At 33.8% G+C, this 106,246-nt stretch overlaps 12 protein-coding genes and 1 pseudogene across 19 annotated transcripts; 9 read left to right on the top strand and 4 right to left on the bottom strand.

Moving 5' to 3' along the window:
• Nucleotides 1-1,074: 1,074 nt before the first annotated feature.
• LOC133690819 (small ribosomal subunit protein uS9c-like) lies at nucleotides 1,075-2,854 on the top strand. Its single transcript, XM_062111086.1, has 2 exons — nucleotides 1,075-1,572; nucleotides 2,426-2,854. The coding sequence occupies exons 1-2, from the start codon at nucleotides 1,225-1,227 to the stop codon at nucleotides 2,711-2,713; spliced, it is 636 nt and encodes a 211-aa protein (XP_061967070.1). The 5' UTR covers nucleotides 1,075-1,224; the 3' UTR covers nucleotides 2,714-2,854.
• Nucleotides 2,855-21,358: 18,504 nt separating this feature from the next.
• On the top strand, nucleotides 21,359-22,438 carry LOC133692165 (pterocarpan synthase 1). The gene has a single exon (XM_062112903.1). The coding sequence runs from the start codon at nucleotides 21,662-21,664 to the stop codon at nucleotides 22,310-22,312; it is 651 nt and encodes a 216-aa protein (XP_061968887.1). The 5' UTR covers nucleotides 21,359-21,661; the 3' UTR covers nucleotides 22,313-22,438.
• Nucleotides 22,439-22,555: 117 nt separating this feature from the next.
• On the top strand, nucleotides 22,556-31,502 carry LOC133692166 (exocyst complex component SEC3A-like; annotated as a pseudogene).
• A 525-nt stretch (nucleotides 31,503-32,027) lies between these two features.
• Nucleotides 32,028-34,373, top strand: LOC133692164 (probable E3 ubiquitin-protein ligase ARI8). Its single transcript, XM_062112902.1, has one exon. The coding sequence runs from the start codon at nucleotides 32,264-32,266 to the stop codon at nucleotides 34,088-34,090; it is 1,827 nt and encodes a 608-aa protein (XP_061968886.1). The 5' UTR covers nucleotides 32,028-32,263; the 3' UTR covers nucleotides 34,091-34,373.
• A 3,591-nt stretch (nucleotides 34,374-37,964) lies between these two features.
• LOC133692477 (probable E3 ubiquitin-protein ligase ARI8) lies at nucleotides 37,965-39,885 on the top strand. Its single transcript, XM_062113456.1, has one exon. The coding sequence runs from the start codon at nucleotides 38,107-38,109 to the stop codon at nucleotides 39,805-39,807; it is 1,701 nt and encodes a 566-aa protein (XP_061969440.1). The 5' UTR covers nucleotides 37,965-38,106; the 3' UTR covers nucleotides 39,808-39,885.
• Nucleotides 39,886-40,705: 820 nt separating this feature from the next.
• On the top strand, nucleotides 40,706-45,043 carry LOC133691330 (octanoyltransferase LIP2p, chloroplastic-like). 3 transcript variants are annotated; one of them, XR_009841644.1, is made up of 5 exons: nucleotides 40,707-41,023; nucleotides 41,119-41,383; nucleotides 41,599-41,749; nucleotides 42,493-42,859; nucleotides 43,396-45,043. XR_009841644.1 is itself a non-coding variant. In XM_062111783.1 (4 exons), exons 1-4 carry the CDS (start codon nucleotides 40,866-40,868, stop codon nucleotides 42,804-42,806), a joined length of 888 nt encoding a protein of 295 aa, XP_061967767.1. In that variant the 5' UTR covers nucleotides 40,706-40,865; the 3' UTR covers nucleotides 42,807-43,091. The 3 variants fall into 3 exon arrangements, 1 of the variants encoding a protein (XP_061967767.1); XR_009841645.1 differs by having other exon boundaries at nucleotides 40,915-41,023; nucleotides 41,102-41,383; XM_062111783.1 differs by lacking the exon at nucleotides 43,396-45,043 and having other exon boundaries at nucleotides 40,706-41,023; nucleotides 42,493-43,091.
• LOC133690711 (pentatricopeptide repeat-containing protein At1g25360-like) lies at nucleotides 43,879-44,803 on the top strand. The gene is made up of 2 exons (XM_062110977.1): nucleotides 43,879-44,143; nucleotides 44,259-44,803. Exons 1-2 carry the CDS (start codon nucleotides 43,879-43,881, stop codon nucleotides 44,801-44,803), a joined length of 810 nt encoding a protein of 269 aa, XP_061966961.1.
• A 2,177-nt stretch (nucleotides 45,044-47,220) lies between the features above and the next one.
• Nucleotides 47,221-50,653, bottom strand: LOC133690481 (uncharacterized). The gene is made up of 6 exons (XM_062110705.1): nucleotides 49,586-50,653; nucleotides 48,889-49,070; nucleotides 48,275-48,424; nucleotides 48,077-48,167; nucleotides 47,680-47,935; nucleotides 47,221-47,557 (listed from the first exon to the last, which is right to left on the bottom strand). The coding sequence occupies exons 1-6, from the start codon at nucleotides 49,705-49,707 to the stop codon at nucleotides 47,408-47,410; spliced, it is 951 nt and encodes a 316-aa protein (XP_061966689.1). The 5' UTR covers nucleotides 49,708-50,653; the 3' UTR covers nucleotides 47,221-47,407.
• An 8,601-nt stretch (nucleotides 50,654-59,254) lies between these two features.
• On the top strand, nucleotides 59,255-61,189 carry LOC133692644 (allene oxide synthase 1, chloroplastic). Its single transcript, XM_062113733.1, has one exon. It carries the CDS (start codon nucleotides 59,381-59,383, stop codon nucleotides 60,959-60,961), a length of 1,581 nt encoding a protein of 526 aa, XP_061969717.1. The 5' UTR covers nucleotides 59,255-59,380; the 3' UTR covers nucleotides 60,962-61,189.
• A 4,295-nt stretch (nucleotides 61,190-65,484) lies between these two features.
• Nucleotides 65,485-68,822, bottom strand: LOC133691525 (wall-associated receptor kinase-like 14). Of its 2 annotated transcripts, none has more exons than XM_062112065.1 (3): nucleotides 67,890-68,822; nucleotides 67,061-67,138; nucleotides 65,485-66,870 (listed from the first exon to the last, which is right to left on the bottom strand). In XM_062112065.1, exons 1-3 carry the CDS (start codon nucleotides 68,599-68,601, stop codon nucleotides 65,597-65,599), a joined length of 2,064 nt encoding a protein of 687 aa, XP_061968049.1. In that variant the 5' UTR covers nucleotides 68,602-68,822; the 3' UTR covers nucleotides 65,485-65,596. The 2 variants fall into 2 exon arrangements, with proteins under 2 accessions (XP_061968049.1, XP_061968050.1); XM_062112066.1 differs by having other exon boundaries at nucleotides 67,061-67,129.
• Nucleotides 68,823-82,995: 14,173 nt separating this feature from the next.
• Nucleotides 82,996-84,532, top strand: LOC133690917 (protein JINGUBANG-like). The gene has a single exon (XM_062111198.1). The coding sequence runs from the start codon at nucleotides 83,063-83,065 to the stop codon at nucleotides 84,509-84,511; it is 1,449 nt and encodes a 482-aa protein (XP_061967182.1). The 5' UTR covers nucleotides 82,996-83,062; the 3' UTR covers nucleotides 84,512-84,532.
• A 2,129-nt stretch (nucleotides 84,533-86,661) lies between these two features.
• Nucleotides 86,662-91,256, bottom strand: LOC133691139 (inactive protein kinase SELMODRAFT_444075-like). Of its 5 annotated transcripts, XM_062111489.1 has the most exons (9): nucleotides 90,892-91,256; nucleotides 90,665-90,798; nucleotides 89,787-89,881; nucleotides 89,105-89,325; nucleotides 88,280-89,005; nucleotides 87,972-88,132; nucleotides 87,525-87,601; nucleotides 87,102-87,426; nucleotides 86,662-86,974 (listed from the first exon to the last, which is right to left on the bottom strand). In XM_062111489.1, the coding sequence occupies exons 1-9, from the start codon at nucleotides 91,079-91,081 to the stop codon at nucleotides 86,825-86,827; spliced, it is 2,079 nt and encodes a 692-aa protein (XP_061967473.1). In that variant the 5' UTR covers nucleotides 91,082-91,256; the 3' UTR covers nucleotides 86,662-86,824. The 5 variants fall into 5 exon arrangements, with proteins under 5 accessions (XP_061967473.1, XP_061967471.1, XP_061967476.1 ...); XM_062111487.1 differs by having other exon boundaries at nucleotides 88,280-89,325; nucleotides 90,892-91,255; XM_062111492.1 differs by lacking the exon at nucleotides 90,892-91,256 and adding an exon at nucleotides 90,302-90,475 and having other exon boundaries at nucleotides 88,280-89,325; nucleotides 89,768-89,881; nucleotides 90,665-90,797.
• Nucleotides 91,257-101,681: 10,425 nt separating this feature from the next.
• Nucleotides 101,682-105,555, bottom strand: LOC133691698 (probable transcription factor KAN4). The gene is made up of 6 exons (XM_062112304.1): nucleotides 104,280-105,555; nucleotides 104,021-104,097; nucleotides 103,757-103,793; nucleotides 103,344-103,503; nucleotides 102,031-102,127; nucleotides 101,682-101,914 (listed from the first exon to the last, which is right to left on the bottom strand). The coding sequence occupies exons 1-6, from the start codon at nucleotides 104,755-104,757 to the stop codon at nucleotides 101,738-101,740; spliced, it is 1,026 nt and encodes a 341-aa protein (XP_061968288.1). The 5' UTR covers nucleotides 104,758-105,555; the 3' UTR covers nucleotides 101,682-101,737.
• Nucleotides 105,556-106,246: the final 691 nt, after the last annotated feature.

Below are 106,246 nucleotides of genomic sequence, written 5' to 3'. Positions count from 1 at the left end.
AGCTAGACCAAAGGCTCTTGAGTATATTTTTGCAAAAAGACATAACACTGATAGATCTTAGCTTTTTTTGATATTTTTTATGCAAGAAAAAAAATTCGTGGCGTATGCCTTTGTTTTGTTTTTTTTTTTCTTTTTTTTTTAAGCCTTTTATTGTGGACTGCACACTGCAGTTCACAGTGAAAAAGATGATGCATTTAGTTTCTTTTTTTTTTATCTTTTGTAATTGTTCTTCTAATTTAGTTTCTTAATATTGATTTTTTTCTGTTTAATTATCAGATTTTCATGACATGGATCTCAGATTTGACGGGTTAACCCAGTTGATTTAGATTGTTTTTCTTTTTCCTCATTAGTTTTGTTCTTCAGATTTCATCTTTTAATATTGTATGCGGTCCATGGTGAAAAGGTTAATGCCTTTATTTTTTTTCTTTTTAATTAATTTTTTTTAGTTTGTTAATATTAAATTTTTTTTTATTTAGTTATCAGACTTTCATGACATAAATCTCAGGTTTGACGGGTTAACCCAGTTAATTTATATATTTTTTTCTTTTCTTCATTAGTTTTTTTCTTCCTGTTAATTTTTGTTTTTTGATTTTTTTAAATTAATCTATTTAATTGTCACACTTTTATGACACAACCTTATAGCCAGATCCACATTCAGTATTCTTGGGTCCGGTATTACAGCCAAGCTCACTTAACCTTGGGTCATACAAGTTTAATTATATTTTAATATTATAAATATTACTCTTAGGTCAGGCGTTGTAGCCAAACCTAAAATTTTTAGGTATAACTTTACAGAAAAATCCAAGATTTTTAAATTTTTATTTTTTTTAATATTTTTTATGTAAAAAAAATGACCCGCGGCATCATGCGGGTATCAAAGCTAGTAAATTTTAAACCTAAATAATTTTTATTTAAAAAAATATATTAAAAAATTTTATATTAAAATTTTATCTAATAATATATTATAAAATTATATACAGACAACTTAAGTTTTTTGATGTAATGGTTGTTTTAACGCCACGACATCATCTGGTTTTTTTTATTACAAAATCCTTCATCGTGGAACTATGGGCATTATCGTCAATTGAGGAAACATTATCCCCTTCCTTCCCCAGCTCCACTCCGCTCAACGTACTTTCCATCTTTCCTTTCTTTCCCCTCTCAATCTCAAAGTCTACTAAAATAAAAGCACTAATCTTTTCCGTTTGCCTTGAAACCGAAAAGATGTCAATCTCAATCTCCTCTCTTGCATCATCCCTCTCTTCACTCTCATTTTCCTCTCAAATTTCCCAAAAACCAAACACCCTTTCATTTTCTCGGTCCAAATCTCTCTCTCTCTCACTCTCCCCCTACTCCAACAACAACAAACAGCCCTTTACTCTCCGTGTCACCGCCACCGTTGCCTCTCCCGAAACAACTACCACGGACCTCAAGAAATTAGTGAAATCGAGACTCCCTGGTGGTTTCGCAGCTCAACCTATTCATGGCACTGGTCGCCGAAAATGCGCCATTGCTCGTGTCGTTCTTCAAGAAGGCACTGGCAAAGTTATAATCAATTATCGCGACGCAAAGGTAAATGCCAATTCTCCATCTTTTCTTACATTTTCTTTCAATTTTCTTTCACCTTTATGGGAACTGTGGTTTTTTGGGTGGTTGATTATTCTTGATATTCTCATTTTATTATATGCTTCCTAAGTGATTGCAGCCACACTGAAATGGGTTTTGCGGATTTTATCTTAAAATTTCCATATTTGTTATCTGAAAAGTACTTGTTATGTGGAAAAATTACATGGCACAAGCTGTTTTATGAGCAATGACTGGATTTTGTGCTTGCCTTCTTAATTTTTTCGATGGAAGAATGAGTGTTCCATGCTCATTGTTACCATACTGCGTGCCTATTTCTCAAAAGATCAACTCCTAGTCCTCTTTTTGGCTATAGGTTTTTGAATGGAAAAGGAAAGGCTATACCTTTCCGTGATTTAGTTTTCGTTTTGCTTGAGAGTAGCCTTCGCCAATGATGTAGTTTTGGTCCCTTGAAGCGGGCTGACGGAAGTTGCAATACTTTTTTTTTGGATGTACAAGTGCTCTCAATAGTAAAAACATGCACCTTGGTGCCTGCAAATCTAGGACTTGTGTGTTCAATCAAAGTAGTAGACCTTTCGAACGAATACATGCTTTTCAATGAGGGGCGGCTCAATTATCATGTTTTCTTCCCAATTCTAAGTGATACAGTAGATACCAAAGTTCCAAAGTCACAAATGAGGATGGCAGTTTACACACATTGCAGCCCTACCGCATGTACTTATAATGCAATAATCTGGTCTTTTGAGTTCTCTGAGTATTGATGTGATTATGCCACTTTTTTGCCACGTTTCCCCCCCTGCGTTTTATACATTTTTTTTATGGGCTTTCTATTTCTGTAAAGGAATATCTCCAAGGTAATCCATTGTGGCTTCAGTATGTGAAAGTTCCACTGGTAACTCTGGGGTACGAGAGCAGCTACGATGTGTTTGTCAAGGCTCATGGAGGTGGCCTCTCTGGTCAGGCTCAGGCAATCTCCCTTGGCGTTGCTCGTGCATTGCTAAAGGTGAGTCAGAACCACAGAATCCCTTTGAAAAGGGAAGGGCTTCTAACCAGAGATTCGAGAATAGTTGAGAGGAAGAAGGTTGGTCTCAAGAAAGCTCGCAAGGCCCCACAATTTTCCAAACGTTGAGATTGGAAATGATTGCTTGCGTCTCCTCTTATCTGCCTTGTTTGTACATGTTCTTGTAGCTGGGTCATTTATGTCAATGTATTTCAGCGTCAGATACTGTATTATTTTTGGGTGAGAGTACAAGGAATTTATTTTTGGTGATTTTTGTTTTTCATTTGGAGGTTCTTTTGATCATGAATCATTCATCTTAGGTTGGAAATGCCAGTAGAATAGATAGTGGTGGATTTTGCCTACCAACCCTGTCCGCGGGAGGGGGGAAGCAGATTTTTCTTCGTCATTGGCTAGAGGTGCTTGTGCATTTTCATTGAAGGACGAGTTTGGTACAGAAGAAGGATTTGCCAGAGTAACCGTGAATTATACCACAGTTGCTTCGTTAAGGAAGTCATCTAGCATCGCCATTAATGAGTACCAGGATGTCGTCACAGGAGAGATTGGGAAATGAAAATAAACCTGACATTTAAATGCATCAAAAGTTCATAGAGAGAGTACTTTGATCTATTGTGCGAAGGCAGATGCGATCACCTTTTTTGACTCGAGTATCAGATTTTAATGTGTCAAAAAATCATAAGATTATTCCCTTTCACATGATTTGCTGAATTGTTGGTGACCATTAACTGTTCTTGTGTTTTCTGAAGAGATGAAGGGTTCTTTTGAGAATGCGTCTGAAATGTTATGTTTTAATCTACTCAATCTGGAAAGCAATCTCAAATAAATATTTAAGGTGTGCATCAAGCTTAACTGCTTTGCTTGCTTAATCACTAAATAAAAGACGATATTTCAAACTCACCTCAACAGAAAGCCTCTGGAATATACTGTATCTTCCTTGAAAGCAACCTTTATATATATATATATATATATATAGAAGAAGAAGAAGAAGAAGAATTGAGCACTGAAATGTAATTTGAGAGGATAAAAATCACTTTTGACCGAGTCTTAACTTAAAAATTGTTTTCATAAGTAATTTATGATAAAAATAAATCAAAATGATTTTAAGTTAAGAAATATGTTTAGTAAAAATATCTCAAAATAATTTTTTAAATAAAAACTAATATGAATTAGAATTCATAAGTTCAGATTTTTTTTGGAAATTTTTTATTCAATTCAAGTAATCAAATATATTTATGACTTGTTATGAGTTAAGAATTTATAAAATAAGTTAAATAAATGTATAAAATTCATACTAAACAAAATCTAAGCTCATCATGTTGATAATCCTACTTCCATTCTTTTGGATTAAAAGGCTAAAACTTAACTTCCAATCAAACCTCTTACAAAATTAAATTTCATACAAAAAGCATATTAACCAAACATATTAATTATTATTTTTTCAATCATAATTTCAACCACAATTTTAACTAAACACGTCAAAATTAAAAACAAATCTCACAAAAAGTATTTTTTTATCAAATTGTTTATTTTAAACTATAACCACAATAATAATCACAATACTAAACAAACTCTGAATCGTTTGACCCTTTATTTATGGAGTTCATTAAAGACCCTCAAATTTTCTAAGCTGGACTTTATTGAGCCTCGTTATTCTAGACTTACCATTTTGTGCGTTGGGCTATAAAATCTTGTTCTCTCGTAGGGACTTTCTTAAATTCATCATATGGCTCGTATACATATGTGTCTACTTTTCTTAATTATTTCCATAAAAATTACATTGCCACGTAAAATAATACGCATTAACAAAAACCTTTAAGGTGCAGGCAATAAACTATTCCTCACCGCACCGAAAAAATATTGATTTTAGTGTTAATAAATCTCATTTCATGGAAGTCATTAATTTAGAGTGTTATTTGGCTTTCACCTTGCTTGAAAAGGTAGGTTTAGGTTCGAAAAGTTTTTTCATTCGGGTTGATTTTTTGTTTTTTAACCAATTTTTAGCTAATTTAAAGCCATAAATGGTTTCGGTTGACTTTACATGGGTTTCTCGCAATGCTGAAAAAAGTTTCGACATTAAATTGATGCTCACTTTGACAATTTTAAACTCATTTTTCTTGATTGAACATAATTAAAACTATGAAAACCAAAATTGACTTTGAAACAAATTCTCATTCTTTTTTTAATATTATAGTTAAGGCGTGTTCTTAGAGTTTTTGATTCCTCAATTTGTTTTTTTTAATTTTTCTCAATTTTAATCCTTGTTTAGTGAGGTTTTTACATTTTAGTCTAACACTTCATTTTCTTTTATATTTAAAACCTTAAGTCGTAGAGAGGAGAGTGAGGGTTGTCAAGATATGACAAAGAAGAGAAAAAGTATTAGTTGACTCGATTACAATCATAAAAAAAATCAATCTTTATGTCAAAAGGTTTCATTCGATAAAAAGAGTTCATTTAGGGTATTATTTGGCTTTTATCTTACCTAAGAAAGTAGATCTAGGCTCAGAAAATTTTTTTATTCAGGTTGATTTTTTTTTTTAACTAGTCTTTAGCTAATTTGAGGCCATAAAAGGTTTCGGTTGACTTTACAAGGGTTTCTTACAATGTTGAAAAAAGGTTCTAGCATTAAATTTGTGTTCAATTTGGCAAAATTAAATTCATTTTTATTGATTTAACATAACTACGAAGACTAAAATGACTTTGAAACAAATTCTCATCCTTTTTCCTAATATTATAATTGAGGCGTGTTTTTAGCTTTTTTTGTTCCTAAAGTTTTTTCTCAATTTTTCTTAGTGTTAATCCTCGTAGGTTTTTACATTTTGGTCTAAGACTTTATTTTCTTTGCATTTAAAACTTTGAGTTGGAGAGAAGAGAGTGAGAGTTGTCAAAAAATGAGTGAAGAAATAGAAAATAACAAATTAAACGACAAATGACTAAAGTACAAAACTCGAAGAAAAAAAAGCTCAATCTTAAATTCTCAACAATTTTTTTTTGGTCTAAAATTTTATTTGATTTATTTTTCAGTCCATAATTGTGAGAAATGAGAGAGAAAGTTGCTTGAAAATGATGAAGAGAGAGGAAATCATTGTTTAGACTATTTTTCAATGACTAAACTCGTTATTCTTGATGTCAACGGGTTTCATTCGATAAGAATAATTTGATGGTGATAGTTTTTTCCTTTAAATATCCCTAAAAAAATAAATTGAGTTTGGTTTAGATTTTATATTTAGTTGTTTTTAGGTGTTTTAAGGTTATTATATGACTTAAGAAGGGTAAAGTGTTTTTAGGTGAAGATATCTTGAAAAATAGGATTCAAGGCCTATAAAATCTCTTCCTTAATTTTCCAGCCACAATTATGGTGGCCGGAATTTGTTTTAGCGCCTAGTCACTTGTTTATTGTTTTTTAGAAAAAGAGTGGATGACAAAAAAAAAGAAAGAAAATGAACTGGCCTTGGCATGTTAGGGCTACCTGGCCAATGCACAATGTGTTTTTTTTTTTCTTAAAAGGCCTACTCACGTTAGGCCATTCAAAACCGTGCGTCTATGCGTTTTTTTCAATATTTAAATTTTTAAAATTTCATCATTCAATGTTGAGTTTTTATTAATTTTTTTTAAATTTTAGCATTTAATATTTGATTGCTTTTGAAAAGGTTTTCATATATTTCTATCATATAACAAAAGAAAACAATTAATTGAACCTAGTGAAATTCATGACTCGGGTCAAGAGTGTGGCTTGGGGCAACGAGACTTATTTTGTTTTTTTTCCTTTGATCTTTTTTACTTGAATTCGTTAAGTTAACAAGGTTACATTAAGACAACTCCATATAATTTAATTTGAAATGTTAAGTCAACAAAATCACGTTAAGATAACTGCACGTGATTTAATTTGAAACCCAAATTAAAAAGTAACCTAGTCTAGCCTATTTTTGGTTGTAATCTCACATTTTTTTTAATTCTCAATTCTTATTATAGTCCACTAGTCCTTTAGAAATTGATATAAACTAGTTCATATGTCCATGTTATACTGCAAAAAGACCAAAATTTTTGTAAATGTAAAAAACATTCTCGAGTCTTAGGAAATTTTTTTGTATTATCATTAATCCTGAAAAGATAGCTTTTTATATTAATGTACCTCTTGTTTATCTTAGCCAACACAATATTTTTAATTAAAAATATTGTTTCTATCAATTTTTTTATAAATGTTAAAACGAGTTAAAAATAATATTAAAATAGTATGTTCATATTTTATGTGACTGAAAGTTAAAAAAATCATAAATGTGACAAAACAATGTTCCAAATCTATGTAATATTTTAATAATAAACACCCAATTTCAATCAAATTTTCATAAATATTTTTTTATTAGTATTATTATTTTTAGATCAAATATATAATAATTAAAAAAATATTAAAATTCAAATAAAAAAATTATAATATTATCTAAGAATCATGTTAAAATAAAAAAGCAAGTGAAACAAAGTTTTTTTTCAAGAGTGTAAAGAAAGCAAACAAAAAGGCAAAAAAAAAAAAAAAAATCAAACAAAGAGCAAGGCTAGCGCTTATCCCATGCGTGCATAACAAGCCAAGCTAATGGATAATATGCTATATGTCACAATTTATAAAATAGGTTCACACCCAACCTTTGAACCCATAGATTTCCACCGCGTTAACTGACTAGGTTAAGATTTGAATTTACTATAAAATAATTAAAAATATATATTACAGTACTTAACTAATTATATAAACAGTAAAATAATATAAGAAATTTAGATACTCTTGGAAGTAATGGGCTGAGAGTCCAAGTTAAAAGACTATTTATTTTTGTGTTTGAGTGTATTTAATATAAATAAATATTAAATAAATATTTTTTAATATTTTATGATGAATTTAATACATTGATATAAATAAATTTTTAAACAATTATTTTAATATATTTTAAAACAAAAAAAATAATTTTAAAATGCCTACACGGCACCACAACCCTGAACGCGTAAAAAATATGTATGTTGACAGATAGATGGTGACGTGGCGATATAATCCATAGATTATTTTCAATAACGTGTGCATCTAGAACATTTTTGTTCTCAAATAGCATTTCTTTATAGGTTCGGAGCGCGTTTGAATTCTCAAACCTTGAAAGTTTGTCGGTGGACTACCCAAAAAAACCAAAGCAAGTGGGCGGTCAACTTAATCGTCTTTAACATAAGAATAAATATTGATCGTAGATCTGGAAAATAAAAAATTAATCCAGTCCATTAATCTCCAAGTTTTTACTTATAAATAGAGGCCCTTACCCTCACGTTCCTTGTCTGCTAAGCCTAGGTATCGAGCGAGTCTCTCCATCCCAGTTCTTTCTGTTTCAGGGTTTGGGGGTAACCTTCTCCTCTTCTTCGTTTCTTTCTCCTTTCTACGATCGATAAATTATGATTCGTTCTCGTGATCTACGTAATTAGGGTTTCTCGATCTTCAAATTGCTATCGAATATTTTTAGATCGTGAGTTTGGATTCTCTTCTGTGGTTGTAATTGCCTTTAATTCTTGTTATGGCTTATGGATTCTGTTACTTTACGGATTGAAATTGATTTGATATGTATATATGATTTGGAGAGTATATCATGCAATGAGTTTTGCAGATAGAGATCTGGATAACAGTTTCGACAAGGAGTTGCGGGATAAAAATTCTGTCCTTACCCTGGATTTCATGCTTCCCGCAATTGTTCTAGTTCTGCCTTGCGGTATTGTTTCGGGTCTCCATTTCATGTTTAAGAGAGAATGCTTGATTAACAGTGAATTAATTCTGTTATGAGGCTAATCAAGGTGTCTATTTATGAATATTTTCCTATTCTCATTCACGGCAGTTTTTTTGGACCTTACTTATGACAGTGCTCGGGTGCTGGTTATGTGAGAAATTCTAGTCTGGCTGGTTTGGTTTCTTCACTCTGTCCTCAGTTTGCGCTATTCTGACTTACTTTAACCTGTCTTTGCGAAAGTACTCTGCTCACCTGTGCTGATCATAGCCCTTGCAGCTGGTCACAATAACCCCTAATGCAGTCAACAATTCTTATTCCTCAGCACTTGACTTTAGATGCTGTTTGTTTGTGGCTAGTTTCTCTATTAAAAATATCGTCTCTGCTTTTCCAGCGCTCTAAAGAATGTTTGGGCGGGCATGTTTGGATTTAACTTGGCATTGCTTTGGCTGCTTCGGTTTTTTTTCACTCTGTGCTGATGTTCTTTAGCTAATCAGTTCACAACAGTAATGGACCGAACATCTTTAACTTTAATTCCTAATTTTTTGATTTTGAGAGGGAGGTTTGACTGGAATTACATTGGGAGGGAGGTTTGATGCGTTGCCTGCTCTTCAATTTCGATGTTTGTAATATTTTTCCACGTGGAAATAGGACAGACCAGGGTGCTTATTCTAAGCTTTGGATTTCAGGGTCAAGGACTTGGAGCAATAAGATCTGTGTATAGGATGCTTTCGATACTTGCTCGGGGGATCAAGTTTCTCTTAATTACTTTTTGTCCATCATATATAATCTATAATTGTTAAATAGCTAGGGTCTGAGTTCAATTGTGTGTGCTTTCAGGAGTCTTATCAACTTCTCCGAGGAAGCTTGTTGAGTTTTGCTGGGCTCTTAGCAGAGTGGTTTATTGTCACCTTCTACCAACACCATTACTAACTTCACCAATGCAGCTGTTTTGTTTGCTCTTTTATTGCCATATTATTTTCATCTTCTGAAAATTCTCTCTCTCACCAATAGCTTATTTTGTGCAGATACTTCAATAGATGGTTATGTTTTCATCAAGATTACACCAAGTGTTTCCTAACCTTGCCTTCTTTTGGCTTCCGATTTGTATTTATCAAAACAGGGTTTCTTAACTTCTCCTTTTCATTCTAGTCAACAAGTTTAAGTTCCTAATTTATAACTTGTGTGTGACCTTTGATTGTGCTTTTTTTATAGGAACCCTCCCAATTCATCGTGGAACATATGTGGTCTGCAATTTTTTGGGAGTGTTAATTCATTACCTACTCTTTTATTTTCTTACCTGCTTTAACATTTTGAGTGCTTAGTCTAAGATGCTGACTTTGTGTCTTTCCAGAAGTATGAATTCGAACAACATTCTGTCCTACGTGATACTTTGGAACCGGCGGTCTCTTTGTTTGTATTTTACCTAGTATCTACTACTTTATTGGAGGTAGGGTTTTAGTTAGATGCTGTTTTTTTGTGCTCCCAGGACCCTTCTTGTTTTTTAATGGAAAATAGTATATGCTGTATGTTTGGTTCTGTGGTGTTAGGAGTGTTGATGGGAATTAACTTGGCATTCCTTGGGCAGCTTCATTTTGACTCTGTGCAGGTGCTCTGTAGCTGATCAGTTCTCAACAGTAATGCACCAAGCATCTTTAACTTTGATTTCTCATTTTGAATAATGCTCTGTAGCTGATCAGTTCTCAACTTCCTGACAACACTCTCTCTCTATCCAATAGCTTTTTTTATGGTTATGTTTTCATCAATTTCATTGCTTGTTATATTTATGTGTGTCAATAGGACGCCCTAGGATGCTTATTCTAAGCTTTGGTTTTCAGGGTCCACTGACTTGGAGCAATAAGATCTGTGTAAAGGATTCTTTTAATACTTGTATTGGAGTTTAAGTTTCTCTTAATTTATTTTTGTCCGTCTTATATAATCTATAACTGTTAAACAACTAGAGTCTGAGCTCAATTGTATGTGCTTTCAGGAGTCTTATCAACTTCTCCGAGGAAGGTTCTTGAGCTTTTAGCAGTGGTTTATACAACCTTCTACCAACTCCATTACTAAATTCACCAATACAGCTTTTTTGTTTGCTCTTTTATAGCTATATCCTTTTCAACTTCTAACAACTCTCTCTCTCTCTCACCAATAGCTTATTTTGTGCAGATTCTTCTCTAGATGGTTATGTTATCAAAGATTACATCAAGTGTTTCCTAACTTTTCCTTCTGATTTGGCTTCTGATTTTAGATCAAAACAAGGGTTTCTTAAGTTTTCTTTTTCATTCTAGTCAACATGTTTAATTTCCTAATTTAAAACTTGTGTGTGACCTTTGCTTGCGCTTGTTTTCTAGGAATCCTCCAATTCATCAAGGAACATGTGGACAGCAATTTTTCGGGAGTGTTAAATTCATTTCCTACTCTTTTCCTTTTTCTGCATGTATCTGCCTTGCTCCGAACATTTCGAGTGCTTAGTCTAAGATACTGACTTTGTATGTTTACAGAAGTATGAATTCGAACAACGGCCTGTCTTAATTGATGCTTTGGAACCGGCAGTCTCTTTGTTTGTATTTTACCCAGTTTCTACTTCTTTATTGGAGGTAGGGTCTTAGTTGATTGCTGTTTTTTTGTGGCTCCCAGGACCATTTTTGTTTGTGAATGGAAAATAGCATGTGCTGTATGTTTGGTTATGTGTTGTTAGGAGAGTTTGGGTTAGCATGATGGGAATTAACTTGGCTTTTCTTGGGCAGCTTCATTTTATTTTGACTTTGTGCGTATGCTCTGTAGCTGATCAGTTCTCAACAGTAATTCACCAAGCATCTTTAACTTTAACTTTGATTTCTCATTTTGATCAATAATTTTTCATTGGCCTTTTGTTTTGTATGTTTTTCCCATGATCTGATGGTTTTCAACTAACATGTAAGATTAGGATTACCTTGGGAGGTTTGATCCATCGCCTACTCTTCAATTTCCATGCTTGTTTATATTTATGTGTCAATAGGACGCCCTATTATGCTTATTCCAAGCTTTGGTTTTCAGGGTCACGGACTTGGAGCAATAAGATCTGTGTAAAGGATGCTTATGATACTTGCATTGGAGATAAAGTTCTCTTAATTCTTTTTTATGTGTTATACAATCTATAATTGTTAAACAGCTAGAGTATGAGTTAAATTGTGTGTGCTTTCAGGAGTATATCAACTTCTCTGGGGAAGCTTGTTGAGTTTTGTTGGGCTTTTGTCTGGTGTTTTATTGTTACCTTCTACCATCAAACTTCACCAATACAGCTGTTGTTTGCTCTTTTATCTCCATATCGTTTTAAACTTCTGACAGCTCTGTCTCTCTCTCACCAATAGCTTATTTTGTGCAGATTCTTCTCTAGATGGTTACATTTTCATCAAGATTACACCTAGTGTTTCTTAACTTTGGCTTCTGATTTTAGATAAAAAAATGTTTCTTAAACTCTCCATTTCATTCTAGTCAACAAGTATAATTTCCTAATTATAACTTGTGTGTGACCTTTGCTTTCATTTTTTTTCTAGGAACCCTCCAATTCATCAAGGAACATACATGGACGGCAATTTTTGGCAGTGTTAAATTCCTTTTTCTGCTTGTATCTCTGCCTTGCTTTAACATTTTGAGTGCTTAGTCTAAGATACTGACTTTGTGTCTTTTTAGAAGCCTGAATTTGAACAACGATTTGTCCTACATGGTGCTTTGGAACTGACAGTCTCTTTGTATTTTACCCAGTTTTTACTTTATCATAAGTAGGCTTTTAGTTAGATGCTGTTTTTTTGTGGCTCCCTTGACTCTTTTTGTTTTTGAATGGGAAATAGTATGTGCTATATGTTTTGTTCTGTGCTGTTAGGAGTGTTTGTGCAGGTATGCTGGGAATTAACTTGGCATTTACTGGGAAACTTCAATTTATTTTGATTCTGTGCATATGCTCTGTATTGATCAGTTCTCAACAGTGATGCACCAAGCATCTTTAACTTTGATTTCTCATTTTGATCAATGATTTTTCGTTGGCCTTTCTAACTTTGCCTTCTGATTTGGCTTCCGGTTTTTAATCAAAGCATACATTTCTTAAATCTTAAAATTTATAACTTGTGTGACCTTTGCTTGTGCTTTTTTTTTTCTTCTAGGATCCCTCCAAATTCATCAAATGAACATATGTGGACTGCAATTTTTTTGGAGTGTTCAACTCATTTCCTACTCTTTTCCTTTTTCTACGTATATCTCTTCCTTTAACATTTTGAGTGTTTAGTCTAAGATACTGACCATGTGTTTTTCCAGGAGTATGAATTTGAACAATGGTCTTTATTACGTGATGCTTTGGAACCTGCAGTCTCTTTATTTGTACTATACACAGTTTCTACTTCTTTAATGGAGGTAGGGTTTGAAATAGATGCTGTTTGTTTTTGTCTTCCAAGACCCTTTTTGTTTTTGAATGGAAAATAGTCTGTGCTGTATGTTTTGGTCTTTTCTGTGAGGAATGTTTGGGTGGACATGTTCAAAATTAACTTGGCTTTGCTTGGGCAGCTTCATTTTGTTTTCACTCTTTGTTGATACTCTACAGCTGATCAGTTCTCAAGAGTAATGCACCAAGCACCACTAACTTTGATTCTCATTTTGATCAATGATTTTTCGCTGCCCTTTTGTTTTGGATGTTTTTCCAGGATCAGGCCATTTTCAACTAACATGTAAGACTGGGATTACCTTGGGAGGTTTAATGCATTGCCTAGTCTACAGTTTTGATTCTAGTTATAATTTTCTTATTCTGGCATTAGGAAGATTTAGGGTGCATGTTCTAAGCTTTGGTTTTCAGGGTCACAGACTTGGAGCAATAAGATCTGTATAAATGATGCTTTTGATAAAATGCATTGGTGATTAAGTTTCTGTTAATTCCTTTTTGTCTGTCTTATATAATCTATAATTGCTATATAGCTAGAGTCTGAGTTCAATTATGTGTGCTTTCAGGAGTCTATCAACTACTCTAATGAAGCTTGTTGGGATTTTGTTTGAGGTTTATTTTTACCTTCTACCAGCTCCATTACCGATACAGCTGTTTTGTTTGCTCTTTTATCTCCATATCCTTTTCAGCTTCTGCCAGTCTCACTCAGCAATTGCTTATTTTGTGCAGATACTTCTCTAGATGGTTATGTTTGCATCAAGATTACATCAAGTGTTTCCAAACTTTTCTTTCAGCTTTACCTTCCGATTTTAGATCAAAACAAGTGTTTCTTTTTTATTTATTAATTTATTTTTGATAAGTTTAATTTCCTAAAATATAACTTGTATGTGACATGTGCTCACACGTTTTTCTAGGAACCCTCCAATTTATCATGGAACATGTGGGCTGCAACTTTTTGGGAGTGTTTAATTCATTACCTCCTCTTTTCCTTTATCATCTTTTTATCTCTCATCTTGCTTTAACATTTTTAGTGCTTAGTCTAAGACAGTGATTGGGTGTCTTTCCAGGAGCTTGAAGTTGAAGAATGGGTGTCTTTATTACTTGATGCTTTGGAACCTGCCGTCCTCGTTTAACTCTGTATTTTCATCTCACTTAGTTTCCACTTCTTTGATAGAGATAGGTTTTGTTTTTTTAGTTGTGTTCCTTGAGGATCTTATGCCCTTAAAAATTGAACCAGGAATTTTGACATCAGTTGTTTTTTTACTGGCTGTACCAGCTTCAAGTCTACACTTTACTAGTAGGGGCAATTATTTCATACTCTTTCTTCTCTTGAGACATTCCTCCTGTCACTTTTCATTGAACTCTCTCTCTCTCAACATTTATAAGTGCATTAATTTTAATTTTGTTTTGTGCAGATGTTTCTAGATGTTGTTTTCAAGAACAGTGCACTTAGTTTCTCATAATTTTGTTTTACGTTTTAATCCATATTTTGCTCTTGATTCTGCATAACCATGACTGATGTCAGCTCCTTTATTTGTTTTTCCATGATTATTCTTGTTTGTTAAGGAACGAATGAACCAGATTTAAGCCAGGTATTGTTCCATATAGTTACTTGCTTGTTATATTTTAGTCTTAAGTTTGTGTGTTATTTCAGGAGCAGGGATTTTTAACTTTTCGAGTCTTTTGTTTGATGCTCGCAAATTTGTAGTGAACTAAGTTTTTGGTTTGCTGTCTTAAGTACTTCCATTTTGATCTGAGATCATATATGTAACTGGTGTTTGACCTTGAATTGGAAGTTTTTCTAGTATCTTTCTAAATTTATCAATGAACATGCTTGGACTCCAATTAACTAGGGAGTACCTATTTTTTGTTTTTTTTTTGTCAAGGCATCAAAATTGTGAGTGTCTGGTCTATCTTTCCTTGTTCCATGTGATTTCTGCTTGTTCCATAGAGCTAGCAGTAATAGGAGGGTGTTCCATGCTGGAATAATTTGTTGATGCTTTTTTGACTCTTATCCGCACTCTAGTCATGCTTTTTCTTGCTCTTTTTTCTTTCTTTTATCATTACTTTTTGCAATTTTAGCTGACATATTACTGTCTCATTTTAAAATGAATTTATGCTAAGAGTGAACAGTGGGCGACATTAAAACTATTTATATTATTCACGTTTTCTCTGATTGTGGTGCCAGCATGTGTTTTTTCCTTTGAATTGTAGTTTTCAGCTTAAGATTTGGTTGTACTTTTTTTTTTCAGGGTATCATTTAGTAATTTACATGGACTGCAGCTGATGGATTATTTTATGATATGGGTAATTTAATGATGTTTTGATGACTTATACGAGACACCAAATAGTCAATTAATCATTTTATTGGTTTCTCTAGAATTCTAGCTTCTTTGAAGAGTTAAGGAGCTGTACTTTGTTTCTGTAGCGTCTCTTTAAATGTCGAATGGGAGATCATTCTCACTTGACTTGCTACAGCAGTTCTCCTTTGGGCATTTTTTTGAGGTTTCTTCTTTTCTGTCTCCCACAATTTTTCCAGCTAGATAATTCTAACTTTGTTCCTTTCTTATTTTGCTTTCAGAAGCTGCAAATTCCTAAAATATTTGTTCACAATTGTTTTTGCATTTTAATTACCATTTTGAATCTGACTCTTTAAAAAAATAGAGTCCAAGTCTGTTTGCATTTTTTGTAGGATCTATTGGGTTCTCTTAATTAAATGAATACCAGGCAAGATCCACCAAGGAGTGCTCTTCTGGCTTTTGATTGTTGTTGTTGCTAATTGTATTATCTACAACAGCTTTTTCGTTCATGCTTTGATTGTTTATCCTGGTGTTTACAAGATTTACATTATTTGTTTCGCAATCAAATGATGATAGGGTTCACAACTAGCAAAGCACCGACTGCTTCTTTAATTGTCATTTTGATTTTTTATACTCTCAGATGGAGGTCTGTTTGTGCATTTTTTTCAAAGAGATCCTGTCAAGTGTTATCAGCCAAGTATGAACCAATAGAAGCCGGGTAATTATTAGTCAAGTGGAGTTTTCTAAGGCTTATTATGGAAAAAAAATTGAACCTATTTCGTGACATGTTATTCCTTTACATATAAACTTTATCCTTGCATCATTTCTTTTTTGTATATTTTCTTTTTTTGTTCATCACAAATGTTTTTGAAGTTGAGGAATTTCGCAAGAACTTGCAATGTACTGTCTCCTCAGTTTTCATGTCTTAATTAATTTTAATGAAAATCTTCTGTTTCAACTTCTCACAACATATCTAAGCTTTTTCCTGTTCTTTAGGTTATGCCTGGTTTTTTGTTCAACTTCTGAACTGATATTCATCCATGTCCTTTTTTTCCCCTTTTTTTTTTACAGTTCCATAAATAATTGCATCGAGTAAGACTACAATTTATGAGGATTTTTCCCCGCATTCATCTCACAGATTAAATTTTTTTGAACATAGCGTTTGAGTTTGTTTACTCATTTTTGCAGGAGTCCTTTAAGTGTTACGAATTTGATAGGCTAAGATTGGTTTTATGTTTGCTTTTTCGGGGTTTTACATATACAAGGAAGTATATTGCTTTTGATCTTACTGACAAGTGAGTTCTGGTTGCTCTCTTTTTTCCTTCTATTTTTCTCTCAAATTTACTTGCCCTTCTGTTTTGCAGTCTGGACAAAGCTCAAGTGAATTTAGGTGAATTAAGAGTCCTTTATTCCTGGCATTGCTTTGTCTTCCTATATGAATTTTCTTCAGGCTATATTCTTTCCTCCAAAATTGCTTGTGCTTCGTTGTTGATTGTGGTTGACTGATCAGCTTCTTATTGGGATACCTGCAAGTACTTGTATGAAAGTGTTGGAAGAATTTCTTGTTCTTATGCTTATGTTTCTTGGTGCACGAGCTTTGTGAGAGAACAGATTAAACACAGAATGAAGCTTGTGGTATGCAACACCGGCCTTTTTCCTCTCATAAATTGTTTGGATATGGTGCTTTGTTTGGTGATTTTTGGGATGAGTAGATGGTGGGTCTAGTTTCGGATATTCTTGTGAAGTGTTTTTTGGTCTGTTCTGTACTAGAAGTAGTTGGTTCTTTCTGCACTTACTGGCCAAAGATATTTGATGCACGTAGCAGCCTCTACTTTCTGAATACAATTTTGTTGTGCTGTCTTGGTTCCTGGAATTCACTATTTTACTAAAAAGTGAATTAAATGATCTTTTGTTGCTCAGTTGAAAAGAGATGTCTTGAGCAATTAGAGAAGCACTGTGATAAACAGATTGAATCTTGACTGACGTGATTAAGGTATTAGTGTTTGTTCTATTAGACAACAAAGATCACATTTTTTTCATCTGATTGTCAGTTCTGAATACGAAAGGTAAAAAGCAAGGAAAAAGACTTTCTCCCTGCTTCCAGAACAAGAAGGAGATTCAGCTTAAAAGCAGAACACACCAATGGAGCGTTTGAAATTTTTATCAGTTGCCTATTGTTTTTTCTAGGACTGGCTTCTAGAGGGTTAATTCGTATTTCCTATTGTCTCTGCATAAATTGGTGGTGTTTACTCGACTGTTGGAGTTTTTGATGGATACCTTTTCCAAATATTATGTGGAGTAGCTTTGACATGTCCTTTTTCAGGGATTGGTACGTGATTTTGTCTTCAAAATTCTTATCAATTTGGTGCACTTCACTTTGGTTAGTGGGATCTCTGTAGTTTGGCTGATGTCCTGCTAAAGTGGTTGCTTATGTGGTAATAGCTGTGGTTACTGAATTTTATCTCTTGGCCTTGGTTTGTATCAAGATTGCTTTTGATTGCAAGGGATGATTACCAGTTTGTTAGTCAAGCAAAAGTGTCAAGTCATTTATGCAAAACATGTTTCCTCACCAGATGGTTATATGACTCTTGGAATCTGTTGGCATCTCCCGCGTTGTGAGTGTTGGAAATGAAGCTGTTGGGGTCAAAATTGCTGATTGTCCATGGCTGCTGCATGATGTGTTTTGTGTGATAATCTTGATGCATATGCTTGGTTTGCAGTGTGCTTGACTTTTGGTTCTGTTCGGATTGTGGTGATGCCATCATTTATTTGTCCAAGTGTGATTATGGGGCGAGCTAGAGTTTGAAGAATTATGCAGCTCAGTATTATTTCAAGGGCACTTTGCAGGGTTTTATTTTATTGCTTCATTGTTACTTGGGCTGGATTGATTTCGTTTCTTTTATTATGGGTCTTTGGTTGTTTGCTAGAGTTTGCTTTTCTATGCATGCTGCTCTGTGTGTGGTTGTATGCATGTAACTCCGCCTGTGGGCCCTATGCATGGCTCACAGCCGGTCTCAAGCCCGGGGTAAGGAGGAGAGATGCATATGATGATATAATTGCATTTGATCACGCTGCATGCATCATATAGCTATTCCATCTCTTTTGCTTTGTTAATAACTTGATTCTCTTAACTATATTTTATCGGAATTTAGAATAAACTTTCCTTGCTTTTTAGAAAAAAAATATTCCCTATTACGTTGGGTTCATTAAGTCTAGTAGAGACATAAAAGCTGAATTTGTCTTCCTCCACTTGCTTCACACGTAAAAGCTGGTTCTATGTAAATCAGCGAGGCTTCAGATGATGTTATCAACTGATAATTTATCTTTGTTGCATTAACATCGTATGAGTGCTTGGTGCATCGTTGCAAACATTCAATTCTCGATTCCAAAGTTCAACTCCCTGCTGGGTGAGTTTTCGAGAGAGACGGTTAAATCCGGAAATTTTTGTTTGAATTTGCTTAGCTTCCGAGTTTAAAATATAAGCTTGAAGAACCTCGACAGGCTATGGAAGTTGGGTTTTCATGTATAAGATGCTTGTTGCTTCCTTTTCCTGTTAAGACAGGAAAAAAGCAAGCTTTTGCCATTATCAAGCCTTGCACTCTCTTTAACTGCAGTATCCTGCAGGCCAGAGAGCATTTCAATGAAGGTTTTGTTCCTTGGTTGGTGGGATTGATTAAAGGGTATAAAGCAGTCTAACTCTAATCAGATGAGTTTAGATAATAGAGATGCATGGTGGAACAATTTTCAATGCCTTCTAAGATCTGTTTGGTTTTGGAATTAGATGAAAGTGTCGTTCTCATTTGCAGTTATGGGCATGCAAATTTGTGCAGAATGCTACATTGTGCTCTGCATTCATCGTATTGTTCTCTGGTTTTTTGGCAAAAGGCACCTTTCAAGCCCCTAGTTAGTCAGGGTCGAGTAGGTTTTGGTTGGGTTTCTTGACTGCAGTTCATTTTCCTCTTGGTGATGCTAACCTTCCCAAACTAAGGTAAAAAAGCTTGGGTCTGCTTTTTTATTCTAATAAATCTTCTTTCAAGGTTGTGAACTTTTTCGCCGGAAGTCAGTTTCGCATTGAATAAATTTGTCCTTGATATTTTGTTTATTCTATTCTTTTTTTCATTTATTTTTTGGCTCTGGTGTTTGTGAATAGATGAACATTGATGAAGCATCTAGCTAGAACAGATGGACATGGATGAAGCATCTAGCTATAGTGATATTTAACAGCTGGATTATGTTGCTTCACTTTTTGATTTTGAAGAACCACTAGATGGTGGTTGAGTCTCGTACTCTCTTACAGAGTGCTTGTTAACAATATAAGCTTTTCGCCCAATTGTTTTCAAGCAATATGGTGATTTTCCAAATACAAGTGAGTGATAGTTGAGCCTTTTAAATTCTTATCTCTGGTTCTTAGCCAGTTTAATTTAGCTACTATTCAATCTTGAGAAAGGAAGTCGATTAGTTGGTTCGTAAGTGCCCTCTCTCTCTGCTCTTCTTTTTCTTGCACAGTTGCTGCGTTTACTTGGCAGGTAGAGATATTGTGTTTACTTAGCTATTTTCGCTCCCAAACATTATGTGACAGAAGGCTTGCTCTATGACACAGGTCAATTTTTATTTCCTTGTATCTTATTGGATGCTGCAGGTGTGCATGTTTGCAGTACTTTAATTGTTTGAACTCTCAAGAAACTGGAATTGTGTTTTGTCAAGGAGATGATTGGAAAGGAGTGCGGGCGCACACACAAATGACGAACAGATGGTCACCCCGGGAACCCATTTTGCCTTGTATAGTTATTTGGCTTCTTGCTTTCAAGCCTTTTGCTTTTTGTTTGTAACTTGTGTGCATCCAGGGGGATGGAGACTTGATGCTCAAGGAAATGACTCAAAGGTCCCTGTAAAACTGAAAAACTTGTGGAATTGACCGTGGTCAGCTTCCCCTAGACGCTATTTCTTCGAGGCAAGAATCCTGTACGGGAATGGTGACTTTCCAGTATTATCGCTTGGCACACCATTCAATGGAAGTTCTTCTGGGGTGCAGTGTCGTCTGCAATCATTGTTTTCCCACGTTAGAAACAATTATTGAAAAAAAATTAACTCTGCTCCTTAAAGTACCATTTTCTTCATGCTAAAAATAAAAAAACATCTTAACAGTACTATCATTTTTTTTGTATTTTTTTAATAAAAATGAGTATTTTTAATTTTGAATATGTATTTAAAGTGTAAGCAGATAAAATAATTTTGATTGTTTTCATACGTTGATTTAAAAAATAAATTTTAAAGTATTTATTTTAATATATTTTCAATTTATCATTAAAAAAGCAAAAATTCTCATTTTAGGAAAGCATCAATCAATAAAAATAACAACAAACCTGATCATTCTTTTTTAAACGGCTCAAGATTCTTCATCATTTTTCTACTTTGTTTCTTTCTATTTTATTTTTTTTTTAGCTATTGCCCACATTCTACCTTAATTTCAATTCAAGTTAATTTCAATTTAATCTGAATTAATATGTTAAACCCGTGATCTTAATTATAAACCTGTTATTTGAATCATGACAATAAAATAATTATACATATAAAAAATTATTGGGGAATAAAATTAAAAAAAAAACCGAGTCATGAAATTAAAAAACTTCATAGAAAACAAATTAAAAACAATTATGCAATTCAAGTTAAAAAATATTAAATTAAGAAATGATTCACGAGATTAGGATAATGCCATTTAAATAAATTTGAAAAACAATTACGAATCCTAATTTCTAATCAACCCAATATTAAAAGATGAATGTTGAAGGTTCGATTATGAGATCGAGATAAATTCTTAAAAAAAGTGTACAAAAAAAGACAAGTCTATCCCGAGTTAACTTATTAAACTCTTGATTTAGATTATGAGATCGAGATAAGATAAATTTATAGAAAATAATCGAGAAGAAATATGAACCTCACTTCCAATAAATCTAATATAAAGGTTGGAAATGCAAAAAAAAAAAAAACTAAATTCATGAGATCAATATTTAACCTAACAAAATAAAATAAAAAAATCATAAAATATAATTTTTAAAATAACTTAAATATTAAGGATAAAATTAAAAATAAATTTTTTTTTTAAAAAAAGATTGAATCGATGAAGAATAATAATAAAAAAAAACTATGCAAAATCAATGAATATGTTTCATTGTTGTGACTACATTGATTTAACCATAGTTTAGTGTGATTAATTAATTTTATTTATAAGAATTTCTTTTCATACACAAGATTCGAACCTTTAGATAAGATAATAACATGCGTTGTGTACAATTTGGGTACTCGTTCTTTATCCATATGGCAATACCATTCCTTCTTTCATTGCGCATTTCTTCAACTCCAGAGTGAATATACTCGATTGTGTACACAGAGCTGGTAAAAGCTAGGAGATTAAAATTTACAATCTTCATCAAAACGTAGCCAGCAGAAATATGTTAGCTCTTTAATTATATTTAAAGGTATCGGTTAGCTCGCAAATGGAGTTGGTACTCTCGACATTCATGGCATGTTGGATTAGGAACGGGTCTGAAGATGTGGATTAGGTGGCTACAAAATCTGTGATAAGGAGCTGCATCTTCCAAATCAAGGCATGCTTCAGACAGGTCCTCTTAAGAGCACATTCAAGGCTAACATATTTCAAAGAGCCAAGAAGGTTGCGTGCATGATGCGGTGTCGGATCATACTCTGCACTGCAGTTTCTTTAGCATTACTGACAGTCCTTCTCCTGGCTTTGATCTCACCAGTCCCTCATGATAAAAATCAATCTGATAACTCGACAAGGCCTAGGCCTAGGCCTTGGCTGGCCCTGTCATTGTACATCCAGCAACCTCAAATCTCGAGTTCTGATGTTCAGCCAGCGGTAAGATCCGAAGCTGGAGCATTCATCTTTCATCGTAAGCTCACAGAAGGGCTCGAAAACACTTCACGGGTCATAGGAAAAGCTCAAGGCTTCATAATTCCAATAGAACATTTTGCGTATTCAGGTTTCAATATTATCTACCTCACATTTGATACACCTGATTACTCAGGCAGCCTCAGTGTGCAGGCCAAGCATGTAGAGCATAAAGACAGAGAAGAACTCACGGTGGTTGGTGGAACTGGGTCATTCGCATTTGCTCGAGGTCTCGCTGTTTTTGCACAGACGGATCCACAGCCCACTGACGTCGGTGGAACATACCATGTGAAGCTTCAGCTTCAGCTTAGGTTTCCAGATCGATCTCATTCAAATATTCCAGGATGAGGCAGAATCGTTAGAATGGTATTCTAACAAGTCAAATGTAAACGCTTTTTTTTTTTTTTGCTTGGTAGACAAGATGCAATTCCATAGGCATTGGAGAAATAATAACCAATTGACCATTTTCAGTCACATTTGCAAACAGAATAGATGAATGGAATGCTCATCTAACATCGACTGTTGATCGGAACTAGTAAATATTAGTAAGAGTTGTCTGTTGACGAACGTCCACTATCCATCACAGCGCCGCCCCCCCCCCCCCAAACATCGGACCTAAGCCCAACCCAAAGGGACTTGGTGATGGGAGGCGAGAACAGAACTGGAGTACCATGCCTAGAGTGTGAAGAACAAACAAACAATTAATTCTTATTATTATTATTAAAAACAAAACAATAATTAATCACTGGGAAAATCTCTGGGTAGCGAGCTAAGCAAGTGAAAGAAAGTAAAATCAACGAGAAGAGGGGAGGGGAGAAATGGCGAAATCGAGCGCCGATGACGAGGAGCTAAGGAGAGCCTGCGAGGCAGCAATTGAAGGCACAAAACAGAAGATCGTATTGTCGATCCGTGTTGCCAAGAGCCATGGGATCTGGGGCAAATCTGGGAAATTAGGACGTCACATGGCCAAACCTAGGGTTCTTGCTCTCTCCAGTAAGCCAAAGCCAATCCCCTCTTTCTCTCATTTTAATTTCATTTAGCTGTTATGGAATTGAAAGCGACTGTTTTTTTTTGCAGCAAAATCTAAGGGTCAGAGGACGAAAGCCTTTCTTCGAGTGCTAAAATATTCAACTGGAGGAGTACTTGAGATAATATTCACTTTTTTTTTAATGTCTGTTTTACTTTCTTATGCTGTTGGGTTGAGGTGATATAAATTTGTGAACCCTATTTGGTTTTGGATCAGAAATTAATTTAACTTCTCACATAGAAATGTTGTATGTGATGACATCTTTACTGATTTAATTCACAAGCTTAAATGCATGTCTTAAGCTCGTGTATTCACTTGATTATGCAGCCAGCAAAGTTATACAAACTCAAGCATCTTTCCAAAGTGGAGGTTATAGCTAATGATCCCAGTGGATGCTCGTTTACCCTGGTATGCTTCAGCATTTATTGCATCAGTGCCTCTTGTTTACCCACTATCTGGATTAAAGAAGCACTTCTGGAGATAATGAGAAACTTTTTTAGTTTCCTTTTCTGACTGAACTTCTTACAGGGATTTGATAACCTTAGAAGCCAGAGTGTTACTCCACCGCAATGGACTATGCGCAATATTGATGATAGGTAAGCAATGTTGTTTCACCACCCACTTCATCTTCTGCTCTTTTTTTTTTTACACTTAATGAGGAATGATTAAACAATTCAAGATTAATACTGATTTTTTTCGAACTTATTTTTCTAACTAGCTAGCACATTTCCTTTTCTTTTTTGGTCCGAAGGAACCGCCTTTTATTTTGCATCTTAAACATCTGCAAAGATGTCCTTGGCCGTCTTCCAAAAGTTGTTGGCATAGATGTTGTGGAGATGGCACTTTGGGCTAAGGTGTGATAGATGGTTTTCTACTTCTCTATTTATCTGTTTTAAGAGTTATGATTGGCTACTTCTCCATCTTGAGTATTATTGAATTTTATCATTGTATATGATTATCCTACTTGAAGTGCACTTTTCAGTTTTCTTGTCCATTGAATCAGTAATGCTGCTAGTCATTTTTCTGTGAATCAACTTTCTGGAAACTGTGTTTTGAATGCCATAATCTATAATCAAATTGGGACAACAATATTTCACATTTTGGGTGTTATTTGGTGAGATTGAATTGAAGTCCACGCTGGTCTCAACAGTATGCAGTCTGAACTCAGTTAATGAAGTGCTTGGTTATCTTAGATCATGGTGCATGACTTAGTTCTCTAACTAATTATGATTTATTACTTTAAAAAAGGAAAATACACCCGCAGTTCCCAAGCAAACTAATCAGCAAGACGGAGTGCCTGTTGCAGCTACTGTCACAGAAAGTGACTGTTGAAAGGGAACTTGTCTCCCAAGCGGAGGAGGAGGACATGGAGGCTCTTCTTGGCAAGTAAGTCTTTCCTTTCATTACTGCAAAGCTTTTCAGTCAGGTTGAGAGTTGACACATATTTTTGGCTAAATAGCACTATTCTCGGAAAGGTTTTAGCAAAAGGAGGAAAAGGAATATGAACAGCATGTTTTCAGTCTGTTTATCTGAATATTTTTCATTGAGGTGCCTCAGTGTCTGACTGATATGCAAACATCCTTTAATTTACCCATGATTTACAGTCTACACTTTCACCCTCGAAAGTTTCATGACACGGGGAGGGGATCCATCCCTAGATTTTTCATTTGTTTGAAAGACTTCCAAAGTTTTCATTTAAAAAATCCAAACTTAATTTACATCAGAAAATTGCTCGTTACTGTGCAATAAATGGCCCATGCTGGCTATGACCCCCATCCATTTGACTTCTGTTTGTGTTGAAGCTACCTATAATTTTTTCATAACTATCCTCCTTGATCTCACAACACAACCAAAATAGCATTCTCATTTAAGGTTACCGTGAGTAGGTTCTGTGAAAGTCTGCCTGTTCCTTTTTTTTTGTTAATGCTAAATATGATTTTTTTTCTTGGAATTGAAGACATCTCCTGTATGAAAATAATGACAAACAATTGTAACTCTTTTGTGCCACCCTTTGTTTTTAATTTTTTAACCCACTTGATTCTTTCAATTATACAATACCATGCAGTTATTTAATGGGAATTGGTGAAGCAGAGGTGTTTTCAGAAAGGTTGAAGCGTGAGCTTCTTGCTCTGGAAGCTGCAAATGTGCATGCCATTTTAGAAAGTGAACCTTTAATAGAAGAGGTACTTCCGCAAAGGCTGTGATTTTGTGTATGGGTTTATTGCAGTTTCTCTCTAGCAGAGGTTTTTTTCACTTTACCTCTTGATGTGTATTATACTTTTTGAAGATTAAGCTTGTTCATTAGTCCATTGTGTGCTTCGCCACATCCTGTGGAGTTGTGTAATAGTGGCAGCTCTTGCTAGTCTGAATTGATATTTGGCCCTTTCAGGTGTTGCAAGGGCTTGAAGCTGCAACATATTGTGTTGATGACATGGATGAGTGGTTAGGCATTTTCAACGTGAAACTTAGACATATGAGAGAAGACATTGAATCAGTAAGTGCTTGCTGACATTGAACTGTTCCTAATTAGGGTTGCTATGGCATTTCTCCTGGTTCCCCACATTTTTGTTGTACATGCCTTGTTGGTATTTTAGGAAAAAATGTGTAGGCTATAAGAAGAAAGTGTTCAACTTGCATCTTAATGTTTTCATTACTTTTGCAAGTCTGCTTCAAATGAATATCTCAAATTTCCTATTATGACATACATTATGGATCTATGCATATATTCAACACATGCCTTGCATCTTTATCTGAAGCTGTATGATTATTCATTTTATGATATCCAGATAGAAACCCGCAATAACAAATTGGAGATGCAGTCTGTAAATAATGTATCACTCATTGAAGAACTTGATAAGCTACTTGAACGACTGCAGGTCCCTTCTGAAGTATGTTTTTCGTCACTTTCATGTCAACTTATCACTTTTATGGCAATGTGTTCAAATTTCCCATCCTCTAATCACGCTATTGTTGGTTGTAGTATGCAGCATGTCTAACAGGAGGTTCATTTGATGAGGCTCACATGCTTCAAAACATTGAAGCATGTGAGTGGTTAACTGGTGCTTTACGTGGACTTCAGGTGCCTAATTTGGATCCAAGCTATGCAAATATGCGCTGCTGTATGCTCTGTGCCTTCTCCCTGATTTTTTCTACCTACAAAATGATAAACTAGGTTGTTAAAAAGATTGTGAGAGAATATTCAGTTATGCATCTAGATGTATGACTTTTTTTCCATTAATATTTTTTTTGCTGATTAGTCATCAATGTCTAAATGGTATCCTGAATACACGGTACCCATACTTGACAATTCTCTTTTCAACTGTCAATGACATGATCTTTATGTTTTCCTATAAAAGCCCAAGAACATGAATTGAATGACTCTAATCAGTTGGATATATATATATATATATTTTCTGAATTCAGATTTTAGGATGGAGCTAGATGATGGAGTTATCTGTTAATGTGAGTATATTTAGTGTATTGTCTCTTTCTAAAACAGTGGATTATGTTCTTACAGGTTAAAGAAAAGCGCACAGAACTTGAAAAATTAAAAACTATGTTTGTCAGGAGAGCTTCTGAGTTCTTGAGGAACTACTTTGCAAGTTTGGTGGATTTCATGATAAGCGACAAGAGTTACTTTTCACAAGTATTTTCAGCTTTCTGTTGTTTTCATACAGATTACAAGGACAAGTATCGGGTCTTGGAATTCTAATATTTGCTTGTGTACTTTGCATGAAACAGCGTGGACAGTTAAAGAGGCCTGACCATGCTGACTTAAGGTACAAATGCAGGACATACGCTCGCCTTCTACAGCATCTAAAGGTTTATTACAAACCTTTGTCATAAATCTCAAAAGTTTACATGTGTTCAGTCTCTCAAATTTTTTCTTTAACTAATAATTCCCTGTTTCTGTTGTCAGAGCCTTGATAAGAACTGCTTGGGTCCTTTGAGGAAAGCATATTGTAGCTCCCTTAATCTGCTTCTTCGTCGGGAGGTCAGGCCACAATCTTTTCATTGACCAAACATGTAGTTTTTACTTCACTGTTTATGATTTTATTTGGTTTTAGTGGTGCCATTTTCACTTAGTTTGTTCTGTTATTATAATTTTTTTTAGTTATTATTTTTGTTTGCATTGTATTTCAAATATATAGTTTTAAGAGTTATCTTATTCATTTGCAGACTCGTGAATTTGCTAATGAGCTCCGTGCCAGTACAAAAGCATCAAGAAATCCAACTGTCTGGTTGGAAGCTTCTGCAGGCTCAAGTCATAGTTCACATAATGCAGATACATCTGCAGTTTCTGAGGCTTATGCCAAAAGCTGACAATATTTATCCCACTCCTTGTAGATGAGGTCAAATTTTCTGCATGCATATGTTGGAAATTGTTAATTTTATTGCTTCTTCTATGATTGATATGTTGCTTTGTGATTCAAACTGCAGAGTTCTTTTTTTGCACACTTCATGTGCTTCGAGGTTCCTGCACTTGTTCCCCCAGGAGGTGTAGCTAATGGTAATAAAGGTGGTTACAATGATGCCAATGACAATGATGATTTGGGTATCATGGACATTGATGAGAATGATGGCAAAGCTGGTAATGCTTCTTAGATCACTCATTCCATTTCAATTTGCATAGATGTTTGATATGGAACCACTTTCATTTCTAGAAGTTAAAATGTGATTTTGTAGGTAAAAATTCTGCAGATCTGGCAGCACTAAATGAATCTCTTCAGGATTTGCTTAATGGAATCCAAGTAATGTATACATTGCATTGTTCCTTGTATGCGTGTATGCATTCTTGCATGCATACTTACACACGTTTTAGATCTATACCCTTGAATATGCATGTGTATTTTTTGAATGAATGCATGTATGTGCTGCTCAAACTTTTCTTATTGTTCTTAGGTGTTTCTCAGCATCCTCTCCTCACCCTCTTTTTATTGTTATTTTATTGTTTATTAGCTAGGTGTATTTGAGTGCATCACTTAATTTTCAATACTACTATAATCTCTCAGTGCTAACTTGTGGAGGGTCATGAATTTTTAGGAAGATTTTTATGCTGTGGTTGATTGGGCATACAAGATAGATCCTCTGCGCAGCATATCGATGCATGGGATTACAGAGCGCTATCTCTCTGGTCAGAAAGCTGATGCTGCAGGATTTGTGCGTCTCTTGCTTGGTGACATAGAGTCCAGAATTTCTGTGCAATTCAATCGTGTATGTACTTAACATTTAACATAAACTATGTGATATCCATACACATTCCAAGCTTCTTGAACTAGCTTGTTTACCTGGATATCTATATTGCAGTTTGTTGATGAAGCTTGCCACCAAATTGAAAGAAATGACCGTAATGTGCGGCAGATGGGGGTTTTATCCTACATCCCAAGGTAATTCAGATCTGGGTGAACTTGACTCACGTTGTTCTGGGTGAACTTGCATCTTTTCAGTCAAATTAAGATGCGAGTGTATAATATGTCCTAAGAAGATTCTAAATGTGCACACTAACAGACACTGACCATCTAGCTAACATTTGCTGTGAAATGATCAGAATACACTACTTTAATGATAGTTGTTCCACTTGACAATTTGATTAGAACTGTTTTTATTATGCTCATTGCTTCTGTGTTCACTACTCAAGTATGACACTTACCTCTTGCCAGTGGCTATAATTGACTTGCATATTTTACTGAGTTTGAGATAGGATATGCTTGCCTGCTTAGGTTTATGATTGACAACTGGAGCTGTGTTTTAAAGTAATATTAAACTAATAACGCCTAAACCTGGCAATAATTTTGCAAGTTTATGCATTACGTGCAATGTATGTAACATTGGTCAAACTTTGATTTTGCATCTTACAAAATGACTCAACCTTGTCTTGCATAGATTTGCAACTCTTGCAACTCGTATGGAGCAGTATATCCAGGGACAATCTAGGGATTTGGCTGATCAAGCGCACACAATTTGTGAGTAGTCTTTTCTTAAACGTTTTTATTTTTTTTGCTTTTTGTCAGACGGTTTGGTATTATTTTTTATTGCCCCCCTATTTAGTACAAGTGAGTTTTACATCTGGGAGGTTATTTGACAGGTTAGCATAATGTTTGTGACTTTGGAGAAAATTGCACAAACAGATCCAAAATATGCAGATGTTTTCCTTTTAGAAAACTATGCTGCATTTCAAAATAGGTATTCTTTTTTGTCTTTCCTCTCATATCTTTGAATCTTCCCCAAGTTCTTTGAATAATCCTGATTCTGGAAAAAAAAATAATTTTCTTCTTCATCAACAAGTCTGCTGATTAGAAACAGTTGCTTGCAGCTTGTATGACCTTGCCAATGTCGTGCCAACTTTAGCCAAATTTTATCACCAGGCAAGCGAAGCTTATGAACAAGCTTGTACACGTCATATCAGCATGATTATTCTCTATGTAAGCAATCCTATTCTGGGTTCTTTTTTGTGGGTCTATTATTGCAATGTGGTCTTTCTGGTTGCAAATATTTGCTGAACCATCAATGAGTTTAACCTTAATATTTTGAAGGTTCTTTTCCTCATTAAGTTTGCTTTCTGCAGCAATTTGAAAAACTTTTCCAGTTTACTCGCAAGATTGAGGATTTGATGTTCACCATAACACCAGAAGAGGTTAGTTTGGGATGATCAAATGACATCCATGGTTGTTGATTAGAAGAACACCCCACCATATTAGCTTCCCAGAGTTTGTTATGAACTTCTATTGAAGATAGGATATAGTGTGATACCTTCTTTTCTGCTCTTTGTTTCTTTGTTTGTATTTTTTACATGATTCGCATTAAGATAGAAGATACTAATTCATTCATCAAAACAATGATAAACAGAATGAAACCATGACTTTTTAAATCTTTTCTCCTTTTCTTTTTGCCTTTGTTGGGCAACCTGTGTGCCCTGCAGCCATAATCAAATATTGGTGTGCAACTCTACAAGTCTATGCTGGTTAGCTTAAGAATTGCTGTTCTTTTTGCCAGTTACATGGATGCAATTGATATTAACATGATGCCAGCAAATAACTGCTAGAAGTCATACTATCACATCACTGTCAATATTTCTCCAAGGTTTATGAAGTGTCAGTTCAAATTGTTTAAGCACTGAAATGTCATTGCCTTTTATTTTGTTCCTTTTAGATCCCTTTTCAGCTTGGATTGTCAAAATGGATCTCCGGAAGATGTTAAAATCTAGTTTATCTGGGGTAAGTCGTTAATGCATTCACAATAGTCTGTTTGTCTCTGGAGTCTGGTTTCAAAGCTAGTGTTGTAATAACATGGTTGTTCTGCAACAGGTTGACAAGTCTATTAGTGCAATGTATAAGAGGTTACAGAAGAACTTCACTTCAGAAGAACTGTTGCCTTCTTTGTGGGATAAGTGCAAGGTAATTCACTTCCTTAATATAAGGATTCTGTCTTGAATGTTTCTTGAAAGTTAGTTGGTAAGTAATGGGTGTTTGACATTGCAAATTTCTTGATCAACAAAGAATTTGAGTTATGAGCAAAGCATGAAGTAACCTGCCAAGGAATTTGAGTCACGGGCAAAGCATTTATTAACCTAAAAATGGAAACTCAACTTAAGTTCTTTAGGCGTTTTGGGGGTAATGGAAGGGAAAGGTGGGTTTAGAACCCCCAAACCTTTTTTGATTCTCATTTTTGATAGAGGAAGGTGGGCACTTTGAGGGTAGAAAACCCTCAAATAGTAGAAATCATCAATCTCCCACTGCGGTTGGTGAGGGTTGTTAAGATTCTTCAATGAAACAAATACCCTTAGCATGAAATTAAAGAGGAATTGTCCCCCTCGTTAAGAATAGTTTTATAATATAGTAATTGATCTTACATTTATTAACTCCCGCATTCCCTTCTCATCTGCTGTGTTTCCCTTGCACATCCAAACAGGGGAACGCTATTGGTCCTTCTATTTTCTTTCCTTTCCTTACCTTACCTTTAAAGGTCATTCCTCATTCTGCAACTGGTTGATGCTGGGCTACATGAGTCTTTTTTTTTCTTCCCCTTATTGCAAACAGTTTGTGCTCTGCTTCATGGTGAAGCAATTAAAACTTTGTTTCGCCTCAAAATATTAGCTGAAATGTTAAAGTACCTTTGATCTTAATTTGACAGAAGGATTTCTTGGACAAGTATGAGAGTTTTGCACAACTAGTTGCAAAGATCTATCCCAGTGAAAGCATCCCTTCCGTGTCAGAAATGAGAGAGCTTCTGGCGTCCATGTGAACTTTGTAAAGAGTGTTCTGTTGTATAATTTTTAACTTCTTAAATAGGTCTATGCTAACATACTGTAATCATTCTTTTTGGTTTTTTCCCCCACCCGAAGTTTTCCCTATATTCGATTCATTCGCCAATTTCAGAGTCTTGAGTTGAACTGGGAGTCTGTAATTGAACCGGGTTGAGTGGAACTTTGTTCCTAGTGCACTGTAAAAGGATCCAATTTGGAGACATGCCTCCTTTTAGTTTAGCAGCAAAGTCTGACTCCTTGTAATGTTACTTCTCTATCTTGAATTTCATTTCTTTGGTCATGGTCGAAACGCCAACCATAACGGGTGGGAAATTAGACACAGCCATTTAGCCTCCCTTTCCCAGTATATGATGCAAGAGACAGCCTCATTCCATTGGAAAACTTCCTAGTTTGGTGAGTGGTTAGTTGTTTTTTAAATTGTTTTTTATTTTTATTTTGAAATATATTAAAATAATTTTTTATTTTTTAAAAATTATTTTTGATTTCAAAACAATCTAAAAATATTAAAAAAAATAATTAAAAAAAATCATGAAATGCGGGGGGGTACTGCAATCTTTAAACAACTCCTAAAAAAAGAAGAAAAAACACGAGTGATTTGAGTTTAATTGAATATAGGCCCAAACATGGGAGATGATATATAAATAATTAAATTACCCTATTAAAGTTATTTATCAAAATATAATTTGATTGATATTTAAATATAAATTGGGTATTATTATTAATAAAAAAAACTATCACGATTCCTTTCTTTTTAATTACTCAAAGAGGAGACTTGGTCTTTCAGTTTTGCAATTTGCACACGCTAGTCCAACGACTTTAATAATAATAGGAGACTAAACAAAACCCTCTCTCCGTCCTGGTTTCGGGTTCTCCTAGGTTATTTGTATAAAGATAAACAGCTGACTTACGCCCTACAGAATACAGACGGCTTTTACTCTTGGTATAGGATATACCCTGTGTACAAATCCCTTGTTGATCAAAGCTTTGCGGTCTCAGAGTCTCTGTCAACATGGCTGACATGAACGATTTCGATGATTTCGATGACTACTCACCCACGGATTACTCCAGTGATGACAATACTGACTCCAGTGAAACAAACTTTACCGTCTTGAAAGAGGCCGATATTTGCCGATGTATCGAGCATGAGATCACAGAGTTATCTGATGTACTCTCAATATCGAAACTCGAGGCAAGTCTTCTACTTCGTCACTACAATTGGAATGTTTGTAAAGTACATGATGCTTGGTTTGTTGACGAATTCGGAGTCCGTAAAAAGGTAGGCTTGTTGCTGGAGAAGCCGGAAGAAAAACAAGTCAGTTATGATGATCTGACTTGTGGGATTTGTTTTGAATCTTATAGTCAAGATTTCATTAAATCGGTCACTTGTGGTCATCCTTTTTGTTCTGAATGCTGGGGACTTTACATTCACACAAACATCAATGATGGTCCTGGATGTTTGGTTCTAAGGTGTCCTGAACCAACATGTGCTGCTGCTGTTGGTGATGATGTTATTAACGAATTGGGGTTCGAGGAAGATAGGAAAAAGTACTATCGTTACCTTGCTAGGTCTTATGTAGAAAGCAACAAGAGGAGAAAGTGGTGTCCTGCTCCAGGTTGTGATTATGCTATTGATTTTGTCGGCTGCGATGGAGACTTTGATGTTACTTGCGTGTGCTCTCATTCCTTTTGCTTTCATTGTTGTGAGGAAAGACATCGACCAGTAGGATGTGATACTGTGGAAAAATGGAATTTGAAGAACAGTTCAGACTCTCAAACTGAGACGTGGAAGAAAGCTTATACCAAGCCTTGTCCCAACTGCCAGAGACCGATTGAGAAGAATGCGGGATGCATGCGCATGTCATGCACAACTCCTTGTTATCATATGTTTTGCTGGATATGCCTAAAAGACTGGTCTGTTCATGGTTATGGTGGTTCTTGCAATAGGTATGTTGGAAACCCTCAGCCTGAGGAAAGTAGTCCATTGCGGCAAGAGTTGCTTAAATACCAACATTATTATGATCGCTGGGCAGCCAATGAAAAGTCGAGGCAAATTGCTTTGACAGACTTGGGAAAGGTGCGGAACAATCATCTAAAGGAGATCTCGGAACTCTATGGCCAACCTGAGACTCAGCTTGAATTCTTGACCGAGGCCTGGCAGCAGATAGTTGAATGTCGACGGGTGCTGAAATGGACCTATGCATATGGGTATTACCTAGCGGAGGATGACGATGCTAAGGCAAAATTATTCGTGTACTTGCAAGGGCAGGCGGAATCCAGTTTAGAAAGGTTTCATGATTGTGCAGAGAGGGAACTCAAGATATTTATTGATCCTGATGAACTTTCTGACAGTTTCAATGACTTTCGGTTGAAGTTAATCCATCTGACAGGAGTGACCAAAAACTACTTTAAGAATTTGGTTACAGCATTAGAGAATGGACTATCAGACGTGGCTAGCTCCTCGAAGCAACAAAAAACCTCGATCTGCAGAAGACTAAAAGTTCCAGCAGGCGAGACCTGCAACAGAATGACAACTCCTGAAGACAGGTCCTCGAATCTCTACACAGCTATAACAAGGACTTCTGCAAATCCAAACAAGACAAAAGCACCCAAAAAAACAATAGGTGCTGCACTTGAGATTACAACTCAAACAAAGAGGAGAACTGCTGACAATTTGACACCTCAGGGTGAATGGTCTTGTGTGTTTTGTTCTTACATGAATCCGGGTTCAGCAGAGACATGCGAGGCATGTAATCGAGGAGCTTGGACTTGTCAGCACTGCACATATGCCAATCCCAGGACCGCAACCACATGCCAGATGTGCGCTGAAACCCAGTGAAATAATACAACTTGCTCTTTTTCTTACATCTCCTATGTGTAGCAGCAGGGGCTGGCGTATTTAGATTTTTATTCCCGTCTTATTATTTTTGTTCTACTACTTTGACCTGTTTCTTTGCAACAATTTCCTTCAATTTTAGTTTTCTACTTGGAAACTTCTCTCCCATTTTATAAAATTCTGTTTAATTATTGGTATGAAGTTGTTCAAGTTACAGACTCAATGTACTCTTTCTCGCTTCCTATGAAGGTTGGGGTATAACTAATTTGATTCTCTTATGTTGCCATTGCTATTGATTTTACGCAATCCATTTCTTAAATGGTTGGTTGTGTTGTTCTTGATAGTGCTCATGCGTACTGCTATATGCTTTGCTTCGGTTGATGGTTATCCATTAAGAGTTCGTTTTGGATAGGTTTCTGTCCATACTGAGTTGGACATTTATACAATGCTTGCATTCGAGTTTTCGGCAATAATTCCATCTGATATCCTCCATGGAATTTCCCACCTGATACAAGGAACAAGTTTTGAATACAGAAAAGCAGAGCTAAAGAACAACATCTGCAGAAAAACCAAGCTCAAAAGGCAACAGCATATTCGACTTTACATCAATATCAGTAACATAAATTTTCAAGTTAGGGGGTCTTGAAGAGCTTCTTCCAGCAATTTATCCCAAATGTTCCTGATTACACAGCTTGAATGACATCTTTTAGCAGGCGATTTTCTGCACCATTAACAGCATTATAGATGCCTTCCAGACCCAATACCAAATGGACTCTAAGCTATTCTTATTAAGATAGCCTAAAAGTTCCTTTTTCTGCAGGCAGACTTTAACAGGCAGAATTCTGTTCTCCAATCCTAACCAGCCTGTTGATTTGGCAAGATAAATACTGATTCTTTTCCTTGTGTTACTCTAATCCAAATGAAAAACAAATAAATTCTTTCATTTTACGAAGATAACCAAACGAATTAAAGTTGTAGGAACTGATTTATTTTTGTTTTTGTTGAATATTAAGTGATAGAACTTCCAATTTTGAAAGATATTTTAATGAAATTTACTGTACTAAGATAATAGTTAGTAAATTATGCACTTATGCATTCAATTGATGTAATTAAATATTTATATTTAATTTAAGTATAATTTATAGCATTGTTTTAAGTCGAATATTTCATGCAAAATGTTACTACTTTCCATTGAAGATTCTACTAAATTTTCTCTTAATTCTCTTTTATTGTAGATACCATAACACTTTCCTCTTCACAACATCTCTTTCTTTATTTACATATATAATTTCTGAAGTCATGTTGTATCTAATGTCTGTAAAAGCAAGACTAATGAAAATGTGTGTGAATTTTTTTTTCTCTGCACCAATAGCTTCTCATGATATCAGAGCCTAATAATGGTACAAAACAGTGACACCACCTCACCCCAAACTCAATTGGGAGGGAAAGAAAATTAGTCATAAACCTCTATTGATTTCCAAACACAAACTTTCATTGATACTAATTCTCATTATCACTTGCATCCTTTAGACAATTCAAACACTGTGTTTGTTACATATGTTCTTGATGAAGATATCTATCTTACATGGAGGAGAGCAATGGAAAACACCCTCCATGCTAAGAAAAGAAAATCTCTTTTGTGGATAGAACACTTGCAAAACCAAACCCTCACTCTCCATATTTTTCTATTTGGAAAAAGTGCAATTCAATGAAAGTTGTGGTATATCCTAGGTCTTCAATGTCATATCCCGTGACTTTCGTAATACCATCGCGTGCACAGAGACAACAAAAAAGTTGTGGTAAGACCTTAGGGAGAGCCATTTCCACAGGGTAATACCACACGAGCCTGTGAACTAAAAACTTCAAAACTATATGATCCCAAATCCTTAGTTCTAAGACTTTTCATTGACTTAGTAAGGTTTAAGCTATGGTAATTCATAAGGAAAACAAGTTTCTTCCATGAGACGTGCCTTCCTGCCCTTGTTGCCTAAATCAATTCAGGACATGTTAAAGCTTAATGGAAGTTGTGATGCGAGCATTGTAATTATACATGTCATACAAAAAAGGAGTGTTGCAAAATGGTAGGATACCCACCAAATTGAAAATCAAGCCGCAAGATAGAGCAAAATAAAAGGAACGAACATATAAAATAAATGATGGCATCATCAAGTAAGAACAGTTTAGCCTATATTATCATGTCAAATAATATTTCTACATCAAGTGTGACAAGCTTTTCACTTACATCTGGACTCACTATGGATCCAAACAATCAATTGATGTAATTTCTCAATAGCAATTCCTTGAGTTTAGCTAATCAGCTGGTAAGAAAAACTCTTCAACTTGTACTTGGATTATTGATAATGGAGCCTTTAACCACATGATTGGATTAGAAACTCTACTAGATGATATATAACCAGTTCATAATCACACACCAGTTAAGATTCATAATGAAAATGGATTGCCCGTTACTCATGTTGTTAGCATAACCTTGCTACCTAAACTCAAAACTTTTTAATGTTTTCTGTGCTCAAAACCTCACATGCAATCTGTTATCTGTTGGAAAAATTAACAAAGACTTGAGTTGTGTTATTATTTTCGTTCTTGATTTTTGTGTTTTTGATGACATGAGGCCTGGGTAAACTTCAAGATGAAGTTTACTTTTTTTTCATGTGTAATTAAATATGCTTAATGAAGAACAGCTTGTAAAAAGAAATCAAAGCATCAGAAAGCAACCAAACTTGGACTCTTGAACATTTACCTCTAAATAAACAGGAAATTGACTCAAAACGGGTATACAAAATTAAATATAAAGCAGATGGTACCATAAAGTAACTCAAATCTCATTTACTCATTAAAGGATTCACTCAAGTTGAAAGAATAGGTTACACAGACTTTTGCTCCCATTACCAAATTAAACTCGCCGTATTTAGAACAAACATGCACAACTATATATATATATATATATATATATATATATATATATATATATATATATATATATATATATATATATATACTGTGTGATTTTTTTTCTACACAGTAACTTCTTTCTATCTTGAATATACTTTTCAATTGTTTAAAAAGAAAAGAAAAGGGGAAACCAATCAATTAGCAATAAAAGAAATTCGGCCCATTTCATTTATTATTTGGTAGAGTATTTTATTTCCTATTTTGTTGCAACCAATCAAATAACACTAAATTTGGTAGTTATTTTCTTCAACACATCAATCAATCAAGAGGATTTTACTTATGGGGAACTCATTTATGGACTATCTCTTACAGAGTGAGTGAGTCCTGTCCGAAGATTTCGCCATAAATATTATAAGAAACTGGTTCACAACATTTCAAAGCCAAAGCTTTGATTGTAGATATCATAAAAATGAAGAACTTATTTGCTTTTTTCCTTGGTGTATTTTCACTTGGAATTGAAAAGACAGCAATTTTATTTATCTTTTTGTTTGTCTATCGATGCTGTTATAACTTTATAAGGTTTTGATACTTGAAGATGTGGAAGGCATTACCAAAGGCCATTTGTGTTTATGCTTTTTTGATAAAGGGGAAGACGAAGCACAAATCACCATAGTCCACTTACATCAGTCGGGCTGGATGGATCAAAAGGTAATTGATTGGGAAGGCGGACAGATAATACGACGAAGTTGTGTTTAAAGTCCAATAATATAATTTCTCTTGCCGAGAACTTTTGTTACGTGGGATGTGACGTTGGGCTCTTTTTTTAGCTTTTCATAGAAGAGTTTCTCGCAAGGAAGGCAATAAAGAATGACTATGGAGGGACGGGACGACTTCTTGTTGGAAAAGAAATTCCAAGGATGGGATGGGACCCTCTGGGGAAAAAAAAAAATTCTGTAGGACGTAGCCTGTGGAGAAAAATTAACAGGAAAAGGACGAATATGACCATGGAACCACCGTAATTAACTGTAATTAGTTTAGGGTTTTGTTTTTATACATGGTAGAGTAGTTTTGAGGCTCTTAATATTCTTTCTCTCACCACTTCTCTAGCCATGGACGACATCCACCCTTCAAGCGACAGCGTCAAGGTGGAGTCAAAAATCAATTACTACAGTGATGGGTTCGATGATAACGAGGATCCGTTTTTCTTAACTGATGATGATCTTGTTGATGGTGATGATGGTGCTGCTGATGCCCTTTTGGAGGATATAAGAGAGGATGAAATTGACCTCCTCAAGCAGAAGCAACAGGACTGCAAAATCCTGAACGCAACAGAGCTTCGTCAACGCATGGAGCATGATGTCGCCCAAGTCTCTGCCGTCCTCTCTGTATCCAAAACTGAGGCAAGTATCTTACTCCGTAATTATAACTGGTCTGTTGGTAAAGTCAATGATGCATGGTTTACTGATGAGTCTGCAGTCCGTGAAAAAGTCGGGTTGTTCGTGAAACCTGTGATAAGTTCTGATATTGTCTCCAATAAGAGGAAAATTATCATTTGTGGGATTTGTTTTGAATCCCACACCAGTGATAGAATCATATATGCTGACTGTGGGCATCTTTATTGTGAAATTTGTTGGTCTATCTATATTAGCACATCAATTAACAATGATGGCGCTGGGTGTTTGATGTTGAGGTGTCCTGAGCCCTCTTGTCATGCTGCTATCGGTCAAGACATGATCGATTCATTAACATCTGAAGAAGATAGGAAGAAGTATTCTGATTTCCTTCTTAGATCTTATGTTGAAGATAATAGGACGACAAAGTGGTGTCCTGGCCCAGCCTGTGAGTATGCTATTGAATTTTCTGGTGCTGATGGAATATTTGATGTCACTTGCCATTGTTTTACTAGTTTTTGCTGGAATTGCAAGGAGGAATGCCACCGTCCAATGGACTGTGACACTGTGAAAAGGTGGATTTTGAAGAACAGCTCAGAATCGGAAAATGTAAATTATATACTAGCTTATTGCAAGCCCTGTCCCAATTGCAAGAGACCAATTGAAAAAAATCATGGGTGTATGCACATGACATGCAGGGTTTGCCGCTACGAATTTTGTTGGTTATGTTTGGGTCCATGGAAAGGCCATATGAATTGCAACCGATACATGGAAAGAACTGATACAGATGACAAGAGAAAAAAATTGGCAAAGGAATCTTTAGAGAAATATACTCATTATTTTGAACGTTGGGATGCCAATCGAAAATCGAAGGTGAAGGCACTTGCAGATCATCAAAGAGTGAAAGATGAAGAGTTCAAGAAGCTGAGTGTGTCACAAGACATACCAGAGGCCCATTTCGAGTTCATATCAAAGGCGTGGCTACAGGTAGTTGAATGTAGGCGAGCACTGGAATGGAGTTATTCATATGGATACTACCTGCCTGACAACGAGCCTGCTAAAAAACAGTTTTTTGAGTACTTGCAAGGGGAGGCAGAGTCGACCCTGGAAAAGCTTCATAATTGCGTGGAGAGCGAACTGAAGGAGTTTCTTGATGTTGATGGCCTATCAAAGAAATTCAGCGAATTCCGAACAAAGCTGGTTGGACTGACCACTGTGACAGGGAATTACTTCGAGAAGCTTGTTAGAGCATTGGAGAATGGCCTATCTGATGTGAACTCCCACGGGACCAAGGGCTTAGAGGATGAAGCTGAAGATTCTTGGCATTGTGATCGCTGTACCTACGCTAATCCCTCCTCCATCAGAAGTTGCAAGATGTGTGTTCCATCTGATATAGATAATGTTAGTGGTAATGAATGAGATTCTGTAAGATTATAATATTCTAGATTGTCGTCTACAATTTGCTATATAACCCTCTATATTCCCGTTTCATATCAACCTTTGAAGCCAAAATGAACACTATTTTTATTATTATTTCTAGGAGAATGCATCTTATTGTTTTGGGAATTGAGTTAGGGATCGCTTATGTTTTTTCTATGAGCAAGTAGCAGCACATATAAAAGAATGGGTTAAGATAATAATAATAAAAAAAAAAGTAGCATCTGTCCTTTTAGCCACCTGTCTTCCATAGCACCAAGACAGTCTTGGGAGTGGGAATATCCAAGCTGAGGATATCAGGACCGCTCCAGCAAAACAGGCAACATCCAAGCTAGTAGCCGAAGGTACATTAGCAAATTTCTCCAACAATCCTGCTTGAAGTATCATCACAATGGCATGCCCAATTTTAGACTTTGCCACTGAAACTGATGCATTTCAACCCTTATTGGGAGGGACTGCGAGGAGGGCCAAAACAACAGTGTTATCAGCATTTGAAATTTATGAATGAGTTTTTTTTTTTTTTCATTGCTAACTGGGAAAGGAAAAAAAACACTCACCTTTAAACTATAGTTTTAAACTCCGATCCGGGGTCAGCTCGGTACAAGACTGAATCACGAGTTGGAAGGTTCGATCCAAATCTTTTATTTTTCAAAAAAAAAAAAAACTAATCTTTTTATTTTCAAGAAAAGAATAAAAAAAACATTACCCTGACCATAAAAAAATATTTCAAAAAATCATTTTGTGCAGGCCTCTAGCCGGTCTAGTTCTAAAGGCTAAAAATAAATACCACGGGTGGGTTAAACATTTCGGGCTCTAGTCGGCCCATTAAAAAAATAAGATACGATTGTGGAGAGTTCGGGAATAAAAACGAAGCCATCGTTTGTTTAAAACTTTCAAGCACAAGGAAATGCCATCAACCTTTCCACACGATCATTTTCATCTTTGGTTTCTTCGCTACCCCGGGATTTTGTGTGCTGAAAACATTCATTAATCCAAACTCTGTCTTCAAGATAATTTCTCCTCTGTTCTAAAAATAAGTGATGATCATCCAGGCAACAACAACTTCAAATTTTGGTTCATTCCCAATATGCCCAACAACCAGGCACCAATCTCAATCCCGCAAAATCATCCCTTTGAATCTTGTTTCGTCTCAAAAAGGCCAAGAGTTTACCTCAGTAACTCACAAAGGTGACAAAATGTAAGCTGCTCTGTCTTTTATCGCGCATTTTAACAATCATCTTTCCTTCATTTCAGAGAAACCCATTCACAGGCTAAGTTTGGAGATCTTTTCAGGTGCGAGTGTTTTGATTTGCATAAAGAGCTAGTCCCATATGGAGATGCTTGGAATTGGCAGAAAGTGATTGTTAGAGAGAAAAGCGGGTTGATTGAAAGGAATGAAGAATGCCCAGATACACTGATTGTTTTGCAGCATCAACCTGTGTATACAATGGGTACTGGTAGCTCTATAGAATACCTGAAATTTGACATAAAGAATGCTCCTTTTGAGGTTTATCGTACTGAACGAGGTGGAGAAGTTACCTATCACGGGCCTGGCCAGGTACTTGGCTGATATTATGAAACCAACGCTCTATAATTGTGGCTAGCAATGCTTTGTGTAACATGTATGATTGTGCGATGTTGTTTGCCATATTGACTATGTGGGTTAATTTTTTGAGCTTTGATTAAGCATGTCAATCAATTTAATTTGATTAGACGGTCACCGAATTCATAATATTGAAGCCTGACTGGTAATGCATGGGTGTTGCATTGTAGCTAACTATGTACCCAATTATCAATCTTCGAAATCACAAGATGGATCTTCATTGGTACCTCAGGGAACTTGAGGAGGTGGTCATTCGTGTTCTTTCCTCAACATTTTCTATCAAGGCTTCCAGGATTGAGGGTTTAACTGGAGTTTGGGTTGGTATGCTTCTTTATCCTTCATTTGCATTTTGTATTAGTTGTTACGCTGGTCAAATTACAGTTATCCAGGTCTGCTTGAGCTTGAAACAATGTACGCATCTCATATTGTCTGTATATTGCTTTTTGAAGGTTTGTAGGCATATCCTTTCTTAGTAGAGCTCAATGAGAACAGATTTTAGCTAGCTCATTCTTTCAATAACATGAAGAAATGTCAGCTCTAGTAAAATAGCAGACTAGCAGTCGTAGCAGAAGGGTAAATGATCATGCGTTTGTAAATAGCTGTAGTAATTCAGCATGTGCTGTTAATAATTCCCATGTAATGGAAATTAGTTAAGCAAGAAGAGTTAGTTGTGGAAGTTGTTAGTTGAACTGTTAGTTAGTTGGGAACAATTAGTTAGTTAGCATGGAGAAAAATAATTAGACATTGTAAAACTTAGTGAGCAAGTAAAGAATGAATCGTCTTTTCTATAAGGAATTGCAGAACACTCTCTCAATCTCTATTTTCTTCGATCTCTCAATCCCTTCTTGTAACTTGTTAAGGAGATTCCTTAACACTCATTTGTTTCTCCTATAATATTATTACGTGTAATACAGATACTGTAACAGCTAATAAATGCTTTTAGACACTCTATGCAATATGTGAAATTACAGAATGAAAGAGAATCCTTGAACTTGGTGCGTGGGGGGAGGGCGAGGCTGGTGTTTATTTCTCTCCTGATTCTTCTTTTTGAAATTCTAATGCAGGAGATCAGAAACTGGCTGCAATTGGTATAAAAGTATCTCAATGGATAGCATATCATGGTTTAGCACTGAATGTCACTACAGATTTGGCACCTTTTAATTTGATAGTTCCATGTGGGATCAGGAACCGGAAGGTTGGAAGCATAAAGGGGTTACTGGAAGAATCCTGCTCAAATGCAAAGGCACATCATTTTGATTATTCACAACTGATTGATATTACTAGCCAATCCTTGATCAGGGAGTTTTCAGAAGTTTTTCAGCTTAAGATCCAACAAAGAAGTTTGGAGTTTTTGGTGAAGAAACCAGAAAGCTTATAACAGGAAAAGGAATTAACTTGAATCCGGTCTGTGATATTTAAGCAAAGAAAAAGGTGCATTGATGAGCAATTTCTCCTGTGTTTTTCAATGTCTTTGTGATTCAAGGAATGAGAAGCTGTTGATATAGCATGTTTGCATTTATCCTTGTTTGATCAATGATGAAGATAGGGAACCTCTGACTGTGAAGTCCGAGTTAGCAAAGAGATTTTATTTCACTGGACCCATTCTGAGTTAAAAAACTGTAGGACTTTCTGATGGTGTGAGAGGTTTGTCCTTGAAGTTTAACCGTGTTACCTTTATGATGCCTAACCACAATCCTAGGCTCATGCCTTGAGACAGTGCCAATAATTACCTATGGTAGTATGAGAAAAACAAAAAAAAAGTGGCGCTGCATTTGCATGGAGCTGGATATCAAGATCAATCAACACTAAATGATGATGCATGTATCAATCTGTATACACGGTTATTTCTAGATGTAAACCATATATAGCATCTTCCACTCACCATTTACTCCATCTTTCACGTCATGAGATTGTAAGAAAGACATAAATGATACAAATTTCCGTTTTTTTTTCCATGTCTTATCCAGGCCTCCGGGTCCTTTTCGAGAGCAATATTCATGTGGAGCTTCAGCAAGACATTTCTGGAATGGGGCTGCTCCATTGTGGATAAGGCATGTGTATCTTTGCAGTTTGTGCATTTCTCCAAATTATAACGCATTCTTTAATGGTGGAATTAGCCAATAGAAGCTCAAAAGGAATTTGAAAACCAAAAACCCAAAGAAATATATTTTCAGTTTTTCCCATTTCTCATGTAATGGCTAGTTCTATGAGTTTCTTGTTACAGCCAAGTATTAGAGCTGTGACCAAACGTTCTCCTCTTCCCCTCAAGCTCGTTTCTTGTGCAATTGAGTGTTAGCAGTAGAAGTTTCCAAGTGACAAAGAATAAAGATTTAGCAGTGGTTTCAAGAATTTATTAGCGAGAAGTTGCTAGTGTGCAAGGAGATAATCAGGTGAAACCAGAATTTAAGCAATTATGCAAATAAGGGAAAGTGGAGGCAGCTTTTGAAATCATGTATGAAAAGGAGAGGAATGGAGGTTATGCAGACTTGCTTTTTATTGTGAAGTTGATACAAGTTTGTGCTGATTTAAAATTGCTGGAACCAGGGAAAAGGGTAGATGAGTATGTTATGAGGTCTTCGTCAAAGCTTAAGACCAGTGTTGTCCTGAATAATCTGGCGGACATGTACTGTAAACTGGGCGATGCAAATGGGGCAAGAGAGATATTTGAGCAAATGGGAGCACGAAATTTGGATTCTTGGAACAAGATGCTGTTGGGTTTGACAGAGAATTACGAAGGAGAAAGGCTCTTGAAATCTTTTCCCAGATGAAAGAAGATGGGATTAGGCCATATGGGTCTAGCTTTGTTGTTTTAATGGCTTGCATGTGGCAGAGAAGGAAGGACATAAACATTTTGAGTCAATGAGCAGGGGTTATGGGATCATTCTCGCAGAAGAGCATTATGAAGCTATGGTTGATCTTCTTGGAAGATCAGGAAAGATAGCGGAGTGCAAAGGAGTTAGTTGCAAATATACCAATCGACTCAAACACCAGAGTTTGGGAGACTCTACAGAAGCACTCGAAAGCCAGAACACAAGGGCAACTGGGTTATTCTGTATCACCATAAGGGCAAAGGACAGCTTTAACATAAATTATAAAAGAGCGACTTCAGACGGGATCAAGGCATATGAAAAGTTGAGGTCTTTGAGTAAAGAGGTAAGGGATGCTGGATATTTGCCGGACACAAGGTTTGTGTTTCATGATCTTGACCAAGAGGCGAAGGAGAAGACCTTGTTCTACCACATTGAAAGGATAGCCATTGCTTATGGGCTTATCAATACTCCTCCTGGGACCTCTCTAAGGATAATGAAAAACCCAAGGATTTGTGGGGACTGTCATAATTTCATCAAGATCCTTTCCAAAATGAAGAACCGATAGATTATTGTGAGAGACAATAAGAGGTTTCATCATTTCAAGGCTGGAAACTGCTCCTAAATCTTCGAACTTTTCCCAGAGCCTAAATATTTATTCTCTATGATTTAGGGATAAAGAAGCATAATTTTGTTTTAAATTTGTTCATTGCATGCTATTGACTCAAATAGAGACAACAACTTGGGTGACAACAACTTGGTTTTCTTTTTCTTGGCCATAGAGAGAGAGACCACAAGTTCAGTTCTATTCCAGACAGTGTTCAAGTTATAATTTATAACGCAAAAAAAAAAAAAAAAAAAAAAAATTATTATGATTAGAATAGAATATTTGCATCGCTATCAACTTGCTCTCACCCCGCTCCCCGTCAACCACAAACTGCTGTTTCACCTGCAATCTCATGGCATTAACTTGTCTCATGATCCCATCCACTTTAAACATCCTGCTGGCTTATTTTGTCTTCAGTTCTCGTCCTACTTTACAACATCAATCATTAGACCGCATAGATAATTTCTTTACTGATTGTTTTGAGAAAAATTCAGAGCATTTGCTAGTTGAATTTGAAGGAGGTGATACTTTTAGATGCAACGCTTCTTAATAATTGTACCTGATTTTGTTTCTTTCTTTTTCCAATAAGAGAAAAATCATACACCAAACAGATTCTAAATTCTGCAAAAGTTGAATTAATCAAACAGACTTAATTATCAAAGTTCTGAGTGACGGGAGAAATCAATTTTTTTGCCCTCTCTTTGCACTGTTTGCTCTTGTGCTCTCTTTCCTCTAGCTTTAGGTTTCGTTGTTGCCAAGAAAACTTCATTGTAGCTGAGAAAATGTCTGAGTAAGTTTTCTACTTTTTAGGCCTTGATTGGGAGTATATCTTTTCGAGGTATTGTTATTGACATCATGGAAGGCAAGTTGCACTAATATTGTTTACACATATTGACAGACAATTTAGCTTTAAATACAGAGAATACAATCCTTGAAAACAATTTTCTTTCCCGTTTTGGTTTTAATTCATATCTACAATTCTACAAATAAATACTCTATCCTTGTCTTTTTTTTAATATTTTGTGTTCATGTTCTTATTATCTTGCAAATATGTTTAATTGGTTTTACTAAATAATTTTCCCAACAACCTTAAGGTCAAATCAACTTATATGTTTAATTGTTTAGTTTAGTATATTTCGTTGTTGTTTAATTTATAAATTTAATACTACAATTTTGTTGTTATTTTATCATTTTTATTTGCATGTTCTAAGCCAATTTTTAAGAAAAATATATATTTGACTGTTGTTTTTTTAACAAAAATAATTATGACTTCTATTAAAAGATAAGTGCTCTTGCAATTGTTGCTATGTCAAGTATTACTCTGGTCAAAAAAGATTTCATCATCATTTTATGTGGTGCATAACGATAAACCTTAAAAGTTTAATAGTTTAAAATTTTAGATGTAACTATAAAAAATATTGTTCTATCTACTTATCTTGAATTTAATAAAATTCTTAATTGAAGATACGTTCTAAGCTATTTGATGATGAATTTGATTCCACTATGGACTATTGAAATCATAGTAATTCATATGCAAGAAGGTTTGAATTACAAAATGTATGATATATAGAGTTTCATAAGAAGGGTAAAGATACTATTAAAAGCTTTGGATCTAAAGTATAGGGCTAAAGATGTAATCTTTAGGTAAAGATACTATTAAAAGCTTTGGATCAAAAATATAGGGCTAAAGATGTAATTTTAAAGTGAATTTTTTATTATTAAGCTATCTGATATAATTTTAAAGTGATTTTTTTATTATTAAGCTATCTTATAAAGAGAATGTTATATTTTAATTATAATTAAAGGTAACAAATAAGTAAATATTAGGTATAACATGAATTAAATAACCTCCTTTTCTTTTCAAGTTTTGACTTTGACCTTTTTCTTTAAAATAAAGCCTTTGATCTTTTTTTATGTATTTAAGTAATTAAAAAATGATTTATCATCCTATATGAATTAGAAAAAATATTTCATATAATCTCAAATAATATTAATTATAAATCCCTAAGTATTGAAAACAAACATAACTTAATATAGTAAATATCATTAATGCTATAATATTTAAATCAGAATATTAATGATAAAAAAATAATAATTACATTGAGAAACTAATCACTAAAAATTTAATTCAAACCCCTTATAACTTTTTTAATATTTGAGGATCATAATAGATTGTTAGACATTGTGCTTGATCTTCAAATATAAATTAATTAATTGTTGAATTGATACTTTATTAATTTATTTTATTTTATTTACTATTATAATTTATATTTAAACTGATTTATTAGAGAATACATATATAATTCCAATCATATTTTATATTATAGTTTTTGTTTCTTTCCTTTTCCAACGAGGGGAAAATTATACACCTAACTAGATAACCAAAAAAATGCATTAACGAACAGACGTATCGAAAAAGTTCCGAGTGATAGGTGAAATCCTATAGCCAAAAAAACAGTGTTCTTGGCGTTAAGAAGAGGTAAGACGACAATTTTCACAGGGGGAATCTATGAAACCATCACCCATATCTGATTCTTTGCAGAGAATCGGTTGGCTGATCAGTTCTCAGTTATCAAACTGCTTATCAATTCTCAGGACTTGTATTAATTGGGACAATTTTTCTTTTCCATCTCTATGACCAGCTGGAGCCACTGGAGCCACTGAAGTTCCTTCCAGGTTTCGTGAGGTAGATGAACCTGCCTTCAGATCATCAAGCTGCAAAAAAAAAAGAGGAAAAAAAAGGAGTAAGCTGCTGGAATACATTCTGGAGGATTTTTTTTTTCCTTTTCTTTTTGTAATGAGAATGAATAGAAAAGTTATCAAACATAAGAAATCACCTGGAATTGCAGCTTACTTAAAATTTTAATCAGCATGCTCCTTTCATTTTTCTTTTTCTGAATAGAAGGATCAATTTGTGTGGCTGAAGACGATTCCGAATCAGAGGAAGTTTGTGTTTCTACAGATTTGGATGAGCTCTGTGTTTCAGATATTAGCCGCTTCAGTTGAGTCTGATAGGATGACAGAGCCTTCTCGCCATATTCAATGGCTTTAATCTTGTCGCTACCCTCTAGGCAGATGCATATTTTGACATTTCTGAATCCTGATGTACGGATGTGTGTAATAATTTGTAATGCAGGTTTGGAATTGGAAATAGAAGTAAACAGCAGTGATAAGACAGGTATGGGTTTTTTTTTTTCTAACTATGAGATCCAACACCAGACCAGTAATGGATACATATGGACTATTCGCTGTTTATGAATTTCTCCTTCCAAACTCTCAAAAAAGGATGATGCTTGGATATAATAACGCTCAGGATTTGGTTCCCCTACAAAATGCAGCACAAACAATGAGATACAACCAACATGTTCTTTTGCATGGAAGATAAAAGATTTATGTGCAACTTCTTGTTAAAAGCAGGAGAAACGAGCCAACCCCTTCTCAATGCAACCTCCCCAAGGGCGCAGAGTGTATTAGCTTTCTCTATTAAGCAGTTTGATTCGTTTTCCAGAATTGACCATGCAATCTTTAGTTCTTTCTGTGCAGCTTCCATCTGATTTGCATAGTCCTCTTGGCTAACAGTACCTTCCACCATGAAAAGAGATAAAATTTAAGGAATAAGTGGTTCCAGAGGCACAGTAGACATAATCAGAGAAGTTGCCTTGTTGTTTCAATGAAAAGAATCTGACATGAGCTTTCATAGCAGCAATAGGATTATAAGCATTATGTGATTCTAACAAAGCTTCAATGTGGGAATTTTGCAACATGCGTGGACTCTTATCCTTTGTGGTTATTTATCAATTTTATACATGGAGAGGTCGTCCTCCATTTACATGTACACCTCTGTCATGAAAACCTGATAGGGTCTTAACTGGCAAAACGATTGAGAAGGAATTGTTATCGGTGACCATATACTTCAGCAACCAAAAAAAGGAGAATACTTTAAACGTCATGTTAGACAATAAGAGTTCATGAAGACAGAGATCACCAAAACAAATAGAGTTGAGTGAAAAAACAATATAGTATTTTTTACGAGGGGAATTACTAACCGCTGTATAACTTGCTATAAGAACTATAAGGTCTATCTTTAGCAAGATAGTAATCAGCTTCCCTCGGTAAAAATTCCAACGGATCATCATCTCCCTGAAATGGAATTTCGTACAGCAAGGAAACACCATATAAATGGTGCAAAAGGGAGCGTTCCAGAGTACGTTCACCTTGGAGATGAACGCTGAATAAAGAAAGAATAAACACAAATTAATTTGTGAAGACAATTTTCGATTCACTAGCAGGAAACACAAACACAAAAAAGAATTATGGATACCCAAATTTTAGAAACACTATACAGTATAAGAATGAGGCTATTCTCTTAAAATTCTTTGGCAGGATTGTGATCTTGCATAAAACTCAATGAAATTGTGAGGAAACAGTGCGCTTCAAAGACCAAAAGTACTTTAATCCTAGATATCGGTTTGACATAAGTAAAATCAAAGGTTTGTATTCAGAAGAATCAAGACTACAGTAATTCCAGCCCAATCATTTTAACCAAAACAAGAAGTTTGGATTAGTAGAAAACTTACGGACAAGAAGCACGAAAACCCAGAATCTAAAACACACTTTCTCAGCAAACAAACAACAAGGAAACAAATACAACAAGGAAACCAGGCATTGAACAACAAAAGGCATATCAGAAAGGCGTAAAGAAACCTAAAGAGTAACAAGAAACACAAACAAAAGAAATCTCACCTGGCATCACGAGCCTTCTTGAAGTATCTAGCAGCTTTATCAAAGTGGGCATTTTTTAAGGCGGATGATCCACGATTGATGATAGAGATAAGCCTAGCCGTAGCGTCAGGGATATCATCCATTCTTGAAGTAAAGAAGATGAAATAAAGAAACCAGTAATAGAGAGAGAGAGAGAGAGAGAGCAGAGAATTTGGAATGCAAAGAGAAAGTATTGGAGAATTCGGAGCGGAGAGAGAGACAGAGAGAGAATTAGGAATTGGTGTAATTAGGTTATGGTGGTGGTCTTATACTTTGGGCGGGAAGAACCAGGGCAGCAGCCAAGAACATTGGCATAGTCGTTATTCAATTGTAAGAATCCAGTTAAACACGCATCCTTAAATTCGCCCCACGGCCCAAACAAAAAATATGACGCCAATAACGGGCTAACTATATATGCAAGTTGATGTTAGTGCTTCATAAATTTGCCAATTCTGGGTGTGCCTTTGGATGTCAAGAGGAGCAAGGAGTCGTAAATTTAAGCATATTTTAGAGAAGATTCATTGTCGACTAGCTGGTTGGAAGTCTAAACTGCTGAGTATGGCGAGTAGAAGCACTCCATGCAGGGACAAAAATTGTTAGAACACTGTTAATGAGGCATTTTTCATGCCAAATTAAAACTAGAGTTCATTTACTTTTAGTATTAAAACATTGTTGAAATTACTTAAGCTTTTTAATTTTAAATATTAACTTGAAATTACTTACAAGTTGATATCACCTCCATCTGCGACCATTCATCTAGTTTTTCATGTCTCGCAGTTGAAGAAGCGAGTGGGAAACAAAATGGTGCACGCCAGTTTACCTGATTTCCCCGGGGAACCCACTCTCCAGCCACAAGCTATCTTGGGACGAAGAATGGTGAAAAAGAATCATCAGGCAGTCTTGCAGTTGTTGATTCTCTAGAAAGGACTGCCTCCAACAGAAGCCACTAGGGAGGTACTCGAAGAATTGGCATTGAGGTTTCCTAATTTCACCCTTGAGGACAAGGACACTCTCTAAAGGAAGGGGCATTGTCACGGGCTCAGCCTTAAAAGTAAGGTTCCATTCCAGAGAAGAAAAAGAAATGACTGTTAGAACAATCTGAGACCGTTATTAACAGTCTGAGAATTTAAACTTCGTAAAAACACACCGTTTTAAGTTTAGCCAAATACGCACCGTTTTATTATTTCAGCTTATGCAGCATTTAGTTTAAATCATGACCACGTGTCATGTTTATGTATCAAGAAGAAAAGAACGTTATTCTAGAATGGAGGAGGAAAAACGAGAGAGAATATAGAACTCTGTTACAGCAAACAATTATCTCTCCCTCCCTCCGATGACTCACTTTCGTCTTCCTTGATGTTAGCACCCGTCAAGAATTGCTAACAACTCAGTCTGAAAGTTTCAAAAATGATAAATATAGAATTATTTAGGATTTATATAAAGATTATTTAAAGATTAAATATATTTTTTTGATTTTGAATAATTGTTTTAAAATTGGGTTGTCACAAACCATAAATCGTCTAAATATTCGGTTTATAACGGTAATTCATACAAACCACTAATGATTTTTTTTGTGTTTTAGATATTCATATATTGTACTCTATTTACAAGAAATAAAAGATATAGCTTTTTATTTATAGGAAAACCTAAAAACCTTATAAATGACATAATATCATTTTTATATTGCGCATGGATTTACAATCAATACTATCTGAGAATCCTCTCTGGAAAATATCTTTTTAATTCACCTAGGATGATAAATCCTCTCTGAATTACTTAAATACCTTTATATATTTCATGTTATACTTAATATGTGCTCGTTTATTACTCTTAATTAGGACAGCATGAAATATAATCAAAGAATAACACTCCTTATATAAGATAACTTAATGATCTCAAGTCTAAGAATCGCTTGCGCAATTATCATATGAGTCTTTCCATAAACACAGGTTATCTCTACATATGAAATTCTCATATGAATCAGTTTAATGTACATATCATTTGACAAACACTTATATATTAGTTTTGGGTATCCTTTATACCTCAACTTATGAGAATAGCTGATTTATTTTATAAATGAAAGAATATTGTACTAGCCTCAATAATTATAATCAATAATCAATCTTAATAGAGCATCAATCTGAAATATTTAGGAGCAATGTTTTGATACAATATGAATTTTATAATTATAATTTTATAATTTTCTTTACAAATTATTTTTATTCTCGAAACTTTATTTTTATTTTAAATTTATTAATCAAATATTATATTTATTAATTAAATATTTAATAAATATTAAAAATAAATCCAAGTTTTTATTAGAATTAAATATGTGTATATGAATAAAGCTAATATTATATATAACCAACTGAGTGAGCTAAAGAGCCTGATCAAATACAGGCGGGGATTCTATGGAATTGAAACTAATAGACGGCATTCATTACAAAATGTGAATAGTTCTCTGCTCCATGTCTGGAAGGAAAGATCCTCGAGAGAAAAGTAAATATCAACGACCAAAGACAAACCAAACCAAGGACTCGGAAGGTCACCTATCATCGAAACTAAGGCATTGCTTCTTTCCAGTTGACATGAAAGAAATCACGGGACTCGTAGACTTTGTTGTCATAAAATTAAAAAAAAAATTTAATTCGAAAAAACTCCATTATTTCAAAAACATATTTTATAACAAGAAAAACAAGTAAAACTGCGGTTATTTCAAGTTTTTATAAAAATTATATATTTTAACTTGAACTCGAGACCCATAAAGTTAAAACTCTCAAAGCTTTTTTACAGCAGCTTATTTATCATTTTATCCCGGTTTTTTTATAATAATTATTTGATAATAGGGCTAATATGATATTTTAATAAATAAAAAAATTGTTGAGAAGCATGTGCACGCATCAGCATATCAATCACTCTGCTATTTTAGGGCAACGCGTATAGCTAAATTAGATGATCACAACAGTTTTTTCAGCATACCATTCGATTCATCTCAGCACTAGGCTGTGTGTGTGTGTGGGGTAACTAAACTTCTAGTTCAGGACCGCTAGCCTTTTTCTTTTTCTTTTTCTCTCTTATCCTAAAAATTCGCTCTTGGCCCTTTTGCAAATGAGCCCCAAGTTTTTTTATATGGTTTTGGTCTCTCCTTTCTTATTCCTTTTTTTATTATTATAATTAATTTTAAAAATTAAAAAAAAAATTCAATTTCATCCTCTTTCAATTTTTTAGTCTATCAAATTTAGTCATTGTTCTTTTAGTTTCTATTTCTTTTATTTAAGATAGTTTTTTAATTTGAATTTTTTTTTTAACTTCCTCTCATTTTTTCCTTTTTGATTTGATACTCATTTATTTTATTGTTTTTTTTTCTTTGGTGAATTTTTTAGATTAATTTTTTTTTCAATTTCATCCTTCAACATTAAATTGGTTAAGAATTGAGCTTCTTAATAAAACCTGGGTCTATGATTTCACGGGTTATGAATTTGAAAGATTAAATTAAATTTAGAAGATTCATCCGGGATTGCCTAGTTATTCATATTATTAAATTAGAGTTGCCTTTTTTATATATATATATATATATATATATATATATATATATATATATATATATATATATATATATATATATATATAAAACCAAAATTATTAAACTCAATTGACTTAAGTCCTGGATTTCTTTTTTACTTCTTTAGAAATCCTAATGTCACCTGAACTTAATTCCTGTTACATTTAGAAAAATTTGTTCCAACCTGCGACGTTACACTAACCATCGAGATAGGTTTACTCGAGTCATATTTTTTTTTTATTCTTTCTTAAAATTTAAATTATTTTATACTTTCAACCTTTAATATTTGGTTCATTATAATTAAACTTCCTAATTTGTTTTAATATGAGTTTCATGGTTTTATCGCGATCTCATATCCACTATTACGAGTTTCGCAGGCTAACCATGGTTGACTTGGGTCAATCCAATGTGTCGTCATTTTAATGTTTTTTTTTTAAATATATATTATCTAATATGTTACCATTTAAAATATTTTAAAGGTGTTTCGGCCGTTGTGCATTGAATTATTGACTTCCTAGCATCTTTAAAAAAATTTAAGATGAAAAAAAAAAAGGAGTCGACCCATGGCATAACACAATGAAAAAAAATTATTATAAAACTTTTGTGCATCATTTATTTAAATACCAATTACAATCTCATTTACCCTTTGATTTTTTATTTTTCATGGTGTCATAGGAAACATAACTAGTTTATCAAAAGTGTTATGCTACGGATTTGGTTTAAGATTTTTTAGAATGTAATAAAAAAACATTCAAGCTAGAATTTATTTGACATTATTATTAAATCCAGTTCAATAAATCAAACTTGAAACCTTCTTGTCGTACTCCTTACCCAATTTGATTTTAAAATTAAATTATATGTGAGTTATCATAACATGATTTAGTTGTCTTAGTTGATTTAAAGACAACTCATCTAGCTAATAAAAAAAATTAAGAATGAAATTGATAAAAAAAAAGAGGATGAAGTTGACCAAAAAAAACTCTTTTGATCCAACTTCTTGCCTAGCTGTGATTTTAAATTAAATCATATAGAAGTTGTCCTAACATGACTTAATCAACTTGGCCGATTAAAAAACAACTTGATCAACCATTAAAAAAAGTCTACGAAATGAAATTGAAAGAAAAATGATGAGATTGACAAAAAAAAACTTTTGACCTGACTTTTTGCATGATCAATGGTGATTCAGTCAACTTGATCAGTTTAAAAACAGCTTAAAATACTATTTAAAAAAATTTAGAAAAAAATACCAAATTTTAAAAAAGAGAGAGAGAGAGGATTGAATTGAGAAAAGAAAACAAGCAGCTTAAATGAAAGCTTTATAAAGAATCTCAGTTTTTTTAACATGGAAGGTAAAGGGGGGTCATATTTTTTCATTTGAAAAGGATATTCCGAAATTACTGTCAATAAACATGTTTTCTGATGTTATGGAAAATAAAAAACTAAAAAAATTATATAAAACACTTCCCCCGTCATTGAGCCCACCTCACCCAAGGCTTTCCATTTGAATTGCCAAAATTGCCCTTATAAAGAAAAGAATGGGCCAAGGCCCACGATATATCCAAAGTGCATTTAATGCCAAAATTGCCTTGAGAAGACCCGAAAACCCCAGCCCCACATATATATAAACCTCAAAAATAATAATTTTATGATACTAATAAATAAATAATTAGCGATATTTTATTAGTTATTTTTTAAATTTATTTACAAAAACAATAAATACAAGTAAAAGAAAAAAACTCAAAGTGAAGATATTCTTATTATTTTTAGGGGTCATGAGTTTTTATTTTCTATCTCATCTTTATATTATAAAATAAAGATACTGATTTTTCATTCCTTAAATTTCTTTCTTCCTTTACATATTAAAATTCAGAAAACCTTCGAATGAATATTTCAAATCATAAAATGAGTGGGTTTGGCAAGAAAACTCTCCAACGAATTTGCTAGATGCTCGCTTGTTTTTAATGCATACATACAGCAAGAAATAGGGATTAATATTGGGTAAAACAATTCAATTTGATAACCGAATAAAAAAAAAATTCAAAATTTTAAACTCAACCGAGCTAAAATAAAAAAAATAAATTGATTGATTCCATTTCATTTTATACAAGTTAAAATTGAATAAGAATAATTTAAATTAATGAACATTTGGTTGTGCTATTTTTTATGAATTTTCATACAAGTTTTGCCTTTTATTTTTTAAGGTGAGTACAATACAAAAACACTTAAAACACAAAAGAAAAGAGTTATCACTTTAAGGTATAATAATCTCTCTTTTCTAAAGAGTTTGAGAGATTTCTCATTGATAGTTTATGTAAATTACTATTAGAGGATGAATACTTGCATGATTTATGATTTTGACAACTCAATCTTGAAGTGATTATTAAAAAAAAAACATATGATCTTCAGGTAATCAATCTGTTAGTTAAACAACTAAACTAGTGATCTTGTATCCTTACCTCTACTCTCTCCCAACTCTCTTGTTTTCTTTTACCCTAAATTCATCCATTTTATTCTCTAAATCCATTCTTAATTCCTTATTTATCCTCTCATCTCTCTAATCACCATCTCTCCTTCTCAATTTGCACGGAGTTTGTTACAAGAGTTTTCAAGCACATCTCCTTTTCTGTTATCTTGATGTAGACCTGATCACATATTATGATTCACGATAAATGCTTTATATATGTTTTTTTTCATTATTATTTGTTCGTCTTCTTTTAAAATATTTTTTATTCACCATCTCTAATTTATTGAGATAATAATAACCTTATATAATACGAATTAAAATAAATTATAAAGCTCAATTTCTAATAAATTCAATGTTGAAGCTTAAAACTAAAAAAAATCAATTAAAAAAAGAACTCAAGTTAACCCGTCAAATTCGTGACCCGAGTCATGAAACCAGAATAACCCAATAGAAAGCAAATTGAAACAAATTATGAATCTCAATTCTCAACCAACCCAGTGCTGAAAGATAAAATTAAAAAAATATATAAAAAAATAGCTTGAGTTAACCAGGGTTAAGCCACAAAACTCGTGACTCAAGTCATGAGAATAGGATAACCTCATAGAAAGCAAACTAAAACAAATCACAAAGTATAACTCTCAATCAACCTAATATTAAAGGATGAAATAAAAAAAATCAATTAGAAAAAGTAGCAAAAAAACCCCCAACCGAAGTCAACTTGAGTTAACATACTACACTCGCAACTTGAATAATGAGATTGAGATAAATTCATAGAAAATAATGAAATATAATGGCAAAACCACACTTCTAACAAATATAATATTGAAGGTTGAAATCGAGAAAAAATAAATAAATCTATAAGGCTAGTATATAAACCAACATAAAGAATATAAAAAAATTATGAAGTATAATTCCCAAAACAATCTAATTTTAAAGAATGAAATTGAAGAGTAGAAAAAAGAATAATGGGTGTTTGAAGGGTGAATTATTTTTTAAAACAATATTATTCTAATGAATTTTTATGGGTATAACTACTATAATTTAGTCATATCCTTTAGTGTTTTGTTCATAAAAAGTAAGACACTCAAGCAAAAATATAATCCAACATTAAGCATTGAGCATTGAAATTGCAGTTTTTTCTGTGATAAAAAAAAAAACTTGCATGCCAAATAAACAATATCACATAAACTAAACTATACGAGGAAGAGAGATTCATAAAAGTAAAAAGATTCTTTAAATTTGTATGGATTATAATGGTGTCATGCTTTCATAAAGAATTTGAAAGTGTTTCTAGTTGTATTACTAGATGTCATGCCCGCGCGATTTCGCAGGCTTGTGGTATGCTTGCGCGTTGTCGTGGGTTTGTAGAAAAAATCATAAAAAAATAAAATAAAATTATATGGAGAAAAACTATTGCAATCAACAATGTTTTAAAGAAAAAAACTATAAAGGTGAATTCTCAACCAGTTTAATATGAAAAAAATAAAATCAACAAAGATAATTTTGAAAAACATCACAACAAAAAAAAATGAAAGGAAAAAAAAACTATATAGGGTAACACTGTAGCAATCTATAGTGTTTCATGAGGAAATCTACAGTTGTAATTCTCAACTAACTCAATATTAAAAATAATAAATCGATAAAGATAATTTTAAAAAAAATCATAACAAAAACAAATCATGTGGAAGAACACTGTAACAATCCACAATGTTTTAAAAAAAAAAACTACAAAGCTAAATTCTCAACTAGCTCGATATGAAAAAATAAAATCAACACAGATAATTCTGAAAAAGAAAAAGAAAAAAAAAAGAAGACAATTTTGGAAAAAAAAATGAAAAAAAAGGGAAAACAACATATGGGGAAAGTTAAAGCTAAATTTCCAACCAGCTCAATATTAAAAAAAATCCGACAAAGATAATTTAAAAAAAAAACATGTGAGGGAAACACTATAGCAAAACAAAAATCATGTGAGGAAACATTATAGCAATCCACAGTGTTTTAAAGAAAAAAACTACGAAGCAAAATTCTCAACCAGCTCAATATGAAAAAAATAAAATTGACAAAGACCATTCTGAAAAAAAAAAAGAAATTCATAAAAAGAAAAAAAAAACCATGTAAGGAAATATTGTAGCAATCTATAATGTTTTAAAGAAAAAAAACTACAGAACTAAATTATCAACCAGTTCAATATTAAAAAAAATTAACAAAGATAATTAAAAAAAAACACAAAAACAACGAAGAATAAAAGAAGAAGAAGAAGACAATCATGGGAAAAAAAAGATAAAAAACATGTAAAACCCAAAAAAGGGAAAAAAACAAAAACAAATTGTGTGGAAAAAAAAGAAAAAAAAAGAAGACAATCTTGGGGAAAAAAAGGAAAAAAAACATGTAAAACAAAAAAACAAAAATATAGGGAAAGTTACAATACTTTCCCCACACGTTTTAAAATATTACTTAATAAAGAATAAGAAGGGTTTGAATTTTGGGATAAGGTGATTGTGTTTCATGGCTTAATAAAGATTGATAATGAAATAAGCATGTGACTCACTTAATGTTTGCGTGTGACATGATAATCTCATATAAAACAAATAAAAAAAAATTTATAAAGGTCAATTTTCAATCAACATAATGTTGAAAGGTGAAATTAAAAAAACCAATCAATTAAAAAAAATCTTAAAAAAACCGAGTCAGCCTGAATTAACCTGTCAAACTCATGAACCAGGTTATGAGACCGGAATAGCCCTCTAAAAATAATAGATTATCATAATTTTAAAACCCAACCTCAAGGTTGACTTATGGCAAAACCAATATTATGTATCATAAGGGTTGACCTCATTTTTTCTTAAAGTATCAAAATGATGTTGTTTGACAAGAAAAAAAAAAGTTAACAAGTTGATTGTCGGGTTTTGACAGGGTCAGACCGGGTCACTAGGTCAACAAGAGCTTTTTACCGGGTTAGGTGTGTTTTTTTTTCTATTTCTTTTTCATCTTGGATTGGGCTAATTTCCGGGTCAACTAGCCGAGTCCGATCAAGTTTTAAAACAATACAAATTATAAAATCACAACCTCCACATAACCTCAGTATTGAAGAAAATAAGTTTTTTTTTTTTAAAAAAACTAAAACAGTGTACAAGTGAACAGCAATGAATTCAGCTCATCTTTTAATTTTTGTTAATGCATAATAAATATAACAAAAAGAATGCAACAATGAAAGTGAAATGAGTGGAGAAAGAAAGTGATGCCAACATTCATCAATTGGATTTATCAAAAGAAAAAAAGATCTTACAGTAAAGAAATGATGAAATACATAGACTGGTAAGGTTAAAAAAAAAAAAAAAAAGCTAATGAAATGACAGTCCATTTCTTCCTGTCAATTTACATTTATGCATATTTCCTTGAAGAACTTTCTCCATGTACATCAACAACTCGCATCCATGAAGAAAAAAACATGCAAACGAAAAAGTAAATTAGATATAAAGTATGACAATTAATGCATGCCTTTCACGACTCTTATCAAAGCACAGATTTTCAGGCTTGGGGTTTTCATGGAAGGACCACCCGCACCCACCCAGAAAACCCACTACCATATATATATATATATATATATATATATATATAGACACACACACACACACCCTTGACTCCCCCCACTTGCACCTCATCACTCCTTTTATTTTTCTATAATATTCTGCTCCCACCTCCCACCCATACTTGCATTACAATAGCCAGGTAGATTAGTCAAATCCCAAACATGGCTTCATCTTCCTTAGCTTTCCCTTCCCTTCAAACCCAATTCCAGTCACTAAAAAAGCCATCTAGTCCCAAGCCCTCCACTCGTCGCTTCTCTGTCCGTCCGATCAGAGCATCAATATCAGAAAAACCATCAGTTCCAGGTCCGCCCGCTACTGTTTCACCATCTGAACCAACCAAACTCCCCATCCGCAAAATCCCTGGTGATCATGGGCTCCCTCTTATTGGTCCCTTTAAAGATCGCATGGATTATTTCTATAACCAAGGCAGAGACGAGTATTTCAAATCCAAAATTCAAAAATACCAATCAACGGTGTTTAGAGCTAACATGCCGCCCGGTCCTTTTATTGCTCCAAATCCACACGTCGTGGTTTTACTTGACGGAAAAAGCTTTCCGGTTCTATTTGACGTGACAAAAGTTGAAAAGAAAGATCTTTTTACAGGTACTTTCATGCCTTCAACAGAACTCACTGGTGGCTACCGAGTTCTGTCCTATCTTGACCCGTCCGAACCAAAACACGCCAAACTGAAACAACTCATGTTCTATCTCCTCAAGTCACGCCGTGATCACGTAATCCCTGAATTCAATGCCAGTTACACAGAACTCTTTATGAGTCTTGAAAAAAACTTGGCTCTCGGAGGGAAAGCTAGTTTCGGTGAAGCTAATGATCAAGCAGCTTTTAATTTCTTGGCTAGGTCTTGGTTTGGTACTGATCCGGCAGAGACCACACTTGGCCTTGACGGACCCGGTCTAGTTTCAAAATGGGTGCTCTTTAACCTTGGTCCAGTGCTCAAACTCGGTCTTCCAAAATATCTTGAAGATCTTACCGTCCATTCCTTCCGTCTACCACCATCACTAATTAAAAAAAGCTACCAGCGTCTTTACGATTTCTTCTACGCTTCGTCAGGCTTCCTGCTCGACGAAGCAGAAAATTTAGGAATTTCACGTGAGGAGGCATGTCATAATCTTCTTTTCACCACATGCTTTAATTCATTCGGTGGGATGAGGATTTTATTTCCAAACATGATGAAATGGCTAGGCCGTGCCGGGACCAAACTCCACGCTCGATTAGCCGAAGAGATCAGATCAGTGGTCAGATCCAACGATGGAAGTATTACAATGCGGGGCATGGAAGAGATGCCATTGATGAAATCAGTAGTCTATGAAGCACTCCGAATTGAACCACCAGTCTCGCTACAGTTCGGTAGAGCAAAGCGTGATCTGATAATTGAAAGCCACGACGCTGCTTTTGAAGTCAAAGAAGGGGAGATGTTATTCGGGTTCCAACCATTCGCTACCAAAGACCCGAAAATATTTACCCAAGCCGAGGAGTTTGTCGCTGACAGGTTTATTGGGGAGGGAGAGAAGATGTTGGAGCACGTGCTGTGGTCTAACGGGCCAGAGACAGAGAAGCCGACGTTGGGAAATAAACAGTGTGCAGGGAAAGATTTTGTGGTACTCGTGTCTAGGCTGTTCGTGGTGGAGTTGTTCTTAAGGTACGATTCATTCGAGATAGAGGTTGGAACGTCGCCCTTGGGAGCAGCTGTGACGGTTACTTCATTGAAAAGGGCAAGTTTTTAGATAATTGGAGATTTTTGTGTCTTGTGAGGGTAGTTTTGGGAGACGAGTTCTTATAGTGTATGATAGTTTTTTGGGGGGGTAAAGTTACCCCATGCTTTCCGAGACATCAATCTCGTGATGTCGAGGTCCTTTTCTTAGCTAATTTAATTGGAAAAAAGTGATATAACAGTGTACCATATGGTGAGCAATAATAATGAAATGAAGCAGCATCTTATTGTTGGAGAAAAATATCTTCAAGTGTATAGTGCTGGTGGTGATCTGATGGGGGAAGTGGCCCTTTCCAACTGCTTCGGGGGCTGCTACTTGCTTTTCTGTGCGCTGGACAGAGACTTTCATGTTATTTGATGGTTTGTATTTTATTTAGCTAGTGTAGTTGGCGTGGCAGTGATGGGGACAAGTATTCATATGCCAAGTAACGAGAGGCGTTCTAATTTCCAAAGCTCAGAACATCATTCATCATTTTACACCACCAGTTTGATTTTGAGAGTTTGTTTGGAAATTGAAATTCAACGACTCCTGTCTTCAAATGACTTTTCCGTGTATATTTGTTATCCTAATGGTTGCTTTTCAAAGTTTTATTGTCTTCGTCGTGGTTGCTTTTCTCCTTCTGTCAACAATCTTAAACGCAGGATGCTCAAAGTAACTCTAGAAGGCTTTGAAAATCGATTAGATTGAAGTTTAAAGTTACACGTTTTTCGGGTATGGAGGAATGAAGAATTGAATTGTATCTCCCACTCTGACAAAATATTAAAAGTCATGAAAGACATTTTTATCTGCCAACTAAATCTAAAAGACTGTGTTGGAATAAAGAAGGAAGTGAAACATGTAAAAATCTCCAGCAGCAACACTTTTCTTGGATCGGAGAACATCCATTAGAGTATAGTTTTGAATTTTTTTCTCACTTTCAATCGTGAATCATATGAATAGCCATTCTTTCTTTCTTTCTTTCTTTCTAAATCGATCCCATGTAAGCTTTCCTAAGATTTAAACCAGAAATCTCCAAGCAGCAAAGCATTAACAGCCGGATGAAATAGCCTTATCCATGGAATCTGCCAAAAAAAACATTTCTCTGTCTAAATCCCATGTCAGATTAATTCCCACCATGCAAATCTTGTATTCAAATTCAATTGTACATGACAACATCCTGGAAGTTGCGACCGAGTGGTCTTCATTTATGCATGTGCTCCATCTGCAGCCCATGGCCACACCTAGTGGAGATATTGAAAAGTAATCACGTTTTATAATTTGGGAAATAGTGATGCATATGCATGACATCGACCATTTTTATATATATTTATTTAAATATTAAATTACTCATCAGCTAACATGATAATAATAATAAAAAAATCACTGTAAAACTACAAAAAAATCCCTTGTTTCAATGCTTTCTTAAATGGAAAGAAATTTATTTATTTTTAATAAATTTAATAATAACTAATAGATTTTGTGAAAACATCTCAATCTCTTCAATAATTAATTTTAAGTTATTTTTTTATAAAAAGGATAAAATCGGAAAAATATTGTTCCAATAAACAATAATAAACAATGAACAGTGTCTCCCCTCCTGTTCTATCTTTTGTTAATTAACATCTTGACGGTGATTTGGTGGAATCGTTCTTCTTCCTGGAAAGGGCTGGTTCTCCTTTATCAAATGTTTCCAGGTCTGGGAAAATGGGTTAAAAAAAGGGTCAAATTAAAGGTCATTTTCAACTGGTGGGCTGGGCCAGATTCAAGGTCTCATTTTGCACGCTTTGACTTTTCAACATGAATCTTACCCAAAAAAAAAAACCCTTGAATGATAAAAAATACGAAAATAATTTCTCATCGTGCAGCCTAGAAGGATAAATTGAGATTTTAGAAGGAAACAAATTTAAACACGCAAAAGATTTTGAAAATCGAAACTTTTTTATTAGATCCAAAAAAGCGCCAGTCAACTGTAGATGGTTTGTTTATTTGAGATGGCCTTGTCTATCCAAAAAAAAATAACACTGTTTTTGTTTGCAATAGACCCGGAGGAGATGCTGCTGCCTCTTATTTTATTGCACCCAAGATTTAACGTGCCTTTTATTTTGGTTGGCTCTAACGGATCGCGATCTTCCTTTTCAAATAATAATAATAAAAAAAATCGAATCATGTGATCTTTCTAAGTGCATGGGCGGCACCATGTCCCCTGAGGATGGGAGCCGGATGATGGTTGCCCCGATGGGGCTGAGGAAGTGCTGATGCAATCCACTACAAAATGTTTACATCCCTGGAACACTATGACGTTGGCTGTTTTATGGACCATACCTAACCAAGCCCATTACCATAAACTAATTCGCCTGCAAAAACACTATAGAGGGTCATCTCATAAAAAAATTATGGATTGTAATAATTAAATTTTAAAAAATTTTCAATTTGATACTTGAATGTTTGTTTTTGCATAATTTTGTTTTTTTAAGCTAAATTTAGCACCCAATTGCATGCTTTTTAAAAGGAAGAGTTGGATTGAAAATTAAAAGATTAAAATGAAAGTAACATATAAAATAAATGGTGGCTTCAAATTTCATACAAAGATATATTTCCATCCCCCATGTTTTTAGATTTACAAGTGATTGGTCCTTTTAGTTATTCAAAATTTTATTTTGATATACAAGTTCATTTCCTTTATTTTCATTTTTTTTTGTCAAAGGAGAGAGAGATGTCAGATTCTAGCTAAAAAATAAAATTCATCGCTGATGATGATTTCAGCCACCAAAAAAATTGAAATTGAGGTCAACTTGGTTTCATTTCATGAGGATAGTTTTACCTAGGTGTTTTTTTTCCTTTCTCCCTACCCGAGAAGGCAGATTTGACCACAATAATGATTTTGAGTTCAAGGGTGATTTCGGTTTTTTGAGTTATTTTTTGGTTTTTTATGAGGCCATGGATAGGTTTATCAAGGTGTTTTAGGTATTTTCTAGATATTTTACGTCAAAATTGATTTAAAAATAGCTTTTTAAGCCATAAAATTGAAGCATGTTTTCTAGGGACTAGAGGTCGCTAAAATCTGTCAAAACAAACAACCTATTATCTACTCTCTCTCTCTTTTTCTCTCTGTTTTTTTTTAAATAGGACAGACAAATATATATAAAAAAAAAGATAGGCCCAGGCACACGAGCCGAAAGGCCAACATGCATGGGCTCCTTTTGTTTTTGCTATTTTATATTTGGGTTAATTTTTTTTTGATAAAAGAGTCGTTGAACCCAATTGAGTTCATGAGTTAGATCACAAGTTTAGTAGGTTAATTCATAGCATTCAAAGTATTATTTGTTTTTTTTAGTTTAATGCTTTTACTGCCCTTTAATTTTTTTTTAAATTACAATTTCATCCTTTGTTATTAATGATGTACTTTTACTATATTAGCACCATGTTGCTCTCGTGTTTTCTTATTTATAAAATAAATATTTGATACAAATAAATTATCATGTAATCTATTGTCATATAATTAAATGAAAAATAATTTATGAGATAAAAAATTATTAAATCTGATGACAAGCATGACTTGCATTGCGAGTTCGTTTTGTTGACTTAAGTTCACTTAGTTTTTTTTGGAGCAAATGCTATTTTTTAAATAATTTTGTTATTTAACATTGAGTTAATTCAAAATTGAGCTTTTCAATTTTTTTTTTTCAAGATTATCCCTGTAAATTTCATAAGTTAACCCATGTTAACCCAAGTAAATCAACTGTTTTTCCATCTTAATATTAAATAAAAAATTATTTAATTCATGATCAATATATTTTTTTTAAGACACTTCATCAATACCTAGATAATTTTTTGTTTGACCCACAATGTAGTGCAGTAAAATAACCAAGTTTATTCTATTCTTTATATAATATTAATTAAAACCAATTAATTATTCAATTGAAATATTTGAAAAACATATGAATTGCTAACTATAAAATCTTATAAGAAAATGAAAATATCATAAAATATAAAATAATAGATTTAAAATCGACAACGCTAAAAAAGAAATGAACATGGTAATTATCAATAATTTATTTGTTATATGATTAATATAATAAAATATTATCAAGTTTTGATCTATTTTAAAAATGATTATTGTTTGCTGTGTTTTTGAAAAATATATATTTTTTAAGTAATAAAGGGAAGAAAAACCGAACAGTCGTCCAATAGCTGCTGGACATTGGATGGTTGAGATGGTACCATAAGCCAGGCGTGTTGACATTCGACATCTAATCTAAGCTACCATAAGACAGCTGCCAGGCAAGTGTTTAAGCAAACCTCGGTCCTGGAGAAACAGGCCTAAAGTCTCAAGAAAGCTCTCTGCTTGGCATTATAGGAGAGCAGCATCATGTGAAGATGTCACAAAATTTCCAGTAGCCACCGTTGTCATGTACGCTGTGTGCGGCGCGCTGTTGGCTGATTCAATGAAAGAATGACCAAGACAATCCTGCTAATTTGGGAAAAGAAAAACAGAGGTACAGAATGATAAGCAGCGGTGCCTTTCCAAGCCCAACCAACGAGCTTAAACAAGGAGATTTAAGGAAGTGGAACAAATTAAGGGACAAAACTGTTGAACGAAACGAGCTTACAATAGTGTACATTGATGGTATCATAGGAAGAAATGAACCTAGACTTCCCCATCTCAAATCACTTAACTATAACGTTATTTAGCAAATTGCTTGAAGAAGGTGAGCTTTTTTCACTTAACCATGGATCTTGGACAGAAACAGGTGAATTATGATTGGCCCTTTCTGTTGACTTTTTGCTGGTCTGTGTCTGCAGCACAAACAAACCTCTTCTCTCTATTTCTGTTTTTTTTACTGTGGAGTTTAGAGGCTTGTCGCTGACATTAGATGAAGAAGAGCAAGGGGAAAAATCTAATGAGATTGCGCAATTTGTTTCCTCTGAAGAAGCCCATCTACTAAGCAGTATTTGCTCTAGTTCTGCTGCAACTTCCATCATTGAAGGCCTCGTGTCTTTATGAAATGCAAGGCACCTAAATGCCACTTCTGCCACTTTATGCACTGAAGAAAAGGTCCAAGCATCACTATGTAAATCAAGGAACGGATCGATGATCTCATCCAATCTCCCCCTGCCAATCCTATCAGTGGCAAGAGCAGCCAAATTCACTTCATTCTGAGGCCTGGAAAAGTCCACCACCTTCTTTGCTGTTATGATCTCAACTAGAACAACACCAAAGCTATAAACGTCACTTTTGTCCGAAAGATGGAAGTTTAGATGGTACTGAGGATCAAGGTAGCCTGGAGTTCCTTGCGGGACAGTAGAGATGTGTGATATTTCAGTCATGCCATGTCTGGAAAGACCAAAATCTGCAACTTTGGACCTGAAGTGGTAGTCTAAGAGTATGTTGCTCGACTTGATATCTCTATGATATATCGGGGGATCCATAGCAGAGTGGAGATGGGCTATAGCTTTAGCAGTATCCGTAGCAATAGCGAGGCGAACAGGCCAGTCAAGTCCATCACCTCTCTCTCTTTGTAAATGCTGGCACAATGTCCCATTCGGCATGAATTCATAGACAAGAATTTGCTCACCATTTTCTATGGAGCAACCTAAGAGGCGGACTAAATTCGGGTGACTCACAGAAGAAATGAGCTTGATTTCGTTCATCACTTGCTCAATGTTGTCCATATCTCCATGTTTGATCCTCTTAATGGCAACCCATGAATCACTGTTGAGTTTACCGGCATAGACAGTTCCATAAGCCCCAGTTCCAATCCTTTGTTTCTCAGAGAAACTATTTGTGGCCTTCTCTATTTCTTTGTAGGGATAGATGGGAATGTTGATGTCTGCAGCTTCAGATAGGTGGAGTTTTCTGAAGCTTTTGGCTTTTGACGCGGAATTCCTCCGTATGAGACAGCAAAATAGACCCAGACTGACCCCTACTCCAGCTACAACGCCTGAGAAAGAATTTCAAAATTTAGGACTGCAATTTAAGTTGTGATAAAACAAAGTTTCCCTAAATTCAGCATTTGCAGAAGATAATTTGCATGCACTCCCTACTATAGCCTAAACATTCTTTTCATCACATTGAATATTAGTGAATTGTTCTTTCTAGTTCAGTTACAGGTGATAAAAAGAATTAATTACCTCCAAGTAAAACAGCAGCTCCAGACCCTCCTCCACATTGGCCAGACAAATACTTTGCAGGATTGCAACCTGCAGAGGCTTTGACATCGAGAAAACTACCTTAGTAAACCAGAAAGTATCGTTGTGAAACTCCAAAGAATTTCTAGGAGCCATATCTATTTAATGCATTCAAGGTTATTGTCATTGACATTTCGCTTTAGGTTTTAACGACTTGACTTGGGTATATCAATGCTAAAGAGTCAAAATACCATTGGGGCCACTAGCTAGTACTTTTTGCCAGGGGCAGTGGTAATCATATCACTCTCACCTATGAGATAAATCCTGTTTGTGCTTATAGCTTAGCAAAAGTAACAGCTATGTACTGTTAGCACGCCCACTCTGGTCAAGAGACCAGAATTTTGTGTTTGACTCTAGCTGGATCAATTGAACAAGACTCGTCTTGCTAAACACTTCGCAAAAACTAAAAGATACCTTTGTTTGATTATGTTCTTTCTTTGAACTCCGAAGAAGGATAGCAAACAAGAAAAATTATACGTTCAAGCTGATAACTCCATTTCGATGTATGAGCATAAACTCATTTTATTTAATGACTTCTTAATTACTCCTAATTTAAACACCTCCTTAATGTTTATACACACATGGCCTTTTCAATCAAAACAAAAATGTTGAGAACATTTAGTTATAATCACTATTATTTTAACAAGAGTAGTGGACCATATGATGTGATCGGCGAACTAATCTTTGACCTTGGGCAGCTAGGAAAAAGAAAGGCATACTGTATATGGTAAATTAATTTGGTAATTAGTACGTTCTGGCAACCAAAACTGACCTTTCCGGCAGCCAACCCCGGCAAGATATCCATCACCAATTAGCCCGTCTCTGCACTGGCACCGAAACCCTGACCCTGCAGGCGATTCAACTTGAGTACAAATGGCATCCTTAGAGCAACGGCAGTCCCCTTGAAGCCACCACCATAGCTCCATCATCTGAATCTCTAAGGAAACACCAGAACCAGTGAAAGACTCTGCCGATATTGATGACAAAAGATACTGGCACTGGCTAATATTGGCCATGTTATAATCAAAGAAACCGTTTGCTGTAACCTCCTTAGAGAAACAACTTAAGCTGCTGTTATTTGAACATTTAAGTGACTCGAAATGAGTCTGCACGTTTATAGAAGGTATATTGCATGGCGAAACTGCAGAGGTACAGTTGTGTAAAAGAATTGCGTTTGTTGATTTTGGAGCATAGTTTTTGGTAAAAAGATTGTCGAGGGCTTCAAGAGGACGGTTACATTTGGGTTCAAGAATGATCTTTATTGAATTTTGGCCTACAATCTGGACTGGAAACTCATTGATAAGCATTTCACCATTTGGGCTACAATTTAAATGGATATCACAATCGGCAGAGAATCCAAAAGGGTATGGAAGATGGTTGGTGCCGCATGTTCTGTTGCATCTGAACTTGATGGAAGCATGAGCTTCGATTAATGAAATAGCAAAGATTGCTAAGAAGAGGATAGTGTGTTGTTGAAGGATCATATTTTTATTGTGCAGGCGTCAAAGAGATCAATCACCTGAAACTGGTTTAGAAAGAAAGAAATAGTGGAGAGGATTGAGCTACGCTATTCAAGGACTAAGGTTTGATATTGACTAACACGAATTTAGAAATGGATGACAGTAAGGAATCTATGCGTGAAGAGATACAAAGAAGGAAAAAAACAAAGAAAGAAAAAAGAGTTTTCTTCTTTTCACATTTCTGTTTATTTGTCCCTTTCTCGTACTTCTGATAATGAAATACACTCCCGAACGAAACATTTTCCATTGGCAAACCACCAAAACATACTTCAACGGTTTAATCTATCTTGTTTGGTATTATGCCTTGAAAGAAAGAATATTCAGCATACCTGATGCATTAATTTTTTTAAGGAAAATATACATTTTTTTAGTTAATTTTACCTTTTCATGTTTTTATTTTTTATTTTTTATTATTATACTTTTCTAATCTTTTTCATATTTGAATATGATATTTTTTTCTAGTTTATTTTTTCTATTTAATATTACAAGGTATTTTAGTTTTTTTCTACATAAAAATTTATAATAACCTTTTGACAAGTAAAGGCATAAAGGAATAAAATTAAATTTTTTAAAAGTTTTTCTATATTTATGGTGTTCTTGGTCTTTGAGAGTTTTGATTTGTAGCGAACTCGTTATTCTTTGCTCTGTTTGTGTCAATTGATATAAGAGCCCAACGATTTTTGATGGTTATATTACTTTGTTGTGTGCTGCAGAACAACCATAGTTAAAAAAGATTGCAGACCATGATATACTTGTATAGGAGTGGATGAGGAGGTTTCCTCTTCTGAGAAAAAAAAACTTTCATGAAATAATGTGTTTTTTTTTTCTACATCAATTGTTGTCATTTAAATCTTAGTGGTGAGATCCATGATAGAATGACCCATACAAAAATATTATATTGAACCCATGATGAGATAGTGGTTCACATGAAGGTGTTAAGAATCTAATATGAGATAGCTCACGCATAAAAAAATATTCTTAATGGAAGGTAATTTCTAATTGAAAACTAAACTTGATGACGAGTTCTTTCCAATCCAAAGAGTTAATGCAAGAGTGTTTTTTTTAGGAAAACAAATGTTTTTCTTAGTTAATTTTATTTCTTTATGTTTTTATTTTTCTATTTTTTATTATGATACTTCTCTAGTTTTTTTTATTATTTGAATATAATATTTTTTTTCTAGTTTATTTTTTGTATTCAATATTATTAGAGTTTCTATAAAAAAATTTATATAAAAGGTTGTAATATCCTTTTAGCATGTGAAGATGTAAATGAATAAAAACTAAATATTTTAATTGTCTCTCTATATTTATGGTGTTTTTGATCTTTAAAAATTTTGACTTGTAACAAATCCTTTATCATTTGCACATGTTTGCATCAACACCTTATATTTTTGGATAATACAAGTTATTTGACTCGCGCTTCGTCATAGATCGAATATTTTTTCTTTCTTAAAAAATCATATATATAAATTCTTATGACGTGTTTTTATATATATAAAAAATACCAAGAGAAATTCAAAAACATCATGCATACTTCTAATTAAATAAATCAAAAACTATTTATGCAACAAAAAAAAATTATCAAGCCTGATCCCTATCTAGCAAAGTTAATTAATCAAATTTATGACCCGGGTTATAAACTCAATTTGGTTCAACAATTTTTTTTATATAATTTTTCTTTATCTAAAATAGACACCTATAAAATTAAGAATCAATAAAATATCAAAGTGATTGGAAAAAATCAAACCAAAACAAATTATGTTGCTCAATTGATAATCAACCAAATATTAAGTGATGAAATAAGGGGGAGCAAGAAAGAAAATGCAATTGTAATGGATAAAAATGAAAAAAAAATAAGAAAAAAGAACAAGGAAAAAAAAGCTCAGTCTCTCAGGCTACGAAGGCCTAGAGTTCCCAAGCATCTATTAAAAGCCTAAGGTGTGTGGGTTTGGAGCAGCCCACGTGCCTAGGCTTTATTTTTTTAAGGGACAGGCGATAAGTCATCCGCTCGTTAATGCATTTAAAAAAATTAGCAGGCAACACGTTACTTGTTTTGCCCAGGTTCCAACGACCTTCGGTCGCCCAAAGATTGGGCTGGTCTGTTTCAGGCCAAAAGAAGCCCATTTTCAACTATATTTCGACAAAAAAAAAAAACCCTAAACACATTGTAAAACATATCCATAACCTTGAACAAACTAGAAATTGGCTCTAAAACCCACTGTAAACCCAAAATAAAAATTCTTTTCGGGTTCGGATCTACTATTTCATACAAGTTTAAAGAGGACCAAACCACATTGTATTTTCCAATCAAAAGGAACTCATTAACACCAAAATCAATTGTTTTCATGGTCGAAATCAGTTTCAACGCATAGATTGTTGGTCGAAATACAATGTCGAATTTTTTCCACATTGTATTTTTTTCTCTACTATCTGAATCCATCCATTTTTTCTCTCTTCTTTCAAATCAGGAACTAACAAATAAGAATTTAGAACTAAAATTGAATTTAATAAATTGTTAGGAACTGAAAGTTTATAATTTAAAAAGTTAGAGAACCAAAGTGTACGTTTAGCTTCAAGTTTAGAAAAACCTTTTTTTTTTCCTTTTTTTCATTTTAGTCTCCTATCTTGAATCTTGTCCTTTCTTAATAAATGTGATTTGATTGGTCAATAGCTTGGGCCTATAAAAGTGTAATAAAAAATGTAAAAAAAAAAGGTAGGAGAGACTAAAAAAGATAAATCATTATAACAACCTATAGTGATTTGTTTCTTGTTAAATAGTGGCATGAGGAACAATATTTTATCATGCCTTATAAAATATTTCTTATATATATATATATATATATATATATATATATATATATATATATATATATTCTTAATCTTAATATCTACTACTTGTTGCAAATCATTGTGTTAGCTTTCCTTTTGGAAGTAAAAAAAGTTGTTCAAGAAAAATTAAATAAAGAATGCATTAAGCCAAATAAATTGTTAGTAAATTGAGATTAAGAGTAAATGGAGCACAAACATTGAATTCATCATTAAATGTCAATTGTCCTATAATCCAAGGCCTTTAAAGGAAAAAAAAACTACTATTTTTATAGAAGGATAACAATTAAGATTATCAAAATTTGTAAGATTGTACGTAATTTAAATATGTGTCTTTAATGAAATGCTACCAATAAAGGATGAATATTTGAATTTTGCATTCCTTTCCTTTTTCTAAACCTAATTATTACTAAAACATATTTTTTGATGTTGATTCATTAGCCATGAAGTTTAGAAACCTTCCATTATAGAGTGGGTGTAAACGTGGGTACATGTGATCAACATAATAATTCTTCCTTGACCATTAGCCATCAGGTTCCACACAATATACCATGCAAGGTTATCCATTTTGTTCCATTTCGGTTGAAATGGTCAATATACCTTGTATTATTTTTAAAAATAAAATAAAATAGAATAAATTTTATCTCACTTAGAATCTCAGGTTATTCCAGATTTTTCTATCAAATTATAGCTAAGATGTTCCGATTTCATTCCATTCATTTTATTTAGAGTTTATAAAATTTACAAAATCACTTGTATTACCTTATTAACATACCAGCCCCAATCAAGATTTGAAAAATCCAGTTTTGGTTCCTAAATTGATCTCATATTAGGTTCAAATACACGCAAACACAAAGACTTTTATCCTAAAAAATCAACCCTTTCAAACCCTAGATTCTAAGGTCTTTCTATCCTACCTCATCACCCCAACAACCATCCAATTCCCACCTATAATACGTCTTCTCTAGTCAAGTAAAGGAGGAAAGAAAACAAAATAGAGGGAGGGAGGGAGGTGGGAGGGAAACAAAAAAGATAGGAAGCAATTACAATATAATACTGAAATCAGTTTTTGATTTTTTAGAAACCAGTGCTTCTTTTCTAAGGTAGATGGCGCAACGATAAGTGGATAAAAGAAAGGAAAGTGAGAAGAGAAGAGAAGAGAAAGGCAAAATGAAAGAAAAAATATTGGAAGGTTGGGAGTTGATTCTTGAAAAGGGTACGTAGCAACATCAAACAAGATATATTATCCAAGGCAGAATATTCATGTGTGCAATTAAGCCAAATAAAAAAAGAAAAACCAATTGTCCTGAAATCCAAGCAATGAAGGTTAGAAACCTTATATTAAAAGTCGGTGTAAGTATAGGACCATCACCTTGATTAATACAACAAATTTTCCTTGATCGTTAGCCATTAAGTTCCACATAATATACCATGTAGATCTAATTAAAGTAAGATTGTTAGTTCTATTATGATTCATCTAAAATGATCGGTATACCTTGTATTATTTTAAAAGAAAATAAAAAAAAATTCATTTTGCTTAGGGTCTCAGGTCATCTGAATTTCTCGATCAAATTCTGGGTGAGATGTTCCAATTTTGTAAACCTCGGTCAAGGTAAACTATGACTATAATTAACATGCACCCTTGCCATTCACGGCACTACATCCTATACACACACGCAGCAAATGCGAACAAATTGACCCATCCACTTTTGAATATATCTGAATTTTTTCGTAATTATACCATTGAATCATAATGCCATATAATCGATTGTTCTTCCGCTCGGGCTTGAAAGTTCAACAAGCATTATGACAACCTAACCTGACATCATTTTATTCTCCACTTGTGCCATTTTTCTTTTACGATATCGTTTTTCCTAGAGTAAATTATTCTTTAGGCACAGGGTTCTTAAGGAAATTATAATTTAGTCCTGCATGTCTTAAGACCTTAAGCTTTGTCCTTTTATTCTTGTTGATTGCTATCACATCGAACACATCTTTTGGATTTCTGTGCGTCTCAAACGTGCCAATTGGCAAGCTGAATGCCCAGAGAGACGCCAACACATTGGAGATTTATAAAACAAAAATCAACAAGAGCTAAGGGATGGAATTGTAGATTTGCAGATTTAAAGGATTAAGCGATCGAATGATATGAATTCGTAAACCAGGAAATCTTGAAAACCAGAAGCTCGCAAGTGCAGAATTCCATACGAGAAGACAACAATAAAAAGGGACAAATTTGATGTAAATCACCCTTGTTTTGCTCCATTCGAACAATAATTATTGTTGTTGAATAATAATCTGTCACTGTCAATTCCTCGAGAAAACTTTGATCCTCTCATTTGTCGTAATCGGATAGTTAATAGTTTCATCAGTGCTTGCTTTATAAACGTTACCACCACCACCACCACGACGAAGACAATAATAATAATAAAAATAAAAAAAGTCATTACTAGTGATTAGTGTGGCGAAAGCCTGAAATTGGGGTAGCAGCACTTCCATGCGCGAAAAGTGCGATATGCTATAATATAAGCCTATATAACCATGTCTTAGTAATTTCTTGTTTTTGGATGTTGTTTAAGTTAATTACAAGATTGTTTTTTTTTTTTTTTGCGGTTAAAAAATATTTTAGAATATTTTTTAATTGTTTTAATACAAAATTTTAAAAATATTATTTTAATATATTTTAAAATAAAAAAACTTTAAAAAATATGCTATAAATTAAGCTACTCGACGGAAAAGAAGACAAAGGTTACGGTGCTTGTATTTGACTTTATAGGGAGCGGTGTCAGATGATGTGGCACGCTATGCTTGGCAATGATTGAATATGTTTCCCGTAAACCGGGCCTTGCTTGGTTGGATTTCAAATGTGATGATGACCAATAACTGATCCCATCTATTAACGGCGGTAGATTAATTAAACTGACCAAGATGCTGCCCATTGAAGCAAAGATTGATATGCAATTGATTTTTTTATTTATTAATATCATAAAATAAGAAAAAAATAATAATTCAAGAACAGACAGAAACAATTGGGCAAGTAGGATCTATTATTACACATGATTCAGCAACGTCTTTATACTCTTAAATTCAAAAAATATATATGTTTTAATTACTTGGTCAATATGCCTGGTCAAATGTTCTATTTTATTGGATTAATTTGTTATCTTATTTTTTATTTTAAAAAATATTATTTATATATATATATATTTAAAAAATATTTTAAAAAAGTAATAGCTGCTATACTTCATAATACTATTATTATATTTTATTTAATGATTAAAACATTATTATATTAAATATTTCAACTTTATTATTAAATATCTTTTTTTAAAAAAAAGTAACCACCCTCGTAACCCAAACCAGGATCTTCAACAACAAAAAGAAACCTAGATAAGAGGTTGATGTCGTGTATAAGAATTCATCATTCTCAAACCTAGAAATTCATCAATCTCACACCCACCCATGTACAATCTCGCCCTCTCTCCCTCTTTATAATAAATAAAGCTAAAAGACCATGCTAAAAGTCAAAAGAGTTGCAAATATCCATTTCAACAGAAACATATACAAGCCCAAATAGCTCCAAGCCATCCAAATGTTAGTTGATGGACGTGTGTTGGTTGCTGCTGTGAGGATCGGGGTTGAGTCGTGATGGTTTTGCTAAAAGGATGAAGAGTGGGTGCTGGGTTGGTTCGGTTCGGTGAGAGGAAGAAGAAAGAACTGGTTTTGATTGATGATTTACCAGACCAGTCGGTGTGGGCATCTTGAGAAGGCTCGAGAGAATTATAGATAAGAACTCAGTCTACTTCACTAGCATGTAAACGCATCTACAAACTAGATGATAAACAAAGACAATCAATGAGGGTTAGTTGTGGATTAGACCCTGCAAATCAAGCCCTAACATCCCTCTGCAAGAGGTTTCCTAACTAGGAAAATGTAGAAATAACAGACGTCGGCTGGATGTCTAAGATGGAAAAGCAATTATATGATCAAGGGCTTGTTATTCCCAAGAACAAATGAGGCCCTTATTAACAATTGCCTTTCTCTAACTAATCTGACACTGAATTATTGCGCATCCATAATTGATGCGAACTTTGCACCTGGCTTTTTGCTCCAAGCTTTCTACCTTGAAGTTGAATTTCAGCCCAAGAATCATTTGTTGTGAGGTGATCACAAACAGCAAATTGAAGTACCTTCTGCCTCTCCTAAATTTAAACTCATACGAATTCTAGGTTTTTTTAAAAAAATTTAACATATTCACCATATAGATCTATAGAACATACAAAATATAATACCAAATCAAAATTTGAGAACTAATGGATACAATTACCACTATTTGGACTGAACTAGGATAAAAATAAAAATTGACGAGCTGCGGTCAGATGTGCAAAGAGTGGGCAACAAAGCGTTTAAACTCACTCGATGGAGTCTGAATCGGAGATGTAAGCGGGAACGCTCTCTCTGGCCTTGAAAGTTGAAACATAACAAAAACAGAGCAGAGCATGGGACCCAACCCATATTAGTGATTTATGCAGACTCAGTGGCCCAATCTAATTTTCATACAGAAATGTAAATGGGTAAGTTCAACTGCCCGTTGACTTGGAAAAAACAAGGTGCAACTACATGTCACATGACTTAGTGTTCTTCTTATAAATAAAACACAAAGAGAGATCCTTATATCATTATATTTCAATCTATATATTATATCTAAAGTTAAAATAGGTCTGTGTTTCAGTGTGCGTTCAACACAGTTAAATTACAGTTTTACCCTTAACTTTTTAAGTATTGTAGCATACATCTAGAGGTAATTTAGTATTTTTACAGGACTCGGTAGTCATTACAAGAATGAATGATTTAACAAGGTTAAATTAATTTTTTTTAGTTATTAAATTCTTAATTTTTTTGTTCTTTTTAAAACATTGATATAAAGTGTTTTTTTTTTACATTGATAAAAAAATAATTCGATACGCAACAACTGCGTATCGCATTCAATTTATCTAATATATATAAATATAAATATAAATATAAATAGTGTTGATCGATAAGCAGTATAATTGCATCCAATGCTTCATTAAAGCAGGATTCTCACAATTTTGCAAAGTGAAATATCAGCAACTTGGATTTGCATCTCTGGTTATAACTTTTATATAAAGTCCATAGATCCTCACAAGAATTAGCCCAATATTTTAAGTCTTAAAGGTTAAAACAACCTCAATCTGTTTTTAAAGGATCTCTGCTTTACCCCCCTTCCTGGACAATGGAAAGCATGAAGGCTTAATGAGCCTTGTAAATTGTCGTTTCTCAAAATGGGCCTAGATAGGCTAGACACAACGAAGCTAATCTCTAAAGTCTAAAATAGTAGTTGTAACATGCTCTGCGCAAGCCCGGCCTCTAATTATGGAATAAGAATAAGATAAATCTCAACAGGGAAAAAGAAAACCCGTCCATGTACAAATTAAAAGGACTTTAATCTTTGATTTGCCTCACTCTAATTATCAATACACAAAACAAGACTATTTGCCCGCGATTCTACCCCCAGAGGGCATCGCTTCCTGCACTGTAAAACCTGAAGTAGCTATTTAATTTAGTAGTTGAAAATTGAAATCATCATGGGGCAGCAAAAGCATCATCCACCCACTTGACAGAGACTTCATTCTCACTTTTCGACGAAAACAACCATCCAAGAAAACCTTGCAGCCTATCTCGCACCTTGTTCACGCGCTTCCGTTGTCGTATCCGCTGCAAAATCTCCTCTTTATCTCGAGTTTCAGTGGAGTGTACTGGTTTTAGATAGATAAAGCTAGTCACGGAGTTCAGTATTTCCGGGTCCTCCTGGTCTTTCGTACAAGTGTTGGTGCTGTTATTGGTATCTTCGGGTTTTGAGAGAGAAGATTGGGATTCAGACACCAAAGAAGACATTGCGATAAATTAAGAAAAATAAAAGTTTGCCAGTAAAATTGGAGAAAGAATCTTAGCAAGATTAGAGACAGGTGGGAGTCACTGGTGCGTTATGGACCAACTGGCGTGTTCTATTTATAGAAGGGCAAGGAGGGGTTTGGAATCCGTTTGAAAAATTTCCAAATATTTTTTATTTTAGATAAAATATATCAAGATAATATTAATTTAAAACTTTAATTTTTTTTTAAAAAATACTGTAGAACCACAATCCCACGGACAGGGCCTTACTTGGTCGGTTTGGCTGGTTCGAGGTTGCCTGCCTTGGGAAATGGCTTTGGTTTTTCTGATGGAAGGCGGTGACACCATGACTCGGCTCGATGCTTTTAAAATGGTCAGGAATTTCTTAAATCTGATTGGCTCTTCTCTTATCCGTTCTGTCTCACGTTCCCCTTAGCTAAGGGATAACAAATATTGAGAGATGAGCTTCGGCGGGAAGCCTATAATGTATTCGCATAGGTTTATAAATTATATTTTAAAATTTTATTTAATAATTTAAGTTATTAAATTAAATTTTTTTAATATAATATTAAAATTTTAATAATCAAATAATTATGAGTTTGAATCTCATTATTTTTATTTATTTAATAAAAATTAAACATAAAATAATATAGATTTATGTAATTTTCAAACTCAAAAACTTTTACTTGAAAAAATATATTAAAAAATAATATAAATTATATCTTAAATCTTATTTAATAATTTAAACTATTAAATTAAAATAATTCTTTTACATTCACAATACCCATTTATGCCTCAACCCGGCAGCAAAAAAATAAAACAAAATGCTTTAAAGTGGATGCTTTTATTTTTAAAGAAGGGGTGCGCGCCGAGTATAGGAATCTGATTCCCATGATTAAGTGCTTAATTACTGATTAAAAAAAAAATTATTACATAATGTATCTGATTATCTTAATCATGTTATGTTAGTGATTGATTATCATTTACCATCTCATTTACACCATTCCATTTTTGTTATTATTTTTATTCTTATTCTTATTCTTCTTCTTCTTTTTGATTAAAAAAATAGTGGTTATCTACTGCAATCTTTTAATTTTTTTAAAGAATAAATACAATTTTTTTATATAATAACTAATAGCTGGGATGACACTCTAAAAAAACATGTTTGAAAAGGGGATTGATATGGATTACAAAAGAACAAATGTTTTTAATTGCAAGAGGTCAAGGTTGCTAAAACTGGGCTAGGGCTAGGGCCATGTAGAGTTGAGATTGGGCCGAACTTGTGTGTTAATCTTTTGCTCATTTGTTTAGAGATTTTCTTGCATGAATTCATAGGTGGGGTTAAAGTTGTGAAAATAATAATAGATTTATTATAGCTCAATTTTATTTCTGTATTTTATATATACAATGAAATAGGATCGATAAAAATTTATATAATTTTCTCAAAGAAAAATTTTAATCCACCCAAATCATAAATAAGACTGAAACCAAGTAAATCTTCTTTAAAAAAATCTAATTTTATCTCGAGTGACAAAGTTCAACCCATTTGAGAAGAAATAATATATATCAAAGCAAGAGAAAAGAAGAAATAAAAAATATTATTTCTTATGCATGATCGTTTGGTTCCTGACCTTGCCTACACCACGGTCGTTTTGTCTAGGAGTGCTTCCGTTTTGATTCCCCATAACACCCACTGTTCTGCTCTGTGCTCTGCAATTTTTTTTTTGTTTTAGAGTAGTGCCTCTAGCTTGCTTAGATATCATGGACATTGTGTTTCTTCCACTTCCAACACTTTCTCCTAGGTCTTTCTTCTCACTTGGATTGTTATCGGGATTTTTTTTGTGGGTGTCAGGCTGTTGTTAAGCTGTCCCCCACCCCCCCTTCTCAGATGAGAAGTTAATATTCTTTTCTTAGCTCAAAATCGCGATGTGTTTGCGTTCCATGTATAGCCGCTTATAAGATTATAATCAATTAATAATTGAAAAAATATTCCTGGGGCATAGCATGGGGAAATTATCTAGTTAAATATTAACCAAACATAATCATAACTTTCTTTGAATTAAAAGTTAAAAAATAATATAAATTATTTTATAACAATATTCATATATCAAATATAACCTAAATATCATGAAAATTTTGCTCTAGGCACAACAAGCCCGGCCCTTTCCAAGATCTCCCTACAATAATGATTTTAATGAAAAAGGTTCCTAGTTTTTTTTGTTGATATCTTACTCGGGATCCCTAGTTCCATGGCTTTCCCTATGTTACACGAATTTTATTTTCATGGTGAAGGTTAGCACCCTGACGGTTTGGGCAACACGGTGGCTAAGTTAGTTCCCGGGAGTAGATGGCTATGGCTAATCCAATAACAAAAGTGGACTCTTTTCCTGATCTGAAAAAGTTGTTATGTCTATGTAATTTGGTAGCCAAAGAGCATACTTTGAGAGCCGTTTTAAATCAAAAACATTATGTGATCAAGTATAACTTGTTCTTTTAGCCTAATGCCAAAGACAGTGTCCAACATCTATCACATTAGGAGTCTTCTAACCCTCACAATTACACGAAGCAATTTAATGAACTACATCGTGCATGCATGTCTTGTTACTATATCAATTGTGGACCAAGAAGAATGCTGGGCAATTTGCATTTTACTTTTTCTGCCAGAACAGGCTTATATCTGATAAAGGACAAAACTAGGGATGTACTTTCTCAGTGAATATATAAATACAGATGTAGAGTGAAGTCCAGACGAAGAGAAAGAGTATCAGGAGTGAAATAATGAACAATGACTGATCTAGAGTTGTAGCCTGCCAAGTAGTTTTCAGTTTACCCAGAATTGCACACACAATTATGGATGATTATTACATTAAATTCTCAAGTAAATGGCCCTTACAAGAAACTAGCAAGCAGAGAGTGTTTTAACAATAGGGTAAGCACTCGCTAACCCCCTTTCTCATCTAGTAAACAGTACCAACAGCATCCACAGGTTTCATAGATTAAGCTGAAGCAGGTTTTTTTGACAATAAACAGGGCCTAAGCCCAATGTTGAGAAGACAAACAACTCATCCAGAGAAGTGCAGCTCATCTAGGGTAAAAATCCACTCCCATCCCTTACAATGGTCAAAATTAGCAAACCAATCTATGCATCTTGTCTTTAATTTAGAACAGATGTGACGAATACGAACCTTCCAAGACTGGTTGGAAAATAAGACAGTAGGAAAAATATTAAGCAATCCATATGCATACCTTTCTTCCTCGTGGAAAAGTGGTTTGTGTTTTGATATTCAGATCTATCAGAAGGAAAGAAAGAAAGAAATGGTACTAGGAGAATATTTAAGGTAGGATGTCTCTAGATACAAGATACAAATATAGCACAAATAGAAGAGAGAGATAAAATTGAAATTGATAATAATATAGTAAATATAGTAAATAGTCTATGTAATTTATTTAATTAATGAGATACAAGAAAAAATTAAATATTTGTTTTATACTTAATATGTATTATTATCAAATTTATAATATTTGTAACAATGAATAAAGATTATTATTATTATTATTATTTATATGGAACATTAAATTTTTTAACTAACTTAAAATGATAGTTTCTCAACTCACATTTACAAAGAGAATAATATAACTAAATTATAATTTACTCCATCATTAAATTATCTCTTCAAATATGTTCAATAATAAAATAAATAATTAAACCAATTATATATCAAATAAAATATTTGTATCCACATAAAGTTAAAATATTACACAGTTGAAAATAAAAGATAATAATTTTAATATAAATATTTTTTTTTTGTTATCATTACACCTCTTCATCATTAAATTCAATTTATTTAAAAACATATCTAATTTGTATTTCTCTATATTATGTATATTTTAATTATTATATTACTTTTCCAATAATGATATTCCTTTTCTTTCATAATGTTAAAAAACCCGTTCAATAAAAAAATTATATTTTATACTTTTTTAATATGAAACATTCTATAATTGATTAATTAATTTTATTCCATTAAAAATAATAAATTAATCTAATTAATTTCTTTTTTCATTGTTATAAATTATTAAATTGTATAAAATAGTTCATTATTTATTTTTTGTAATTGATTTTTCTATATTAATTTGATGAGATGAAAAAAACTAAACTTTTATAAAATAATTTATTGTTTATTTTGATCAATTTATTTTTCCATATTAATTTGATGAAATAAAAAACCAAATTCTTAATACAATTATATTTTTAAAAATATTTTTAAAATTTAAAATATTGATATGTGTGTGTAAGTGAGTGAGACAAAGAGAGATAAAAACATATTTAAAAATGACTAAAAAAAACATAAAACTATAGATGGCTCGTCGTTCATTTAAACAATGTGATGATGTTTATAATTCTTATGAACCTTCTCGTTAATTTCTAAGTTTTATTATCAAATTCTGGTCAACTAACTATTTATTTAGAAAAACATTAATTTTCAGTTTCATTTTTATCAAAAAAGACATGAAAACACTTCACTCAGTATTATAAACATAAATTTAACATTAAAAAGTGCTTTTAAATAATAATTGATACACTAATTTAATTTTAAACTTAAGATATCTAGAACTTTAAATTCATGTATTATCCAAATTCAACTATAAAATTGGCCAAATGAGGTGTCTATAAACTCCTGAGTTTATATTTGATGGTGATCTTGTTCAGTAATTTGATCAAATTATATATGTAATTAACATTTTCTCTCTCTCTTTTCTATATTCTCATATGATTTTGTGGTTTTGTATTGTTTAGTTTTGAGATCTAATGGTAAGTTAATTAAAATTAATAATCGGATCTTAATGCAAAACAGAGATTGAGATTGAAATTATGATATGTCTAAAGGAAGTTGAAAAATAAAAACCTGGTTTTGTTTCTTTCATGTACCTTGTAATTCCCTCTTTAGAAGGATATAAAATTGGCTAAAAATTGTATTTAAAATTGAGAGAAAACCCCCCCTTTTTTTTTTCTTGACATCACAACCAAATGTTCTCCGTATGAACAACCAAACCCTAAGTAATATTTATTCCTTAATTAGTGTTTGTTTTGTTAGTAAACGCCACCCTGGGAAAGCAATTAGTGGCAGGAATGGCAAATTAAACTGATACAAGTTTTGTTTCAATTACAGCAAATCTAACCTCGTCATGCTCTGCCTGATATAGCAAATTTGGTCCAACCAGAAAACGTTTATAGTAATCATATATATTCTCAAGTATTCCCATCATTAAAAAAAATAAAAATAAAAACCCTCACAAAATTAACAAAATCTTACTGGGCTCTAGTAAATTAAAAAAAAAAAAAAAACTATCCAAATGCTGTCCGAAAATAGCAATTAAAGCATCCACCACATAATAAAACAGCCAATCCCAACTCATGAGATTAACAATCCCTGTTTATCATTAGTAAAGGAACCCAAATCTCTCTCTTCAAGCAGTCACGAAGCTGAACGTGAACACGTGTCAGGATCCCACGTCCCATATCTTGTCTACCGTTAATTTTCCATCTATTTATGCATCTAAGGACTCCCTCTCTTCTCTCCCGCCTTCAGTTTCTCTCATGTTACTAACAACATTTTTTTTTTTTAATTTTCCTATCAATTTCTCATTTCTCCTTTGTTTTTGACCCTCTTTACATTGAGGAAGAATGATGAACGGAGGAAGAGGAGGAATAGGCTCAAGAATGGGAGATGAAGAAGAAATAGGCACAAAGTTTGTTGACACAGGAAACCATATGCCGAGATCGAAATTCGGTAACATGATGCATTCTGATCCAAACCTTTCAGCAACAGCAGCGGCAATACCCCGCGATGAAGTTTTCGGCTATCGAAATAGCAGTGCTTCCTTAACAGGTCCTGCCAGTTTTGACCCTAACAGGATGAGCTGTGAGGGGTCTCCTATGACCATGTCACCATGGAACCAAACCGGTGGTGGTTCCAATTTTCCGTGGTCATTCGAAGAAAACCTTCCTCAAAATGGGCTAATTGGTTCGCTTGTTCGCGAAGAAGGTCACATTTATTCCTTGGCTGCAACCAAGGATCTTCTTTATACAGGTTCTGATAGCAAGAACATTCGTGTGTGGAAGAACTTGAAGGAGTTCTCTGGATTCAAATCGAGCAGCGGTTTGGTGAAAGCCATAATAATTGCTGGTGAGAAGATTTTCACCGGTCACCAGGATGGCAAGATACGGGTATGGAAGGTTATCCCAAAGAATCCAACAATACACAAGAGATCAGGAACATTGCCTACATTAAAGGAAATACTCAAGAACTCTATCAGACCAAGCGCATACGTCCAAGTTCGAAACCGTTCTTCTCTTTGGATCAAGCATTGTGATGCCATTTCATGTTTGACCCTCAGCGAGGACAAAACCCTTTTGTATTCTGCTTCCTGGGACCGGACTTTCAAGGTATGGAGAATCTCAGACTCTAGATGTCTTGAATCAATCAATGCCCACGATGATGCTGTTAATTCTGTCGTGGCGAGTCTAGAAGGCTTGGTGTTCACAGGCTCAGCTGATGGAACGGTGAAGGTGTGGAAACGAGAGCAACAAGGCAAAACGACAAAGCATTCTCCTGTTCAAACATTGTTGAAACAAGAGAGTGCGGTTACATCATTGGCCGTGAACACCTCTGGTTCGGTTGTGTACTGTGGGTCCAGTGATGGAATGGTGAATTATTGGGAATGCGAGAAGCATTTATCCCATGGTGGGGTACTTAAGGGCCACAAACTTGCTGTTCTGTGCCTCGCAGCCGCGGGGAATCTGGTCTTTAGTGGATCAGCTGACAAGACCATATGCGTTTGGAGAAGGGATGGCAAGCTTCATGCATGCATATCTGTGCTGACAGGGCATACTGGACCTGTGAAGTGCCTGGCGGTGGAGGTGGATCATGAGAAATCCAAAGACGGTGATCAACGGTGGGTTGTGTACAGCGGGAGTCTGGATAAGTCTGTGAAGGTTTGGAGTGTGGCTGAGATGGCACCTGATATGGCCATGATGGAACAGCAGCAGCAATATCAGCAACATATTGGTTCTGATGCAGATTCATTGCCATCCGATGAAAGCAGCAGAGCTGGTAAGAACAGGGGGAAGTAATCTCCAGATCCTTAAACTTTAATGGCAAGATGTAATCAAGATTAATCTAATTATTAAACATTGTGAGTTAGTGAAACAAAGAATCGATTCCATTCTTTCCTTGTTGGGTTTGATTGACAATGGAGTCTGGGGTTGGGGATAGCCATGCTGGGGTTTGCGGCTGGTCATCTGTGAGGGAAGAGGAGTTTGGCTGTATTTTTCCAGTAGTATTGTATCGAACGTTGTAAGACTATTGTGGATTAAATGAATGACTGTCTGACTATTGACAAGCACATTTTATAAAATGAAGTTGTTCGTCTGATTTGCATTTCAAATTGAAAAAACAAGTGGGGATGCTTGCACGGTGATCATAATTTGTCAGGCTGTTCGATCAAATAAGGTTCGAAGCTCAAGTGTTTTATAATTTAGTAACCTCGCAAATCGAACTTCAATCCCTACCAGATATTCTGTAATATAAAACAGGTTAATAACAAGATGCTACTACGAGTACGATTGTTTTTTGCCATTAAAAAATGTTTTTAAAAATATTTTTTAAAAAAATTATTTTGAATTATATTTTTAAATTGTTTTAATATGATAATATTAAAAATAAATTTTAATATATATATTTTTTAATATATATATATTATTTTAATATATTTTTTTAAAAAAGCAACTATTACAATCTTAATGTAAACAAGCCACTTAATCAGCAATTATCTTACTGATAGATAATTGTTTTTTTATGAATAATGAAGGGTTTTTATCATGGGTCTGCTACCTGATTTCAAATGAATAATCAAAGTTTTTTTTTGTTTTTCTTTTTATTCTCTGCTGCATGAATTATCCACACCACAGACTTTCTTCCTTCCTTTTTATGCCACAGGCTGAAAGTTGTTTTTTGGAGTATATTCGAAGGAAAGAACTGATGGAATCATCGATGACAATCTCCTCTGGTTACTCTGCCTCGGGAAACACCAAAGATAAAAGACAGCTTGAAAAGAGTTGGCAAGGCAGACTAGACAGTGTGGAATTACCTGCTGAAGGGAGTGGGCATGGTTTTTTTTTTTTTTTTTTTTAATGAGCTGCTAATTAAAATGCATCCCCAAAGAAAATAAGAAAAATTTTCTTCTTGTTCAAAAGGCGTCACGTTGGAGTTTTTTCTTCGCAAATTAAACAAGAAATCAATTTGCATCTAACCTTAAACCTAAATCCATCTGGTTCATATGAGTTTGGATCAACCCGTGGATATGATTATTTTTATAAGATAACATTTATACGTTTATATTGTGAACACCTACAGATTTATATATGATAAATAACTAAATTTAATAAAATAAAAAGACATTAATTACAAAATGTTAAAATAATAAAAGAAAACATCTAAATCTTAACACCATAAAATAATTATAAACTAGTTCATTGAATGGAGAAAAGTAGATTTGTCGTAATGAAATTTAATGAAATAATTCATATGAAAGCGAAAAGAAAAATAATAAGTGACGCCTGATGCTTTAAATCTTCCAACAATAATCTCTTGGCAATATTTTTGTTAGAAAAGTGAACCTCTAATCCCTCAACTTTTTAAATCTTTTTGTCTTCATTTGAATTCCGTCATTATATAATTTAACGAAGTTAAATTTTTAAACTCGCACTCTGAAAAAATTATGCTAAAATAATAAATAGTAATATTATATTAATTATTTTGACATAAATGTTTTTCAATTAGATGGATGTAGAGAAATCCGAGAAACTAATTATGGTAGAACACAATTTTAAAATCAAAATATTTGATATATAAAAGAAAATGAAAAAAAAATTGGAACCAAGTGCCCTAACTAATTCTGTGTGTCTATACATGGTAGAACACAATTTTGTCTTCATTTGAGTTCGGATAATGTTAGGTTTTGGATTGAAAACGCCAGATCCATAACTCTTTTGCGGACAGGTTTGGGTCGGGTTGACAGATTGGGTTCATATTTGCCATCTCTAGAAACACATGCATGTGAACGAGAATGCACTGGTGCTCATGCTATCGTCTCTTCTATTTTCATCAATTTAAAATTTAATGTCCACATGCTATAGTAAATCAGTAATAAATGTGCGAGAGACACTCCATGACAAATTTCTGGAGAACGATGACGTTCAAAGATAATTGGATCACCGGGAAGTAAAAGAAGAATCATGTCACCATTTACGTTAGAAAATAGGAAAACAGCTCACCCATGGAAGATACGAACTGTGCTCAGCTATACATTTAACAGAAGATCACCTAACCCCAAAGCCCATATCATTATACAAATAGGTTGGTGCTAACTACTGCAAAATCATTTTTCAGTGAGAAAGCTTACGAGAATGACCCCTCCTTCCGTCAGGCTGTGTGTTCAAGCTCACACCATGCAGACGGCCACTTCTATTGCCAACTGAATTCAAGTCTAAGCTCAGAGGAACTGCCAAATCTCCTCCCTCAAGTATTCTAAGGACCTGGTAATTCCCAAGTATGAAAAACATGTGGTTATCCTTCACTTCAGAGAATGCTCTGGTGCCGTTAAGAGCATAAGGCACCAAATATGTCATAAATAGATTAGAAATACCGGCAAGGAAATCGTACCTTTGACATTGGAGGTCTGGTCTCTGGATCTTGACGGAGACACAAGGAAGTGGCTACGCCCACAGCTTGTAGTTGATAGGCAAAGACAGGGAGTTGTTCTGAGGCCAAACATGGATCCAGTAATTGATAAATATTTTCCAAGGCATGACATGGTTCTAATGCAGAGACAGGGTGGATCAAGTCAGATAAAAAATTCTGTCCCTTGTAAAATTGCAACTTGCTGATTCTTTGACCTGTCATTAGCTCTAATAAAACCACTCCAAATGCAAATACATCAACTGTCGGCGTAGTCTTTCCACTATTGATATACTCTGGTGCAAGATACCTGGATTTTGGCAAGTCATGATGTAATCTTTCCTGTTTAAGCATAAATTCAAAATTCAACAGCAATGAACATGAGGAGAAAGCAGGTTAGAGAAGTACCCTGAAGTTCTATTCACTCGCCCTTCGCTACTGATATTACATTCAGCGTGCCACCTAGCTAGCCCAAAATCAGCAACCTGAAACAAAACAGCACCATGCATATTCCATCATTGTTGGCATGCTCATGATAATCAATCAGCTGATCATGTGATAAAGCACTGAACATAAATGATATCTAATTTTGCTTAAAAAAAAAGATTTTCAACAAGAAAGAATCTCCATTGAAATTAAGACATAGTTTTTTTGGGCATTTTCTTTTTCGGGATTGTATTTTTAAAGCCAAGGTTTTGGGCATTCTATTAATGCAAGCATGGATTTTTGTTTTCACACAAGCAGGGCATGGATCTTACAAATTATAATCAGGGACAATTGAAGATGCGATCATGATCCTTGTAACTTAAAGAATGAAAGCTCATGCTTCTAAGAAATAAAAATTAAATTTAGTACCATAGGTTCAAAATCATGGGTTACGAGGATATTATTAGGCCTCATGTCTCTGTGCACCACACAACCCACTCTGCAATCTTCATGAAGATACCGTAAACCTCTTGCTGTCCCGATTGCTATTTTCATCCTTAGGTTCCAATCTAGAGGTGGTCTTTTGTTTCCTGCAATCACAGAAGTTCAGTCAAAGTGTTAGTCATTTTACTGAGCCAAATTCAGAAGCCAGAAGATATTGAGAGCACAAAATCAAGAAAACCATCAAAAGAAGCGCACTATTCTTGATGCAAACAAAGACAAAAAAAGATGACTACCGTGTAAATGGAACTCCAGTGACCTATTGCATATGTACTCGTAAACCAATACTCTCTTCTTGCCATCAATGCAAAACCCAATTAACAAAACAACGTTCCTATGTTGTGCACAGCTCAATACCCTCACTTCCCTGCAGAAATCAGCATCTGCTTGAGAGCCACCATACTTTAAGAGCTTCACTGCAACTACCTGCCCATCCCTTAACACCCCCCTGTAAACATTGCTAAAACCACCTTCCGCCAAGAAATTCATATCCGAGAATCCTTCTGTAGCTTCCTCCAGCTCCTCATAAGAGAACTGTCTTGGAGGTTTTCCAAAAGTGGGTGCCTTGTGTTGGCACAAAGAACATAAAGGAGGGGGCACTGAAGAATTTCTACCTAAAGAAACTGCATGTTTGATACCTGAGCTTACAGTCTCTTTTTGATGGCTATGGTCGAGCCTCCCAGCCCGAGCATCTCGATCATATTGCACAAACTTATCAAGAAGAGTTCTTGAAGTTGGGGATTTAATTTCGCAAGTATTTTTGCAATTTCGGGTTATGGGGGCCTTCTCATCAACAATGTGGTTTTGGGGAATCCAAAATACACTCTTCTGATCACTGGTTACAGCTGATATTGGGTCTGTTGATAAAGAAATGATTCTTTCCCCATCAGAGTACATAGATCTAAGCTGGTCATCGTAGTTGCTTTGATTATTTTTTGATTTGTATTTTTCTTCATTCAGTCCTACAAAAAGAGGATTTTTTTCATAAACAAGAAAAGGCGGCATTTCTGTATCATTGCTTAATGACGATGAATCTTCTCTGGTTTTTGAGTATGAAGTACTTTGTTCTTCAGGGCTGCTCACTGGAGTAGAATGCTTCTTACTGTGTCCCAGCAGCTTTCCGACATCCATTCCTGGTGAAGAAGCAGCAGAATAGTATGGGGTTTGGATTTCATTCGAGCTTCCCAAGTTAAGCCTAAGGACTTTTGCTTTAGAACCTTTCATTACAACAATGTTGCAGTGAAGTTCCTCTATGCAGTGCTTCAGCTCTTGCCTGAGTTTTCTGTTTTAGCAGAATAAGACACGATATCAATCAACCTTTAATTTTAAATTTCTCAATATGCTCAGAGGTGAATAACATAACACTATCAACACCATAAATATTTATCGCTATTGTTGTTGTTGTTATCATTATGGTGGAAAACATCAGTAAATTTAAACGAGAAGTTGAACCGCAAATATTTAACAGAGTGGAAGTTCACATGGATGTCAATATGCGACACCAGCAACATGTCAACAACGCTACAGAAACTCATCAAGCATGTATCCCAAGTCAACTAAAGGAGGAAGATTACTGTAACTTAGAAATTATAAAAGTCCTTGGTATTTAAAACTCTCCACTGTTACCACATGCCAAATTAGAAAACAAGTAACTTGTTATCAGCATGACCATTGATCACTGACCAACCAATTACTATAGTAGTAGCTCAGATATAAGAAAATACTTTTTTGATGTGTAATTACTTGTCCAGTACAACCCAGTTGGCTCCATTGCGCCTTGCTTCAGCTGCCACGACACTGCCGGGTGTACTTGATACCACCTTAATCCTTACTCCAACCTACGATCAATAAAACAACATCAGCTACCTTAACGAGTTCATGCATATAGCTATAATCCTCATTATATGAATGTGCTTTATCCTCGAATCAAAAACTCGATCTTTAAGATTTTCATTTATCTGTTTGGAATTTTTCACCTTTTTAACATCACTATCCGCGAATCTAACACTTGATATTTTTTTTTTCTTTATCTATGTGGACTTCTTTTCACCTTTTTAACACGATTGTGACAATCAGTAGCATTTTGTATCACTCCTGGAATTTCTGGATCCAAAATAAAGTACCCCAAGTTTTATTACTAATTTATTGCTTCAAGTACCTTCAATTCTCACATGGGGTGTACAAAATGTTCCCCAAAGCATGCGATATGGGGCACTATGACTAATAATTTATAAATAAACAAATAAGTAAAAACGCACCCAAGTCCAAATATAGCACATGATCGGGGGGGTCCTTAATTGATCTCCAGAACTAGCATTTCCAAGCACATGCTATTCCCGTCATTAACTCAATTTGTTTGCATTTGACAACACACCTCAAGGCCTGTTTGGGATCCACACCAACCTTCTATTCTCTCACACCACTCCAGATTCCTAGAAACATGATTATATGCATTTTTTTTTCCTTTACGAGAGATTCATAGAATATGGGTCTATACAATGGCATAATTAACCAAGGAGGAAAAATAATTTACAAATTTAAGAGAAAGGAATACCAAACAGACAAAAAGAAGAAGAAGAAGGGAAGCAGGCAAGTGGACAAATGGGTAAATTCAAGCTAACCTCGATTTGGTTATGAAACTGAAGCACCATCTGAGAACAATTCTCAGATATTTCGCAAACACGATCCGGCAACCTCTCAAGTTGATTGCTCCCACAATCTCCTGCCAACCTCGGAAAATTCCAGAATTTTTTACCTACGCACATCAGACACGATAAATAATCCACAATTCAAAACAAGAAAGTTGGTAACAAAAGGAGATTTTTCAGCAGTTGAGAATCTGTATTACCGGATTTTTCGTTTGAAAAGACAGCAAGCAACGTTATGCAATCTCCAGGATGGACAACGTGAGTGAGAGCCCAAGCCAATGCTGCCTTGGACATCACTTTCTCTGCTTTCACTGCGATCACCACTTGGTCTGCCACCGTGTTCGTGGCGCGTTGCTGGCTCTGTTGTTGTTCAGTTTTCTCCTGAAACATCACGCCGTCGAGTTGAAGATGCCGGCAAAATTCAGGAACCTTTTGGCGTGAATTTGACAGTGAAATTTTGGCTCGCTTAGGTTTTATATGTGACGATCGCGTAAGAAGGGAGTGGTTTCTTAAACGGTCTAAAGTGAAGGGCAGTTTTGGGATTTACGAACTGTGGCTAGTTGACTGTGGTTATCAAGAAGTTTAAGGCCCGGATTTTCCTTTTCTTGTAAAAATGAACTTAATGTTTTTTTTAGAAATAAAATGAACGTAACGTTGTCTTCAATAAAGAAGATAATAAATAGTAGTAGCTAGCGTTTGAAAATGTGATTTAAATTATAATTTTTAAAATTATAATTTTTTTATTTAATTTTTTTATATTTATAGATTGTTTTGATATGTTAATATCAAAGATAATTTTTAAAAAATAAATAAATTTTCAAATGAAAAATACTTTAAAAAGTAATTATTACCCTACTTTCAGATATTTTTTTAATTTTTTATTATTAATAATGTAAGGAGTTGATGGATAAAATTTGTTTCATTTCATTAGGTTGAATATTGAAGCTACCACATAGGTTTTAATTATAAATATATTATGCTTTCCTGGAGTTTGAGTCATTAAAAAATTAATATTAATTAATGTAGGAATTTGTCTAAATATATGTTTTTACTAACGAACTAAAAAGAAAGTACTTTTAAAAAAATATTCAATAATATAAATTTATGAACTTTTAGCAACAAAAATCCATTAATTTGATGGTTATTAAAAGAAAAGAAAACTTGTATTTGTTTCCCTATTGTATAATTTATCCTGATGAAGTCGTGAAAATTTTCACATAAAAAATGAGCTTTCCTTGGCTAACTATGTCTCGGGTTGGATTGTTACTGATAAATCAGTTCCTTGTGGGAAAAAAATATATATTAATGCTTATATTTGTAGAGGTGTGAAGAGATAATTATATACTTTAAAAGAAAAATAAAGTTACCTTGCACCATCACTTGCCTCCCTTTTAAGCCTTTTAAACATATATATATATCGAAATACTTTAATAAAAATTAAGAAAATACTTACCATAAAAATGTTACCTTTTTTGGCTAGGATTATATAAAAATATTTTATCATGGTTGTGTTTGCATGAGGGACGGGTGCTTGATATTTATGGGTTTTGTTAGATTTTGATGTATGAGATCTCTTCATGTAAATTATCGCCAATGTTTATGGACAATAATACGAGAGAGGTGAGTTTAGTTTTTTTGTGTGCATTTTAAAAAAAAACATATTCAATGAGTAGTAAAAAGATTAGAGAATGATATGTCTCATTCTTTTTTCTGGAGACATGCATGTGGCTATGGAGATCTAAAGGATCTTAATGGAGATACACGAAGACATGGAGATCCATGAAGATTTTTGTGGAAAGATTCAAGTAGAATAAAGATATAATTTCTATAAATTATCTTATCTTAAATAATATATCATAATGACTGTTTCTTATTTGTTTAGATTGTTACTCTTTTTTTCAAAAATTATTAAAGATATTCTTTAGAGATCAATCTCTTTATTTATTTTTTCAATGAGCGCAATATGATACTCTTCTATGTTATGCTCATGATCATGGGATTGATATTCATTCTTCAGGCTGATCTTAGAGAAAAATTGATGAAGATAGTCGCATAAAGTTTATGCGTGTAGAAAAATTATGCGTGTGCGTCTATTGCAAAGAAAGAATCATGCAGTTGTACTTTAAAAAAAATACATAGAGGTGTGTGACTGGCCTGGAAGAAAGCAAACGAGACAGATAAGAGATATAAAAAGAGAAGAAAGAGGGGACAAGGGAAAAAAATAGTTTTGAGCCCTGGTGTCCATAGTTTTTTTTTAATATATATATATATATATATATATATATATATATATATATATATATATATATATATATATTCAAATAACAAGTGAAATTTGATTTCACGCGGTTGAACTGTTGTTAGTTTTTTTAATTGAATAAATATCATCGAGGAAGATATTATTTCTGTACAAGTAAAGTATTGACAAGGAGGTTAACCGACGAAATGCTTGACTGATTTATGTCCCTACGTGCATGAGAAAAGCCAATAATGGACGATTATGTGGACCAATTGACTCTACTGCTTATTGTTTTTCCCAGGCCCTTGATATTATTAAGAGTTCTAAAGGAGACAAAATTCGAGGCATGACTGGTTTGAGGATGCCTGAAACCTGTCCGATTGAGGTTGAACTCAAGCCGGTCCGGTCTGGGTTACTTTGGAGTTAAAAGACAAAAGAGGAGGGGCATTAGCCTTTGCCAGAAATGCATGGCAACTGCAGCTCTGTCTCTTCAAATTTTCCTTTTATGAAACCTTAGTCGATTTGTGAGGTCACCAGCTTTGAAAGTAAGCCAGGGAACCCCTCGGAAGGAGGGTCAATTGTGAGCTGGAAGACATCCCTGATTTGTGATCAGAATCGGACGGTCAAGGGACTGTGATGACGACCGATCACGTTTGCCATCGTATTCAGTACTCGATGACACGTCACACAAGCGCCATGTGATCGTAGTTATGATATTCTGGCTAGCTAGTCCTTCTATTAATCATAGATAGAGCCCTCTCGAAGGCATGGCAGATTGATATAGAGCTTTTTAAAGTATATTTTTTTAATAAATATATTTAGATAATATATATTTTTTATTTTTTAAATTTTATAAATATATTAAAATAATTTTAAAATATAAAAAATATAATTTTACATAAAAAATAAAAAAATTCAAAATTTCACAAAATTCCGGGCACCAAACACCCCGTAAGTTTGGGTGGGCCACGGCTGACGTCTTTTTTCAAGTCTTGGAATTCCTTGAGTGAGGGATCGAAAAGATTCTTGAATTTTCCTCAATTCCTCGGCATTGAAGACTCAAGAATTGATGTAAACGAAATCAATCGAAAGACCGTTATAATCACACTTCGAAGTTATCATCGAACCGAATAAATGTCATGAGAACATAATTATATGTGGTGACTCATTAGAAATAATACCAAATCTATTTGGTCCACACGATCTCCCTCCATTGTTAATTTCTCCCAAGCTTTCATGGTTCTCATCCTATACATCAAGTGCATGTTTGGAAACTGTTGCTAATCTTGTTTTTTTAAATTTTATTTTTTTATATAAAATAATTTATATATATATATATATTTAAATTCTTTTAATGTTTTAATGTCAAAAAAAAATTTTAAAAAATAAAAAATATATTATTTTAATATATTTTCAAATAAAAAATATTTTAAATCACCACAGCTGCTATAGTTCAAACATTTCTAAAAAGATGCCCATTTCCTTTTGGAACATGGTAACCATCAGCCGTGCAATCCTCAATGGCCTCATGTGGAATCAAAAGTGGTGTAGCTGGGGTGTTTAAAAGTGCAATAGTTGTTTTTTAAAATATTTTTTATTTAAAAATATATTAAAATAATATATTTTTTATTTTTAAAAAATTATTTTTGATATAAGCATATTAAAATAATATAAAAATAAAAAAATAAAAAAAAATTAATATTTTTTAAAATATTTTTAAAATACAAAAACAATTTCAATGGATTTCAGTTAAACCAAATTCTGCATTTATGATCCATCTACGTGTCTTTCTTTACCAACATATATAGGTGTCCAATCCAAGATGGGTCTTCTTTGGGACATTTGGATTATTGATTAATAGAGAAAGAGCCACTGTCAAAATAACTGCTCTCGTGACCCAGGCTAGGGCCTGGAAGAGTGTTATACCGTAGGCTATATAGCCCATTGACTCAAACCATTGCTAAGATAGGTTAATACTTGGCCTCGTAAATCGTTGCAGTGAGTATATGTTATAGTCGTGAAAATACTTCGAAAACTTTTCATGAGCTATGATTTTGTGTCTAGGCTCGACACTTAGCTTTTGTATCTAGGTCTGGTTGTTTGGCTTGACTAGCAGTTGAAAACTCGCCAAAAAATAAGTTTTTCATGGAATAAATAAATCTTTAATATTTAAGTCAGTAAATATATGAAAAAATATAAAAAAATGTATATAAAAATGAATTGTAGAATAGTGATAATTATTGAGTCTGAAAATTTATTCTGTTTACTTGATGATTTAGGGTATTTATATACCTTAATATACCAGCTTACTTAAAACAATTGATTAATAAAAATATTGGTGATAATTGTTGGTTATGGTAACTGCTCTATTACTAATAGAAAATTTATTGATTTTTTTAGAAGAGTAAAAATCTTGTTACACTACAATGATGATTGTAAACTGAGTCTATTGGTACAATGTTCTTCAGTTTTAGTTGTTTTGTTACATGTAGCATTCTAATTTTGTTTTTTCCTTTTTAATAAAGTACAGAGCCTTCCATATTTTTTAAAATCCATAGTCTATCAATAATCTAATTAATGTTGTAGGTAGTTGAATTAATCCTCAAAATCTTAAATAAAATATTGCTTAGATAGCACACTTAATAGAATTGACTATGAATCAGAACTTTATCATGGTTTTTGGAAACATTATTGGAGCCACCTTGAACTACACTCGACGAGGTTAAGTTTTTCCAACTCCAGAAAAGTTGGTAGGGATACGAGACCTGAAAAATTGCTTACGTGCTTATATGATAATAGACGATGGAGGGTGGCCCAAACCATTGAGAAATTGAGCTTTAGCTTGTATTTTAATTTATTTGAACTTTTAGTTGATATTTATTAATTAGATTTTATTTGTTGGGATTGATTTAATTATTGTTTGGTATTTTATTTAGTAAACTATAAATTTAAATTTAATTGCTTGTTCTAGTTAAGATTTTAGTATCTTTTTATTTTAGTATTTTATTATATCATATTTTTTTAATAAAGTTGCAGAATTTTTCAATCCCTATTCTTTTTTTCAGCTCTTTCTTCTTTTTCTTTGGCTTCTTCTTTCTGTATTTTTTCTTCTTCTTTATTACCTCATCTTCAAATCTCTTTTGTCCCGTATGGCGTGGCCAACAATTGGCCATGCTCCAGCTGGTTCAGGAGCCTCTTTAATTTGGCTAGCTTTGATACTCTTTGTCCGTTTAACCAGTGCATTGAAGAGAAGTACGAACGAAAAAAAAACAAAGTAGCAGCAATTAATTGGGAAGAAGGATCCAACAGTTTGTGGGAAGGGCCATGGCATGCCCCAGGGTGTGAGTGTCTAAGAGACCAGAAAATTCAGATATATGCTTTCAAAACAAATTATTGATTCCCATTTCACGCTTTAAATTTGTTCACTTGATATATTTGCATCTGTCAAAGTTCTAACAGAATAACTTAGCCTTCACTAACTGCAGACCAAGCAAAACAATAGCAGGAGGACATTTTTTCCAATCGAAAGCTCCTTCATGGCATGTGTAATAGCATTTTACTAATCTAATTTATAAACATGATTAAAAAAAAATGCAATAAATTCAATCACAGTAATCTTCTGAGATGCAAAGTCCCATATAACCCATGCACCTTCTCTTTTCAGTGTTCATATACCTCAGTTTGCTGGTTTGGTGGTCCTAATTTTTAAAATTATATTATAGAAAAAGCAAAAGCAAAAAACAGAAGAAGCATGGACTGACGAGTAAATTAAGCTGATGGGGGGGGGGGGGGGGGCTGACAAATATAAGTGTCCCAAAATCTACTACAAGATATCATGTAATGATGAGGGGTGTGGAGAATGCTTAAATGTCTGAATTATCTCTGATATTTGTTTCTGAACCCCAAATAATTTTCAAGCAACAGACAACATTTTTATAATTGCTGTACGATAACCCACGCTTTCTTCTTCTTCGCCGGTGACATGATTAGTTGCATGACCGTCACCCTGACTTGCTCTGTGTTTGTTGCCGCGTCCACCGAGTCACAATCTTGACGGCAATGGACTCTATGTCTAATTGCGTTGTGTACGTGGCCCGTTGTTCAGAAGTAGTAAACAAAAGACTATTACCAGACAGCACTTTTATCCTCTCCATCGGATATTTCCATATCATCAAACTTAAGGATAATATTTTTATCTAGTTTATCAATAATGATTTATAGTTTCTTTTTCATGCTTAGATTTTATTCTTAAGGGATTAATTTTAAAAAATAAACAAGATCATTTCAAGTATCATGGGTAAAAAATCATTTATCCAACCTGATCTGATCACATTAAAAAACTGTTTGGAAACGCGGTGCAAATCGTGTTTCTAAAAAATTCAAAATTGTTTTTTATTAAAATTTAATATGTTTTATATGTTTTGAATCATTTTAATGTGCTGATATCAAAAATATTTTTTTTAAAAAAAATCATTGATATATTTTTTAACACAAAAAATTATTTAAAAAATAATTATTATTCACTATCAAATATACTCTAAAAAATAAACCAGATAATAAAATTAAATATTTTAAAACAAAGCTAGAAAAGTAAGATCTACCATCCAAGTCGATATCATCACCCATCTAATTAGATAAAATGACTAATTATGCCGATTGGACATCATCATTTTTTAAGTTAAAATAGTACCCTCGGTATCAATTATTATTCCTAACAATACACTAAAACATATAACAAAGTACCGTAACAATAAATAGTATTTTCTTCACATATTATGTGTGACGCTGCTAAAAAAATATTTGTTTTTGTTTTTTTATTAATATTTTTTAAAATATTCTTTAAATTTTATTTATTTTCAATTAAATTTATCTCATTCTTAGATTTAATAAATTGATTAAATTTTTTTTATTTAATATTTTTTTTCAATTTCATTATTTAATATTAGGTTAATTGATAATTTATTTTATTTGTCTTTTATTAAGTTATTTCGATCTCATGATCTATAAATAGTGTTTAACGGGTTAACTTAAGTTGATTAAGGTCCTTTTTTTGTGTTTTTTAATTAATTTTTCTTCAATTTTATTATTTAATATTGGATTGATTGTGAATTGAGTTTCATAATATTGGGTTAACTCAGTTTTTTTTGTTTTTTTATTGACTTTCCCCTCCAATTTCACCATTTAATATTGTGTTTGATTGAGAATTAAGATTTATGATTTATTTTGGTTTGATTTTTATGAGGTTATCTTGACCTCATGCCCCGAGAATTATGCTTAATGGATTAACACATACCTTGTGTTATTTTTAATTAAAATTTTTACAAATTTCATCGTTCAACATTGAGTAAGACAAAATCAAATGAGAATTGAGTTTCATAACTTGTTTTGACTTACTCTTTATAGGGTTATCTCAATTTCATGACCAAATTTGCAATTTGGCAAATTAATTCAGGTTAAATCATGCCATTTTTTTTTATTTTCTTTCTATGAGTTCATCTCGGTCTCATGATTCAAGTCATGAGTTTGAAGGATTAATTTTGGTTGTTTTTTATGTTTTTTAATTGATTTTTTTAGTCTTATCCTTTAATATTGCACTGATTGAGAATTAAACTTTATAATTTATTTTGATTTTTTTTCTATAGGGTTATCTCGATCATATGACTTGAGTTGTGAGTTTGATAGGTTAACTCGGAGTCACTTTTTTAGGTCTTTTTTTAATTGATTTTTTTTCAATTTCATTCTTCAACATTGAGTTGATTGGCAATTAGGCTTTATGATTTGTTTTTTGTGGTGTTATCATAGTCCAATAACCTGAGTTGATTCAAGTCAATATAATATGTTGTTATGTTAATATTAAAAAAAAACAATGTTATGTTGAAATTCTTTTGAGTTAAACTATATTTTTATGGGTTATTAATTTGGGTTGCTTTTGGATTCGTAAAATCAACTGAGTCATATCGAATTAAACCCTACATGGTTTAATTTTTTTCCAATAAAAAAATATTCAAAATTCAAGAAAAAATTAACTTGACCGATAGCGTAGCACATATTAATGATTTAGTAAAAACTAAAAGAGATAGTGAATTCATTATTCATCTTGTATAAAAGCATTGTTCATTGATCTAGTGCATTGATTTTTATTTTATTTTAATTTAGTTTTTATTTTGTTTAAATTTCATCATTTAATATTGAGTTTAATAAAGATTGAAATTTATTATTTAATTTGTTTTGTTTTCTTTAAGGTCTATATCGGTCTCATGACTCGGGTTATAAGTAACCTAAGTTGACTCAGTTTTTTTAATTTTTTTTTTAAATCGATTTTTTTTTCATTTTTATCTGTCAATATTGGGTTGATTGAGAATTAAACTTCATAATTTATTTTAATTTGCTTTATATGGGGCTATCCCAATTTTATAACTTAGATCGTGGGTTTGACAGGTTAATTCGAGTTGACTCGGGTTGTTTTTTAGTTTTTTAATTGATATTTTTTTTAATTTCATACTTTAACATTGAGTTGATTGAGAATTGAGTTATATAATTTATTTTCAATTTATTTTTATGAAATTATCACGGTCTCATGATACAAGTTTTGAATTTGACTGATTAACCTGAGTCAATCTATTTTTGACATCAACATATTATAATAATTTAAAAATATAAAAAAATTAATTTTAAACAAAAATAAAATTCAAAATTTCAATTCAACAAAGGGGAAAACAAGCACGGTGGTACCAGGGCAGGACAATTTAAGTGCAGTTGGTCGAGATCAGAAAGGCTGGAAATAGGAAAGAGGGTGGTTGGGCCCCTGTGTCAGTCCAAAATATTCATATAATTCAACCCATGAGAGTCAGTGAATCATGGGCCAGAGACTGTTGCAAGTGAAGAACAAACTACAATGGCGTTGCAGATCTACGACAACAGCCACAGCCACAGCCACATTATTATCGGCGTGGTGGTCCTCTTGCCGCAAATTACTCAATTTCAGACTGCTAAGAGTAATAAATGTGAAGTTGGAGTGGTGGAAATTTGGGAAGACCACAACCTTTTCTGATCCAAACTGGGAGACGTGCACCGTGCCCTTGGATGACTCAGTAAGAAGCCAACGAGAAGGTTCCAAGTTCTTAGCCTCAAAACGGACAAGGCATCAATCATTATGGATTGCAATAAGACACTGCAAGTATTTTTTTAATTTTTTTTTATTGAAATTGAGGGTGATTTAGCAGATAATTATTATTTTTTAAAATATTATTTATTTGGAAATATATAAAAATAATATTTTTTTATTTTTAAAAATTATTTTTAACATTAATACATTAAAACGATTAAAAAAACATAAAAAATTAATTTTAAATAAAAAAAATCAAAAATTTAAAAAATACGATTTAAATCTCATTTATAAATATAATATCAGACACAAATTCATTGGAGGATCGTTAATTGTCTAATAATCTCTATCAAGTAGGTTTTTTTGACGAACAAAAGTTGGCTAATTAACTAGTCTCTCTATCGTATTTAAATATGTTCTTTTTGGATTAATTTTAAATAAATCATTTATATATAAAAGTGAGTGTAATTGGATATGATATACACGGGATCTTTTTTTTTTTTTTCCTTTCTCACATCAACGCAAATCTATTTTATCACTCAACTTAATTCTTCAAGTTCTAAAATTGTTCCCCGAGAAACAACTAGCTAGGTGGAATGAGAAACATTTAATATATCAGCACACGCACGTACACTTTGAAGCTCTGGTTCCTTGATAGATCAATCAAATTTCCAAACGGCAATCCAGAATCAAAATCTGATGTTGAATATATACTGTCTGTAATTACATAGAAGCTCGAGTTCAAGGAAGCCAAAACATTTAGCACGTGCGAATGCAAAGTAGGTTTATTTCATGTCTCCCTCTTTTCACACAGTATATATCATCATCGTTCGAAGATGGCAATGACTACGACTGATTTTATTGGGTCCTACGAATTTTCGGTACTTCCATAAAGTAAAGGTCAAGATGCAGCAGGTATGGATGACAAGAGGGCTCGTAAAACACTAATTAGCCAGGAATATTAAGAAATCCAGATTAATTTCAAGATATATAATTGTATAGGAAGTTAAAACCCACCTCTCAATCACAATATATATAAATAGCCGGCCCAATTTAATATGTTGTGTATTGCTGGATATGATTAAGTTAACGCGAGGTTAAATAGAGAAATTACTGAATTCTCTCAGCGGTACAATACTCGATCAGATTCATGGACACTGGCTTACGAAAACAACTTTTTAGCCCAAATAAATGAGTTAGGGAACATTGAATTCAACATGGTGGATGATCTCTCTTCACAGAGTAACTTATCAGTCCAGACCTTCTATGGGCATGGCCAGATAAGGACCCCTTAACTAGACTGCTGCCCAGATTATAATATTTATCGGCTGTTTCGACAAGTCTATCGAACTAAGCTATTAAGGAGACATCCCCAACAGTTGAACTTTGGAACTTCGACTAGCAGGTGTTATGTAAAAACTTTAGGAGGGATGGTGAAAGCTACTACGTACTACTTTATAATTAACTCAAGTTTCCTTGAGCATCCCGTTGAAAAGAAAACTCGATCGTAATCACAATTAATTAACTATGGCTTGTATTCTTTGACTGCAGCGTTATGATTAAGCTGTCTTTTTTCTTTTCACCCTTCACATTTGAGACAAAATCCAAGAAACATGGAGGACGCATAAAGATTAGAAGATATGTCGTCCACTAAAAAGAGGATTAATTAGATAAACCATAAATTTATAGTTTGTTAGCCTGTTTAACACTTGAGAAGGGTTAACTCATTTGAAGATTCATCATAGTTCAAATGCCAACTTGGCCTTCCAAGGGTGAACTCTAGGTTAAGCAACATATCTGAAGAAGAAGACAAGGAGCTAGAGTCCAACCTCTCCTTCATATTAGCAGCCATGTGGAGGGTTGCCTTCTGTGCGTCTTCCTAATTAAGGATATATAGAAACAGATCATAAATCAGGTGTTAGAAGAATTAATAATGGATATACGCTACATATAGCACTCCATGTAGTTTTGCTTGTAATGATAAAGCATATATACCTTGGATTGATCATGTTCATTGAAATCAGAATATGTAAGAGAGTCAAGACTTGATCTATTTTTCTCATCTCCCGCCATCGATAATGACCTTGGATTTCTGTTCACAAATAATCATCACGAAATCAATATTAATTAATTATTTTTAGTACTAACGATCAATATGTTAAAACAAGTATTCATAGGTAAAAGGCTGCATGCGTGTCCTTCCTTTTCTTTCCAGTTATCTTGACCAGTAAAAAAAACCATGATGTAATCGATTTAGCTTTAGGTACATAACTAGTCAAGGCTCGCTCGCTGGGAAGATTTTGATGTGCAATAAAAAAAGGGAAAATTGTTCAAAAGTTGAATACAATACACACTAAAAGCTTTCGAATCAAAAGATGTGAAAGTTGCAGTTAGTTGAGAAGCAGTTTTCTACATGACTCTCTCTCTCTCTCTCTCTCTCTCTCTCTCTCTCTCTCTCTCTATATATATATATATATATATATATATATATATATATATATATATATCAAGATTAATTTTCCATTTTCCATTTTTTTTTTGTCTCTTGATCTTATCCTGAGATCTTATATTATAAGGCTATGGAAAAAACTTAATTGTAGCTAACTGGCACAGAGAAAAACAAAATTAATAGCGTTGTTAGAAAGAAGAAAAGCATGGAAACACAGGAGATCCATATTAAAGATTCAACTATGGGGATCAAAACTCAGTCTTCTGGTTTTGAATTGATTGTCCACAGGAATAAGACAAGGGAATCCAGCCAACGATGAAACATTAATGACTCGATCGACTAAAAATGCTAACATGACTATTTAAGGTCTGAGTTGTGCACTGGAGACCAAACCAAATAACCCTTGGAATAAAATAACATTGAGATTGGAACCAAGTCCTTGACTTTCCCGTACATTGGGATTAAGCTACATTCATAATCTAACGGATGAAGAGCATGCTAGGGCACATTACTGATATGTATATGAAAGGTACAAGTACGTAAATCACCACACTTATCCTAGAAACCCTAGGCGAACTTCATTAAGATATATATAGAGACATCACTCAATTATTGAAACCTATCATCTACACAGATAACAAAGACAGAACATGTTGGACCAAATTGAAGTCCATCGCCAAAGGCATCTGTGTGAATTCGTGCATGAATATATGTTTGCATTGGCTTAATGCATTCATTGAAGATGGAATTGTACTTTGCCATTTTTTTAAAAAATAAAATTTTCTTGAGAGGATAAGATTCACCTTATAATGACAAAAAGAATAATGAGATGAGAAGAAACGAGAATCACTGGTCACACCTTTGGTTTTTTTGTACAGAAGGTAGTGGTGATGGTGGTGGTGGGTTATTGAGAGATTGAGAAGGGTTGCTGGCATCAGCTTTTCCACTCGATAAACCTGCAGCATCCACCTCAAGAATCCTTGCCCTTTGGTTCAAACCCATATCTGTCTGCCCTTGACCTGTAATCATCATAAATCGAGTCATTGCTCCTGCTTTATCAGACACTAAGCAAAATAATTCATATATGGACTAATACATTCAGTCAGTTCGATATCCCAACATTATTATTATTATTTTGGCTTTAATTAGTTGAAAAAAGTAAATCAATGATAGAGATTTTGGCCACACTTGAATCGCAAACTCTCTCTAGCAAAGACAATTATGGAAAAGATTAAACATTAGTTCAATTCGTATGGGGACATTATAATTTACCTGACACTTTGTCAGTGCTCTTCACTGTTCTATACATCTGCATGAACACCCAGAGGAAAAATGAGAAAAAGTCCACATTATTAAGATTACTTTAGAGATGCTCTTTTGTCCTTACCCCTTGTAATTTCCCTCCCCACTACAAGCAAGTCACAGCAATACATAGAGATATGAAACGTTAAAAGTGCAAAAATAAGTTGAAAAATCTTGAAAATCTCCTAAAATTAACAAATTCAAAGCAATGCAGATTGAACACAGTAATCCCACCTGCAAGTGACTCTTCACGTGAGCTAGGGTAAGATCCTTCACATTCATCAACTCTAAGACTGATTTAGGTGTAGCTCCTGTAACAATAAATATTTTCAAAGAGAAAAGTTTATACTTTCTTCTCTTTTATATTAACAAATAATCTCTTCTGTTGTTGTCAAATAAGAAGAGAAAACCACTAAAAACAAACTTCAGATATAGAAATGAACTAGTGGGTGCAAGTTTTTGAGAAATATCTTAGATTGTTTTGGAGTATTACTTTCATGGCCACCAAGAAGCTGGACAGCATGGACAAAATGGGCATGAAGAGTTGTGGTCCATCTCATTCTAGGAGCCCTCTTGCTTCTTCTCACTCCACTAATCATTCTTGCACTTCTCTTGAAATCACCCCCATAGATTTGAGGGTTGTGGTGGTGGAGGTGATTAAGATTTCTTGGTAGTTGAAATGATGGAGAACTCAAATCTGCCATATCAAACCCTAAGTTCAAAGTTGGTTGGCTAGGACCAAGATTATAAGCGATCCTGTCTTGATTGAACAAACCATTTTCATGGCTTAAATCGCTTCCACTACTACCAGAATCTGTACCTGAGCTTCTATCCCTGCAGAGGGCTTTTCTTGCTAGTCCTCCATCATCGCCCGTTTCTTTAGCTTCCAGCACTGCTGGTGGGCTTATCTGCAATGAAAGATAAGGAAAAGGAGATGCAGCTCTCATCATGTGTTTGGAACTTAAGGGCATGAAGAAGATGGAGATCTAATTCAGTCAGGTTTGGGAGTAGCAAGGGAGAATTAAAGAAGGAAAGAGATATGACTAATTAAGAGGTTGATCAAAATAGGAAAAATAAGGAAGGTAAAATGGAAAGCAAGTGAATGGGAGAAAACTTTGAAGGAAGAGCGCTATGGGGGATATATAGCTGAAAAACAAACGAATCGTTGTGATTATATAATGATTATCTCATGAGTACCTTATGATTCGCACGGGTGTTGGGAGGGGGATATATATAAATGTAAAGAAGAGAGAAATTATGAATAGGCTAGCTTTCTTTTAGTAGGATCCATCTAGGGTTGATCAATATATAGAAGATCATAGAAAGACATATAAATAGTGAGGGAATTAAAGGAATTGCAAAGTTTGAGAGTGGTAGTGAGAGAGATTTTAAAAAAATGCTCGAAAAGAGAAAGTGATGCAGTCTTTCTGGGGATGATGGTCTAGATGAAAAGTATGTAAAAAGAGAAAGCTGTATAAAATTTAAGGATGCAGAAGGGTCAGAAACATTTCTTCAGAGAGAGCCGGGAGAGGGGACCCTTTATCTGTTTTATAATGGACAATGAAAATAAGAGTAGTTTTGCAGGGGATCATATATTAATTAATGGTGCCTGGTGTTCTGCAGAGAAAAATGGATGGGATTTGAGAAAACAAAACAGGAATCGTTCCATGGGAATATTAGAAGGGATAACTGAGTGAGTTAATGATCATAAATTATTTTTTCTAGCACTCACAATCTCTATACGTTGATGGATCATGACTCTTTTAGATTCCCTAGAGCTGCTCCCTCCTTATGCTCTTACATAACATTTCTTTTTATATATTTTCTTTTGTGATTTTCATATGCCTTTTGCTTCAATTAGAGTACTACCCCCCCCTTTATTTTATGAACGAGGATTGACTGGCAGGCCCAGATTAAAAAAATATATATATACCTGTTCAAATGCTGCAGTTGTTGGCCTCTTCCATGCAACGTATCCTATGCATTAATCTTTGTTCAATTAATAATTAAGAAAAAAAATCTAATTAAGAGCTAAAAGGGTGTCGATATCAAGGGAATTTAAGCACTAGATGTTCTTTTCATGGATGTAATTGGGAATTTACGAAGATTAAATAATCAATGTAATCTATGATCATGACACAGTAAAGATTAGCACGATGGATCTCTAAAAAAAGAATAAAAATAGCAGCGTCCACCTGCAAAGACTTCCAATAGAAAATTAATGGCAAGTTGAGAATATTTTGCTGATCTAATTAATATAGCAGTTCCAACCCAAATTTAATTCTCTTGGCCTGAACCGACCATTATTTTGCCAGCTCTAGTCAAGTCAATCAAGTGTGTGTCTCCTTTCTCCAACTTCCATTTTACAGAGGACACAAGATAAGCCACGAGGAGGAAAACTCCCATCGGTCTCTTCAAGTCTTGGTGCGCACGTAGCAGATTGTCGATAAAGATCGAGCT

Source organism: Populus nigra, chromosome 4 (assembly GCF_951802175.1).
Source record: "Populus nigra chromosome 4, ddPopNigr1.1, whole genome shotgun sequence".
NCBI lineage: Eukaryota > Viridiplantae > Streptophyta > Magnoliopsida > Malpighiales > Salicaceae > Populus > Populus nigra.
Note: the sequence above shows the minus strand (reverse complement) of the source record. Positions and strands in the feature narration are given on the sequence as shown.

What these genes read in the sequence shown, in the direction of transcription:
- LOC133690819 (XM_062111086.1), top strand. Translation starts at nt 1,225, where the DNA reads ATGTCAATCTCAATCTCCTCTCTTGCATCATCCCTCTCTTCACTCTCA. An exon ending in TCAATTATCGCGACGCAAAG is followed by an intron (nt 1,573 to 2,425) that starts GTAAATGCCAAT and finishes ATTTCTGTAAAG; the next exon opens with GAATATCTCCAAGGTAATCC.
- LOC133690917 (XM_062111198.1), top strand. Translation starts at nt 83,063, where the DNA reads ATGATGAACGGAGGAAGAGGAGGAATAGGCTCAAGAATGGGAGATGAA.
- LOC133692164 (XM_062112902.1), top strand. Translation starts at nt 32,264, where the DNA reads ATGGCTGACATGAACGATTTCGATGATTTCGATGACTACTCACCCACG.
- LOC133691330 (XM_062111783.1), top strand. Translation starts at nt 40,866, where the DNA reads ATGATCATCCAGGCAACAACAACTTCAAATTTTGGTTCATTCCCAATA. An exon ending in CCTATCACGGGCCTGGCCAG is followed by an intron (nt 41,384 to 41,598) that starts GTACTTGGCTGA and finishes GTTGCATTGTAG; the next exon opens with CTAACTATGTACCCAATTAT. An exon ending in TTTAACTGGAGTTTGGGTTG is followed by an intron (nt 41,750 to 42,492) that starts GTATGCTTCTTT and finishes ATTCTAATGCAG; the next exon opens with GAGATCAGAAACTGGCTGCA.
- LOC133690481 (XM_062110705.1), bottom strand. Translation starts at nt 49,707, where the DNA reads ATGGATGATATCCCTGACGCTACGGCTAGGCTTATCTCTATCATCAAT. An exon ending in TTATAGCAAGTTATACAGCG is followed by an intron (nt 48,425 to 48,888) that starts GTTAGTAATTCC and finishes TCATGGTGGAAG; the next exon opens with GTACTGTTAGCCAAGAGGAC. An exon ending in GGAGGTTGCATTGAGAAGGG is followed by an intron (nt 48,168 to 48,274) that starts GTTGGCTCGTTT and finishes TGCATTTTGTAG; the next exon opens with GGGAACCAAATCCTGAGCGT.
- LOC133690711 (XM_062110977.1), top strand. Translation starts at nt 43,879, where the DNA reads ATGTATGAAAAGGAGAGGAATGGAGGTTATGCAGACTTGCTTTTTATT. An exon ending in TTGGAACAAGATGCTGTTGG is followed by an intron (nt 44,144 to 44,258) that starts GTTTGACAGAGA and finishes TGCATGTGGCAG; the next exon opens with AGAAGGAAGGACATAAACAT.
- LOC133691139 (XM_062111487.1), bottom strand. Translation starts at nt 91,081, where the DNA reads ATGTTTCAGGAGAAAACTGAACAACAACAGAGCCAGCAACGCGCCACG. An exon ending in ACTGGAGTTCCATTTACACG is followed by an intron (nt 88,133 to 88,279) that starts GTAGTCATCTTT and finishes CTGTGATTGCAG; the next exon opens with GAAACAAAAGACCACCTCTA. An exon ending in CCAGACCTCCAATGTCAAAG is followed by an intron (nt 86,975 to 87,101) that starts GTACGATTTCCT and finishes GGGAATTACCAG; the next exon opens with GTCCTTAGAATACTTGAGGG.
- LOC133691525 (XM_062112065.1), bottom strand. Translation starts at nt 68,601, where the DNA reads ATGATCCTTCAACAACACACTATCCTCTTCTTAGCAATCTTTGCTATT. An exon ending in CGGGGTTGGCTGCCGGAAAG is followed by an intron (nt 67,139 to 67,889) that starts GTCAGTTTTGGT and finishes TCGATGTCAAAG; the next exon opens with CCTCTGCAGGTTGCAATCCT. An exon ending in AGCTGCTGTTTTACTTGGAG is followed by an intron (nt 66,871 to 67,060) that starts GTAATTAATTCT and finishes ATTCTTTCTCAG; the next exon opens with GCGTTGTAGCTGGAGTAGGG.
- LOC133691698 (XM_062112304.1), bottom strand. Translation starts at nt 104,757, where the DNA reads ATGCCCTTAAGTTCCAAACACATGATGAGAGCTGCATCTCCTTTTCCT. An exon ending in GCTTCTTGGTGGCCATGAAA is followed by an intron (nt 104,098 to 104,279) that starts GTAATACTCCAA and finishes TTATTGTTACAG; the next exon opens with GAGCTACACCTAAATCAGTC. An exon ending in ACGTGAAGAGTCACTTGCAG is followed by an intron (nt 103,794 to 104,020) that starts GTGGGATTACTG and finishes GTGTTCATGCAG; the next exon opens with ATGTATAGAACAGTGAAGAG.
- LOC133692644 (XM_062113733.1), top strand. Translation starts at nt 59,381, where the DNA reads ATGGCTTCATCTTCCTTAGCTTTCCCTTCCCTTCAAACCCAATTCCAG.
- LOC133692477 (XM_062113456.1), top strand. Translation starts at nt 38,107, where the DNA reads ATGGACGACATCCACCCTTCAAGCGACAGCGTCAAGGTGGAGTCAAAA.
- LOC133692165 (XM_062112903.1), top strand. Translation starts at nt 21,662, where the DNA reads ATGCTTCAGACAGGTCCTCTTAAGAGCACATTCAAGGCTAACATATTT.